Here is a 133159-nt window from a genome sequence, read left to right as displayed (position 1 = left end):
GTCAATTTGATTTTATTTCCATTGGAGTTTCAATTAATATAGCAACACTTCGGTTTTGATTTCCATTGGAGTTTCATTATAGCAACAGAACAAACAAACAAATCTCTCTCTCTCTCTCTCTCTCTCTCCAATATATTTGGGCTGCAGTTGATCCTAGACAGAATGCATGGCCACTTCAACTTTTTTTTTTCCTCATTTCCTTCCAGATTAGATAATCGACTCAAAAGATCATATCTCTGTTGGGTATATAATATAACCCATGTATGTTCTAATATAAGCCCAATAAGATAATGGACCGGTGTAGTGGGCCTATTTGGGCTAGAGCCAACTAACCTATTAAAACCCTAGTGTATCTAATATATATAGGGGCTGGAGGCAACAAACTGGGTATTCCAAACTAGATACCTTGGGTGTAATGCTTCAAGCAACCTCTTGCTTGACCTAATTACTCTAACAATCTCTCCATTCGAAAATCATTCCTTAATTGGGTTATTTGTGACATTTTGTGATTTGGGCTATTTGTGAAACAAAGTTGTGTGCAGAACTGCAGATGTCTTATATTTATGGCACTGAGGTTTTGTTGATTTTTTTCTTGGCTCAAAGGAAAAAAGAATTTTGTAATACTAACATGCCTTACCACTGCCCTCTCTGATAGGGCATAGGTAGTGATGTAACTTTAATTCTTCTATAAGACTAGTAATCAACTAATGAATGATTTGGATCACTGAAAAAGTAGTGATGAAACTTTTGCCTATTCTTTCGTTTTTTTTTTTTTTTTGCACGCCGATAAATGTACTGTATGTAATGAAAAAGCTAGGTCAGCCCAAGGTCATATAAAACCATATAAATAAAAAAAATTCCTTCAATTATTAAATACCTTATAAATATGAAATTTCCTTCAACTATTGAATACCTTATAAACATGAAGAGTATTGAATACCTAATAAATATAAACTTCTCTATAACTATTAAATACTTTATAAATGTAAGTTTCCTTATCTATATATCTATATTGGTATATAATATAATAGGAAAACTTGAGTGGCACTGGAAATACCAAGAAGACAAAACATACCAAAAACTCAACCTGTGTGGCTGTTCTTGAGTGCAAAAGCCACCTGCGAAATCAGTTTCCATGAAATTGCCTAGCAAATCCCTTACGATGGGCCTTGAGATTATTTGAAAATGTAGAGTTTTCATCGATTATTAATTTCCTTATAGATGTAAATTCTAATATATATAATTAGAAAGGGATTTGCTAGGGTCCATCACAAAAGGCATTTCGCGGCTGGTCTGTCGCACGTCAGACCAGCCACCTCGTGAATGGAGACACAGTTAGCAATTCCCAATTAGAAAAGGTGGAAATTTTTAAGGATTTTTACAGCCTTATAAATGTAAATTTCCATAGAGCAAGTAAATATCTTTTTTTTTTAAATGGAGAGAAAGTAAATATCTTTTTTTTTTGAAATAGCAGAAAGTAAATATCTTATACACTAATTTTATCTTTACCTATTAAATGTAAATTTTAAATATATGTTTGGCAACCATAAAAAGATTTCCTGAAATATTTTCTCATAGGATTTTTTTTCCAGGTTTTTAACCCCTTCCAAGAATATTTACAACCTTACAAATGTAAATTTTAATTTAACTATTAAGTACCTTATAAATGTAAATTTCATCAAGCCTCATAAATATCTTATAAAATTAATTTTTTCTGTACCTATTAAATAGCTTATAGGTGTAAATTTCTTTATAGCTATAAATTTCATGTTTGGCGACCATGAAACAATTTTCCTCAAGTATTTTCCCCTTTGTTTTTTTTTTTTTTTCAAGGTTTCTTAACCTCTTTCAAGGATTTTTTTAAGAAAATTTTTTCATGGTTGCCAAACATGCCGCTTGTGCACTATCTACCTCACAATAATTTATGAATAATGATATTGAAAACGTGTTGGGCATTAGCAGTCTTTTTCTCCTTTCAAAACTTAGGAAAACTACTAAAGGGCAGTGATAATTCGACCCCCAGTTCTCTCTCTCAGCACGGCCCTATGTGAGGATTCATTTAAGATACTTGGGGTTGATTTATCACTGCCTAGAAGAAAATAATTTACCACTTTTTTTTAATATTCTGCAACCCACGTGTTAAGGCAGGCACGCCAAGGAAAAAAATAAAGCCTAAGAAATTGGAGATTGGGTCCCACGATGACGTAATTCTAATCTAACGGCAGTAATTGCTCTAATCGACGGTATATCGTGCCAACGGATCTGGCTTCGCCAGGAGCCGAGCCGTGATATTATCAGACACGTGTCAGCAGGTCGTCACTCGCTTTCGCTAAAATGTCGGTGTTAGTGGTCCCTCGAAGCCTGAATGGGAATCGGTGGGGCCCGCCACCAGGATATACAGATCACGACCCATGACTTTTCTAGATAATGGCCGACGTGGCTAAACAAACGCCCACGTGGATAAAGACACGTGTCTACAAACTATTGGCCTCAGTGTATCAAGGCGAGGTTACTGCGGGATATTATTTAAGACCGCGTGTGACAGATGGCTTGGCGAGAAATGACGTCAGCATACGGTCAATCACGTCAGCGCGCAATTGGAGCCGTTGGATGACGCGGATGCTGATAATGCGGTTAAGTAGAAAGAGACAACCAGTGCCCGCGGGTCTGACGTGGTGGTCTATACTTTTTTTTAAGGAAAAATTACAATGGGGGACATCAAAATACGAGAATTGCCAAAGGGGGACTTACTTTTGAAAAATTGTTAGAGAGGGACGAAATGGGGTTTATCAACTAGGGCTGCAACAGGGTCGGGTTTTTCAAAACCCTAGCTCAACCCTAGATCCCATTATCTCGGCCCTGACCTGCCCTGATCCTGAGTCAAGACCGAAAAACCTCAACCCATTGCCAGCCCTACAGGGCTCAGTGCTAGCCCTGGCCCACCGTGATTGGCCCTGATTGGGCAGGGCCGGCCCTAATTAACCCTAGTGCAAATACTTGTTAAGAGTGCAAAAAATAAAGCAACCACTTATCGTATAGAGCAAAATGATCAATAAACAGAGAAAGGGAACAAAATAAGACAATATGAATTCGACAACATGACGGGCAACATAGACAATTAATAATAATAATCTAAAGAAACATCAATCCAAGATAATAGAAAACATTAGCAAATGAAACATGCACAGATGGTTCAATTCTATAATAGAAAACTTAGGGTCGGATCGGGTCAGGGTACCCGAGGCATTAACCCAAAACCCGACCCGACCTGAGTCAAGGTCTAAAAATATGAACCCTGACAAGCCCTCAGGGTTGGAAAATCCAGCCCTGGCCCTGTTCGGGCTCGGGGTGGGCCAGGGCTGGCAGGGCCAAACTTGCACCCCTATGACAACCCTCTAAATGGGGTTATCAAACTCCCTTTTACCCTTTTTAACAATTTTTCAAAAGTGTGCCCCCAGTTGGCAATTCTCGCATTTTGATGTCCCCATCGGCAAATGGCAATTTGTCCTTTTTTTAATTTTAGGGTTCATCTTGGTTGGATGATGAGGCTGCATCATCCCCGTTTGTCTTGTAAAGGACGGTGGGTCCGGATTACGTGGAAATGAAGCAACATGTTGCCACCGAATCTGGATTCAAGAAAGAAAGGTGATTTTCATAGCTCAAAAGTCTATTGGCTGTGAATCGTGTGAAATAGCCCTTGTTTCAACTTAAATCAACGAAAATACCCCTCATTTTCTTGCTCCTCATAAATTAAGCAAAAATGTTCCTCAAATAGATAAGAGGAATGATAGATGCAAGGGCCCTCTTTATGCAAGGGCCCTTGAATAGATCCACGTGGTTCTTAAAGTCAGTTGAGAAACTGAATTCAGTTACACTTAATGATGTGGATCTATTCAAGGCCCATTCATTAGCCCTTGCATAAAGACTAAAGAGGGCCCTTGCATGGGCGATAAGGATCAGCACCGCTCATCTTGTCATGGACACTGGGATTCCTTGTATTAGATAAAGCATGACAAATATTAGTGGTCAAATTTTGTATAGAAGTTGAGAGTAATTGTCTCGGCTAATTTAAGGACGGTGTTTTATGATACAGGAAAAAGAAAACACAACATGAAAAGCTCCAGTGTATCTATGACTGCAGAGGGGCTGATGTACTTCACGTGGGAAGGATTCAACGGGCCAGATTGCCAATGGCTGTCCCATATAAAGAAAAGGATGAATTTATCAATTTTCTTTTAACTAGCTTGTTGATGGGGACCAAAATAGGCACCCAATTGCAAGGCGACGGGTGGCAGAGAATAATCATGTAATTACACCCCCTCGTGAAAGTTCCAGGGCAAATCTAATGAGATTCCAAGAAGAAGAAAATCAACAATCCAAGAAATAAGCTTACTCGTTTGGTTTATGGGATTTTAGTGGAAGAAGTAGTCAAAGGAGGAGGTGACAAGCATGGAAGTTGTGTAGGTTTGTCTTGGGGAGAAGAGTGGTAGTCAAAAGGAAAAAACAGTAAGGCGTTTGGTTACTAGAAGATGTGTGGAAATATTTGGGGTGTCATTATCAAAATGGGTGGTGGAAGGAAAGAGAGAGAAAGAAAGGAAAAAAACAATGATTATATAAGACAAACAAATTCCACTCTTTTTCTCGTATAAAAACTCTAAAAAGGAGGTTTGCAATTTGAATTTTAGTAAATGGGACAATTCTCGCCACATCAGTGCCACCTAAGCAAAAGTGTAATAATGATGTCCCCTTTATGTTGGGTAGTCAAATGGAATTTGAGCTCAAATTTGGCAACCAAACATCTTCTGGCATTTCGGAATACCACAAAAGCCCAACCGTCTTCCATTCTTTTTGCAACCAAACAGGCCATGGTTTTTGTGAAACACACAAATAACCCAACTCAGAAGAAGCTATATGCTTTTTGTGTTTAAAACAATTGAAATTTTATTAATCCAAAAAGAAGTCTTCTCACTCGTCCATCCATTTTATACTTACAAGCTGTGGACCCCGATCCGAGGATGATGAGGAAACGAGTCCTTACATCCTCTAGATCTCCACATGAAAGAGAGCTCTGCCAAGGAACTCTCGAAACGGTGCCACCCTTATAGCATAGCACGAGTGGCGATATAAAAAGAAAGAGATATATCTTGATCCAAGGATGAATCCCCAAACCAAGACGCACCTAAAAATAACTCAGAGTCGCCATCCATGGATACGCCATGGAACCCCAAAATCAAATCCTCTGTGCAATGGATAACCAGAAATATATATGGGTTCGTGCTTGATTACGAATGGAGAAGGTCTGAAGAGCACCCCCAATTCGTCCGAGTGCAAGCACTTGGTCTCTTATGCCATTTTTATTAGCTCCAAAGAAGTTTGGGTAGAAATCATGTGAAATGGGAACAAAATATCCCAGGTGAACGTCTACCTAATCATGCATGACTCGGGGATGAAATAATAAGCACACACAATATAAAGTAAGATAAAAGATGTGTCGCCTAAGCAAAGCTAGGTTATGAGTGACATACCTAATAAGTGTCTAAGTTCTGGTGGAGGAACACATGCATGCTACCGCTAAAGTATAAGTCTGTACAGGAAGGAAAATCTAAAATTAGCAGTTGATCATGAATAGTAGATGAAATAAGGAACAAACAAAAATGCCAGGCAAATAATAGAAGAATGAAATAAAACCTATGGCGTACACATAGCGCCTATCTACATTGGGGCGACTACATAACGCCTAATATATAATCCTAACACATCTCATCTAGAAAGCAGTAAATGACAGATAGCAATTGCAATAATAAAAACCTATAACGTGCACATAACGCCTATCTACAATGGGGCGAATACATAGGGCCTAATATAGAATCCTAACACATCTCATCTAGAAAGCAATAAATGACAGATAGAAAATGCAGTAATACCGTAAAGTGTTACAGCTAACAAGATAAACCTGCGCAATGAGCAAACATCAATAGACGATAATAAAGGATAATAATCAGTAACCTAATAAAGATAGAGAATTACAGCTAAACATGCGAGAACTACAGCTAAGCAGGTAAGAACTACAACTAAGCAACTATGTAAAACACATAAGTAGGTAAATGTTACAGCTAAATACGTAAGTAAGCAAGGAAATGCACATACGCTGCCATGATTTTACGCGAAAATCATCAACAAAATGCAAACACAAACCCTAAAGTGCTATCAACAAAACCTAAGACTCTAATGCTTCAGCCCGAGTCCTTGGATGGTCTGATGTTCATCCAAAGAAGCCTACGTATCCCAGCCTCCACGAGAATCAAGGCAACGTAGTTCTTCGCACATATTCTAAACTAGGATGCCTAAGACACCTAAACCTCTATCCTATACTCGACCTAAAAGACCGGACTAATTCTTAAAGCTTCTTGAATGATCATTTAGATTTAAATGAATTGTAGATTTTAGGACACCCTATATGCCCTAAATAAATGCATGTTAGCCCTAAGCTAATGCAGGTGGTTCCTACAACCTATGTGTAACTAGGCTGTGTTTCCTAAGGAAAACAAAGAGTGGACTAGTGTATCCTATTCTAGTCATCAGTCGGCGATGTTAATCACCAGCTGACCTGACAGAGGCGCTCCTATAACTCTAGGACAAACCCCTTACTCTAAAACAAACACACAACAAATACACAACAAACAAACAACCAAACAACCTATCAAAAGAAACTCCTAACTCTAAAACTCTCTATCTAGGAGAAACTCCTAACTCTAGAGGAAGAGCTTTTCGAAAGCATGTTGTATAAAAGATTTTTGTATTTTTAAAAGGTTTGAATGATTTATTTTACAAAATTTGGCTGGACTTGGGATGTGAATCTCAAGCTGCACTACGTACCTCGTAGAAGAGGATCAAGCCAACGTAGTTCGAAATGAACTCTCCTAACACTTCAAAATGATTTAATGGTTTTAATGTTTTTCAAATGTTTTTGAGTTTTAAATTTCTAATATTTTTTTTAAAGCTTTTCCAATGCTTCGGACCTTTAAATGTTTTCACTCTTAAAGGGAACACGCAAGTAACACCACAAACTAGGGCAAAGCCCTAAATCCAAAGGGGAAACCTCGAACAAGCAACTAACGCCTCAAAGAGACGATCTACGACAAGCAAACATGTGCTCCAAGAGCAGCGAAAACAATCTAAGATCCTTGCAATGAAGATTCTATATGACTAAGATAGTCTTTAACAAAGAAAAGTGCTAACAACCCTAAGGGATAAACTCCTATCTAACAGGCAAACCATAAAGCTATGGGGCGAACCCCTAACATAAAGAATAACCAACTCTAAATGGGAAGCAAATGAGTCAAAGGCTCGTTCTAGAAAGGAGGGTTCTAACATGAGGCTAGGTAAGTCTCCTAAAGGGAAACTCTCTAAACGAGACAAGGCTTGTCTCCTATGGGCGAACTCCTGTAAATGAGGCCAGGCATGCTTCCTATGGGTAAACCCTCTACCAAACTAAAACGCACTCTCAAAGGGGGAGGCTCTAAACAATAAGGCTTGCCAAAGAAGGACTACCTTAATGAGACAAAGTGCGTATCCTAAATGAGGGCTCTAGATAACTCTTTCATTGCCCATGCAATGATAAAAAAAAACTAATGTCTAAAAAAATCCAAAAGACTAGAAAAACTCTACCTAAAGAAGAAAAAGGAAGAGATGGTACTTCTATATGTCGGTAAGTCTCTTCGAAAACACCACCATTATGCAAGCAGAATAATCTGGACATTACAACTTTGCAAAAACAAAGACAAAACAAAAAAACAAAAATGAAAGCAAATGAGAATACTAATCTCGGAGAATACTAGTCTCGGAGAGATTTCATAACTCAGGCTATTGAATGACAAGTTGAGCTCTGTTAGCGCTCTTAAAGCAGAAATACAAGTAGGGATTCCACCAAATATAGAGTTATTTGCTATGTTGAGAATCAAAAGAGACAAAATCGAAGCAGAAAAACAGAGAAGAGTTTCTGAAAGATTGTTAGATGAGAGATCAAGAAACAGGAGCGACTGATTAAAATCTTGCAATATTCCACGTAAAAGATTCTTCGAGAAATCTAAATGTTTCAGAGATTGCAAGCAAAATAAGCTCTCAGGAATTTCTCCAAAAAAAGAATTCGATCCGAGATCGAGTTTTTTTAAAAATCTGTAGAGAAATCCCCAATCCATTCAGGAATTAAACCTCCGATACCAAAATTTTCTGCAAGGGAAAGCTCTTGGAGAGATCCGAGGCTGGAAAGTTCCTTCGGAATCGCACCGCGAAACCTATTTTTTTCTCAGATCTAGGGTTTTTACGGTTTGGAATTGTCCAAAACAGGGCGGGATTGAGACGGATAAGTTGTTGTAAGAGAGGATCAGTGATTCAAACATCGGAAGATTGCAGAAACTCGAATGAATCGGTCCTAATAAATTCAAGTAACTGAGTTCGACTCGGATAACTCGGCCGGTCCGATTCTCGCAGGTTATTTCAGTCCAGTTAGTGCATTTGGATCCGATCCAACTTGCTAAGTTCTGTTTCGGATCGTTCATCCACGATCTAAATTTCAGAAGCGAATCTCTATCTTCGGCATGGAAATCGACCTCCGTAGAAATCATCACAACAGTTGAACATAGTAGCAGTAAAATGAGTTGAAATATTAGCAAGGTAGGGTTTTAGCTTTGGATCTAAAGTTAATGATGCTGAAATTAATAAAGAAAAAGAGAAACTAACTTGTGGAAGATAGATCCGCCGGAATTTAGCCGGATTCCGATCGAGATCTGCGAAGATCCGGGCTTGCTTTGAGTTCTCGAGCTTGAGTTTGCGAGTGTAGGCGGCATAGGTGCCCACGAGAGATTTGTGATCGTTAGCGTGCTTGTAGATCTGGTCAAATCTAGCTTTCAGAGGGTCGGATTTGAGATTTCACCGGAAAAGGTTGATCGGAGAAGAGGAGTAATGGTTAGGGTTAGAATTTGGGGAAAATCCCTTTCGTTCTCTCTCTCTTAGAATTTTGGGGAAAATGAAACCCTCGAATCTTTTTTTCTTTTTCTTTTTTCAAACGAAAGCCTTTGATCGGTATTTATAGGTGTTCGGGCAAATTTTTAACCCCCATTATGTACCTTGGACAACCCCCTTTTGCTCATTTTAACTTATTTTGTATAGCTACGGATGGTCCACAGAAAACTGCTTTAGTGAAAAAAATAAGGAATAAATTCGTCCCCCCTTTGAATATCCATGGACACCCTCCTGCAGCAAATTACCCATGTTTATTCCCCACCAGGACACCTCCTGGTCAGGAAAATGTACACCCTTGTTCGACACTAAATTTACACAACACTGCCTACCCCTCTCGTTTGCTATGCAAACCGCAACGGATTTTTCTAAAATTTTAGAGGGACCTAAATGGGACCCTGACCTATGTTAGGACTGATTTTGGGACATCAAATTCACCTATTTAAAAAAAAAAAATAACAAAAACAACGGTTTAGGGTTCGGTCAAAATGGGGTGTCTACACAAGCAAAGACACTTTAATAAGTGGACTCCAACAATTAACAACTACTAAAAAAGCAAAACTTAGGAAACCTTAAATCCTAGACTACTAACTGATATTATCAAAAGCTAATGGATAAGATTAGAAAACAAAATCCATCAGGTAAGTGAGTTTTCTAATATGCCTAGTTGGCTAAAGTTTCGGGCACAGACTCTTAGACGGATGCATTTGTATCAGTCTCCCCCGGTTGGAAAGGACTCGTCCTCGAGGCCAAAAGATCATCACCATCATCTCTATGATAGGCCTGTAAATTTGCCACGTTGAAAGTTGCGGAAACTCCCATTTCACCAGGTAGATCAACAATATAAGCATTCTCGCCAATACGCTTGAGCACACAAAACGGAACATCGGCTTGGTCTTGCAACTTGCCACGTTTACCCCTTGAAAACCTTTCCTTCCACATGATGATCCAAACAAGATCTCCTTCTTTAAATTTCGCATGCTTCCTATGCTTAATGGCCAATTCTTTATATTGTGGGTTGTTCTCGCGAATCAGTTCCTTATTTTCTTTCGATTCCTCCAAAAACTTGGACATAGTTAGAAAGTTTCTTCCCTCTCCTTTTAAAAGCTTAGGAATACTTTCCATCTTAGATGGACCCAAAACCACTTTCGCGCCATCCTTAACAAATGAGTAAGTGTTTTTGTAGCCGTCATGGATCGCTTTTAGATCATATTGCCACGGTCGACCCAACAATTAGTGGCAAGAATCCATCTCAACCACATCACACCATTGAGCGTCTTGATATTTTTTTCCAATAGAAAAGGAAACTAAACAACGTTGATTAATCATTTCCTCATTTCCTTTCTTGAACCACGCAAGCTTGTAGGTTGTAGGATTCCTCTCGGCTTGAGATTGAGCTTGTCAACCATTTCCTGTGCCAGCACGTTCTCAGACCTTTCGCTATCAATGATGAGATTACATATCTTGTCATTCAACATACATTTTGTATGAAAAATATTATGCCGCAACCAATATGGATTTTCTTCCACTTTGGCTGTATTCATAGCACGTCTAATAATTAAATTAGTGCGAGCGGAAGAACAATCTGGACGCTCTTCGTGGCGCAGCAGCGGATGCAAGATTGATAAAATAAATGAAAAAAGGGGTCCTTCGAACACCGTCGTAGGGAATATAATACTTCGATCACCGTCGAAGGGGATGTGATTTACTTCGATCCCGTCGAAGTCGAGTTTCTCATAGCAAAACTAGAAAATAATCTTGCACGTGCTAATCCAAGCAACCAAAAATTCTCAAAAGAACTCAAAAGCCTAAAGGAAAATTTCACTCAATAATCAAAGTCCATTACATTATTTTCATAACATCTATTTATAATAAAAGAAACCCTAAAATCTAACTTAAGGCTTAAGCAACTAATCGTAGTCGTCCATATAAAATAACATAAATAAAACCTAAAACTTGACTAAAACTTACCTAAAATAGTAATCCCGTAATAGACACTTATCATATCCTAAAATTGCCTATAACTTAGCCAAATCAAGTCCAAATTGAGTAATCTTGGGCTATTTAGATAAGTAGTCCAAAAATCTTTTTAAAAACACCAAAATCATGCCAAAAGAAAAAGATTTAATGCCCTAAAAAATTACTACAAATAAAATGACGAAAATACAAATTAAAAGATAAGAAAATTGTTCCACGCCAACTAACCGAACTATTCTTGGCGATTTTCGTCCTCATCATACTCCGCTGGTTAAAAAAAAACTTGTCATCGAGTTTTAAAGTATTGAAGAACAATCATTAATTGAAACTGTCCTAGAGACTATCTTTTTGTCCTAGAGATTATCCGAACCGTCCAACAATGTGCCTGCATCAGACTCCCCTGGTCGGAGAAAATCTGTCCTTGGATTTGAATCTTCGAAGAGCGCACGTCCTGACTAATTTTCGTCCCACGATTCATAAAAACTTGCCCACGAGTTTTGAAGTGTTCAAGAATGCTAAACATCTGAAACTTTAGTCTCAAACTCTTCTGCATAATATCTAGGACAAAAAGATAATTTTAGGGCACTCGTTGAGCATCATGTACTTGCCCTTGGGATCTTGAATTTACACATACATTGAGGATAAAATATCAAAACATGTGTAAAAGTCTAAAAGTATGTGTAAATTCAAGTTCCCAAAGGCAATTAAATGGTGCTTAATGAGTGCCCTACAAAACCCAAGCTAAATAAACTGTTCTCTTGGAAAATGGCCCCCTCTCCATTCTTGTTTCAGTCCCTATCTTCTGAGAAACAAAACGGATATTTATTGGCCTCAAAAGAATAATAAATTATTCAAAAAAAATTATTGGTATAGATATTTATTGATATCTATGAGGGTAAGCCTTGGCGCAACTGTAAGGTTGCTCCATTGTGACCTCATGGTCACGGGTTCGAGTCACGGAAACAGCCTATTTGCATACATCTAGCCCTCCCCAGACCCCGCAATGGCGGGAGCCTCGTGCGCTGAGGCACCATTTAATATTTATTGATATCTGTATGCAAATGATATTGTGTCAAAAGAACCCTAAATCACTCAAAAGGTATCTGGAGAGGCCATCCCTCTCTCTCAACCAAGATGCATATGTGAGTGTGTGGTCAGCAGGATTTAGTGTTTGTTTCACATTTCCGTATGAAAAAATGGGAACTTTCAGTTGGAAACTTCATGTAGAATAACTTAAAAGATCCATCTTGATTATCAAACATTACAAAAGCAGACTTCGATTTTACTCTTAATTACAAAAAAAAACAAAAGCAGATCATCAACTTTTTCTTGTTACCTGTCTTTACTTTCTTTCATCTGGGTCCTGATAGAATTGATGCCAATATTGTACCAGAGGAACCCAGATGGACTTCTCTATGAGCCATTGCCGCCACTGGCGGTGGCGTCAAGAAGTTGTAATCTAGCCCAAGTTCCACATCCATCACACCTTCTAAAACCTTCACCACGGATGCCATGGAAGGCCTTCTACTACAATCACCCTGTAGACACCAGATGGCAAGCCTAATCATCTCCACAGCTTCCCTTCCACGAATATGCATATCTTCGCTACCATTGTCGACTATATCAAGTAGTCGATCCTCCTCCGCCTTTCTCATTAACAGGCTAAGCAGATGAATGCTTTCTTCAGGCTGAGTGAGGTCCAAATTTTTCCTCCCACACATGATTTCTATGACCACAACCCCAAAACTATAGACATCAACTTTCTCTGTTATCTTTAATCCCAACCACCATTCAGGAGCTAAATACCCAGGAGTTCCTTTCATTCTGGTCATCACTAGGCTCTGGTCCTTGTCAATCCACTTAGACAACCCAAAATCAGAAACCTTGGCATTGAAGTCAGAGTCTAAGAGGATGTTTTGGGGCTTAATATCCAAATGAAGTATTCTTTGTCTACATTCGTCATGGAGGTATGACAATCCTTTGGCTATGTGAAGGATAATCTTGCGTCTTGTTTGCCAATCAAGAGCAGGGTTTTGGTTTCTGTAAAAGATCCATTTGTCCAAGGACCCATGGCTCATGTACTCCAAAACGAGAAGTCCACATGATTTCGTCGCACAAAATCCTATCAACCTTACCAAGTTGACATGGTGAATATTTCCTATTATTTCAACCTCCGATAAGAATTCTTTCTGCACTTGGCCGATACCATCCAAACATTTCACTGCTACTTTTGTGCCATCATCCAAAGTCCCTTCAAAGACTGATCCGAATCCTCCTTGCCCAAGCTTTCTACAAAAATTCTCCGTCGCAGCTTTCAAGTATAAGTAAGAGAATCTCATGGGCATTCCCTGTACTTGATCAAAATAAGCATTATCTTCCTCCTCTCCTGCAATTTTTTTGTTCCCTTTTAACGACACAATGCAGATGCTAATTATAAGAATTAATCCGATTGAAGCTCCAAGAGTGGAACTCAATACGATTGCAGTCTGTCTTGTTTTCTTTCCAGGAGGTGTGGAGGAAGGTGCTATGGGTATGGGGGGAATCTGCACTTTGATGAATACAGATGAATTAAACCTGGTTACTTCATTCTGGATGTCTTTCAATGAAAAGAGTTGATCTTGTAAGAAGCAAAACCCTGTAACACCATTATGATGCCCAAAGGCCCCAAACACTGCAGCTTTACAAGAACAATTGTTCAAACAGGCTCCCTTGCAGCTCTGTACGTCCATTTCTGTTAGAATTGTAGCATTGTAAGTATTGAAATAGGAGATTCTCTCAAGTTCTACAAGGTGGTGATTTTGAGGAGTATGGCATGACAATTCGGTGATTCTATAACAACCAATATTAGGTTTCCTTTCATCAATTTGCGTAAAATAGGCTCCACCATCGATTCCTTTAGGACAACTGCACTGATCATTTGAGCAAATCCCATAATTCCCACAAACCTTGGGATAATCACAGTCACTTAACGCCCTGTTCATCAAATCAGACACCACCTGCCACCCTGCTACCCTATTATTAACTATCCATTCATAAACTCTCAAATGTCCATCTAATTCCAGCCTCATGTACTGGACCGACGATGTCTCGGGCACAAGTAAAACGTCAATCTTTCTGCTTTCATTAGCTGTGAAAACAGCAAGACTACCGTTCACAAATCGTGTGATACTATAACCATTTTGAACGAATTTGTAGTACACTTGTGGAGGGTCAGCTTCCACAAAAGCTTCGAAACCATCGGCACCAACAGAAAAATTATACTGACCTCTAGTCCAATTCGATGCCGTAAGCCTTTGCCCAGCTACCAACTTCTGCCCAAGAAGTAGTGTGTCTGTTGGGTGATCAAAAGATTGCCAAATAGTCTTGTTGTTCATGTCAAAGAGCACAAGGTTTCCTGTCTCCATGATCCTCATGCCTACAACAAACATGGCAGAGGTGTTAGTAGACCAAACCATGGTTCCATCCACGTCCCGCAAGACCAAATCTCCATCTTGGGTTAGTTGCAAGGTTCCATTTTCACTGATGGGATTGTCTCTGTTTGCTGACCAGACTATGTGAGGGTTTACTGATCCAACAGGCCCTAGTATAATACCCTCTGAGAAGATGGCAAAAAGAAACGAATCACATGTTCCACTGCAGATAAATCCACAAGAGAATCTAAGATCATAGTTTTCGTTGGGGCCACTTCCTGTGGAAATAATGGGTCTAAAATTTTGTATATAGGGTCTAAAATTTTGGTCATTAGTCCATGTAGAAGAGAGGTTTGCAGTGGAAGGTATATTATATCCAAAAAGAAAGGCCTGAACAGAGTTTGAAGAAGAGAATAGGAGAAGAACAAGAAGCCATTTCAAAGGCCACATACTTCTCTAAGCCTGCACTTGGGTTCAGTAGAAGCAGTGCCTGCAAGCAGATTCTTGACTTAAAAACCTCAAAATGAAATGACAATTTTCGTTTTCCCACGATCCTCAGATATTTACAATTATGTTTGACTGATCTTCAGCCTGTTGATGAATCCAAGTTCGACTTATTCTGTAACCAAACAAAAAGAAGCAAAAAATAACACATGGCAATGTTGATGAGATTCTTTGGCCGGCATAACAATCAAATGAGTCGGCCTAACAAGAGCTGGAAAAAATATGATGAAATGGTGGTGTAAAATATAGGAGATTTAATATGGTGTGTGGCCCTGGCCCTGGCCCTATAGTCCAACATTTGTCAAAATGTATTGTACGGCCTGCTCCATAGGATGATCCAAACCGTCCATTTGTTGGGCCACAATCATTTCCATCGGATGATCCTAACCCTGCGATCAATAGAGGTTTCAATAATGTGCAGTCCCCCAATAGAATGGAGGGCTAGGATCATCCTATGGTAATGATTTTTGGGCACTACTTATTTCTGTGTTGGCCCAACAAATGGACGGTTTGGATCATCCTATGGAGCAGGCCTTACGGCACTTTTTGAAAAATACTGGACTATACGGGCTTACACCATATAAATGTGGATGATCCAAACCATTTGATGGGCCACAACGTAAATTGGTTATGCCCGAAAAATCATTTCCATAGGAAGTTTGTTAATTTACAAATAGTTATCACATTTGAGCGAATTTTGAAAATCTAGTCATGCCAGCAATTTGTGACTAAAATACCCATGGTTTTATTCATAAAAGACCAAAATATCTTCGTATGTAAAATTGAAGTGAACATGCAGATGTGTCAATGGAACAGTCCGATGGATTCAAGAGTTCAATAGTTTGTTTCCAACGGAGGGAACATTGCAGCCACGTAGGAAAAAAAAGGCAATTATGATGTGTATAAAATGTCTTGGAGTCAAAAAGGGAGTTTCAATGCAAAATGGCAATCAAACCTTCGTTGGGAAGATTAGTGGAAGATCATGAACGCGGATGATATCCTTGCTTTGAGCAACCAAACAGGGTTATAGTATATCATAGTTTTGGATTCCTTGGTTGGGCCTCACCACTCTACTTTCCTTCCTTCAATGCCACTTGAGAGATGTTGCACCGAAACAAGGAAGTGGAACAAAAATTCCCAGAAGGCCATTCTACCCATTGGCAATATCTTAGAAATGCATTGTAGATCGGCAAAAATGCAAGTGGGACCTACTCAAAAAAATTATCTATTGGGCCCTATCATGTCCCAATAAGTGAATGACCTGGATCATTGAATGAGTGGGCCTCACTCAAAACATGAGGTAAAATGGTGGACCCCACCCTAATGCGTGAGTTTGAATTGAGCTGTTGCCTTGGTGGACCCTCCTTATCAAAACATAACACAAAACGCGTCACGACTATTTTGGTCCTTTCACAATGTAATTTTTATCTTTTCACATATAAAGACATTTTTGTCCTTTTCCAGTAAAAAAAACCAAAAAAATTCTACCCAAGAGTATTTTGGTGAAGTAGCATGACCAGATATGCAAGATTCACTCAAACCGGGGAAGCTATTTGTTCCCCTGAGGCCTTCTCCCTCACCTGTGTTTCTCTCTCTTCCATATGATGGATTATGATTACAGGAATTCCCAAAACATTCCCATGTACAGGCCAAATAACAACACCACTCAGGCCTCATCCTTCTACCCTAGGGTCGGCCAGCCCGGTCAGCCCCTTGCTCCTCCTCCTACACACCAGGCCCCTTCATCACCCTCTTGTAGGCTTCTCTCTCTCTCTCTCTCTCTCTCTCTCTCTCTCTCTCTCTCTCTCTCTCAAGAAATTCTGTCATAAAAATCCTTTTATTTTCTTTCTTTTTGTTTTTTTTATTTTTACCCATCTATTTCTGATTGAATTTTCTTTAAATTATTCACTTCGCTTATTATTAATTTTTAAAAATTTGAATTGGATCTGTGTAATTATTCTGTCTCCCTTTGATCCGTTAAACATTTGTGGTATGATTTTCATGATTCTGTTTAGGGTTTTTTTCATAAAAGAAAGGGGTTGTTTTAGGGTTGACTTTAGAAAATGTTAGATTCATGTTCTTGCTCGCTTTAATTAAAACACAGAGAAGAAGTATGCAAAGGTTTATCGGAATTTTGTCTAGTGGTATCTGACAATTTTTCAATCCATCTCTCATTAGGTTTGTACTTAAGGTGTTCTCTAACCTATGATTTACGTTGTTTATGGTCAATCGTATTTGTATTCTCTAACAGCAAACTTGTTTCAAATTAATTCATCAATACCTTTGACAAATCGATGATATGACAGTAGTCTTGTATAATCTCTGGTCAAAGTTATTAGAGGAGGTTGTGATAAATACCATAGGAAGGTATGATCTGATACTATGAAGGTGATATAAATAAACCCTTTACGCCTCCTTATTTTGTGTGTTCCTTATTTACATAGGGATGTTTGTTTCATGCCATGTATTAGAAACATTACTTGCATGGTGTAGGATAGATCTCTGTTCTTGTCACAATGCAAGTGGCTGGCTAATCATGTAGGCCACTCAAATGCTCTCATTCTCTCTGTAGCCCTTCATTATTTTATGAGCATGTGGACCGGTGATCACTCCTTTGGAATCTTTTGCAATGTTCAGGGATGATTTAGATCTGAGGGGTGCAATGCTATGATAGATCATTGTGTGCTAGTGCAAATACCTTTCGGTGAAAATCAGTTTTACTCTTAATCATGGTCCATGTGATGTCATCTTTTTGGTTTGGATCTTGGTTTTTGATTTGGGAACACAAACTTCAAAAAGTGCTTCCTTAAATTGATGTTATTTGAAATGTGCATGTGCATTAATGTATCCCAATCTTGGATTTGTATGATTAGCTTTCCAAAGATATGGCATCCAATCATTGAGGAGAGGTATGAGTCTAGTTTCGGGGGCTGGTATTCTCGAGATGCATACAAGTGTCAGGGTTTCAAGATTTACATTACATTATTTGTATGGTTGGCCCGTTTCAGGAAAGTGTTCGGTTCAGACTTCAGAGTGATTAATGGTGATCGAGTTAGATTCTGGCGGGACACTTGGTGTTGGAATAATTCCTTGAATGATCATTTTTCTTTGCTTTTCCATATTGCTTTGGGAAAAGAGATCAGTATGGTCTCTTTTCCATGACTGTCTCGGTCGTGGTTTTGGTTTTCTAATAAATTAACACCATTTCAAAAAAAAAAACAGAGGGATCAGTATGGGCGAATCGTTAAGATCTCAGGATGGGTGAGTTGTTTGGAAGGTGCAATTATGTATGTCTTTTTTATAGGAAGATTGATTTGGTTGCCTCTTGTGTCTAGATTGGATTCCATTATTCAATAGACAATAGGGGTAGGATAGATGGGTTTAGATAAATTTGTCGGAGGCCACGTTTTCGATGCAATCTTTCTATGGCCACGTTTTCGATGCAATCTTTCTATGGCCGGATTGCTCTGCAGTTTTCCATCCCCCTGTCAGAAGGGTCTGGATGTCAGAAGGTTCTGGAGGGTGCCTGCTCCACAAAGAGTTATTGCCTATTATTGAGTGGTGTGCTTGGATAAAATTTCAACAGTTTATCATCTCTGAAGCAGTGGAATGATTATTTTCAATCATTGTGCCTTGTCTCTTGCCTCAGGGTAAATGGTTTGATCATTTGTTTCTTCACTGTAATGTCATTCATGAGGCCTGGAGTTTTATTTTCAGAATTGTTTGGAGTAAGTTGGATTCATCTTGATCACATTCTTGAGTAATTTGATTTTTGGGTTTTTGCGTCTTGGCCTACTAGGACTCGTTTTCTGAGGGGCCTATTTCTCTTTGCCTCAACTTTGGCTTGAAGAGCATTTTGATTTAGTGTTTCAAAACACATTGACTCTGCTCGGAAGTCGGAACTCGGTCGAGCCTATGCGGAAAAGGGGTGACTATATTGAGTCCAAATTACTAGGACTCGATCGAGTTTTGTCCAAGTCGACATACCCTTTCTTCTTCTTCTTCTTTTTGAAAATTGACATTTTATTGAATAGTGGTTGGGCCAAGTTGTCCCCTCCATTATACAAAAGTGGATCAAAGTCCAAGTACAATCCTTAAAAGGATTACAAAGATGTAATATCCTCCTCCTCCTCCTCCTCCTCCTCCTCCTTCTCCTTCTCCTTCTCCTTCTCCTTCTCCTTCTCCTTCTTCTTCTTCATATCGGGCAGAAAAATCAAAAAACAAAAGGAAAAGAAGAAGAAATAGAAAAAAGGAAAAAAAAATGCAATTATGCATATGCTTCTTCTTCAGAAAAAATGGTGAAGAAAATAGGCGAAAAGATAGAAAAAGAAAAAAAATGATGCATACATTCATCTTCTTGTTCTTCTTTCTTTGCAGCAACTTCTTGTCATTGCCAATTGCCGCCGAGACAACCTTCTCACTGTTGGAGCAAGATCAATGTCTTGCTCTCTACATTTTTGACGACCTTCTCCTCATTGTTGGCTGCAACTGCAACCCTCACTTGTTTAGGATCGAATGAAATCAAAACCTATAGTTAAGGAAGAAACCAAAAACGAAACCTAAATCTCGTCAGACCATTGATAATGTTGTCCATCACGAGAGAGGACCGTGGGGCTTTGGTCCCATGCTGAATGGACATCCCATCCATTAGATAAATGCCCACTAAAAATCAACCATTGATTTTTGTAGTCCGCAATATTACGGATGAGATGCCCATTTCTACATGAGACTGGAACCATATTGATCGTCTCATGATAGGCTACGAGATGAATGCTCTCGATTACACATACATGGCCCCAGTGAGACCCATTATGATTTCTGAGTCAAAATTTAAAACCGACCCATTGTGATTTGTGAATCAAGATTTAAAACCTTATGAATACAAATTTCCTTATAATTGCTAAATATAAAATACCCCATTTGTTCTAAATGGAAACCTAAGCTCTTCGGAGCCACAAATAATTTTTTGGTAATACATAACGTTGATATTGTCGTTCATCACGAGAGGACTCGTGTGGCTTTGGTCCCATGCCGAATGGGCATTTCATCCGACAGATAAATGCCCACAAATACCTTAATATTACTGATGGCATGTCCATTCCATATGGGACTAGGGCCATACAGATTGCCTCATGATGGGCTACAGGATGAATGGTCTCGATTACACATACATCTCCCCATTGGGATCCATTGTAATTTGTGAATCTAAATTTAAAACCTTATGAATGCAAATTTTATTAGTTGTGGGGAACAATAGTTTAAAAACAACGTTGCAAGTATATTCATCGTAGAGAATACTTGCTTCTATACTTTGTGTCAATTACCCTATTATATGAAGAGAGTAAGCACAAATATTTTGTTTCTGAGATGTATAATATTTTCATCAATCTCTATGGTCATTGCTTTTGTAACTGATACTTTTCTAAGATGTATAATGTTTCAGCAATTTCTATGATCATTGTTCTTGTAACTGATACTTCTTTATCTTTAACCTCATGTTGTGACTTACTATCCTTTAATGATTTTTGCAATTTCTCTCTTCTCGTGATTTTGAGATTTTCATAGAAAATTTAAAGCTCAATTATTATTTTGCAGCGGGATTGGGCATCAGGGTTGCAATAAAGCCAGAATATCGAATAACTCCTCCTGTAAGATTTGATTCCAGTTACTTTACCTCTTTGTAGAATGTATGTGACATTTTGAGCCTCTTGAACTTGTTATTGGTCATAGGAGAGTCATGATGTATGCCAACCTTTTAGTGTGGTAATTCTTATCATAGATATAATGCTTGTTTCAACTTATTGACTTATATGGTATCGTTAACTAGGCAGACTCTTATGTCATCATTATCAGAGTAAAACAGTTATCATAAATTCATATATGAAATTGAAAAATACTTTTGTGATAATGTTTAGCATTTGACAGTTCCTCTATTATTGATCTAATGGAAACAAATGATGTTTACAAATGATGTTCCTTTATGTATTGTGTTTCTAGTATTTGTATGGTCTTGATCTCGATTTTTTTTTACAGTGCAATGTCATGAAACATAAAGTGATTTTTTTAGACTGTTAAAGCCCAGGTTCCATCGATCTAGATTCTAGATTGAAATAAACTATGGAGCCTATTATATGACATCCAAGTGACAGTAATAAAAAGTTGCTTTGCATCTCATTTTAAAAAACCATATTGATTTTCTCATTGGCGATGGAAAAAGAGAAGGAACAAAGCTTATGAGTGGGCATTTCCAACCATTGGCTAAGCTACCTCCAACCTATGTCACAAATATCGCACTCGGGAATTTCTCGGGAAAGGAAAATCTCGGGATATATTAATCTTTTTTTATTTTTCGGGTTTATGTTGGGAAAATGATAAAATAAAATAATTTAAAATTATATAAAAATATATAAATTAAGAAAAAAATAAAAATAATTTTTTTTGTGAAAATATCGTGATATTATCTCGGTAAATGAGAATATCGCTATACTTTTTAAATTCTCAGGATTTTGTTGTTTTTTCAAAATATCGTGATAAAATCGCTATATTTTGAAAATGTCGAGATATTTGTGACATCGCCTCCAACCCTTAGCTAAGCTACTGCAGTACATGTTACTAAATTTTTTTTTTTTTTGAAACCATGTCTTAGAACCTATCTTTTTGCAGGCATTGTTCTTTTCAAACCTACTTTACTGAATAATATTAATCCACTGAGCTTAATCACCATAGACAACACCGTAGTCATTAGGCCATATTGAACACAACAAGTCATCAAGACATCTTGAGATTCGGCTTAATCGATTGATTTGGTAAAGCTTCAACTCAATTTAGATTTGCAGCTCAACTGAAACTCATCAAGTTTACGTGTTCTTGATTGGGATTTTGGGTCTTGAAAATGCTGGGAGTGACAAGTTGACCGTGACGTCATTGTAACTTGTAAGTTGTGAGAGAAGGAACTCTGAGCATGGAAGTATTGAATGCAGTCTCACCCTTTGTGCAAATGTACCTAAGCTCAACCAACGATGACCTATTAATAATTGGTCTTATCACCCTCCAGAAGTATATGCGTAATGAATTCCTTGGAGCTGTATATGACTGATTCAAAAGGCCAAGGTTCCTGTTTGCACATGGAGGAAACTAGCTTTTTTTTTTTAAGGATCTTGGAATTGCAAGATTCTAAAGCATGAGTACTGCTGTAAATTAACTCTATCTACTATGGATGCTCTCATACCAAATTTTATAATCCAACTAGTATCCAAAATTCCTTAAAAACCATGAAATCTATCAAGATAGAATTTCCGTGGATGTTTAGAATGACCAATAAAATAAATTCGATCAACAATATTCTCCCGGCTAAGTCAGCAAATAATCTGGCAAAAGAACATCACCTTTCAAGGAGGGAAAATAAATTATGTATAAAGTTATATGAACTAACCTTGTTTGTCGATCAATCTTTTTTTATGCTAGAAATGAAATAGCCCAAGATCAGAGCCAAGTTGGTTACAAGTTTACAACTTTTGGTTAGATCTTACTAGTCTAGTAGAAATCTGAAGTAAGAGCTCCTCTTATTTGGAACCCATTCTTTTCGAATTTTCATGTTTAGAAAATCTGCACACAAGAAACGCAGAAATCTTCAACAACAAAAAATGAAACGCAGAAAATATTTAACTCTTCTTTCTATTTCATATTTTCAAAAACTGCTTCAAAATGTGTAGTTAAAATTCTTTATAACCGTGACACCCTCTTATATAGTCCTATATTTTGGAAAAATTCCAAATAAAAAAGGACTAAAGGACATTTCATAAACCTGCAACTACTCCCTAAAAAATCTGCCAGTTAAAAGGGTTTTAAAAGTTATCGTTTTTCAAGTTCCTACAAAATAGGGGACTTGATGCCTAGGTTTCATCTCTTCTTGAATTCCTCCCATATTAATCTTGAAATCTCCCGGTGCAAATGGAACCTCTTGATTGTATAGGAACTGAGTAGGAATTAGTGTCAGTTGAACAAGTTATCTTTTTAACTCCTTCATATCATGTCTTAATGCCTAGGTTTCATCTCTTCTTCAATTTCTCACATGTTAATATCGAAATCTCCCGGTGCAAGTGGCACCCCATGATTGTGTAGGAAGTGAGTAGGAATTGAGGTCACTTGAACATGTTATATTTTTAACTCTTTCATATCTTGATGATGCTTCTTTCCTTCTTGTTGAATTGATTCCCCTTGTTATCACATCAAGTCATTGATCTCTTCCTTCTTGTCTCCAATTGATTCTTTACTAAATACAAGATCGGATAGCTTTCAAGGATCCATCTTGGCTTTGATACCAACTGATGTAGAATACTTCTATCTACTATGATGCAACCAGTATCCAAAAATCCTTAAAACTCAATGGGCCTTCTGTTCAGTGAGCCTTTTCCTTACCGAAAATAAGGCTTGTCACAAAAGAGTTTTCCAATGCAAAAATGATTAAATAACAATTTCTAAATGCTCACTTGAGCATAATGTCCAATATGTACTTGTGTAGTACCTTTTCCATTGAGAGTTTATTTTTATTTTTATTTTAACTTGATGTCTGTAGAACAGAGTAGGGATCCTTGAATTGACTATTATTTCTCTGCTTGCCTGTTTGTTGGTTTATAGTAATTACAAAAGAAATACTATAAACAGCTTTGGAATTCGAGTTTGACCAATAATATTTACTTTTAAAAACTATTTTCATGTTAGTCTAAATCATTTAATCTATGCAACTATTTGCAATTATTCCTGGTGAAAAATGTTTTGTTATCAATGGTTTCTGTTGGTATAATCTTAAGTACATAATATTATCTGACCTGCTTAGAATATGCATGCTAAATGCCAACTTTGCAGCCCCAGATGGCCCCACAAGTGGAAGATATTCCACGTAGTACGTTCCAATTTGATTTTGAATTCGAAAGAAAGATATTGGCTGAGGCAGAGAAGGAGAGCCAAAACTGGAATCGGATTTCAATGGAAAGTCATTCATCTAAAACTGCGGAATCAACTTCTTCTCTGGTATAATGTTTCCCTAACACCTTCCATTGTTAAATATTATTTCAGTGCATGTGTGAATAATACATACGAGACTGTTGATACTCTCAGTCTGTTTTACTTAGTTTCTGTTTGCAAATGTTTCTCTTCTGCTATTGGTGTTCAGACCCTTGGTATTTGTTACATCAATTGAAGTGAATATTATGAGCACCTCGACTACATGCTGTTGAACCATAATGCTGTGAGACTTCCTATATTATATAAAAGTAAATTAGAACTTAACTTGGAATTCTATGTAACATTCTTTCCATGAGCAAATTTAAATTATAGTTATTTGTTTTATATAAAATTGACAACACTGTCCAAACTGGAAAATGACTTGGGGTTCCATTTTAATTAAATTGAATTGCATTCTATAATGAGAGCCAAGTCCAAACCTCTTGCTCCTTTTACTAATTAAAAAGCGTTATGATATTTAGCATAATTTTAGAGGTTCTTGAGGGTTTTGTATGAGTCCTTTGTTTTAAAGTGTTCATTTCCGTAGTAATAATATTCATGTTTCATGATTGGCTGTTGATATCTTTTGTGGAATTGCAACAGCCTTTAACAGCTAATTAGAGAAGTGCAAAATAAAAGATAGGAATGCCATTGTTAAGACATGGTAGTGTGTATGTCATTTATATGTTAGTTTTTTTGGAATTGCAACAGCCTTAACAGCTAATTAGAGAAGTGCAAAATAAAGATAAGAGTGCCATTAAGACAATGGTGTGTGTATGCAATTTCCTTATATGTTATATTGTATAGGACGAATATTTAGTAGCAATGAAGCAGAACTTACTCAGAATCTAAGTCCTATTTTCTGTTTCTTTTGGATGTCCTTGCAGCACGAGCAGGTAAGGTCCTGTTTTCTAATTTTATTATTCTATCCTCTATTATTCTTGCTGGAACTCTACTGTCCAATTATTTTGATTGGTTGTTGGGGGAATCTTGGATATTGTACCTTCCTTCAAAAGATAATTACATTTACGAGAGTACAAAGGAGTGGAGTTCCATAATCGAAACCAGCGAGTGCAGATATGTATTCCCTAATTAGCTTTATTAGAGAATAGTATGGTGTTTATCATCATGCTAAGTTTTTCTAATTTAAAATGTGAAAAGCCTAGATAATCATCTGCAAGCAAATCACTTCATGAAAATGGCATGTGATCTTTTTTTTCTTTTTGGATGACATAGGGTATCCCCACCCATTTTAGGGCGGGACTAATCCCTGGCATGCGCTCTTTGAGCACTAAGATCCTGATGTAAATGTCATTTTTGAAGGGTTATGTGCCAGATCCAGTGGTTAGCAAATACGTCACTTCAGGACTTGACCGAGAAGCTGTGTCCCTTGCGGTTTTGAATTATGGTGATAATCAAACCAAGGTACAGGTTATTTCTTTGATTATTTCCATATTCTGTTTAGGGAAGTGATATATCCGCCCCTTTTCATTACTTGGGACACCCAGCTGCAGTGTATCTATGTATGACTGCAAAGGGGCTGTTGACTTCACATGGGAAGGATTCAACAGATTTGATTGCCTACTTACACTGCAGTCGGCTGGCCCAAGTAATGAAAAGGGGCAGATATATCACTTCCCTCTGTTTATTTGATAATAAAGTACACCATTAATTGAGGTTGATTCACTCTCAGTGCAGTCCAAGGACCTAATTTCCATTGTAGAATTCAGCCTTTGTATCAACCCATTTATCTCTCATCAATACCTGTGAAAGTAATGTACTAGAAAGTACTTAGGAATGTTCTTGAAGCAAAGCAGGGACTGAGCATTGCTTTTATTCTTTTTTTTTTTCTTTCTAGGTTCGGGAGTTCGTGAAGGGTTACAATCTTCTTAGAGAAATGGGTTTCTCCTCAAATAATGTTGCAGAAGTTTTGGCCATGTATGATAACGACACCGACAAGGCATTGGCCCATTTTCTCAATAGCTCATCTTGAATATGTCCAAATTGATGATGTTGGCTTTCTATTGTTGGGTCTACTTTCTATTCTTTAAAACAAGTTTATCGCGTATAAACATCAGTACATATGACTTAAAAAAGTGTTACTGTTTTTTTAATTTGATAAGAGGTTATATATCAGTGTAATATGAACTTGTGTTGATTATTATACGTAAGACTTGCTCTATTTGGCCTATACGTGTGGTGTTTTTATGAACAGGGTAGTCTGTTGTAAAACAAATTTTATGCCCATCTTACATTGAAATTTGAAAGAAACCGAAATGGTAGCTTCAAGATCTACTCTGATTTACTAGCTTATCACCTCTGAAGTTTCCTTCAAGATAGATACGAGATTAAGTGATATCCAATCTCTTGTACAAGGATTTTTTTTTTAAAAATCTCTGAATACATACTGCAACAATCAAAAGAGGAAGACACTCATTTTTTAGCTACGTGATTATTATTAGGAAATCGCCTTCTATCTAAAACCTTTGGGAATTCAAATCTACCCAAAAGGTTCAAATCCGTCTACACTGCCATGATCTCAACCATTATAGTGAGACAATCTCTGCAAAGCCTTCACGGCTGTCCCGTTGTTAAGAACCTATGAAGTGCAGGCCATTTTTCAAATGTCCATTTAAAGGCCGCTGATCAAACGATCAGAATCATCCACTGGCATAAATTTTGTATGATCCAACCATATGGTTGACGTGACACCATGATATGCAAAATTTGTACAATCCAAACACGGGCATGCGTACATGGTGATACACGATATGTGGGCGTGTGTATCATTCCAAATCGGCACCATTAGTACTTAATTGAATCAAATCAATCAAGTATAAATCTGGAACAAGGAGAGTGTAATTGGTGTATGTCTGGAACAAGGAGAGTAATTGGTGGATGCATTGCATCTAGAGAGAGAGAGAGAGAGAGAGATACGGCTCATAACAAGATTGGATTAGAAAAGAATTCAGTTTTTCTTTTGTTCTGTTCATGTAATGAAAGAATAATCAGCATGGAGCATGGATCGCGATACATTTCTCTGGGTGAAGTCCCTTTAATCTCTTATACCTTTACGAAAACTAGATGTTATCCACATCAGAAGACCAAAAGCTCTGTCCGGTAACTCTTTGCTTGGAGGCAAGCAATGCTGAGTCTTCAAAACAGAGACACTGGTAGGCTACCAGACATCAGCTTTGGATTAGATGGATTCTTTCGGTGTGATCATGAGCAGACATCTGAGGGAGTGTTAAGAGAACCCTTAATTTGGAACTGTCTGTTATACATGTACTGAGATTTCCTTTTTTGTGGATCTTGGACGGATCAAACAGCGGCACATATAGCACCTGAAATTCAGAGACAATCATCAGTTTCTTCCAGATTGAACATTGTGTCTCCCCATTAGTTTACAATTTGGCTTAGGACCTGTTTGTTTGGGATTATGGCAACCGATTGTCACCCTCAGTCCGATTATTGGACTCAAAATTACATTAATTTTGAGTCCAGTAATCAGATGGGGGGGGGGGGGGGTCATAATCGGTTGTCATAATCCCAAACGAACGGGGCCTTAATGTAAAACTTAAAAAAAACAAAAAAAAAAACCCAACGAGATAGAAACGTATCTAAATAAATAATAGAATTAGGCCCTGTTCGTTTTTTATTTTGAGAATTGATTTTGATTACAAAACTGATTATTGGACACAAAATTACGTTTCATTTTGGTCCATTAATCAGTTTTGGATTCGCAATCGGTTCTCAAAATCCAAAACAAACAGGGCCTTCGTGGTTAGTACCCTTTATAGAATGCATATCATTTGAAATTTTGATAAAACTTGGGGATTGGATGTGTTCACTTGAAGTAAGGAAAGAAGATCTGGTGAATTTTCCAGGGTTTTGAAGATTGATAGTACAGATACCTGAAGACCAAATTGAGCAGCAAAGCTTTCCTTCATCAACATGCTTGACATCGAGCCCAATTAACCATGATCCAACACTAACGTCCTCATGAGCATATGTCCGGAGAATTGACCTGCCAAATCAATACAAAAGAGACATGTTTATCTTTGTTATTACCTTTTTCTGCTCTTTTAGTTTCAAACCCGTGAGGAGCCAAGAACTAATCCTAAAAGGACATGGTTATTTGAATCCCATCTATCAGTAGCTATGAAGCTTCCTCCCTGTCTTAATCCAACATGAAATGCAGGCAACCAAGGAATTATGAAGGCACAAAAAGAACTCACTTGTTTATAGAGATAAACTGAGCTAGAGCTCGGGATATGATATACATTTCACCAGAAGCATGACGGAAGTACCTGTTGGATATACAAGCTTTTATTTATGGAGAATATAGAAGGATGACATAAACAATGCAAACTTAAAAACAAAGGGTAAATTGAGAGAGAGAGAGAGAGAGAGAGAGAGTAGATAACCAAAATTGGTAGAGTACGTGCCCAACACTCCATGGCAATTGTGTGTGTAGCGCGTATGCAAACAACCCCCAGTTTTTATCATTGAGAAATACATTGAGAAAACCTCCAAATCAGATAAAAATCACCAGGAGACCCCAAATCGGGTAAAAATGACTGAAACATCCCCGATTCAAGGGAAATTACTAGAATACCGAGAGAGAGAGAGAGAGAGAGAGAGAGAGAGAGAGAGAGAGAGATTTGGAAAACAAGTACTACTAGAGCAAAGGAATAGAAGGCAAGCACGCTAGATATTAGGTAAAAAAATCACATGCGGATCCATTTTGGATTAACTGCACTGATTCATGTATATATATTTTTACATAGTTTGATGCTGCATGGATGCTTGAAAGCATGCTCTTGAGCATGTGAATGTAGTAAAGAACGCAAGACAGAATATAATAGAAATAGAGAACAAGTTAAAACGATAAAATGAATATACGGAAGAGGTTGAGAAAAATTCTAAGATAACCCAAGCTAGGAGCAACTGCCAATCTTGACCTGAGGCATTATGTATTGAAATTATCTTTTGGATGAATCATGCATGTATGCACCAAGGACCGTCTTATTCAACCAGTCATCTGCTGCCAACTTATAGTTTTTTTTTAGAATGATAAGGCTTTATATTGAAAAGAAGAGGGGGAAGACCCTGCGACCAAGATGGTCAAAACAGGGGCAAACCACCTCAAAAGAGATCAATACAACATGGCCCTCAAAGGGGAAGCCAACTATTAATTTTGTTTTCAAGTTAAAAATGTGATTGTGCATTTTGTGCCAGTTATGAAATTTGATTGTTTTTGCGAGTGTTCATCTTTGAAGTAAGCCTACAAGATAAAGTAAATATAGTAGTATCACTCACGATTTCTTGTCACCAAATTTCCATGAGTCTGGTTCATACCATTTGTGGTTCCTGCACTAGCAATGGAAAGTTATTGACAATGGAAAATAGATGTAGTTAAAACATCAGCACGTATCATCTTCTAGAAAATGTATCATTGAATCAAAGTTTTGAGTCTTTTGACTAAACTCACGGCTCGGAGAAAACTTCGCCTGATTTCATACACCCAATATACACACGAGGCTTGTCCCAATGTGTTGCAAGCATGGCTCCTAGGGCATCTGTGGAATAAATATAACACAAGATCAGAGAAAAGAAATAAAGAAAGACAGAAGGATAGAATAAAAAAGGAGAAGTATAGTGATAGAAAAATGACTTGGAGTTGGATCAGGATTCTCCTAGGCATCACGCATTAGGGTTTGAAGCATCACACTTTAGAAAAGGCATTGCACCCAATCAACATAGGAAAGCATTAATTTTCATTATATTCAATTGTCTTCAATGCCAACAGGCCTTTCATATTTATAAGTTATGCAAGCCATACGAAAATTGGAAAAAGACACATAATCCTTCTTGCAAAAAAACTCCTAGTCACAGTTGCACAAACATAAGAATCCTACTACAAGCAATCTAATCTCTTAATATCTACCAATAGGATCAAGAAAAGTGACCAAATGCTCTTTCAACTTACTAAATCTAATCCACTAGTCTGACTTTTATATAGACTTCCAAATAATCTTACTAAAAATCATCAAATAACTTCTCCTACAAGTAGGACTCTTGTGAAAGCATGGAAATTGTTGTGGGTCATCCTTTAGTTAACATCATCTTATGTCATAAGTGCTTGATGGAACCTAGCCACTATTCATAATGTCACCCCCACGAAAACAAGGTTCAATAGTAATATCGGGTCTTATGAAAATATGACCTAAATTTGATACTGACACCCAAAAATTGAAGGGGTCACACAGATCCTCCCCAATCAATAGGTGTACTAAAAACAAGGGGTTGCATCTAAATAGTGGTAGATTTGTCTAAGTTCAATATAATTCCAGTTTTAAGGGTTTTTTATTTAGCAATCCTTTCTTTTTCCATTGCTTCCATAACAACAACTGCAACTTGATTACAACTTAAAAACAAAGAGTGACTCAAAAATTCACTCACTTGGGATCTTAGAATATGGAAATTAACTCTGTGTTTTGTTCTTTCATAATACATAGGATTGGCATCTATAATTACTTCTCCATTGCATGTGTTTCATGAACAAACTTTATTAGTTAAACCCCATTATTAAGAAAATACATAAATATGGATTTATCCCATGAGAACTGACGGTGCAATGTCACCCACACTTCGTCTCCAATGAGAGATTATTCTAGCACTCTCCCACTTGGTCCATATTGACACATAGTTTTTTAAAAGACTTTCAGTTTTAAAGACTTTAAACCTGATGTATGACTATACATTTCGAAAACAAAATCAATCCTTTCCCATTCTAGAAAATGGAAATCAACTCAATATGTTATTTTGTCTATATTGCATGTGTGCACATGCTTTCATGACCGTTTTATAGTACATGTTAGTTTACTGAATATAGCAATGCTATATTTTCCTAAAAAACTAAAGATATTATCAAAGATTCATAATATAAGTGTACTTTCCAACTAAAGATATTATCATAGATTCTTACCAAACTTTCTCCCCCCCTCCCCCTCCTCCTCCCCCCCCCCCCAATTGTTGCTTTCTATTGTTGTATGTTTTTTTCATTTCTGTTTCGCTGTACCTTTGGGACCCCCTCGGTCTCGCTTTCTTTAATGAAATGCTTTCATCATTCCAAAAAAAAAAAAAAAAGCTTTCCAAAGAGATTGTTGAGCACGTGATGCAAGAAGAGCTTGTTGTTTAAATGAATGGTATGGCTTTCATATATCAGATGTCACTTAACTAAGTCAACTTTAGAAAGATCAAAATGTCTTCAAAAGAATAAAAAATCTAGAATGATTATTCTTTCGGAAAGAGAAAGAAATAGAGAACAATGTTACATAAAGTTCTAGACCGACTTTACCAACTTGCCAATAATTCTAATTCACCAAATGATAAAATGGTTCAGCCAAGTGGGACCAGGTCTAGCCTGTTTCGTATGCAACCCGGTAATATAAATTTCCCAGGCTTGATCTGATATGAGTCGCTTCAGGCGATTTTTGAGTCAGTCTCTGGTTTCAGGATAGCATGTAAGCTGAGCGAAGAGTTAGCAAACCATGGCCCAAATAAACACAAATATGTTAAACAGAAAAATTCGGTATAACAATAAAGAAGATATAATGTAAAAGATTGAAAGATAAATTAAAAACTGGACCCTGTTTTTATGTCAACAAGTGTCACAAATGTCCTATGCAACATTTCTTTATTAGCATGTCTACATAGAGATTTGACATAAATCATCAATTAGATTTACTCACAAGAATTCCCATTACTCTATATACTAAATGGAGAGATGGTTACCTAAATTAACATAGATATCATCGTTAACCTTGGCATAGAACTCAGCATCCCATGTATCTGCAGCATGAACAAAGAACAATTTTGTCTTCTTTGGAAGCTCCTCAGATGCCTCAACATGATTATTCTGAAAGAGAATAGAGAAAATATCATAACAATGTGATGGAGATGCATATATATGGGGTATGCATTTTTTTTAATCGTATAGGGTTAGCCTCTGAATCAGTTGCGCTAGCATCTGATACAAGTTACAACATTCAATATATTGGTTCATCCAGCAGTCATCAATAATAGAACTTTTTGGGTACCATTATTTCTCACATTAATGAACAAGAAGAAAACTTGGCCTAGTATATTTAGATTAGGTCTACAAGTGATTTTGTATGCTACTGATATCATCGATATTTTTAACAAAATTTAATTATCCCACAACAGTCTAATACTCTAACTAAAACTGGAGTTAGTTTGCAGCATGTAATAGTCTAAAGTTGTTGAACATATGTTGCGTTATAACAATCATCAACATAATTTAAATGTATCTCAAAGAGCAGCTGAACTTACTAGAACAATGAAGTCATTAGTCTGCCTATTTTCATTATCAATAGCCCTGTCCAGACTGTCTCCCCGATTCGCACTGCAAGTCAATGTCAAAGGTCTCATTAAAACTAAAACCGCAAACATATAATGTATTTCTTGTAAGTAGTGACAAACATAGAGAAACGGAAAAAAAGTGAGACCTTCTTCCTATGACAAATCGAACAATGATGCCCTTATCTTCTTTCAATTTTTGCAGTGCAGAACCTGCATTAAGTAAAATATCTTAGTTTTAGCACTTACGATAAAGAAATAACTATTCCAGTGAAAAAAAAATGATTTCAAAACACAGATATACATCATGGAGTATTCAAACAAAGAAGCTCAACTCTACATACAAGTTCGCAGCATTAGGAAAGCATAACAAGCATGACAAGTGTATGCCTAAATTAACAAAATTCAAGTTTTCTAGCATGGAAACAGCAATTGATGGAGAAAAAATAAATCAATTCGTAGGAACAAGGATTCCATAAGCTGCTAAAAAGGAATAAAGGATTGTTTCATTGCTGCAAGAATTTCATCTAATTATTCGAATCAGCATGTGCACAGCACAATTATTTGCATTTTTTGCGTCTTTCAAGGTGGTGACACAAGCCACAAAGCACCAAGAACCTTGATTAATAGGAAGCACATAATAACAAACAAAGTTGCAGCGCATGAGAAACAAATTACGCAATGATTGCGTGGGCGGCCTTCCAATTAACATTCTTGGCTTTCTGTGCATAAACACATCTGGGAGCGAGTGTGGGTAAAGGTGTGTGGGACCATATCTCTATAGCACATGACAAGTAACAATTGTTGTACTATGTGTTAGAAGAGAAACTAAACAAGAGATATTTGTCAAACTACCAATTACTCCAAAAGCTTAAGCTGTTGGAGAAGGCGTTATTAAATCTTTTATACTTTAACACTCCCCCTCACATGTGATGTGGCCCCTCTTTTGGGTTGGCCATTCCATGTGGATTTTTAATATCGAAGAGATTTGAACCCAGGACCTTTGCTCTGATACCAAGTCAAACTACCAATTACTCCAAAAGCTTAAGCTGTTGGAGGAGGCGTTATTTAATCTTTTATACTTCAACAATATTGAATCCAATACTTTATGATTTCATAGGTCAATGACCGCCGAATTTAATTTGACATGGAAAAGGAAAAGACTAAAATGATGGTACATGGTAGAGAGGGACTTTTATTAACTTTCACCAAGTTCTCAGTGCTCTCTCTATCTGCATAGTTTGAAGTGAGAAGAACGACAAACATGTGAGAGGTGGTTTGAGACACAATTGACAAAGGATCATTATTTTGGTCACACTTAGGATCAGGCTTTGCATGTCTATTATTTCTTCAATGCTTGAACCACAGTTTCTTTGTTTACCTGTTCATGCATTCAAGTGATGATCTTCTGAGGATGGCGCTGTGGCAAGGAAAATCACAAGAGACTCTACATGATTGGTTTGGACAGCACCTGATTGATTTTGTGCTGCGTCTATGCAACTGGTTTTGGTTGTTTTACATATAGGTGAGAATTCTTTGGCTAGGAAAAATATATAGGATTTAGATTTTTCTGTGAGGTTTTTTAACACATACCAATTTCATGTGAACCTCTCCTCCCAAGTATATTTAAATCTTCCTGCTGCTCAGGTGAAGTATGGGTTCAAGCTCCCTAACTGAGATTCCCCTTCACCATTTCTCTTCCCTGATGAAGTCAATCGCTAAGGTTTAGGCTATTACCCCTACCAGTAATCCGCCATGGAAAGTCAAGAGGGGCACATGTTTCAGTTTCACCGCTCCCTACAAGTCTGCGGGGGGCCTCATGTTATCAAGCCTCCTCCATTACTTTGAGGTGCACCGATGGGTGGGTCAAAGATAGGTCTGCATCATAGCCACTGGTTGCAACCAACTACTACCGTTAATATCCATTTAATAGGCAAGGGATTGGAGATAGTCTGGAACAAGGTTACCGCAAAAACCTCGGGAAGGTGGAAGTGCGCTTCCGGGGAATCACATATGGAAATGGAATATACGAAACTTTCCAAAAATCAGGGAAGCACATTTCTGATTCGTGGGAACCGTGTCTCCCAATTTTGGGAAGTGTGTTCCCCTATTTTGGGAAGTGATTCACACCTTTCAGGAAATCAAGTTTCCTGATTTTGAGAATCGCATTTCCTGAAATTGGAAATCGGGAATTTGTATTTCAGGGAATCACATTTCTGGAATCTAAAATCGTGATTCCCATTTATTGGCTAAATTCACTTCAAAAACATGGTATTTATGAAAAATGTTAGTTGATTTAGATGAAAATTATTTTAAGTTGAAGGATATTTATGTAATTTGAAAAAAAATAGTTGCCATCATAGCTTAACGTTATTTTGCTACTAACACACGGTATAGAATCTAAAATATCCTCATTTGATGTTAAATAGAAAAAAAATGATGAGTAAAAGAAAAGAGAAAAAAGAAAAAAAAAAACATTTCTTGTTTCCTAATGGCTATTTTATTAATTAAAATTCCAATAGCATTTGATGAGGTGAAAATGGCATCACATATTCCCAATTAAATATACAGTTTGCAGGATAACAGCTAAATTATCCCTGATAATGAGAATCACCATCTGGTAGAGCTAAATAACGTATTCAAGCGCATCTAGTGCCATATTAGATATATTTACAGTGTTTCCATGCCCAGACATAGTAATATCAAAATGTATAGCATAATCAATTATTATAACCAAGGTTATGCTTAAGAAAACTAAAATCCAAATACCTTACAACCAAGACCGCACAACCCAATTTCTCAGCATTTCATGAAGAAAACAGTCTCCTTTCTACATTTCAACACTACCATAGTGGTTGTAGCACAGAATTTGGCAAGCTTTTACCGCCAAAGTATACACTGATGGCAAATAAAGGATAGAACTCACAAAGATAGACGGGTATTTTACCAGTTGGCAGCCATGACTTTCGGATTGCATCTCTATTGTTCTTGCGGCCGAACTCTGTAATGATTCCTATCACAGCCAGCAACTTTTTTGTAGGATGAGTCCCATTTCCCTCTGACAAATACTTTCCAACAAAACCTTCATTTCTGGCCGCTGCCAACTCCATCTCGAGGGTCGATAATTTCTTTTGCTGATCCCTAATAACAAATAAACTCTCTATGTTCAAAACTTTGAACAGAATCCAAACAATGTAACATATTCCTCAAACAAACAACAGATACAATTTCTATACTCAGCTTACTTGCAAGCTATGATTTTCAGTGTGTCATCAACTGATATAGCTGAATGCCCCTGTAAATAGGAAATCTAGTAAATTTAATTATCAATGCAGAGATTGTTGAATGCAAAATACTAATGATAGCAATAAAAATATTTAAAGATCCCTCATTCTTCCTACTACAAAACTTCAATTCATTCCTTCTCCACAAGCATAATGCATATAACCTTTAAAAGATTAAAAAAAAAAAGATGTGAAATAAAAAAAGGCAAAAATTACCTGACCAGTTTTCCTATCAAGCTCTTTAATGAGATAAACCCTATTTTCTGCATCCTGCCAAAGGCTAAACTCAAAAAAGGGAAGAAAAAACGTACATTAAAACACAATCAGATTGAAATTCAGAAACTCGCAGCAAATCAAGAAAGTAGTTCGTATTCTTAAAAGAATAGAACCATGAAAACTGGATTAAACATGAAGAAACTCATCCTATTCAGGAATTTCCACCATAGATCTATGAAAACCCTAGGAAGAAAAACAGAGCAGCCAAACGAGAGGAAATCTCACCGGCCTGCAACGTAAATGGAAGCCATTGTTGCTATCATTGCGAGCATCACAGTAGAAATCCGAGATCGGATCACCAAATTAGATAGCCGGGGATTCGATCCTCGGCTCTGCATCTTTTCACGAAACAAACAGATAAAAAAGAATAAGATCTTCAGAGCCTCATTTCCCCCAAAAAATCCATCAGAAAACCTAGATTTCAGAACCCGAACAAGGGAGAGTAGGATCGAGAAGAACGAGGACTAGAAGAGAAGGTAAGGAAATGAATTGATGTTGTAACGAAATTCGTAGGTTTTTTTTTTCTCTATGGGCTGCAATTACAAGGAAAGTAAGTAAGTAACGGACGAGGGGATAACTCGTTTTAAAATACTTGCTAATGAAAATTATGATTTTTTTTTGGGAGATGATATTTTCACCCCTCTGCAGTACGCATTCACCCCCTTATAATGTGAAAAGTGGGCAACTTTAACGTTTCTTGACGTCAAATCACGTTAACAATGGGGCGAATGCGTACTGCGAGGGGTGAAAATATCATCTCCCTTTTTTTTCCCTTCTATAAGTACCCCTCTTAAAAAGTCTTAAACAGCCTTAATTTCGTTTTTTATCCGTTTACGGGGGGAACATATGAGCGCCCATTTAATTTCCCAGAAAAAAATGGTACTATGGTGGGGCCCTCCGTTGATCTGATTGGAGGACCACTGATCTAGTCACTCCCTCGAGTCCAATCGTTCAATGGGTTATTATAAGCCGTTGATAAACACCTTGATCAATATATGATCTTCATCAAGGTATCAACATCAGGTTATGATGGCCGATGAGTAGAAAATGGTATATGTATGGTGGGGCATACTCATTTACTAGGAAAAAAAAGGAAAAAGAATGTGTAAAAAAGGTGGTTTTTCATGACAAGGCTCAAGAAAAAACGATGTTAAAATGAAAAATGATTTGATGTGACCCATGATCCTACATGAATTGCCAAAATTCTATAGTCCATTCGGGTTGGTAGGGGTGTTTTATAAGAGTATTTATATGGTGGCCGACCGTCAAGTACTGTCAACATGGTACCCACTTGATATTTGATCCAACAGCTGCCCACTTTTTAAGAGGCTGCGGTTGGATCAAATATCAAAAGTACCACTTTTCACATGACTTGAAGCCCGATAGCTATTGGAGATGCCATTATTTAATTTTTTATACTTTAACACTCCTCCTCTTTTCAGGGTGGTCCGTAAATGGCACATGTGATCCCTCTTTGGGGATGGTCATTACATGCGGATTTTTAATAAAGGCACCCTTCAAATAAGCATTCCTCAGTGAGGGCTCCCTATTGGTTGGTTTCAAGTTACCCAACGGCATATGTCATTCAATTTTGGATTTTCCAGCTCAGTTAAAATGTGGTCGGGTGACTTAGATCCAATGGGACGCCCGTGTATTTCCTATTTTTCAAAGGCGTTCTTCACGTTAGTGATAGGACATGAATACGGCGCGATCCTCGAATCTCATTACGTGTCGCCTGCACCAGAGGAACCTAATCATAATTAAGTTGGGCATTAATGCGCGGCAAGACCACACGATTCTGCCACGTGTCACCTTCCCGCCACCGAAGTTTCATCATCGCGATTATGGGCGAGATTACACAGCAAAGCCACGCGCGCCGTCAAACCAGGGGGGCAGCCAAATCCAACGAAAGAAGGTTCCTCTCTGAAATGATGAAAGAGTCCGCATGACGCCCCGTAAAAGGATTCGTAAGCGAGATCAAAAGGGATGTCCAAGGAGAAAAGGCTAAGAAGGAGGGAATCCCATCCTATCTCTCTCAAGGCTAACTAAAGGAAGGGGCGACCCTCGAAAAAACGAGGCGACGACAAAAGAAATAGGGGGATTAATCTTAGTGAGAGAGGGAAGAGAGGTGCTGGACGCATGAATTCCGTCTCTTCGCTTTTTTTTTTTTTCTCTTTCTTTTCCTACTCATTACCTCTAACCCGCTCACCCAGATATCAAAAGAAGAACCCGCGCCTTGGTCTTGGTAAACCTAATTACACCTTAGTCATTTCTTGATGTTCTTTACATTGTTAGTCCAGAATCCAACTTGGGTGTTGAAGTGGTTGTCCGGGACCCACCCTGGACCTCCTTGACTCCTTTGTTTGTGATTGCAGACCCCGCGGAGGTCTCTCTACCCACTGTGCGATTGCAGAGCACTCCCAATATTCCTATTATCTAATGTATTTCTTGTTTACTAGGGGCTGTGTTCTGATACTTTTTCACCGAGCTATATGATCTTCCGCCATATGATTTTTTTTTGAGTTACATGACAGCACGGTGGTCTGGCCCACAATATATGCAAGACGCGCAAGCAGAGGTTGTCCCATTTTGCGTCACCACTTTCGCGTCCTCGTACCATTAACCTTTCGGTACGGTAACTGAAGAGACTGACCGGAAAGGGCGTACCATGTCGTGTGAAAACACGGAGAAGGGTAAAAACGTAAAAAAACAAACGATTTCAGTCTTCCAACTGGTCTGAGATTTCCTAACACAGGCTGTAAATATCAAAATTTTATATATAAGTATATATAAGTAAATTCTCCTCTGTCGCTCTCAATTCCCCGCAGTTCTCTTTCGTTTCCCCTTCCCAATCGAGGAAGGCTCGAATTTCTTAACCTTCCGACTAGTAAGAGCCGTCGATCTTCCTGATCGGATCCGAAAATGAACGACGCAGATGTCTCAAAGCAGATCCAGCAGATGGTGAGATTCATCCACCAGGAGGCGGAGGAGAAAGCCAATGAGATCTCTATCTCGGCCGAAGAAGTAAGTGATTTTCTATCACAATTCTCTCTTCTTTTATATTTTCGTTTTTTTTTTTTTAATGTTGGTTTGATTCGGTTATTTGCTAGATCTGAAGCTCTCGACTGTGTTTCATGTTGTTTTCTCTGATATTCTTTTATTGCTTCCACGTGAACTTGTGTTCTAGGGTTTCTGATAACTATTTGGTACTTTATTTCTTTTTTTATTTTTATTTGTTTAGAAAATATATATATTTTTAGTTTTGAAAATTTGGAGTGATGAATATATCATTGTTCACTTCTATTTTATCTCATAATTCCTTGGATTTTGATTGTTAATAGCCGTTGTTCAGGTTTAGGTTTTCTGCTAAATTTTGATTTCATGATTCATTCTTGAGCCAATGAATTTATTTGATTTAATGATTTTGACGTGATCGTTCATAAGATAGGGAGTATAATTTTGGTCGATGCTGAATACTGATTTTGTTTGATTTGGACCAGTATGCGTTCTGCTTGTCAAAAATGGGGAATATAAAACTATGAGTAATGATATCGGATCATTAGATTCAAGGTTATTGGATGAAGCCTGAGTAAAGCTATTGGAAATTCTAGTTTTTTTATTCAATTCTTGGTACGTCTGAGTTAAATAGTTGAATCGTATCCTCATCTTTGGTTTTTTCTTATTTTCACTTTTGATGTTTATTGAGCTTTAAAATAAAGGTCTGAGTTAATACAGCATGGGCAGCTCACTTTTTAGCAAGTCACTTAACTTTTTTGTATTTCACATTTACTCCAGTCCTAAGCTTGTTGTATGATTCACTTCACCTATCGAGTATATGTATTTTAACTTTTAAGATTCTGATTGGGCCCGTGCAAGTTTATACCAGATCACACCATTGTTTTTTGTGTTCTTCATGATGTTTTTTCGTAGTCCAAACTCCAGAGAGGGTTTCTAAGTGTAATGCTGGAGCTCATTGCGTATATCGTTTTTTGGATCGGGATTGTTAGGCTCATTCTCTACTGACCATTCTAATTTGTTGACTATCCTGTCACATAATGTTGCTGCGAACCCAATATTTCATCAGAATACCGAGTTGATTTCTGTTATGTACAAGATCGATACCAGGCTAGCAGTATATCATTATATCCACACCACTGTTGGTTCCCAAATCCCAAAATTGCGTAATCTTATTTACTGAAGCCATGACCAATGACTGAGGATTTCTTATAGGCAAGCTCTTGCCTGTTGACTCCAATGTGTCTGGTTTGAGTAATGCTCATTCACCTGGGCTAGAGTCATTGTCAAGTTCATGTCATTGGTCGACAGCCGTTCAGCTGTATGTTTGAACATATATGCCCTATTTGGACCTGTCAATACATGTGAGATTATTTCTCTTCGGTAAAATAAATTACTGTAAAATAAAGAAGCAACAGAATTTTGCACTACAAAAATAACTGAATGTTATTCATATCACAAGAAATGTCGACAGATATCCACTGTTGAGAGAATAGATTATTTCTCAGTGCACATCAAAACAACTGCCTAACTCATACTAATAAGATGATTCAGTGTTCCTCTAGCATCACACATTTGTTCACGAATTGGCTCCTAGCTTGCAAGTTATTCTTTATCCCCTTGTTGCAACCCCAAAGCAGTTCTAAACACCTAGTACTTCGCTTTGATAGCGCTCTAAGTATGCTATGAGAAAGCCCTGGATGAAGCGCATAACCCAGATCTGTTCCTGACTTGTCCTTTCATGCTACGGTTCATGATTCCTACTATCCAAACATGAAATTATAAGTTTCATTTCCTCACCGTGGATCATCTCATTAACTGTTGGCACCTAATAGTGAACCGCTGCTTGATTTGTGTGACAGTTGCAGAGTCGGTGGTCCATCTTTTAGTCCGCTTTACTGTCTCCTCACAGGTTTGGCGATTTGTCGTCACCCGTCAGCCTTTATGGGTTCTCATGGGTGTTTCCTCGGCTGATCAATGGCGTGATTGAGTCTTGGTCACTCTCCTGGAACTTGGTTAGCTGTAGGATATTGTGGCATCTCCACTGGGTGGCTAAGCAGTAGGGTGTTCCTAAGTGGGTCAGGATTGTGCAAGGTGATTTGTGCTTTGGGGTTCAATTTGGTCATATCCTAGGCTACTGCATCGAAAAGCTTTATGAGAGGTGTCGAGGGCCGACCCTAGGAGGTCTTGGGGCTTCTATAGAAATAGCTCGATTTCAGTGGATAGGCCATCCCCTAGATTGAGCCCTCTTCCACTGGGCTCTTTCAAGCCAAATTTTGACATTTCCATCTTAAGAAAACCTGGATAGGCCCGAGTGGGTGGGCTTATTTAAGATTGCAATGGGTGTGATGAGAATAACTTAGTCAGGTCGGACGAGGATCATGGATTCTAACACGGTTGAGCTCATGGCGATAGAGCCATCAGTTTTAGATTGTGGGCTTGCCGCTAGCCTTTCGCTTGAGTCACTGATTATTGATGGAGATTCCGTGAAAGTCATCCAATTGCTGCACCATTTTGGTAGAGCCCCTTGGAGATTCCTTGATTCGATTGACGAGGTGGAGATCGTAGTTGGGAGATATATCGCTTTCCACCATGTCCAGCGATTGGCTAACAAGAGAGTGGATGAGTTCGTGAGAGATGGTGTCAGCATTCAACCTTGACCATTTTAACGCTCCATCATTGGCCTAGCGATTTATGTTTTAGCTTGTATTTCTAGATGATGCAGGTCCTCCTCATCACGCTTTAGGTGTTCTTTCTTTTTTGAATGTACACACACATATCTACATTGTTCAAAAATAAAAAAAATGAGTATAAGTTTCACTCTTTATTATCAACCCTTTTGACCTTATGATCTGCTCAATTGAAGACATTTCAGGTGATTTGCATTATGCAGCAATTCATTTCATTATTATCCACATGGACTTTTTACAAATTCTTTACTTGATCATGTTTTCAGTTTCATTTCTTTTAGATATGTATCTGCAAAGGGATTTTCTAGCACATGCAACACGGTTTTCTTGTCTCAGTCCTTAATGTTGTTGCAGTTGCTATCTCACTTAGTAAAATTTATCCAAATGGTGGTTTTGGCGTAGTCAGTGTATAATTTGTTGCATACTATTTTGCACATATTCCCCTGATGTTGGTGACATATTTGAAAGAAACCTGCCTTATTTGCAATCTTTTTGAATATTTCTCGCAGGAATTTAACATCGAGAAGTTGCAACTGGTCGAAGCTGAGAAAAAGAAGATCAGACAGGAATATGAACGAAAGGAGAAGCAGGTTGAAATAAAAAAGAAAATGTAAACCACCAATTCCTTTTTCCCCTTTTATTTGTTTTACTACCAATTTCATACTTTTCCTTTTATTTTTGGCACAACCTATTCTTCATTGTTTTGAGTCATGGAATATACTTACCGTTTGAATTGAATGGTTGTACTCAGAAAGGAGGACTTCTTCGATGGATTTTCCTTGAATTTTTTAATCGTCATTGGAGGAGATTTGAACTCTTACCGAGTCCTTTTTTTGGGCTTAGCCTGTCGAATGGTTTACATTCCTTATCAAAATTGTTGCTAGTAACAGTGGCTCTTGCTAGGGGACAGATCCAGCTTACACCATTGAAGGAGCCTCAATTTAAGCGTAATGTCAACCCTCAGCATTGTATCATGCGTATTATGGGAGTTTCAGCTCATCTATGGAGCTCTAAAGGATATTGATTATGCTTTTTGGAGTACTAGGGTTACAGAAATTTTCCCTCCAATTTTTTAGTCTTGAAGATATTGTTCATTCTGGGCAGAAAATTTTGTAGATTTTCTAAGGATGTTAACCATTCAGTTTCAGTTTAGAAGTATTCAAGAGACAATATGGCAGGATAGTAAGTAGTTCATGTTACAGTTTTTTCCTTCACGGGACAGGCCTAGAGCTTGAAGCCCCTTGAAAAAGGAGGTTACATGTGTTTTTTTAGGTTCACCAGAGACAACCTATAGATCTTGATTGCATTTCAAATTGTTTTTTCAAGCGCTTGGGAAATGCTGGTATTTGAGGTCATGGCAGTGTTGGACATGTAGATCAATTTGAACAGCTTCTTACCTGTGTTCAATGCTTCATAGATTGCTTCAGTGCCCAAAGTGAGAAATGCAATCATATTAGCTTGTAGAGTGCGTAGGATATACAGACATGCTCTGAGTTCTTGCTTCAAGGATTGGATGAGTGATGAACTCACTGATGTCCCTACTAAATGGGATCATTATGGTCTGCCAAGGCTCAGAAGGCCATTGAGCATCAAGTTGTAGTGGTTTTAGTGGGTTATGTATAGCTGGATTTGGAGATGTGTCTGGTACAGTTCTCTTCTCTTTTTAGGCAATCTTCTAACATTGAATTTTGGATTGTAAATAACAATATATATATATATATATATATATATATATATATATATATATTCAATTATTTTTTTGAATGGTTAGATATATATTCAAATTGAATTGTAAATCATAATAACAATAGGTATATAATCAAATTGACTTGCAAATCGAATAGAAAATCATAAGAAATTTTCTATTTATTTAGAATATTTAAAAAATGATTATATGTAAAAGGATCAGAAAGATGAGATTCTGATTAACCATCTATGTACCATCCACACCATTAAATATCTGCTGAAGATTATCACAAAGGAAATGATCGAGTTGGATCCATGAATCATGGAAGCGGTTTTCCAGGGGCATACAACTTCCACAAGTCTCCACTGTGGAAGCAATGACAAGATATGTTGAAACTATTCTTCATTGATGTTAGAAATATGCCGGGGAAGACAAATTTGTGATCAATCCTGAGATTTCTTTCTTGTAGGGTTAGTTTTTTCATAAACTCAAGACACAAGACTTTCTCTCGCACCCACGTAATACATGTGAGGGAGGTGTTCATACAAGTCTGTTACCTACTTGCTAAAGGAAATGATCCCACATTTACCTCCTTTCTGAAGAAAATGAACGTAGATGCACATATTTCACTTCTATTAACCAACTGGTAACTATTGTGAGGTCCTCTATGCTAGTTCCATGTTCTACGCCATTGTACCTAAACTGTCTATGCTGTACCTATTACTGATGCATGTACCCATGTAAAATAGTTTCTAAGGCATCTGAAGTGTTTTGTTTTGTTTCATTTAGCTTCATTCATGTTGGCTGTTGTGCTTGCCATTGTTATATACTATGCTCATTTTTTTTTAAAATCTTTTCTCCTATACTCCTATTTTGACCCTTGCTATTGCTACAGCCTATAGCTATCTCCATTTCAAATCCTAAGTTTTAATTGCAAATCTGTTTTGTTGCAATGTGTTTTTTTAGTCATATGCATGTTCTCAAATGTTTCTCCGCAGACATTTTTATGTAGACAAAAATAATTTTATCATTTATTCTTCCTCTGCTGCTGTTGTGTGGTTAAGGCTATTTTACCTTTTTTTTGAAATTTAAAAAAAACTACCAGTTAAGGAAATGAGCTGTTTAAGTTGGGAGGAGTCCAGACTGGATTTGATATGAGATGGGAAGAATTATTTAAAATGATTCAACTGTTGATCACTTTTTTGTTCCCTGCTCATAGAGTAGAGGATTGGATTAGTAACGATTATACATGGAAAATTCTATTCTGTTTTTCTTATTATTCTTTACTTCATACTTAAAACACAATTTTATTTCGTATAACAGAAATTTTCCTTATATTGCTTTTATGCAGTGAGTATTCCATGCAGCTAAATGCTTCGCGTATCAAAGTTCTTCAAGCTCAGGATGAATTGGTTAACTCGATGAAGGAGGCAGCTGGGAAGGAGCTCCTGCACGTCAGCCAGGACCACCATGTATATAAAATGCTTCTAAAAGAATTGATTGTTCAGGTAATTTAAAACTAAGTAGATTACATCTTAGTCATATATTTAAACCATTAATTATTAGGAAAAATTAGCCATTCAAAAAAAATATATTAGGAAAAACTCTTTATACGGGGACAAAACTGTCAACTCACCTTGTATTCCAGAACTAACGAAGTTACACTACGTGTTGAAATGCTGGATAAAAACAAGGAATTACATTTTAAATCCTACATTGATATGTAGGATCACATGTTGAAATGTTGGAGAAAAATAGCAAAAATTACATTTTTCTGAGGCTCCATCATTCATTCCAATGTGTAGGATGTAGTTATTGTAGAGGGAGACTCGCTTAATGTCATAAGGTGGCTCAAGGGTTCTCTAGTTCCTCCCTGGAGATTTGCTTGTTTCTTTGATGAGATTAAAGACAGATCTGGAGGGTCCTCTATCACCTATGTGCATGTGAGAAGATCTGCTGATGGGATTGCCGACAAACTTGTTGGGGAGGGAGTTCATAAGCAGGATCTTGAGTTTTTTTTATTTTTTACCTCCTTGATAGGGCCCTATAATTTTGATCTTTTGTATTTCTGTTTTTCTGTTTATCTTTGTATTCTCTTGGTGGACTTTCTAGGTCTGCCGTTTCTAATGAAATTTGTTACCATTCAAAAAAAGAAGAAGATGTAGTTATTGTAGCCAGTTGATAACTTGATATTTTAAAATGCCCAGAATGATAGAAGTACCTCTGAATCATGCTTCCGGGTGTCCTTGCTTTGATTTATTTCGGGGGAATTTTCACTACTTTAAAGTGTGTAGTCCATGATGAAACATGGGTTTCATTAAGTCTGCGTATTTTTGTAGTCCGTGATGGGTTTCATTAAGCCTGCAGATTTATTATTTTATTTTCTTAATTTGAAGTTAGGCATTTTCTGAGCGAAGTAATATGATTTCTTTTTCTTATAGATCTTGCTCCGACTTAAGGAGCCGGCTGTATTATTGCGTTGTCGCAAAGAGGATCATTGGCTAGTGGAATCTGTTCTGCATCTAGCGGCACATGAGTATGCAGAGAAAGCAAATGTTCATCACCCTGATATTTTGCTAGATAATCAAGTTTATCTGCCACCTGCTCCTAGTCATCATAATGTTCATGGGCCTACTTGGTAATCTTTCAACCATCAAACATATGTAGACAATTATAAGAATATTACAGAAGGCTACTGAGATTGGCACTACTAGGTTTTAATAATTATACAAAATCGGATTGTCTTTTCCTCTTTAATTGGCTCTGAGAAGCTTTTGTGAACTGTAATATCTGTTTAAATATTGAAGGAAGAGATAAATTAGTACAATTATAAACGATGGTATTGGGGTTGGGCCTGTAGCTTAACGGTTGAGATTTTGTTTCTCAACCTTGAGGTCTCAGGTTCGATCCCAGCTTACTGATAAAAAAAAAAAACTATAAATGATGGTATTGCTAATATCAGTAGCCTTATAGAAACCTGTCTTGCCTCATGTCGAAATGGTTAAACTACCAGCATTCTATATGCTGGACATGTTTTAGATTTTTCCATCGCCTGTACTATCTCTAAAATGCATTTATATATTTTTTTTTGAAAGATTAAATGCATTTATATTTTGGAAACAGAAGAGATGACTATTCCCTTTTTTTTTTGTCAAAACTAAATGTTGCTTGAGAAAATAAATGACTAACTTGTTTTAATAATTTCACTGCATTAGTTTCATCCAAAAAAATCATAGGCACGGATCAAGCTTTCGAAAATTAAGCGAATGTTGAATCCAGTAGTTCAGACTGTGTTGCTTGATCAGTCTTTGCACCTCTATGGTGCATGCTAGATTTTCCTCTCTGAGAAAGCAAACAGTTGTGGTGATATACTATCACACCTTGGCTTATTTACTTTTATGAAGAAAAAAGGATTTGGCTGATGCTTTGATTGTAAGCTTGATAGTTCACATGTTGGCTTTTATCATATTTCTAGCAGCACAAACTGCTAAGTACATTGTTTCTGCTTCATCGACAAAAAATTCAGACTGATGGCGTGTTTGTTGATTTAGCTCCGGAGGCGTGGTGTTGGCTTCTCGAGATGGGAAGATTGTATGTGAGAACACGCTCGATGCAAGGTTGGATGTTGTCTTTCGGAAAAAGCTGCCAGAGGTATCTATTCGGCTTTGTTTAAAAATTTCTTTTCTTTTTTGTTTGCATCATATGAATCTTGGACACGAGCATGTGGTGTCTTGTTCAGTGGACATGGAAAACCCAACACGCTTAAATACGTGTACAGTTTAATGATAACGTAGGAAGATAACTTATATTCCAAGAGAAACAATATTTCCAACTCCTTTTTACGATCTCTTTTGTGCTCAAACGAGGCCATTGTGTAGTCCCAGCCAGTTTGGCCTACGTGCCTATGTACAATCACAAACTATCCCTTCATCCTGTCTCCATCTCCCCTTTTCACTCTTCGTTTCCTCTGGTGAGAGATCTTTAACCGTGTTGTTCCTTTTGGCTCTCCTTTTGGAGATCTTTTTGTTTCCCCTTTATGCTGTGGGGTTGCCTTTTGGCTTTCATGTTGTATTTGTTTTTTTCTTTAATATATCTGGTATGGGTCTGCCTAATCCCAGCTTGCCTATAAAAAAAAAAGATCTTTAACCGTGCTAGATTTAAATGGTGTACCCGAAACTCACCTCAACATTCTCTCAATTAAAGTATTACCCATATAGGAAAAAGTGAAACCTAAATCTAATTTATTGATGTGAAAAAATGAACTAAAAACACTTTCAATCACCATATTGTAATTTTGCATCGAATTAATGCGGGTAAAACAGGAGCTCGAGTTGCCCAGCTCGAAGTCGTACAATCTATAAATAGGTATCCCCTAGCTTGTTATTTGACTGCTCGACCGATTGACTAAAACCAATTCTTCTTGGAAAAGGTCGATTGATGAGTTGTTTCTTCTCCCGCACTCTCCTCCATCGCAATGGTTCTTCACCTTTCAAGAAAAACTGTATTCGTGATCGAATTACAAAATAGACATACGAACTGTATGGGATCATCGTTGGAATGGGATGAGTGATTTTTTACAGGACCCCAATGAGATATGCTAATCCACTGAAGATGCAATAGGTTTTTGTGATCGATCAGCTTCAAGTATGACCGAGGACTTTCTATTCGCATCCATAATAACTACACAATCTAGTTGTTGATTCGACCCGAAATTGATCTTGTTTCCTGAAAGGATTTTTTCTGACTTGAACAATTGGTCAAAAAACCTCCGATCCTCCATTGAGAATCATTGATAGAGCTGATTCTCGTCGCCATTTGTTCCATCATTTCATCAAATAACGAATTGGCATTTACAAAGGCTGGTATGATAGGAGCCGAGGAAGGATCTATTGACCCCTTCTACTTTCATTTCTTTAAGACAGAAGATTTGAGGATTACTGATCCACAACATTCCTTTGATGTGGGTTTCTTTTTTGGGGAGCCCAAGCCATGCGCATCCAACAAAAGACTTCCATTGAACAACAACCAAGTTCCACCCCCATATGCTTGTGTCCTCGTGTTCTAAGTTCTAACTCTAGAGTTCCCCTCGCCTTTTGCTGGAGGAATCATTTTCACAATCCATGTTCGATTGGAGCTTGATCTCCCTGATTAGTCTTCTCGATCTTTCATTTCTTGCCGGATCTAGAGGGTCTTTCAATTTTCTATCCCAGAATTCTGCCTTGTAAAACATCAAAGATAGCCCCAAAACCCCGCTCATTACCATGATGTGGTTGTCCACTGGATCCTAGGTGATCTTCTCTTCAAAGCACTAAAGGCACCATATAAAGCTTTCATCGGCCTCCCAATTCAGCGGTCTGTCCACACCTTCATTGATAGGCATGAGGACAAGCGAAACATCCCCTCAGCTTTCTTCCTCTAGCACCACTTCTAAAATTGAACTTGCCTCTAAAAATGCCTTGGAATAGTTATCCGTGGTGTTCAACTTCAAAGTTCAAACCAATGACCAGAATCTTATCACTAGACTGATTAACACCCTGTGGCATGGTTTTTCTGTTTTTATATTGTAAAGTCGTTATCTTTGCTGATTATTTATTTCATTACAGTTTTCTGCATTCCATATTGAGTTCCTAATTGTTATTATTTTAACCTTCTCCACTTATGCCTCATTTACATTATTTTCCATGTTTATTGCAGATTCGAAAGCTTCTTTTTGGGCAGATTTCTGTATGATTATGTGTGGTATAATTCATGTCATCACTTCACATGAGATTGTAAGTTAATGATTTGCCATCGCAGGTAGAAATTTGTTTTCCTATGTTGATTTGAGTACTTTCTGTTTTCATGTACTGGGATGCTTTTTTTTTCAATTTATGACATCGATATTTGGTTGTGTTGGACATTAATAGAATTCCAGCTTTTATTGTTGAAACTTAAGCTTATTTCTGCAAGATGTTTATAAACCGGAAGAAGAAAAAAAATGTATTGGCTGGGCAAACCAGCCCAAGGCAAACCGAATCAAGTTGTTGATCTATGAAATTTGGTCGGATAAATCTTTACCTGTAAAGATACACAGTAAGTAATTATCATCTAAGTTTGTTGATATTGATAAATGCTGAATGTTTTTGGGATCTGGAAGGTGATTTACACTGCTTGACCACTGCTTTTGAAATGAGACAAGTTTTATATCAGGATTCGAGCAACTGCATGGGCCACATCTTATTCCGGTGCAGAACTTTGGTAGATTGGGATTTGGGACAACTCCTGTCTTGTTTAGGCTCAAGGGGATTAACTGGAGTGATTTGGTAGTCATTATCACATTTTAGTTTGTAGTTTTTGTGAGGTTATGTTCTCTCATGTGCACCTGGAAGTGTTTTTTGTGGTCTGATAGGAATGCTCCAATGCAGCACACCTACATCAGAAGTTTGCCTGTATTGCATTTATGGGCTCTACTTAGGAATCCCCATGGCCTGAAAACTGACTCTGTTCCGACAGCGACTGTCCAATCTATTTTAAGTTTCTGTACTTAAGACTTACGAGTGGAATGTTGATTACCAGGTGGACAGTTTGGATCGTTCTAAGGAGAAATCCAACGATGCAGGGGAGACCTCACCGTAATCTCATGAGGGTGCGCTGATTTTTCATTGTTCCTTTTTTTATATCTATTGTCATCATCTCTTAATTCTGAGGAGACTGATAGGAGAGAAAGGCAGTCCAATGGCTGGTTATTTGTCTTTCACATACTTTCTGCTACAACAAGTTCTCAGAATTCCTTGAGATTCGGGTTCTCGGAATTCTGAGATTCTCTGGTTGAGGGGGGGGGGGGGGGGGGGGGGGGGGGGTCAGGTGAGATTCTTTAGTGGACTGGGCTTAGAATCCAATCTTTCTAAGGTGGAATCCAATCTTTCTAAGGAGAAATCCAATCTTTTTAATTGCACACGGGCTTGGGTGTTGAACGCGTGAAACTCATCACTACCTCACAACGGTGTTGAAACTGTAGCATGTTATATGAAACGCCACTTTCTATGGTGTTGTTACACAGCTGCCTGCCTTAAAGAGCCACTCTTCTTCGCTCGTGGAACGAGTAGAGAAGAAAAACTTTTGCCAACTGATTGCGAGTCCAAAAGTGATTTTTTGGGCTCACAATAGGTTGGCAGAATCTAGAACGAACATGACCTAAGGATATCTCTGTATCAGGACTTCCATGCAGAAACATGTTAAATTTCAAAACTTCTGTAGGGGCACCCAAATTGTAACCATGAAACGGAGGCAACTGAAAAACGATCGGTGATTGAATTAAAACCATTGCCCATGATACTTTTATCCCTTAAAATTTCTTTTATCCTTTAGGCCCGCCGGACATGAAAGACACATTTAAGGTGAGATCAGGTCAGATTGTGAGCGACTCCCGGGTCCATTACAAATTAGATAAGTCTAATCCCTCAACCAGAAGGGACTTTCTGATGGTCTGTCCTTGAAAAGTCGCTTGCAAACCATGACTGAGCAGGTAGGATCATCTGCTCAATATGGGGCCTGCAAGCTAGAAACTCTAGTACCGGCCCCTCAGATCAATGCCATTTACACATGTGCCTCGTTTGTAATGGCTCCGGCCCCCCAAGCAACTCAAAAACTGGTTAGGGTGAGATTTGTAACACCTACATTCCATCCTCGAATATCAGGATGAGGAATGATTTGATTGGAAAGATGAAAAGAAAAAAGATTTCTCTGATGTCCAACGAAGAAAGATCAAAACGATCAGACGATTCTAACAGTCTGATCACTTGGACTATTGCTTGTAGGATGTTGTTTTTGCCATAGATTATGCCACATCCACCATTGAGGGCACCATGTGGATGATCATGATCGTACATCCGTATGCTTTACGTGGGTGAATGGTCATGGTGATGGGGGACAAACCCTCATGAGTTTAGCTGCTAGCGGGTCAGGAGACTCGAAACCACTTATAAATCCATTAGAATTGGGAAACATGACTGCATTTTAATCTGCCCAAGAAGACCCCGCATAGTGGTCATTCCTAATATATTCTACATCTCGGAGTCAAAGCCAATTTTGGAATAGCTAATTCAAGTTGATTATGTTTCCCTTCTTCCTCAGAGAAAGACGATGAAAAACTGATGACAAAGTCAGACTTGTTATTCTATATTTTTCTATATAACGAGAGGTACTGATAGACATGGATTGATCCATATCTCAGTTATAATTTGGGTTCAAGCCAACTTAAAAAAGAGATACACAGATGGACACATAAATAAAGAGACAAGAAGATGAAGGCATCTAGAGATTCATGCGAGAAGAGAAGATGGAACGCCACTTTCTTCAACCAAAAATTATAATAACTAGGTTATGTTAGTTTTGGATTTTGAGTACCGATTGTGAGTCCAAAACTGATTGTTGGGTGTTGGACTCACAATCAGTTCTCAGAATCTAAAATTAACAGGGCCTTGATAAAATAAAATTTGGCATAAAAAACTGGGAATAAAATCCAATTTTTTAACCTTTATGACCTTAAATCATTCACGGAAAAATGAATGAGCTGATTTCCACTCTAAATTATCTGGAATACTTTGTGTTAGAATATGTGAGATCTCACCATTGGATTATGATGAAGATTCACCGTTGGATCATCTTCATGGTAGATAAGGCAAGCTGGTTAAACGAGGTAACTTACATAGATTAGGCAACTGGATTAGATTAGGCTCGATAAGGATATTCTATTATTCTTTTCCACAGTTGTTACTTGTCAATATGTTTATCCTTAAAACGCTAATTAGGGCAGATTGTAATCAACCAAGATTAGTGGATTGCCTTAATTTTATCTTTGCACCAAAAAACACATAGGGGTGTCAACGGATCCACTTCGGATCGGATCCACCTATGTCACGGTCACGATCCATTCAAATTCCTTATCGGTCGGATCGGATTCGGATTGTTCTTCGGATCATACTTTCCACGTCACGATCACGATCCATTTTAAATCAGACCGTCCATCGGAGTGTCCTATTATGTCTTACTAGGCTTGGTACACAATTAATTTTTTTTTAAAAGAGTTAGAATGTCACTCCACCATAATGAAAAGCAGTGATCGACTTCAAAGAAGTGACTAAAAACAGGAAAAAATATGTATCCACTATCCAGTATTCTAAGAAGATAATAGAAACCAAAAACTTAGGAGGAGTTTTCCGTGCTTACTGCTCGGATGCTGGGAAGGCAAGGTTGCTGCGATGGTGAGGGTGAGAGCAATGACTAGCTATGGCGAGGGTGAGAGCAATGACTAGGGAGAGAACATGGAGTAGATGAGTTATGGTTACAGATAGAAAGATGAGATCTTCGTTCCACAAATAGGGAGGGGTTACTTACATGGGAAGGAATAGGAGATTTATTTCGAAAATGAGATGTCATTCAATAAAGATGGAAACCGGTAACAACTAAAAGAATATGACTATTTTGATGAGAATACCCCCCACTTAACATTGATGTTGTAATGATTTTGAGGGTATTACTGTAAGATGATTTCAGATCGTGACTGTCCCTAAGGACTTTCGCAGCATGCCTGGATCCGATCCGAAAATTTTCAGATCATACGATTGGGAATCCGAAATATGCCCATAGACCCTCTTGGTATGCTTATATCTCGTTCATTGAAGTTTGGATTTGGATGGTCCATCGGACTGGATCCATTGACACCCCAAAAAACACACGATAACTTATGGTAAGTCTTACGGCCAAAAATCTCACGTGCAATCAAAGAAGCCCATTATCTCCCCTTTCCCAGTTCACTTCACCCACGCTGCAGCTACTAACCCAACCGTTACTAGGTGAAGATCTTGATAATATCGCTTATTTAATCACCTCAAACTATGTTCTTCTCACACATGTCCTACACTCAAATGGTAAGTGACATATAAGCCCCCTTTTTTGTACTTGCGACATATAAGCCTCCTCTATTGCACTAGAGGGGGCTGCCCCGAGTACAAAATGGGGCGAATATATCATTTACCTCTCTATATAAAGAGTTAGGCTTGATATCTTTCATTGAATTTATACATTGATTTGAGTACATTCTACTAAGAGAAATTCTATAAAACCAATATGGGTCTCCAGTCACCGGAATTTTCTGCCGGAATCCGGCAGGTCTTGGTCATGTGGGTCACTTGGGTTGTTCTCTTACGAGTATTTGCACCTTTGGTGGAAGCTGAATGCGAATTCAAGGCGATCTTCAACTTCGGCGACTCGAATTCCGACACCGGTGGATTCTACGCTGCTTTTCCATTAGAGTCCGGTCCCTACGGTATGACGTATTTCAAGAGACCCTCCGGTCGAGCTTCAGATGGGAGACTTGTCATTGATTTCTTAGGTAAAAGTAAAACCCAAAGAAGAAAATTGGAAACTCATACTTATACCCCCCTGTTTTGATAGATACACTCCTATCTATGTAGGCTCATTTCCCATAGACCATAGTTAGACAGGGCTAAAAACATGAGGGATGTTGCACTAAAATGACTCAGACTTTGATAGATACAATCCTATCTCTCAAGATATGTTCGGTCATTTTCTTCTTGGAGGAGATTTTTGACCCATCCTCTGGAGGTTTCTTCTTTCCGTTTCTGCCTTTTAGGACAAAAATAATTCTGTTTTTGGCTTATTGTAAGTTGGGTGGGGACTCTCTATCAATATACATAGCTGTAATCATGCAAGCTAGTTGTCTTTCCCTCTAAGGTCATGTGATTTATTTTTGGCATGATGTGGGTCTTTGTGTTTGTTGGTTTGAGGGAATATAAGTAAGATCTCACACCGTTTGATTAGATGCTAGATGAGAGATAGTAAGGTTGGATTAGGCAAAAAAGTTAGAATATGATTATATTCATCTCATTCTAAGTTTATCTTCTATGTTTATCCGATCTCACTAGATCTTACACCGTTGGATTTGATAGATGCTAGATGAAATATAGTAAGGTTAGATCAGGCAACTATGTTTATCTTATTCTAAGTTTGTCATTTTATCTTCTATGTTTATCCATTGAGTGCTTCATATAATCACTGATCAGGATTCATTGTAAAGCATGTAAGATTATTGAAATACAATCCTTAACATTGTATCATAACTGGTCGATAGATCTTACTTGGAGTCTTGGATCACCGGACCCTCTTTATTTTTTTGTCTATCGCTAGCCCGTTGTTGTCGCAGCACCAACAATATGCATCAAAGGGGCCAGTTTAGTGGCCCACTTGGGACCTAGGCATTGTGGTATAACCAATTTTATTGGTGGAAGCAATTGAGAACCATACTTTTTTATGCATTTATTTTTTTCTTAAAGAGTTAACTAAGGGCCTAAGTTTTTTGGTAGGTAAGCTGGATTGAACATCCGACCTCAGGCTTGAAGAACATGCTTTTATAACTAAATTTTTATTAGATAAAAAGTGAGTCTTAAGTACAATGGTATTATAATATTACATGTATCAAAATGCAGCTTAATTTGCTAACAATATGTTCATGATTGTGGTTTATTGATCCTTTGATTTTTTTTTTTATAACAGCTCAAGGTCTTGGGTTTCCATTTCTTAGCCCATATCTTCAATCAATTGAGTCAAATTTCAAATATGGTGCAAACTATGCAACATTGGCATCAACAGTGTTATTGCCAAATACTTCTCTCTTTGTGAGTGGTATCAGCCCATTTTTCCTTGGGGTTCAGCTCAACCAGATGAAGGATTTCAAGGTTAAAGTTCTTCAACTTCATCCCAAAGGTATGTTTGTTACATCATGCCCCTCAAGCCCTCCTAGTTTCAACACTCAAATGATCAAAATGTCACTGAATTTTCTCACAATTGGCTTAGATCGTCTCCCCCCGCCGGACGTTTTTGGCAAAGCTCTCTATACTCTAGATATCGGCCAAAATGACTTCACCTCCAACTTAGCGCAGTTAGGTACAGATGGAGTGAAGCAGTATCTTCCTCAAGTGGTTTCTCAGATTGCCGAGACAATTAAGGTGATCACTCGAAATTTGTCTGAGTCGCCTCGACTCAGAATATACCAAACCATGAATTAGACACTTAGATTGTAACACTGCAAGAAAAAACCCCTTTTAGCTATGGATTTATAATTCCTCCCCATAAACCCGTTGCAAGAAAAGATTTTTAATCGGAAACTAGTCCGTCTCCATTAATGAAAAACCCAAAGAGGGAAAAATATAGATACACCCCCTCTAGTTTCTGACACATTCAACTCTAACATTGACTTTCAAAATGTGACAAGTACACCCCCCGAACTTTTTTTAACGTGACGGAGTAGACGGCTAGGCGGAAATGACCAAAATGCCCTTGTCTTCCCCAACTGAAAATTAGGGTTTTCAAACTTGAAACTAAAAATCAGGGTTTGATTCAAACCCTTGTTTATTTATCAACATAAACCCTTGATTTAGGAGTTTTATTTGTTTTCATTCACACCACTATCATGATTTGCACAAACCCTAATATTTTAGGGCTTTTTTTGTTTTTATCAGTGTTTTTTTCTTGAAATGTGGGTTTGATGTAGCCATGGGGTGGGGTTTCATTGTCTGTGGTGGAGGAGACGTCTGTGGCTAGAGATGGCGACGGCGGCGGTGGCCGAAGGTGGGACGGTAGCGTTAGTGGGAGGTGCGACCGCGACGGTGGAAAATGGCGTAACCCTAATCCCTCTGCAAATGAGGGTATTTCTGTCCTCAAAATATTAATCACCGTTGACGGAGGGGGTGTACTTGTCACGTTTTGAAACCTCAGGGGGTGTACTTGTCACGTTTTGAAAGTCAGGGTTAGAGTTGAATGTGTTAGAAACTAGAGGGGGTGTAAATGTAATTTTCCCAACGAAAAATTAGCAAAAGACTTGAAATATGGCCGTAAGACTATTTCTTTTGAGGTAAAATGGGTGTAAAAACAAATTTTATGCCCATTTTAAGTGTAAAAATAGACGTAAGATTTGTTTTACACCCATTTTACTTCGAAAGAAACAGAGCCTAACAGTATTTTTTTTTCCGTTGTCAATTATATATAGCGGCGGATTTTCGCTTTATGGCTACGGATTTATTCTGTGGCCAAAATCTATATTTCTTGGAATGTTAGTTTGTGAACCCGTTACAATGATATAGATTCATTTTTAAACAATTTAAAATTGGCAGGCGCTATATGCCGAAGGGGGGCGCACATTTTTGGTGTCTAATCTTGCACCCATAGGATGCTATCCGGCCTTCCTAACGGAGCTCCCGCACAAAAATTCAGATTTAGATATGTATGGATGTATGGTCTCTTATAATAAAGCAGTCGAAGACTATAACAATTTGCTGAAAGAGACTCTCCGAGGAACTCGAGGTCTCCTCTCAAATGCCTCTCTCATATATGTAGACACTCATTCAGTTAAACTGGAACTCTTCAGGCATCCCAAATCCCATGGTAAGTTCTGCATTTATTCCTTGACTTATAAGTTGGCCAAATAGAAGAAAAAATGGAAAAAGAGAGGGCGTAAATTAGGAGAAGGAATTTAGTTCTAAGATTTATATAGGTTACTGATATTGACACTACCATGTTTTAATTTGAGAAATTATATGGTGTGAGGCCTTACAACTATATGGCCTCGGTACCTCTACCGTATAGTTGTAAGCCCTCACGCCATATAAAAACTCGTTAATAATTGCATAAACTTAGCTTGTCTCATTTCAATCGTCTTCGGAAAGCTTTTTGGGAACTCTAATAACATTTGACGGCAGTTTAAATAACAAAATACGAGAGGAATTTGAGCAATTATCAAAACATGGTAGTGCCAATACCAGTATCCTTTATATAATACCCAACATATCAAAACAAAATCAAATCGGGATTTGCTAGCGTCCATCGCAAAAGGCCTTTCGAGGATGGCCTGTTGCATGTGAGAGCAGCTACATCATTAATGAAGACCAAATCTGCTGAAAAGTGAGCTGGTGTGGCCGCTCTCACATGCAACAGGCCATCCGCGAAATGTCTTGTGCGATGGATGCTAGCAAATCCCAAATCATATATAGTAGGAAGTCCTAGTATAAACAAAATCATGTAGGTTGTGTTTGGATTGCCGAAATCAGGACTAAGAATCGGCATCCTATTCTAATTTTTATTCCCATTCCCTTGGAAATGGAATAAAAAATATAAAAATTTAATTGAAACATTCAATAAAAAGTAGGCAGAATAGGATGCACTACATTGCTGTTACCCTGCGTCCACCTAAGTTTCTGATCTTTTGTTTATATCATGTCTTTATCCTTTCAGGGCTGATGTATGGAACTAAAGCTTGTTGTGGATATGGGGGTGGCCCTTACAATTTCAACCCAAAAGTATATTGTGGAAATAGCAATGTAATTAATGGAAGCAGGGTAACAGCAACAGCTTGTTCTGATCCACAAAACTATGTGAGCTGGGATGGAATACATGCCACTGAAGCTGCAAACAAGCTTATAACATGGGCTATCCTCAATGGCTCCTACTTTGACCCTCCTTTTCCAATTTCTAAACTATGTGACTTGCAACCAATAGGGTAAATCTAAGATTATGGTTTTTCTAATGCTGTAATAAAATCGAGGATCTCATCATTACATGGAATTGGTCTGATGATAATGGCATTCGCATTTTCCGAAGCCAAATGATCCCTAAATAGTCATATGAAAAGTATTGTGTACTCATGTACTTCATTAGTGTAAGGGGTGTTTCATAATTGGAACATCGTGATCGGATCTTTGGCCTCTAACAATGAGAAAATAGTCGGTTTTTCATCTTTACTTTTTACCATTTTTCTCTGGTTGTATGGTATACGTTTTTGTAAGGGAAAGTTCAGTGTATTAAAATAGAGAAAAGATTATAAGTGCAAGTCGATAAGCAAAGATGGAAAATCGATTTGTAAGATCATTGGTACTCCTAAGAATATGGAAAAAAGAAATAAATCTATCATCATACATTGAAGAAATTTCATCCAAAAACCTAGCCAATCTCCAAAGACCTACACTCTTACTTGAGCCCAATAAATAACATTAGCTGAATCACCTTCAACCTCCAATTTGCCTTCCATCTGCCGCCTAAATATGTTCATTCCGACGTGGATAACCTTCAGCCTATGTGGAGTCTGTTATGCCAATCGGACTTGAAAACACATAAATGATAACGCCATTGCTATCTCTAAACACACCCAATTCTTGCTTTGCCATTTGCAACCGTCGACATTAGTTTAAGGGTATTGGGCCCATATATGTTCTAATAAAAGCCCAATAAGATAATGGACCGGTGTAGTTGGGCCTACATGGGCTAGAGTCCATTAACTAGTCATTAACTGTAGTGTTTCTCTATATATAGGGGCTGGAGGCAACAAACTTGGTATTCCAAATTAGATACCTTGGGTGTAATGCTTCAAGCAACCTTGCTTGACCTAATTGACTCTAACATGGGGGACGAAGGTTTCCACAAAGTTGATGTCTTCCTTTTGGTTGGGGTGCCTGGAGCTTCCAATTCCTAATAGTGCACTCAATGGAGTAACCCAAAAAAAAACATGGTGACAACTAGCCCAAGGAACCACATTTACTTGATCTTCCATGCTAGAAGCCTAGAAGGCAGGGCAATACACACTTATCCCAAAAAATTGGAGCATTCTGTCTAGCCAAATCGCTCACATAAGTGCAAAAGAGATACGATGCACCAAAAAATAATTTCTATAGAGCCTAAACCAGCAATGTTCCAACATAACGGGAGGTTTTTATTGAATCTGATGCCACGCATGCATTGATAGGCAAACCATTCAGACTTGCGCCCAGATTCTTTAAGCTTCTCTACAATGGATGAATTTCAAGGTGCCAGATTCTTCCTCCATTAAGTAGAGAATGCGCATGTTCGCCATGCTAATGCTTCGCCTTTCTATTCTGTCTAGCTTGTTGATTTTGTTCCATACCACCGTCCAGCAAAAGGTGTGGATTTTTGTGGGCATCAAAAGGTTCCAAACCTTACGCCAAGAAAAGGATGCAACAGAAGGGCGTCCAAGGAACCTAGAGAGCAACCTGGCCAAGAAGAAACCCCTCGGATTTGGGTCCAAATTTGTCGATCCAATTTAGCCGAAGAAATAAAACACTCTACCAACATAGAGAGAAGATTAATGAAATAATCAGTATTAAAGCCTCTAAGATTCCTATTGAAAGTAATGTCCCAAACTATTCTACCCCACTCATCTATAGGATTCAAACACCAGTGCATTTTTATTGGCGGAAGGTCTTCAAAGTCAAATTCAACACAAATCACTTGAGGCCACGTTTGGATACCAACAATATTTAGATTTGGATTTCTCACATTTGGCAGTTGAGATTTGGATCTGGATCAAATCGTTAAAGTTCCAAATCTGCTAGAACAATGAAAAAAAAAATCTAATTTACAAAGATGTTCTGCAAGGCATTTTTTGGAAATCAATATCTGTGGCAATTACCTTCACCCTCACTGCTCCTTGACCAACAAGACGTCTCTCTCTCTCTCTCTCTCTCTCTCTCTCTCTCTCACATACACACAGCATGAGCATGAGGATGATTGATGTGTTTTGTATCCAAAACTCAAATCCAAATGCAAAAACATGAGGTATCCAAACGTGGCCTTACAGAAATTCTCCCAACCACCGTGACCTTTAAAACCTAAAGTTCGAATGAGGATTAGAAATGAGAGACTCTCAATCTTTCATATCAGTTGGTAGTCATAGGTTCATAGCTAAGGGAGCAGGGAGAGAATGAAAAGAAATAAAACACCCCCATTTTTTTTTATCAGGGGACCCTACTAGCGGAGCCAGGATTTATACATAAGGGGACAGGCTTCAAATTTTAATGGGGGCTGGGCCCAATTGAGTTGGGCCTATTAGGGAGATTGGCCCAACTCAACAGAGGCAGCTGCCCCTTGGGCTACATGCAGCTCCGCCCCGGGGGCACCCCACCAACTAGAAGTCTACCCGACTGCCGTTGAAAACACCTTGAGGAGATCATAGGACATGTGATTGCACGTTATTAATGGGACGAAAACCATGTGGATTGCCTCAAGGAGATCAATGGTTCCTATTTCACACAAGTCCCCTGTGGGACCCAAAGAAGCCATTCGTTAGCCCTCTTGGCAGGCTTCAAGTTCACGCGAAACTTAGTGTTAACCCCACCACGAATCACGTCATCGACACTCTTTAACATACGCCCGCGCACGTTAGCAACACCCTTACCAGACACCTTTCGTTCTTGTAAGATCTTCCCTCCATTCTGCAAAACCGAATTCAAACTTAATTCCTAAAGCCCGCTCTCTCTCTCTCTCTCTCTCTCTCTCTCTCTCTCTCTCTCTCTCTCTCTCTCTCTCTCTCTCAAAGATGGAAATGGACTGGCTAGATTTGTCTCAGACGCAGCGCATCGTCTTCCTCGTCGATCTCCAGCCGTTGATCCACCTCAAAAACCCTAACCCTTACATCACCACCATTCTCACCTCCGCCCGCAAAATCCTCTCATTCTCTCCCCTCTCCTCCTCTCTCTTCGCCTTCAAACTCTTCTTTTCCTCCCTCTCCCCTCTCCTCTCCACTTCCAAAATCCACCATCTCTTCGGCAAATCCTCCACTTCTTTCTCCTTCGATCACCCTTCCCAAACCCTAATCTCACTCTCCACAGCCCTCAATTCTCTCTCTACCCCACTCTCCTCCTCCAATCCCGACCTGCCACGTGCCTCTCTCACCGCCGGGTCCCTCCGCCAGCTCCTCCTCGATTACGCCTGGGAGCCTCAAGATCTCAACAAAGGTATGCACAAATTCCTCACCGTCCGATCTAATCTGATTCTCCTTTTCTCGAATCTCCCTCAATCCTTAAATTGCTTGTCTGAGTTCATCCATGAATGTGAAAATCACGAGTCTTTGCTAACTGATGATGTTTTCTGTAAGACGTTTTTTCAAAATTTTGCTTCTGTAAGTGAGGGATTTATTGACAGAGACATACATTTCTGTTGGATCGATGTTAATTTTGATCAGCAATGTGTGGAGAGTGTAGTGGTTGAAGGAGGCAGAGATGAGTGTAATCTAGTGTTAGGGTTTCTGGAAAGTGCCATTAAGGGTTTAGGTTGGGGATTTTGTTCGACGGATTTGATCCTTTTAGGATCAGCGCTTGTTCCTTTCGGATTGATTTATCCCCACATTGGGTTTTCTATAGGGTTTAAACGTAGTGATCTTCAAAGTACTGGTCGAGTAGAGTTGATTCTCGAGATTGTAGATGTGAATGGGAGGCCCTTAGAATGCAAATTCTGTGATCTTGAATTGTTGGATTTAAAGCTTCCTAGAGGAAGATCTGCTGATCTTTCGGGAATTTTGGAAAATCCGAGTTCAGGCACCCAAAAATCTTTTGGGAGTGGTGTGGTTGACTGTATCACAAATATCCGTGTTAAGGAGTTGTGGAGGAACAATGAGGATTTGAAGATAAAAAGTGGAAGCATATCTGATTTTCTTCTCCTACGTGGGCTCTCAGATGGAAGTAAGAAAGAGCAAAGAGAGATATCGAGTAGTTTTTTCGCAGATAAGGTTCTCGAATTGCTTCAGATGGAGAAGAGCGAGTTTACTGCTGGGAAACCAGCCTGGCAGCTTCTTCTGAATTTCCTCTACAAGGGAAGTTGTTGGGCACTTGTGTCTGTTTCCAATGGTGATGGGAATTCTATCATGGGAATTCTAAGGCCGTTTACTGTTCACTCTGCCGTCCTCTGTATATTAAATAGTGGGGTTAGTCATGATGATCTGGAATGTGATTTTGGTAGAAGTTTTTCTGGGTTCTGTTGCAAGCCAGTTAATAAGGTTGTTAATGAGGTATCTGAACCTAACAGCTATTCAAATTGCTCAAATATGCTTGTTGTTTCTAAAACAGGGAGTTCTAGTAATGGCAATGGTTCCAAGCTTGCTGACATTAATAGAAAACGAAACAAAAAACACTGCAATTTGCTTCAGGATTTCACCTGGAGCTCCTTCAAACAATCAGTTCTTAGCAGCTCATCTGAGGCAATAGCTGATGACACTGGTTGTGAAATAAATTTAGAAGCAGCATACTTTGCTACGGAATGTAATAATTCCAAGAAGTTTCGGTTTTTGAAATGCTGGATGAAACAGGTTAAGAAATCATCTAGTGGTTGCCGTAATATTACGCTAAATGACCTGAAGCCACAGCCAAATGTTGTAGAAGAATCTTCTCTGTTAGTTGTTGAGTCTATTTTCAATGGATCCATGACTCCTGCTGCCGCTTCTTTGGAATCTTGTGAAGCTTTCTTTGGCAGCATTTCTCAAAAGATTCAGCAGATTCTTGATTCCAAAGAGGTGGACTTGGGGTTTTTAGCAAAACGCCTTATTGATTCATCGATTCATTGGTTGTATTCGAAACTTGAAAGGGGCATTGCAAATGATCTGACAATTGAGAAACCAGAAGACACTTATGAGGCATTGGTTGCCGCCGAAGTGGAAAAACTACTGTTGTGGAAACCCAAGGATTTAGATGCAAAATACAAAGGCTGTAACTCTTCATTTCTTGGATCTGATATGAGTTCTGCTGTTTACACTTCAGAAGACAAAGTCAAAGAGTATCCTCATTGATTCATGACCTTTCTTGTTTGTTTCGTTGAAATTGGAAGTTTCTTTGCAATTTGAAAATTTTCCGTCGTCATATATTCCTTAATGCACATAAGACATGAGTTGCAGATTTTATTTCGAATGGAGATACTCCAGTCAAAGGTCGGCGCGAGTCTTAAAGAGGCTAGTAAACAGAAGATGGTGAAGGAGATATGCTCTCTCTTGTGGAACATTGATCCGCAAGGAGGCATGTTTGGTGGCGAGAGCCTTGTTGAGTTTGCAGGAAGGACCATAAAATCAAGGTATGCTGGCAATCAATATATGCAAGTTTACTTGGCAGGAAAATATATTAGCTTCTTCTTTTCCTTTTTGAGATAGCATGGTACAAAATTTATTTGGAGTTCTTGAATGATTTTATCTTCCTTACTGCTGTCAAAAGATAAGTAAAATTTTCCTGTTAACATTTGAGTATTAATAATGTAATGTACATGCACCTACTACTATTAAAAATACAATGTACATGCATTGACTAGTTACTTAATGCCGGCCTTTGCAAGACATTATTCAATATTGTTATTGCATTGGAAATGAATGACTTGATAACAAGACCTTTGGATGCTTTGGTGAGAAGAGGCGACTTGTGCCAAATTTATGGAGTAAAAAGAGGTAGGGGCAGACCGAAATCAACTTGGGTAGAAACAGTGAGTAAAGACTTGATAGCTAGGTACATAACAGAGAACATGACATTGGATATGATAGAATGGAAGAAAATGATCCACGTAGAAGAACCCAACTAGAGCTAGGATTAGAGCCAGATAGATTCCTTTCACATTCTTCATGAAATTTTTCTAAAGGATTCATTTAGCCGACCCCAACTAGTTTGGAACAAAGGCTTTGTTGAGTTGAGTTGAGTTGGGGTTGGAAATGAATGACTATTAACTGAAGTTCATTGTGATGGGGTATATTGAACAATTTAGACGAGGTTAAGGAAATGCAAGTTCAAGTGATACTGTCTCTCTTTTGAAAATTGCCTCACAAGAAATGAACTCTGTTGAACATGGTACACCTAACAGAAATTATAGTAGTACAGGCTAGAAGTGCATGATCAAATGTTTCGGCCGACACGAAACGAAATTGACTACTTAGTTTATCAGTAATCATGATCCTTTTATTGGGAGTTCAGATGCTTAGTTCTAGACCTTCAGGCTCCAGCTTTTTAGAATTAGGATTTATTTCAAGGGTGTTGATGATAAACTATTATTTCTTTCCCTTCTTTATTTACAAGCAAAAATGCTAAAACAATATGCTCTTCGAAAACACTTCTTGTCGACATGTGTGCAGGTTCCTCCAGTGAGTGCTCATTTTTCATCTTTTCTGGTCAGATATGGAGTTGTGTTGCTGCAAATCAAATGCAAATTTCTTGTAATGAAGATAAAAGAGTGCAGATAGTTGATGGGGAAAAGTTATTTCAATCTAGAGAAAATCCCACAAACAGCTAGAAACAACCAAGAAAAAACAGTTCCCTACTTCTCTTCTTTCTCTTTCTTATTCAATAATGAAAACTATCTCCAAAAACAAAAGAAACAAATACATATTCCCTCCCACCCCCCATATGGACATCCATCTAACATCCTACAATTTCCTAAATAAACACTTCAACGAAAGAAACAATCCTACATTTCTACAAACTGAAATCTCTAACTAATGACTTTTCATAGCAAAACATAACATAAATAAGTTCATCCCCAAACTTCAATGCTGCTTAATGGAGTGGGCCTCGCTTATGTCAAAACAAGGTTTTAAATTTCGGTTTCGGTACCTATTTTGGACCCCACCAAAATCCAAAATTTCGGTCCAAAATTTTGTATCAAGCTTCGAAATTTGGGTCCGAAATTTCGGACTGAAATTTTGTAACATTTATTTAAAAAAAAAAATGCCATTTTCTCGTCGCAAAATATCAAATTTTGGGAAATTTCGGTTTCGGTCCCCACCGAAATCCGTTGAAATTTAAAACCATGTGTCAAAAGAGGCTCCAATTCTAGGTCACGAGCAAGGATTTTTCCTCCGTTCTTTATTTCATCTTGTGACTCCAATCTTGGGTCACAAATGACTCGACTTCTTCCTCTTCTTGTATAGATTTTTATAACTTTTGGGTGCTCTTACGGTTGCACTTGTTGTTCCGTCATATCTTCAACCTCAATGTGAGGGTGTGCCATATTTATCGAAAGCTTCACATTTGTGTGGAAAGCTTGCTTTGGAAGTGTTGACCAAGAAATTTTATTGAAAAAAAATTGTCTGGCTGGCCCGACCACACTAAAGCATGATCCGGAGCCAACAGAATGACTTTTATTGATTCTTTTATCATGGATGTGAAATTTGTTGCGAATAGGAATCTAAGTACTTTTCGATTCCTAAATTTTACCAAAGTGCACTTTCATACGCTTCTCACATGGTTCCTATGCAGTTCCAATTAAGCTACTGATATTGGCGCTACCATGTTTTAATTATTGCACAAACCCAGCTTTTCTTTTCTTTTTAAATAGTTGTCAAATGCTATTACAATTCCCAAAGCTGAGTTTGTGCAATTATTAAAACATGGTGGTGCCAATATCAGTAGCCTTCCTATTTTGATGATTTTTTCCCCTGAAAGTGTGTTTTTTACTCTTGATAATGTCAAACGACTGTATTTAAAACTGAAAAACTCGTCTTAAGTTTCAAATAAAACTTATATGTATCTTTTTTTTCGAGAAACTTAACATTAAATCTATATGAATAAAACATTTGAAACCATACATCCTTGAGACTTTTAATTCTAACAAGCGGTGAATTCCTCTTTACTAGTTGTAACCTTACCTACATTATGCCTTGCTCCCTAACCTACTGTTACTCTACTCTTTCGATACACTTCTTGTTCATTTCTATTGATTCTTATTATATTCACCATGCTAACTTTCAGTGACACTTTCCTTATGTTTCATTTTTATTTTCTTTAAAGCTTGTCGCTTCTTGCTTTTTCCCTTTTCTAGACCCCTTGCTTCCACTTTAGTTTCTGCATCACTTCTGACAGCCGCTTCTTACTTCGGCGACCCTGGGTTGTACTAGATCAAAACGTGAGAGCTTGCCTCCTATTAAGTATCTGGGACTTGCAATAGTACTCTTTTAGCGGGCTTCTTTTTCCCCTAAAAGCGGTGGTGAGCATAAATGTCCTCTACTCCTCTTTGCTGTTGCAGCAAAGGTCTTGATAGAGCCCATGCTAAGGGGCATTCATTCCAAAGGCAGTTAACCATATCCTGTGCGTCCCTTCAAGCCAGGTCTGCAGAAATGGATTTCTGCTACTGCAGGTGGTTCTAATTAGGAGTTGTGTTGCTAGTTCATCAATCCTCCATTCTACTCCAGCTAATATCATCATATCTGCCGATTCTATATGTAAGCTACTACTTCAGAATTATGCTGTTTAATTCTTTTAGTTTGACTTTAAATTCCATGGAGAATTTGCCCTTAAGATAAAGTTTGAGGTGTTTATTATTATTATTTTTTGAATGGTAAAAAGAAAATCATTAAAAGAATGAGGAGTAAAGAGTATAGTTAGTCGGATGAAGGAGACAACCGAATGAATACATTGCATAAAGATAAAGAATCTATGCCCTCAAGGGGGAGAAAAATCAAAGGTCTCCAACGCATCTCTACTAACCCCTTCTCCAGCTAGTCTTGTCCACTTCACTGTTCGCTGACCTCCTCACATACTGGAAGCGAACATGGAAATCAGCCACTCGCTCCTAGATCTCATCCACCATGTCTGCAAATCTCCAAGGATGGGGCTTGCTACCATCCATCCATATCATGACATTGATTGAATCTCCCTCAACAATTAGCCTCCTTAAATCAATTTTGTCAGTGATTCTAATTCCTTGCAAGACAGCTCTTAATTCCGATTCATTGGAATCCATGATCCCATTGGGACCTGAAGGGCCCATCTATTCAGACCCTGATAATCTCTGAGAAGGCCCCCTATGCCGGTTGGCCTTGGATTACCCAAGTTAGAGCCGTCAAACTTTAACTTCAAGAACCCTCGTTCAGGAGGGGACCACCGAGGTTGAGGAACTTGTTTATTCTCCCCAGAATTGCATGTCTCCCTCCAACCTCTCCATAAGTCTGAACTCGAAATAAACCTGTTAACTAGGGAGAGTTTTTACCCAAGCAATCCTAAGAGATTTTTTTCATGTACGAGTAATACAAGTTTGAGGTGTTTCTTTAGTACACAATGATTACTGTTTGATTACTCTCATATGTTTATTGTCACTATATGTATCTTGAATTACCTTATTTTTATTATGCTATGGCAGTTATTATTACCTTCAAGAGCATAGCGCCCACATGAGAAGTACTTGCTTATTTTAATGGTTATGATACAGTAAAGGGAATGTGATGTGATCCGGCCAGACTCGTGCTTCGATGGACTTATATTTGTTTTTTGCTTTCATTTTTCTTGTATTTAGGACCTTATTTTGACGTGTTATTATTCTAGAGTCAAGATGGGGGGGATGTCCTCATTATCTAGGGCTCACACCACTCACCATCACCCCACACATTTTTGTAAGTCCCTCGAAGCACAAGTGATGGCCTGATCACATCAAAATGTCAAGTCAATAATTGTACAGATAATTGATAATAATTACGACCATGTTTTGATTCTTCTTTTATTGTTAAAGGCCGCATGCTCAATTATCTGATGAATGTTTTTGAATTAATGATCCCCTATTTGCTTCATGAAACTGACTGTCATCTTTGGCCATGTTTGGCAACCATGAAATTATTTTCAACTGAGATTCCAATACTAAATACTAGGCCCCAAAGTGGTATTATGAGCATTGAAGTTTTTTTCCACAGAGATCCCAATACATTTGACTTTATAGTATGAAAAACCAGGCTCCAAAGTGGGTATTATGGGCATTGATATCACATACTACTATTCGGTCAAGACAACAAAAGTCCTAGTCAAAGAAAAAATGGTTAGAACAAACTGTTTAATGACATCGTATTGCAGGTATGCTTGTTCTCTAGGAGATATCATTCATAGAATCTACACGCAGATGGACTTTTTGTTAGGTGACGATGAGGATAGAGAAGTATCTTTGTCCTCGCACACTGGTGATGATGATGGAGAACATAAAGCTAAAGAAGGAAGTGACATCTATAGAAGTGCAGATGGAGGAAGCAGAGGAATTTCCGATGAAAAAAGCATTTCGGCAGAAGATTTGTATCCCCACACACTAGAGGATAGTAAAGTGAAGAGCCCACTTGAAGTCAAAGGCATGGTGCACAGGCGGAAGCTAATGGAGGCTCAAGAGAGGAGAGAGAGGGCTCGAAGGTTTGCTTCTTTCACAAGTTGGGCGCCGGATTTGCAAAGGGTATGGGCTCCAAAGCAGCCAAAGACAGGGAGAGCGAAACCGGACTTTGTTCGGAAGTCGTCGGGGAGAAGGGAACGGCGTAGTGGCCGTAATGACGTGGTATGCGAGACTCCATTGACGGGGACAAAACGTAGTTCTTTACAAGGAGGGGATGTCAGGGATGGAAAGCATATGAATTATGAGATTAAGTCATGCGAATCAGTTTCCAAGGCTTTGTTTCGGAGCGATGATGATGTCAGTGCTAGCACATCCACAATGGCTTAAGGGAATGTGCACAATGTGAGTGCACACGAATGTGGTTGTAGTGCTGCAATGGTTGTTTGACCTTGTTGGCCCGGCGAAAGAATTGATGCATGGCCTTCATGTGGCTTCTGCCATGAAAGTCATAAGGGTGACAGTTCGCCAGTAATATTCTAATCTAAAGGATCAAGTGTTTGGAATGCAATGCAGACACCCTTCCAATTGGCCCATAACAGTGCGGCTGGCCAATGTGAAAGATGACATTCCAGGCAAATGACAGTGAAGGAAATTCATTTTTTCCTTGTATTACTTCTGAGTTCTTCTTGAGGGTAAGGGAAAAATGTTAATGATTATGAGGTCTCATGGTTGTTTTGGGCTGCAAGACGACAACTTAAAAGGATGGAAGAAAGAAAGATTTTAATCTTCTTCTTGACAGTTTGTATTGTGCAGTATGCTATATTGTGGCAATGTGCATGAAAGATGCTAGTTTGTACCCCAAGAAAAAATAAATAAATCTTCTGAGCTATTCTGTTGATTTTTGAAGGCCTTACACTTGTGTATCTAGGCCCTGTTTGTTTTGGAATTTGAGAACAGATTGTAAGTCCAAAACTGATTATTGGATCCAAGTTTAAACAGCGCCTTACTCCAGTCGCTTCTTGGTTTGTGAATCTCAAGGTGAAAGTCAGCAATACAACCCTCTTTCTCTAAGTCATGTGTGATTGTCAGTGCCTTTTGATCAATCCTGAACATCTACTTTGTACCCGTAGGATCTCTAAAGGGATCCAGAGTTCCCCATTCTGATAATCCTAACGATTCAAAGGGCATGTTTTTGGTCATCTGTGTAGAGAATTTAGCCGGGTAGAACTCACCCCTAAAAGCTAGCCATTTAGAGTGCCCATTCCCTTATAACTCATCCTCATCCAACTCACTTTACCGATGTGGGACTATTTTGCTTTTGCGTGGAACACCAACAATCTCCCCCTCCACGCGGAAGCAATGTGGATAATCTCGCCCATCCTTGCGGCGGCAAGGGAACCATGAGATAACTACATCGGGGTTTCCGAGATCTTCCCCAAGGGACATTCCTGCTTTCGGAGGCAAACTGGGGTTACCACTCCCTTAGCTCTGATACCTTTTGCAGGACTTTAACTGGGTAGAACTCACCCCTAAAAGCTAGCCATTTAGAGGGAGGGTGTCCATTCCCTTATAACCCATCCCCATCTGAACATTAGTTTAGCAGCCCATATTTTTTGACCAATCCATTTACAGGCCCTCAAGAAGTCTTCTAAACAGCACTAATTTTAAGTTGTGACAAAAATTATAAAATATATAAAAAAAGTTTTAGAGGACTGATACCAATGGCTACAGTTTCTAAATTAGGTTTTCACTGTTGTTGAAGATGCTATTCAACCTCCAAACAGAAAAGTGTAAAACAAATTGAGTAGTGCTATTATCAAAATATGGTAGGGAGGATATCGACCCCTAAGCTTTATCTGTATTATTATTATCTCCTACTATGAATCCACTGAAAAATTTCATCAAACTAACAACGTTAAGAATATACTAATGATAAGGAAACCGATTTGGGAAGTTGAGCAGTTGGGCATGGTACCAGCAAGTCTCGTAAAAAAAAACTTCACAACTACTAGCCTTTTTGCCTAATTTCTTCTTTGTTTTTTTTTTTTGCTTTTTCTTAAAATGGCAAAACTACCCCTCCGTATGTCATGCGGCGTGTAGTGATTTACATGACTCCACTCTTAAGAATAAAATTAGGCTATTGATATATGCACTGCCATGTTTTGACAACGAGCCAAACTTACCATGATGACCTTAGAGCTTTTTGGTGACAACTTATTAAATAATAAAAGACAAGCTAAGTTCGTCCCATTAACAAAACATGGTAGTGACAATATTGGTAGCCTAAAATTAAAGAATTATAAAATTAAGAAAGTGAAGAGTAGGGATCAAGCTTCATGAAAATAGGAAAGGAGTTTTGAAATTTAAAAACAGGTAGATTTTTAAGTAAAACCGTGGGCTGACCGCTGACCTTCCTCTATTCAAATACTAGTTGAAAACCAAAAAGAAGCCTTTTCACCGAACGTCCTATGCAAATGACGAAAATACCCCCGTTCAAGGATAAATTTTCACAAAAAAAGAAACACACTATCATTTTTATAGCATCTCTACTCTCTAGCTTTCGTGTTAGTCCGGATGAAGGGAAAATTTTACACTTCTCTTGAAAACCAACCCCCGAACTAGGGGTATTTTAGTCATTTCGTCAGAATGTGAATCTACTGAATCCTAAAGGAAGGGCATTATCGTCCTTTCACCTCTTAGAAACTCAATCCTAACACGCGCCTCTCGTAGGTTTTAAGGCTACTAAATAAGAGATAATAAATAGGAGAGAAAGTAGAGAAGATCAGATCCAGGTTATTTTGTCGAGAGAAGGAAACTAGGGTTAGGGTTTCTGCAACCTAACACGAGCGATGCCGAAGAACAAAGGAAAGGGAGGGAAGAACAGAAAGAGAGGAAAGAACGAAGCGGATGACGAAAAAAGAGAGCTAGTATTCAAAGAAGACGGTCAGGAATACGCACAAGTGTTACGGATGCTTGGGAACGGGCGTTGTGAGGCGATGTGCATAGACAATGTAAAACGCCTCTGTCACATCCGTGGCAAGATGCATAAGAAGGTCTGGATCGCTGCCGGTGACATAATCCTCGTCGGTCTTCGCGATTATCAGGATGACAAAGCTGACGTCATCCTCAAATACATGCCTGATGAGGCCAGGCTTCTTAAAGCCTATGGCGAGTTGCCGGAGAATACTCGTCTCAATGAGGGTATTGCTGGCGGTCTAGATGAGGAGGATGATGGGGCTGGAGATGATTATATTGAGTTTGAGGATGAGGACATCGATAAGATCTAGGGTTTGTTTTGAAATCCTAAATACGTCTCTCTATTATTGATCTGTTGTTGAATTTATTTTGCTTTATCTTGCTTAGTTTTGTTTACTTGTAAGGATGATACAGGCTTGTTATTTAGTAATTTTTGGATTTCAATTTGTTGGTGATTATAGTAAAATATACCATATACCATGATGATTATATGGTATTACGTGACTTAGGGTTTTGGTTTTTTGCGAATAATTGGGATTTTTCTTCTTCTTCTTTACTTTTGGATGAGATGTGTGGATTTCAATTTGATGATAAGTGTGTGGTATGTCGTGACTTAGGGTTTGGTTTCTGCGATGCAGCAGTTGACTAATTGGGATTTTTTTTTCCTTCTTTTCTTTCGGATGAGATGTGTGGTTTTCAATTTGATGATGATAATTATCTGGTATAACGTGGCTTTAGGGTTTTGATTTTTGAGATGCAGTTGAATAATTGGGATTTTTTTGTTATTTTCTTTTGGTTGAGATGAGTGGATTTCAATTTGATGATAATCATATGGTATATCAGGACTTAGGGTTTTGGCTTTTGCAATGCAGTCGAATAATTGGGATTTTTCTATTCTTTTCTTTTTGGATGGGATGAGTGGATTTCAAGTTGATGATAATTGTATGGCATAACGTGACTTAGGGCATGTTTGTTTTAGATTATGACAACCGATTGTGGAGTCCCCAACCGATTATTGGACTCAAATCTAGTGCAATTTTCGGTCCAATAATCAGTTGGAGGTTCCACAATCAGTTGTCATAAAATCTAAAACAAACAGGGGTTTTGGTCTTTGCGATGCAGTTGAATAATTGGGATTTTTCTCCTCTTTTTTTTTTTTTTTTTGATGAGATGAGTTTGTTTGAGAAGTGATCTTTGGATTGGATGTTAATCTGTTAACTGTATGTTGGTCGGTCAATGTTTTTGTTATGCTGTGGTCGGATAATCGTAATCTGATGAATTTAAAGTAGTATTGTTGTACTTTTTGCTCATGTCTCTACTTTTTTTTCCTTCTCTGTTTCTTTTGAACTAGGTTGGTTGGACTAATGTTAGGATGCAGATTGGCGTTCTAATTTTCTCTTTTATCTGGGTGAAACTTTTTCTTTTCTAGATGGTATTGGTGCTATTGGTTTGTGTCATCAGTAAGCATTTTAGTTGAATGGGTGGTAATTTGTTCATTTATGCTTTCAAATTAATGCATTTTGTTAAGATTTTTTCTTTTCTTCAATAGAAAGATAGTGTATTTGTGCATCTAGATGGATGTGGATTTGGTGTTAATTTCTACTGGGTTCTTTGTTCAATCTGCTACCGTTCAGTTTTTTTTCCTTCTTTGTGTGTGTGTGTGGCATGGTATCTATATCCTATCCTTCATACTGGGGCTTCTGTTTTCATGGTGGATAGAGCTCTCACCATTCATATGTTTACTTAAATTTGACATGGTATCTGTATCCTATCTTTCATAATGGGGATTCTGTTTTCATGGTGGATAGAGCTCTTACTGTATTATGTTACGTGCCTAATTGGCCGCAACAGAATTAAACAAAAAGAAAATAGAAAAGAGCGGGGAGAGAGGTTGATTCGAGGCAATCGGACCTTCTAATGGCTCGATTCGAGAGGAACCATGACTCCTACAAAGTTTCCTTTGCTTTAAAATTCTCTTCTTTTTCAATTTCATTCGAATACACTTCTTAAATACAAGCATAGAGGTAGTTCCACATCACTACCCCATTAACCCACTTACATGACACATAACAAATAACCAACACCCCCCCCCCCCCCCCCCCCCCACATGACCCACAAATTTAAAATGAAAAATCCTACAATAACTACTTTGAAACTAAATCACATACACCATAACAAGTATGTATCATATTATCGGTTACTATCTAAGGCAATTTCATTTGTGTTCCAGTGCTTCTACTCTTCTCACTATTGAGCACCGTTCCATGTTTCCAATCTCAATTTGTTAGCTGGAGTTACTGCTTTGCCTAGTGATTGTTGTTCTGTAGCAATAAACTTCAATTTTTGGTGGCTTCATTTTTTGACAACCCTATTTACCGGATTGTTTGAGCTGAATTTTTTGCTTTCTTCAATAACCTATATATGGAGATAGGGATTTCACGCAATGGATTCCTTGGTCCGTGTTGGATGTTTCTCTAGGAAACTACTTATGATTTGGTCTTTGATTAGAAATTATATTCCTTGTCTCTGCTTTGAAGTTGAGCTTCTGCTCTTGGGTTTTCTATATTTTAAGTTGACTGGAAAGAAAAGGATTACTTATTTGGGTTTTGGTTTATATTTTCTCATTTTTGGTAGGTTAGCTGGGATTGAACCTCGAACCTCAGGGTTGAAGAACAAAGATGTAATCCTTGGGTTTTCTATATTCCCTGTCTTTAGCTAGAGGCTGAACCCATATTTATTCTCATCTTGATATAAAAAGATGAGAAAAGTTTCTCAAAATTGAATATGTAGTCCTCTCAGTTTTGAAGGGGTTTAGTAAGTGATTAAGCTGATTTAGAGTGGAGAAAGGCTATACAACATTACAACTTGTGGCATTGACTGGTAGGTTGGGCAATAAGAATCCCCCTTTTCTATTCTATCCTAAGCATATGGGTGATATCATTATTCAAATTCAAATTCAAATTCGAAACAAAATATTAGGTTGATATTAGAGCATCAATGAAAATACCCAGTGCCTAAACTGCTTGTGTTCTTTCCTTTAAGGAGTCTTGCAAGTAAAGTTTTTAGGAAATTTAGTTGCCAAGGGTGATTCTAGGAGTTCTATTTCTTGGGTTTTAAAGTGCTAGCATGGCCCGTGTAGGTTTTCTCTCTTCATAATTGAAGCCTTGGACTTGGACCATCTCAAGCATATGCCAAGGTCCACAAATGAGACGACATATGAGTTGCAGAGTTGGTGATGGGAGACGTGGAGAGGACCTTTCTTATCATTGACAAGAGTTTTCCCTTAGGGCCCGTTCACTTGTTTTCTCGCTGAAGGAAAAGAAAAGAAAGGAAAAGAATCTGACGTGGCAAAAAGGAAAAGAAAGGAATAGAAACTGTGATGCAAATAGAATCTTGTGGTTGTTCAACTCAGGAAACCCTAGGGAACCCTAGGAAACGGAATCCTGCAGCTGTTTTCTTGCCAAAAAACACCGATCATCTTCTCCCTCCCACCTCCGGCAAGTTTGCCGCAGTCGACGACCTTAGTCAATGATCTTCACCACACATCCTTTCTCTTCATCCTCTCTAATTCCTTGAACCAATAAACCCAGTTTAAAACCCTCACTACCACCATCTCTTTCATTACCTGCAGCTCCATTGCCTCCACCTCCATTGAGATTATATCCATTTACTGTGGGAAGACTTTCGTTTTAAGAGTTTTTCTCCGTTGGTCACCGATGGGTCCATGTGGCGCCCAAAATGCCCATGAAAAATATCTGCCTAAATCTAGCGGATTATATTTCTTCCATCTTTTAAAGTAATTATTTGTTAGTAGGGTGAGCAAAATTTTAGGTTCAAAAATCTCCATAGAGATGTTGTCGTTGGTGACCTACAAGTCAAAAATCTCCATAGAGATGAAGTCAAAAATCTCCATAGAGATGTTGTCGTTGGTGACCTGCAAGTGACGTGAGAGCAATGGTGACCATAAAGCACCACTGATGTTGGATTAATTGCTTTGATTTTTTCAGTGTCAAGCAAAAATGTTCTGATAAATAAGTTCCTCAGTGATGATCATGAATCGAAATACAAGTAGTGGGGTCATAAACTACTAAGCCTTGGCTTAAACCTTTGAAATCTTAATGTCATAATGCCTTTCAAATCCCTCTAGTTGTTATTCTACTGCAATAATTCTCGCTAAAAAGAATGTGCATGTTGTGGCAATTCCTCTTAGAAGGTAATTGGTTTTTATTTTGGTAGGTAAGGTAAATGGGTTACACTCCTACATGTGTCATTGCAGAATGCTCAAGGCTCTAGGCTGAGAAGCAGGAGCAACGTTCAATGTGTTACGAGTGCAAACAATGAATTCAATGAGTTAATGCCAATGGTCACGGTTGCTGAATAGTAGTAACATTAAACTAAAAGCCCAAACAAAATGAATACTTAGAAAAAAAGGAAAATGATATGGTAACTGAGACTCTTAGAGTAAGACCGATGGGGTAAACCAACAATGAGAATGTGACATGTGTGCAAAAAATCACCTTTTTAGTGATTTTCTGAAACCAAAGGACAGGTTGTAGTCACTTGTGATGTGATAGCAGCAACTTATTTGTTCCGTCTCCTGCTCGTTTGTAATACCGGTTTCCCTAGCACTACTCAATATGTGCGGATAATGGAGAATCATAAGACTGAATTACGTGGGATGTGGGATGAAAAATAATCCTGGAGCCAGCCGTTAATAGCAATAGAATTCTATGCAGAGGTTTTTCCCATGTTATGAGTTACCCTCCGAGCTGTAATGGTTTCATATTTTTGTTCCCTTTAAGTTAGGCTTTATGTTAATCTCGTTCTTGTTCTGTTCTTTTTAGAATTTCCATCAGTTGGGGGCCTTTTGGATACGTGGATTTTAGAATCCGGGGTTTCTTCCAAATTGTCTCTAAGAGACGAGAGAAGAAGCGGACCAGCCATCGTTTTTTACTTCTCACCTTTCTTTCTGTCAGCAAGAGAGTAGCAGATCCTTCCATATTTTCAGGTTTTAGAAATCTCAGGATGCAAGAGAGATTCCTAAAGCCTGGTTTTCTTACTTAAAAGTCAAGAAACGCTGCCAAGACAGCAGCGGCAGCAGCTTGATCATCAACCCTCTTTTATACTGCTTTCAAACTAAAACTAAAAACCTGGATTCTAAAATCTGCGTATCTGAACGGGCCCTTGGTTTTATATCCCATTTATGTGGAACTTTCCAACAGCCAATATATTTCAGCCATTCTTAGTGGGTTCTTATAGGAATCAGCGCATATTTTTCAAAGACAAATGAGTGCGGGCAATAGTACAAGTGAGGGCCTCACTTATCCATTGATCCGTGCTGTTTCTATCAGGCCTGCCATGCATCAAAATCTGCTTTGACCAACATGCAACCGTGAATACAGACCATTGCTTATTTATTTTACTAACCGTGCATTTAAGGGTCTCCAATTCAAGGATTGAATTTTGATACATTACCCATCCATACGAAGGCCTAACAGATGGATGGTTTGGATCATTGGAAAAGTGGGACCCGCTAGATGAAAGGCACCTGTCACCTCCCAGGGTAAAATAGGAGTCGAGTTTATCTGTCTAAATTTAAGTTTTGGGATGCGAGAAATTCAATTTAAAATCTCTCATTTGGGGAATCATAGGCCTAGTTTTTCCTCCAATTAGAACCAGACTCTTCTCAAACACCGTCTTTATCTATATAGGTAGTAACACATGCGAGGAAGAAGATATGAACAACACATTAATTGCCAGGGTACTTTTTCTTGTTTTGGATTTTGAATGCCAATTTGAGTCTTTTGCTAATGAGTGGGGGTAGCAGCAAAGCCATTCTTCATTTACCAAGGAACGATCCAACTTCCTGAGCTTCAAATTTTCAGGGGAAGATTTGTTTGACTAGGAAAAGGTGTGCCCAAGCAAATTTCAAAAATCCGGGGTTATTTGATCACTGTCCCATCATCATTCAATCCTTGGAAGCTAATGTTCATGGGAGCAAACCTTTCAAATTTCACGATATGTGGCTTGAAGACCTCTCTTTGTACGAAGTGGTGGAAAAAGCTTGGGCTATAAAATGTAAGGGGAATCCATTATACAAGGTAACAAAAAAGTTGAAAGAAGTTAAAAGATGTATCAAGATTTGGAACTCTGATATCTTTGGGAGGGTGGATATTCAACTACCCCTGGCCAAAAAGACTCTTGATAGCATCCAATCTAGACTGAAAGAAGATCCAAAATATCTGGAGGTAAGAACTGAAGAGAAAAAGGCCGCAGAAAACTTCATTCAGATAGCAAATAGAGAGGAATCGATGTTCAGGCAAAAGGCCAGGATAAACTGGCTGAATCTTGGTGATTCATGCTCGTCGTTCTTCCATTCAGCCATAAAATCAAGAAGAAATTATAATGAAATCCATGCTCTGGCCAATTATGAAGGTACCATTTCCACAAATCCAGATACCATCAAAGCAACCCTGATTCAATATTATGAAAACCTCCTAAACAAGCGGAGAACAGATTCTGATGCCACCACCCCTAATCTGAATAGAACCCTCTCTTCAGCTCAAGCTGCAAATCTATCCAGGCATGTCACTAGGGAAGAAATTGAAGAGAACATTCGTTGCACAGCAGGTAGCAAGGCCCCTGGGCCTGATGGTTTTAACGGAAATTTTTACAAGACTTTCTGGTACCTGATAGGAGACGAAGTTTCTGATGCTATCTCTTATTTTTTCAGAAGTGGGAAAATGCCGTATGGTCTGAATTCAACGTTCATCTCCTTAATTCCAATGTCCCATGAAGCGTCCTCCCCAGATATGTTTCGCCCGATATCCCTCTGCAACTACCTTTACAAAATTATCACAAAGATTTTTGCTTCTAGGCTCAAAGGAGTAATGGATGACATAATTAGCCCCCATCAATCCGCTTTTATAAAGAATCGAACCATTCAAGACAATATCCTCCTGGCTCAGGACCTGGTTCACAATTTTCATCTAAAATAAAAAAACCCAGTCATGTGCCTTAAAATGGATATCATAAAAGCTTTTGATAATGTCAATCACCAAACTCTTATTCAGTTCATGAGAAAGATAGGTTTCAATCAAACGTGGTGCAAGTGGATCGAGCAATGCATTGATACTGCTTCTTTTTCGGTTCTTCTAAATGGATCTCCATGTGGGTATTTTAATTCTACAAACGGCATCAGGCAAGGGGACCCCTTGTCTCCTCTTTTATTTTGTGTTTGTATGGAAATGCTATCGGTCATTATTGATGAAGCTGCCTCCTTGAATCAGATTATCACTCCCTTCTCTAAAGGAAGTTTATCCATCACCCATCTGCTTTTTGCAGATGATGTGCTTTTATTTGCTGAAGCTTCTGTTCTCTCGGCAAAGGGTATCAATGATTGTTTCAACCGGTTCATGCAGTGCTCGGGTATAGAAGTAAATTTAAACAAGAGTGAGGTTTTCTTCTCTGAAGGTGATTCCAGATGTAAGGGGGCCATCAAAGACACTCTTAACATTCCTCAAGGAAGCCTTCCCATAAAATATTTGGGCCTCCCTCTCATAACATCAAGGCTCTCAGCAGCAGACTGTGCTCCACTCATAAGCAAGATCCACAAGAGAATTGCATCTTGGTCCAACAGGCTACTGTCTAGGGCTGGAAGGGTGGAACTCACAAAGTCCATTCTAAATTCTTTTCATCCTTACTGGGCGGCTTCTTTTCACTTCCAGCTGGCATTTTGGACAAAATAGAAAAAATATTCAGGGATTTCATTTGGGCGGGCCCCTCTCTTCAGAAATCCTATCATCCTATTGCTTGGGATACAATTTGCATCCCAAAGGCCGAAGGAGGTCTAGGTTTACGAAAGCTAAAGGACCTGAACAAGGCAGCCGGCATGAAGCAGATTTGGAGCATTATCAAGAAGAAGAACTCCCTCTAGGTCTCCTGGTTTCATCACAAATATGTAAGGGAGAGGAACTTCTGGATCATAAAAAAACCTAGCAAAATGTCGTGGGGAGCAAGAACAATTTTTAATTGTTGAGAAGAAGTTAAGAAATCCATATGCTATATCATTGGAGAAGGAAAAGGTATTGATTTCTGGACTCAGTCTTGGCACCCAGATGGGCCTATTGTAGAACAGTATCCTCCTGATGGAGAATATCTAAATGCAATTCGTCCTAAAACTTCTGTCCATCAAGTCCTCCGGGAAGGAATCTGGGACCCGATCATGCTACAGATGAAGCAATATGGAAAGATACTATTGATGGGTCTTTTTCACTGAAAAGCGCTTGGAACGGCATTCGAGAGCATCATTCAAAAATAGCTTGGGCTTCCTCTGTATGGTTCAAAGGTCACATACCCAAAATGAGCTTTACGGCTTGGTTAGCCCTTCACCAAAAACTCATCACTAAGGACAGGCTGATTTTTCTGGGCCAAAATAGGGAGATCAGATGCCCATTATGCTCAGCTGCATCTGAAAGTATTGATCATTTATTCTTTCAGTGTTCGTATTCGGCCTGGATCTGGAGATCTGTTCTATGGCGATTCAATATTAGAAGGAAACCAAAAAGAAAGCTTATGGAGGAAGAAAAATGGATGAGAACTACTTTTCCTGGTTCAAATCAACAGCTCACCGCTATCCGTATAGCATTTACTTCCTCAATTTATCTCATCTGGCAGGAAAGAAATAATAGGGTACACGGAGCAGACAAGTCTCACAAGCAAGTGATCCTAAGAAATATCCTCCACACTATCAGAAGCAGATGTATATTTCTTAGATTAGATAGCCAAACCGGTAGCAGAGATCTGGCTTTTTCGAAGGCCTTCGATTTACCCCTGTTCAGGTCCCAGAAACCCACCAAAAGCTGTAAATGGGTCCATCCAGAACCTGGATGTGTCAAGCTAAATTGTGATGCGTCTTTGGCAAGCTCATCGGCCTCCATTGGGGGTCTTTTGCATACCAATGATAGTTCGGTTCTAGCCATGTATTCCCAGGACAAGATTCAAATGAGCATCCAGGAATTGGAGTTTGAAGCGATTTGTCATGGAGCCTCCCTGGCCTCCTCCCTTGATATTGATCGCCTTTGGATTGAGTCGGACTCTTTATTGGCAGTGAATGTAATCGAAGGCTCTGTCCCATGCTCGTGGAAGAAAAGACTATCATTAGCTCACCTGAAGAACACTCTCTTAAAATTCGCTTCTTGGAAGGTGTCTCACATCTGGAGGGAAGCAAATCGACCTGCTGATTTTCTGTCAAAAGCTGATTGCCCTTTAAAAGGTTCTTGTATTCAAGGGGTGTCCCTCCCTCATCCTCTTTATGACTATGTCAAAGAGGATGATGAAGGAACCCTCTATTATAGATTGTAATATCGATTTTCTGTCAAAAGCTGATTGCCCTTTAAAAGTTCTTGTATTCAAGGGGTGTCCCTCCCTCATCCTCTTTATGACTATGTCAAAGAGGATGATGAAGGAACCCTCTATTATAGATTGTAATATCTTTTTCTTTTCTTTTCTCTGGTCTTGGGGTCTGCCTAAACCCGATTACTAATCAAAAAAAAAATAAAATTGCCAATTTGAGTCCAAAACTGATTATTAGACTCAAATTAATGTTTAATTTTGAGTTTAATAATCAGTATCACTCTCACAATTGGTTATCAAAATCCTAAGGATTATGCCAACAGATTGTGAGCCCAAAACCAATAATTAGACTCAAAATTAAACGTAATTTCGAGTCCAACAATCAGACTCACAATCTAAAACGAACAGGGCAAAAACACAGCCCACAATGTGAATTATGAAAAACAGACTGAAATTACAACGCTCATCATCTTTAATGAATATCTCAACACACCGGGGAGCTGGCTCAACCCCCATTGGACAATCAGTCAATCCTTCAATCTGGCACAGGGCTGACCATTACAAAAGGGCTCTTCTCCATGGGTATAGCTAAGTCTGAATATTTCATCCTTGGATAGGCTTGTTATCTTCGGTTCTAGAGAGCCCTCAACAGTCAGACAGGATGGCCAATCCCAGTGTTCGAATAAAACCATCCCACCGAGGTATCAAATTCCCATAATAGCTTTATCCAATGACTTATATCCCAGTGGAGAACATATGAATACCTTACGAGACTTGTGAAACTCTCCCAACCACCTGTAGCATGCAAACATACTCAAATTGCTCGCTACACAATGAATGGGCATTCGAAGCATTCCACTTCCCATAATTAGAACAACAAAAATGCATACAGCATTTTTTGTGTACATTTGAGAGTAGGGCAAATACCTATAAGAGTTGGCATAGGAAAATAGATCACTTTCCCCTGCCTATTCATTCTGGGGTGATACAACATCAAAATTAAAGTTAGCAATTGATGAAGTATAGGCTGTCCTCAGCCATGAATGAAGTCCATGGAATAGCAAATAGATTATGGTATCCTACTGCCTTCCCTCCAGTGAATGTGTAGTTCCCCTTGTATTTGCTCACAAACTCCCCTGCTGGCTTTGTCCTCGCCGCAAACTCGTAGTCCACGGCAAAGCTCACGGATCCCTTCTCCTGCATCCCCAAAAAGAGCCCAAAACAATGGAACGAACTCTGTTGATCCATGTTGCAATGGGCTGAGAGGAAGACGCCCTGGCCTTCCTAGTGAAACGCTTGGGAATAGACACGACCCGATGGGACTAAGTTTGCACATTCCTCCCTATTGAGGTCCGAGTATACAATGCACGGGGGAGGCTCAAACTCCACAACTTTAACGGGCCGGTACTTGTAGGCCCGCTCCACAAAGCACTTGTTTGTGGACTCCTCTGAGGTAAGCATGCTGTAACTCCATAGACTAAATGGCTCATCTACATGCAAAAGAGGCTAACCCATGAGGTCGAAAGAAGACTCTAAGAACACTTTGGAACCTACAAGAGTTCTCTAGGTTTCTTATAATCTTCTAGAGTTTCGTAGAGTTTCCTAGACTTGTACATTTCTAGATTCTTCCCCTTAAATATCTAGGGAAAGGAGGTGGGAACATTCTAGAGAATAAATCCCCACCATTGGTTAGATTTTATCTCCGCTATCCATTGAGGAGGTGGAAGCCTATAAATAGGTGAGGCTCATTTGGCCAAACCATCCAAGCAAACTTGTAAGCTCTCTCTTCTAGTGCAATACAAGTTCTCTATTTTCTCTTGTGTTCTCTCTCGTCTACTTCGGTTGCCCACCTTCGCTTGATAGGTTGACTTAGCATTGCCAAGGGGGTGATAAGTGCTAAGTGCCAACACGGTTGGCTTGGTAGGGTCCAAGGCCATGACAATGTGGTATCAGAGCAGGGTTCACCAGGGGCATATGACGGAAGAAATGAATGAGTGTTTAAAGAAAATAAGTGTTTAAAGAATGATGGGGTTATGGGTTAGACTTTCAATTGGTCAACAATATAATTTGTCGGTGGGCTATTATGGAATGCTATGGGTGGCTGTTTGGGAAAAGAAAAGGCATATTCAAGGACAAGAATAAAGGTTTCTAATTGAGTGTTCGGCTGAGATATTCAGGTGTTAGTGGGGCTGGAAATATAGGTAGATATGAGCTGTTTGGGTATGCTAAAAACAGTTTAAAAGAGGGCTGAAATATAGGAAAGAAAATGGTGGTCGATTGAACTAGAGGTGGAGATGGAAGAAGGGGTATTCGAAGATTATTTAGGGGACTGTTTTAGATACTTTTCTGCAGCAACATAAAGATGAAAACAACAAACCTGAGGTATTGGCACAGCAGCAGGTGGCTGTGATCTTCCGGTGGCGGCAACGAGCAAGTAGCAGTTGACTTGCTAGAATCAGCAATACAAAGGCAAAAACTGAATTTTATTTCCAAAAAGATAATAAAATGTTTTACAAAGGCCATATTTATAGACTTTTCTTGGACTTTCCTAATCCTATTCAAACTGAAATTCCAATCCACTTTGGACGTTTAAATCAAAAGAACTCCTATATTTTTTCTAAATTAAAATTCTAAAAGATATCAAAATCTAATTTCCTAGTTGTACTTGAACTAAAATTCTAAATAAAGAAGACTCCTTAAATTCCTCTAACTTTATACTTTCTAGAAGAACTCATAAAAACTCTCTAGATTCACTCGTCCAAAAGACTTATAGAAAAGCAATAACTCCCTTACAAAACTTATCCTAAAACACTAAAGAAAATCCTACTAAAAGTAAAACTCCTAAATTTCTTAAAGTGTAGTATTTTACGTGAGCCATAAATCTAGACGCCGTCCAGAAATCATCCAACCTAAGGGTCATGGACGATCCAATTAAGGCACGACGATCTTGACCGTTAATCTCGTGATCGTGCAAGATGCACCTGCATCAACCCCAACCAAACTCAACAAGGTGGCAAGAAGTCTCGTGCCTCTAGCAAGGCAAGGGGCGAGGAGTTTGCTACCTTGGAGGGAAGGGTAAGCTTCATGGAGGATGCTCTAAAGAAAATGCTATAGCTCATTGAGAAGGTTGAGCACAACATCGAGATGTTGGAGTCTCATGCATTAGGCTAGCTTGACCAGGTAAGGGACGACCTTGAGTCTTCTCTTAATGCCAAGGGGGAGCGATCCGAGAGCATGAATTTCTTGGAGAGGAAGGTCATGGATGCGATCAGCGTGATGCAGGCTCAACTTGACTCCCTTAGGGCATCCATTGAGGAGACAAAGGGGCGAACACCGGTCATTGCCAGTACCAGTGGGACAAGGGATATTCCAAGGGCTGATGTGCCCAAGCCAAAGGAGTTCAAAGGCGTGAGGGATGCCAAAGAGGTGGAGAACTTCCTATGGCAGATGGAGAGATACTTCGAAGGCTTGTACATTGAGGATGAGCAAGCCAAGGTACGTATTGCTTCACTCTTCCTCACACAACGTTATCCTATGGTGGCGTAGGAAGCATGTAGACATGGACAAAGGGTTGTGCACCATAAGAACTTGGGAGGACTTCAAGAAGGAGTTGAAGAGGCAGTTCTTCCCAGAGAATGTGGTCTACGAGGGAAGGAAGAAGCTACGGGAACTCAAACATAAGACCACTATCAGCGACTATGTGAGGGAATTTACGACGCTCATGCTTCAAATCCCTATCTTAGCTGCTGATGGTCTCCTCTTCTACTTCACTGATGGACTTCAAAATTGGGCCAAGCAAGAGATACAACGGCGTGGTGTAAAGAATGTTGACGAAGCTATTACCATACCAGAATCTCTCACAGAGTACCAAAGAGGTGAGTCCATCAAACCTAAGAATTCTAAGAATAGTCCTGCTAAAGGTGGGGGAGTACCTAAAGGAGGTAATAACAAGTTTACCTCAAGGAAGGAGTATGATGAAAAGAAGAAGGCCTTTACATGTAAGCAAACAAAGAGGGCACTATAAAGAGGATGAAAATAAATCATATAACTGTAAAAAAAATGCAAAGAAAATGTAAAACCTACGCAAATGGAGGATAATGGACCTACCAGAGCATAAGTTTATCACCCAAAGCAAACTAAAGAGAACCAATGGAGTTTTTTTTTCAAACGGCAATGGCAAAGGAGTTTTTTTCTAATGGCAATGGAGTTTTTTTCAAATGGCAATGGCGATGGAAATGGAGTTTTTACCGTTTGGAAGGCTTGGGAAGAAGAAGATAAAAGGTGAAAAGGGAACGTGAAAGTGCATTGTGATTAGTGCTTAAAAGGTGGAGTGTTAAAGTATAAAAGATAAATAACGCCTTTCTCCAACAACCTAAGCTTTTGGAGAAGTTGGTAAGTTAACATGGTATCAAAGCCAAAGGTCTCGAGTTCAAACCTCCCGGATAGCAAAATTCCACATGCGATGGAAAGCCCAAAGTGGGACCACATGTGCCACGTGTTTGCCAAGTGGGCCACACGTGCGGGGGAGTGTTAAAGTATAAAAGATAAATAACGCCTTTCTCCAACAACTTAAGCTTTTGGAGAAGTTGGTAAGTTAACAGGGAAAAGTAAGAAGGGTATTCTTCTCCTAAAACCACTCTGACCGTACTTGACAGATCCTCTTTCATGATTTTAAAAAGCCTACCCTTGATTCACAATTTCAATAAAACTTTGCTTTTGTTTAATAATTTTCCCTTATTTTAATAAATATTTCTTTGTTAAAATTATGGCTACTGATATTCTACCATGTTTTGATAATTGCACAAACTTATGTTGTTTTTTATTATTTAAAAAGCTGATCAAAAGTGATTAATTTCCCTAAAAAGCTCTCCTAAGCAAATTAAAAAAGAAAAGAAAGACAATATTAGTTTGTGCAATTATTATTAAATCATGATAGTGCCGGCAATAAAACCATAAGACATCATCTCTTCAAATTTGCCGACTACCTTTCCCCTCTCTTCATCATACAGCAGTTGCTTTCCTTTCTTTTTTCAACGCATTTTCCTTTCTGCTTTGTAGCTTTCTTTACGTTTTCTCAGTGTTGTGGGCCCCACTCTACTTTTTCCAAGCCTTTTCTTGTTATCTTTTCTCTCTCATTTGTCATGACTCGACCGAGTATCATTTTATTTTTATTTTTACTTTTAGTCTCTTTACATGTGAGTGTATGACTAAGAATCTCTCTTTTTGCCTCTTTTTGCCAGTGTTTAGTTGGCCCCACAAGCTTTCCTTTTAATGCTGGAAAATAACTGAGTTCTCATGTAATTTGGCACAAACCCAATGAATTACAATAAAAGAAATCCCTGAAAAAAATTTCTAGAATTTTTTTTACTATTCTTAATTTATAGGTAAATAATATGATTATGATTAAGTTGGATCATCCTATGGTGTGCGTCATACACAGGGCGAAGTAGGGGGGGGGGGGGGGGGGGGGCACTAAACTAGCCTGGCATGCATGTATAGCCATGCACCATATAAAGGAATTTTGCAAGTTAAGGGGGGAGCTATGGCCACTCTCAAGCTATATGTGCCTCCGCCTCCGGTCATATAGTAACATTAAGGCCCAATTGTAGGCCCCACCCATATTTTTCAAAATGAAGTGTACGATCCACACCATAGGATGATCAAGCCGTCCATTTGATGGGCCCGACGTAAATAGGTTGTGCCCCTAAAATCATTTCCATAGGATGATCGCAACCCTTTGATCTATAGAAGTTTACATAATATGCAGTCTCCACTTTAGACCAGAGGGCTAGGATCATCCTGTGTAAATGATTTTTGGGACACAACCTATTTACTATGTGGCCATCATATGGACAGGTTGGATCATCCTATGGTGTGGGCCGTACGGTTCATTTTTTTTAAAAAAGGGTAGCCTTGCTCAAAGATTTAAACAAATTAATTGTTAGGCCCACAAACCGTTTGTCGGGGAGAGAGAGAGAGAGAGAGAGAGAGAGGTTTGGAGTAGTGTTGTACCTGGTTGTGGAGTACAGGGGGATTTATCCCAGCAGAGGAAGGTGGAGGTGGAATATCACTTGCCTAAGTAAATACAGTTCACTTTTAAAAAATATTTCTCTGCTAAAAGGGGGTCGATTTAAGTTATATGGGGGTCGATTTATCACTGCCCTTTCAAAAGTTGTGAGAAGGTAAGTAAATAGGGTTTTGCTAAAGGCCCTTAGGGCAGCCGTCAAGATGCATTGGAGAAGAAATTTTACGTTCATTTGCACATATTTTAAGACTTTTTTTTAATCGAAACATCAAAACACAATTAAACATGTAAAGACAACAATTATTAAAACGTGATCGTGCCAATATCAGTATTCTTTTTCAATGAGAGGTAAGGAGTATTTTGGACTTTTCATAAAATTGGCGGTATTCAAGTCAAGTCTTTCACGAAAAGCAACGGCCCTACCACTTAAAAGTCTTTTATGGGATAAGGTGACTTTTCCTTTCATCAAATTGTCTGTACAAGTCTTTTTTTTTCTTTTCTAGGAAAGTAGCTGGGACTTTTAAGTGGGTTAGTGCATTTAGGAGTGTAAACGAGCCGAGCCGAGCGAAAAGCTCAAAAGCTCAAAAGCTCGGCTCGTTAAGCTCAAAAGCTCGGCTCGGGCTTGAACCAGGCTCGGGCTCGGCTCGGCTCGGTCAGGCTCGCGAGCCTTACCGAGCTCGGGTTATATTAAGTTCACACCCCTCATCTTCCCTGGACAGCCCTACTAGTGTAATTTGACTACTTTTTTTACACTATGGGGAGTGGTCTTAGTAACAAATGGGGTTCCAAAAATGAAGTGACATATTTTTTTTTGAAATGGTGAAGTGACATATTTTGCCCCCTCCCCCCCCCACTCCCTGGACAACCCTTTTAATGTATATATTAATATATGATATATATATTTAAATATATTAAATTCTTAACGAGCCGAGCCGAGCCGAGCCTGGCCTAAATCGGGCTCGGCTCGTTAAGGATTCGAGCCGAGCTCGAGCCAAAATTGACACCCTTAAGTGCATTTATCAAAATATGGAAGTGTTAAACTCAGTTACTTGTAGGTATCGTTTTGAAAAAAAATAAGGCACTTATAGTGGCACCAGAATGTTTTGATAAATGCACTAACCCATATCGTTATTTAAATAGCTCAAAGGTTATAGGGTTTTGCGTTAAGGTGCTTTAAATAGGAGAAAGCTTACGGCAGTTGCTTTCCTAGTAAAAAGTCACCTTATCGTTTTAATACCCACCAAAAAAATTATGAAAAGTCCAAATTACTCCTTACTTTCATTGAAAATTAAGGAAAATTATATCAGCACAACCATCTTTTAATAGTTGCACGGCCCAGCTCGTCTTTTCTTTTTTAATTGGCCTGTGAGATCTTTTTCGGAAATGTAATAACCTTTTGACATGTGTTTAAATACTCAAACAAAAGACACTTTAGTGCAATATCCAAACATGATAGTGCTGATATGATTTCTCAAATTTATTGTTTTAAATAAACTAAGGCAATAGGTATTGGCACCACCTTGTTTTGATAACTTCACTTATTCATCTTGTCTTTTCTTATATAAATAGCTGTCAAAGGTTATTATAGTTCCCAAAAGCCTCTTGACTCAAATAAAAAGGAAAAGACCAGATGAGTTTGCGCAATTATTAGAACATGGTAGAGCCAATATCAGCAAATAAAGTATTATTTTAAGGGAAAATTATTAAAAAAATGCAAAGTTTTGCTGAAATTGTGAATAAGGGTAGACTTTCTAAAATCATGAGAGAGAGGTTGTCAAGTGCGTCAGGTATGTTTTAGGACAAAAATACCCTTCTTGCTTTTCCCTTCACCTTTTGGGCACGAACCCTATGTCATTTCACCTTCCCTTTTCACTTTTTATCTTCTTCTTCACAAGCCTTTCAAATGGTAAAACTCCATACCCATTGCTCTTGCGATTAGAAAAAAATTCGATTGCCATTGTCATTAGGAAAAAAACTCCATTGGTTCTCTTTATTTTGCTTTGGATAATAAACCTAGGAAAATGTTATCAGCACTACTGTATTTTGATGAGGGCGCTCCTCACTTTATTAAAGTACTGTATGGCCCGCACCATGGGATGATCCAAACCGTCCATTAGATAGGCCACAGCCTAAATAAGTTGTGCCCCAAAAATCATTTCCATAGGTTGAGCCTAACCCTCCGATCTAAATGTTAGAGGGTTGATCCTAAACCTTTATAGATCGGAGGGTTAGGATCAACCTATGAAAATGATTTTTGGGGCACAACCTATTTTGGCTGTGGCCCATCTAATTTACGGTTTGGATCATCCTATGGTGCGGGCCATACCTTACTTTTAATAAAGTGAGGAGTGCCCTCATCAAAATACAAAAGTGCTGATAACATTTTCCTAGACCTATGCTCTGGTATGTCCATTGTCCTCCATTTTGCTTTGGATAATAATGCAACCACTCTTTCCATATTTGGCCGGTGGTGTACATGTGTTGGACAGTGATAATATATTTCTGTGGTGGTATCAGTATTTTAGACCATGGAATTACTATAATTCTTTTTTTGGAACTACAATTTTGATTTTGGCAGTACATTTTTAAATCTTGGAACCACTATTTTAGAAATGGAACCACTATTTTTGACTTAGGAACCACTATTTTCATATTGGAACCACTATTTTCATATTGGAACCACTCTTGGCATAATGCAAAAGCCACTCTTTTCATACGGGAACCACTCTTTTTATAATGGAACCACTCTTTTCATATTCTTTTCATACTGGAACCACTTTGTTTGGGAGTGCGAATGACCCTTCGGACTTCCAACAGGAGTCGAGTAGTTTGTGATGGAAGTCGTACCCAATCTTAACACAGGCCTCTCGTAGGTTTTAAGGCCACTACATATATATATATATATATATATATATATATATATGAGGAAACTGTTGGTGAGCTTAAGCTCACCAAACTTATGGTGAGCTAGCTTGCCCAATCACATGGGGGCCCACTTTGTTAGGATGATCCAAACCATTCATTTGAAAGTCTCTTACATAGATGGGGGGTGTACCAAAAATCAGCTCCATAGGATCATCCTAACCCTTCCATTTGTGGAGGACATAAATGGACAGACACAAATCTGCCCCATTTTTGTCCTCCACAAATGGAGGGGTTAGAATGATCCTATGGAGCTGATTTTTGGTACACTCCCTATCTATGATAAGGCCTTGCATATGAATGGTTTGGATCACTCCCCAAAATGTGGGACCCATGTGATTGGGCAAGCTAGCTCACCATAAGTTTGGTGAGCTTAACCAGTTTCCTATATATATATATATATATATATATATATATATAGAGGAAAGTGTTTCTACTCGGTCCCCTAGATAAGCTTATCTACTCCTCCCTTTAAAAAAATACAGTGGGCCCACGCTGTTTGGATGATCCAAAGCATTCATTTGATAGGTCTTAACATGGATAGGGTGTGCCCAAAAAATCAGCACCAAAGGGTCATCCTAGCCCTTCGTTTTGTAGTGCCTTGTGGTGCCCAGAATGGACACATATAAACGTCCACGTTTATATGCGTCCATTTTGGACACGGTGTGCCCAACAAAACGAAGGGCTAGGATGACCCTTTGGTGCTGATTTTTTGGGCACACCCTATCCATGTTAAGACCTATCAAATGAATGCTTTGGATCATCCAAACAGCGTGGGCCCACTGTATATTTTTAAAGGGAGGAGTAGATAAGCTTATCTAGGGGACCGAGTAGAAACACTTTCCTCTCTATATATATATATATATATATATATATATATATATATATATATATATATATATATATATATGTAGTGGAAGAAACAAAATCAGACCCAGATTCTTTAGTCAGGAGAAGAAGGAAGAAGCAGAAAAAAGAAGAAGCAAACACGAGCGATGCCGAAGAACAAAGGAAAGGGAGGGAAGAACCGAAAGAGAGGAAAGAACGAAGCGGATGACGAGAAAAGAGAACTAGTTTTTAAAGAAGACGGTCAGGAATACGCACAAGTGTAACGGATGCTTGGGAACGGGCGTTGTGAGGCGATGTGCATAGACAATGTAAAACGCCTCTGTCACATCCGAGGCAAGATGCATAAGAAGGTCTGGATCGCTGCGGGTGACATAATCCTCGTCGGACTCCGCTATTATCAGGATGGCAAGGCTGACGTCATCATCAAATACATGACTTATGAGGCTAGGCTACTTAAAGCCTACGGCGAGTTGCCGAGGAATACTCGTATCAACGAGGGTATTGGTGGCTGTCTAGATGAGGAGGATGATGGGGCCAGGGATGATGATTATGTTGAGTTTGGGAATCCAAAACACATCTCTCTCTATTGATCTCTTGTTCTCTTTATTTTGCTTTATCTTGTTTATTTTGTGTTTTCTTGTAAGGAGGTGTGAATTATTAGAGTTTGATAGTGATTATATGGTATTACGTGACTTAGCGTTTTGATTTTTGTTCCTTTCTTTTGGATGAGATGTGTGGATTTCAATCTCACGATAATATTGTGTGGTATGACGTGACTTAGGGCTTTGGTTTCTGTGATACAGTTGACTAATTGGGATTTTTTTCTTCTTCTTTTCTTTTGGAGGAGATGAGTGGATTTCAAATTTTTTGTTTGGATGGGTAAGTGGATTTCAATTTGATGATGATTACATGGTGTAACGTGACTTAGCGTGTTTATGAGATGCAGTAGAATAATTGAGATTTTTCTGTTCTTTTTTTTTGGATGAGATGAGTGGATTTCAATTTGCTGATAATTATATGGTATAACATGACTTGGGGTTTTGGTTGTTTTTGGGATGCTGTTTGAATAATTGGGAATTTTTTTCTTTTTTTCTTTTCCATTTCTTTTTTTAATGGTAATTGGGATTTTCTTCTTCTTTTCTTTTGCATGAGACGAGTTGGTGAGGGGGTCTGTGGAGTGACGTGTCAGACAAGTGAAGTGTGAGTGTTGTGGAAGTGGAAGTGGAAGTGGAAGTGGAAGTGGAGTTATTGGGAGTGTTTGGTTGTCAAAAATGGAAGGAGAGGGAAGTGAGGGTGCCATTATCAGAACTGTTAGGTGCCCTCTACAACCCTCTTATCTCTTCCGCCTCCAAAAATTCCTTTGGAGCAAGAATAACCAATGGCCAAAATTCTTTACCTATAAAATGAGTGAAGAAAAAAATTCACCATATCAAATCCTATGCACAAAATTGAGCAACAAAACCTAACCCAAATGCCACAAAATCCTAATTTTCAATGGCAAAAGTCATAGAAATACAACTCATAGAAATGCGAAAACTCCCACATTCAATGGCAAAAGTCATAGGAACCATTTCCATAAACATCATTCTGTACCAGTAATTAAAAAAAAAAATTCCAAAACAACCTACAAAACCAAGCTAGGAAAGAATTCTAAATGCCCAAAACCCATAGTATTCTCACCTTTATATCTTTTCCAAACCCCCTAAAGCCAGTTCCAAAGACATTATTCCTTGAACAAAAGTAGAAATGGAGATGTATTAAATCCAATCCCCAGCCACAAACGAAGCAACAAAACCAAACCCAACCTCTGTTGGACCTTCATATCTCCTTCAAACATCAAAACCCAGAGACCCAATCCAAAATTCATTTCTTAGAACATATGCAAGGGCCTAGGGCTGCAACATGGTCGGGTTGGGTCAGGTTTTTCAAAACCCTAGCCCTACGAGGGCCTTTATATCTCCTTGCATTGCGATTTGATTTCAAAAGTGATGTTCCTTCACATTATATCTATAAAATCATTTCTACCCCACGAAGCAGACCAAGCAAGTTCTATAAGCATGGTCAAGTGATGTTCCTTCACATTTTTCCCGTCGCCTTTTTGCAAACTAGCTATCGAGATTTTCCATGAGTTATATAGGGTTGATTAACTAAGAAGGGGATAAGGAGTAGAGCGTCTTTTGGATTATAAATCGGGGGACATTTACTACATATCAAACAAACCGAGCTAGTATGTTGTAGAAAAACAGATTTGCTGGCACCTGGCCCCATTAATTAAGAGCCCGGCTTCCCAAACTCGTTCTGTTGTTAGGGGCCCTTCGTGGGATAAACAAACAGACCTACCTTCATTCATGGAGGAGGCCCACGCCCACATTGGACTCTGGATGTTAATAAACCCACAGACTTACATTCATTCATGGAAAGGATGCTTGGCCTCAAGAACATGTTTGTCATCTTGTGGTCATTATTCATTTTTTTTTATTTTTTGAAAAAACCAGCTTCTCTAACATTGCTCATGTATGCAGATAATGAAGAACCATAAGACTATATTACTTGAGATGTCTCAGAAAAAAAAATCCTGGAGCCGCCCATTAATAGCAATAGAACTCTTTTTTTTGTGCCCGTGAATGGCAGTAATAGAGATAGAATTATATGTGAAGTTTTTTTTTTTTTTTTTCTTTGGTATGAAGGGTATTTTGGTCAAAACCTCTGTTAACACTTAATGAATCGGATGGGAATGCAATTTCACTCATTTCAGTCGTTTCATTTCATACTTTCATGAAGGAAAAGAGAGAGAGATTTTGTTCTTTATGCATCATATTCTTTGATAACAGTTATACATTATATTTGTGTATGTAATTTTGATTAGTTTTAATTTTTACAAGCATTATTATACACATAGATTAAACATTGATAAAATTTTAATTTAGTTGATAGAGACACACTAATAGTGGACTGCCATTCTATCTCTTTTTTAAAAAATTAATTGTTTACTTAGCTTAGTGGGACATAATAGGACACTCCGATGGACGATCCGAATTAAAATCGATGTTGATCATGACATGGAAAGTAGGATCCGAAGAACAATCCGACTCCGACCTGACCGATAATGAATTTGAATGAATCGTGACTGAGACATAGGTGGATCCGTTGACACCCCTCCCAAAATCCAAAACAAACACTCCAGTCTGAATTATGAAAAACAGGCTAAACATACAAGCATCATCATCTCGAATGACTCAATACACCATGCCGCTGGCTCAAACCCCCGTTGGATAATCCTTGAACCTGGCATGGGAGTGACCATTACAAAAGAGCTCCTCCACGCGGATATAGCAAGCCTGTGAATATTTCATCCTTGTATACCCTTGCTATCTTCCGTTGTTAGAGAGAGCCCACAATGGTCAAACGGGATGCCAATCCTTGAAGATAAAATTATCCCACCGAGGTAACCAATTCCCATAATAGCTTATCCAAGTATTTACATCCCCATGGAGAACATATATACACCTTACGAGGTGAAACTATCCCAACAACCTGTAACAAGCATTTGCTATGTGCATACACAAATTGCTCTCTACACAATAAAATGGGCATTCGAAGCATTCCACTTCGCATAATTTGAACAACAAAAATGCATACCGCATTTTTTTTACATTTGAGAGCAGGGCAAATACAACTTTTAAGAGTTGGCAGAGGAAAATAGATCCCTTCCCCTCGCCTATTCATTCTGGGGTGATAACAACATCAAAATTAAAGTTAGAGCAATCCACCAAAAGCTCCACTTACACGGCCATTAGGCATAAAACTAACCACATACACAAGGAACTTCAGTGCTGTTTGATGGTGAGCTCCGCTCTCAGGTGTAGGATGCCATTGATGAAGTAGAGGCTGTCTTCAGCCATAAACGACGTCCATGGAATAGCAAATAAATTACGGTACCCTACCGCCTTCCCTCCAGTGAAAGTGTAGTTCCCCTTGTATTTGCTCACAAACTCCCCTGCTGGCTTTGTCCTCGCCGCAAACTCGTAGTCCACGGCAAAGCTCACGGATCCCTTTTCCTGCATCCCCAAAAAGAGCCCAAAACAATGGAACGAACTCTGTTGATCCATGTTGCAATGGGCAGAGAGGAAGAAGCCCTGGCCTCCCAAGTGAAACGCTTGGGAATAGACACGACCCGATGGGAATAAGTTTGCACACTCTTCCCTCTTCAGGTCTAGGTATACAGTACACTGTTGGTGAGGGAGCTCAAACTCCACAACTTTAACGGGCCGGTACTTGTAGGCCCGCTCCACAAATCGCTTGTTTGTGGACTCCTCAGAGGTAAGCATACGCTGGCGATGTGGGGTTTCAGCCTTAAAGAAGAGGGCCTCAAGGACAACTTTGGTGGCAAGGTCATGATCAAAGTCATTGCATGTCAGGACTTTCCTAAGTTTCCTGCAAGTCATATATGGGAAGCGGATGAGGCGACCAAGACGTGCCCCCAAAACCTCACGCCGATCCTCCAGCTTCGGGTACTGAGCCCGGGCCCACTTCAGAACAAAATCATAGACAGCATCTTCTGATGCGACTTGGAGATCATCACTGCACAGTACTGCCTCAATTCCAGCAAGGGGCAAGTTCAACACTTCTTCTTGGTACCTGGAGTGGAGACCGTCATCAAACCTTAATAAATTAACATAAGTCATTTAATGGAATTCTAGTAGAAAAGATTGATTCTACTCTTATCTTAGTTTTTTTTTTGAAATACTCTTTTTTTTAAAAGATACTACTTTTTTTTTAAAAATACTCCTTTTAAAAAAAAAATACTCTTATCTTTGTTTTTCTTATTCTTTCTTCTTTTTAATGAGGCAAAATGTTCAACAATTCTGTATCTTACATAGAATGTTAAAAGTAGAGTTAAAATAGATAGAAATGAGTTCCTCTTACAAATGACTCACCTGGTTATGTCTTTGTAACGTGTAGCGAGGTACTGTTTGGCTGCATCAGTCAATGGTTGGACAGCATCGGCCATTAAAACGCTAGAAGGAAGCTCGAGATAGAGTAATGCAGATTCTGGTGTCATGGGCAAGTTGCGTAACAACTTGCTGCAATACCTCATGCATGAAGCAACCTCAAACTTGTCAGCAGCCATTAGCACATCCAACAATGCAGGAGCTGTAGTTGTCGATAAATTCTCACTGTACATAAAATTCAGAAGCTCCATGAGGGCAGCTTCCTCTGTGCCAGAAAAAGTAAGCAGAGAACAGTTAGTGAGACAGTACATTAAAATAAGCACCCAGTACTTTAAAATAGCCCATTTAGTTGAAAAAACGCTATGAGATGGTTCTGCTCTTTTACATGTTATGAAAATGCACCTATTACTTTAAAATAAGCGCTGAAATAGCCCATTTCTCAAAGAACAAACGAGAAAAGCAAACTTTCCAAGATAACTACACAAGACTTAACCTATATCAACACTTCTATTCAAATGTTCCAGTGAATGCATGCCTCAAAACACCAAAAAACTTCAGATATGTCAGCAATATTGTGGTAAAAAGACTCAAAACTTATTCACTGTGATTCCCAGGAACTTAAGAAATAAAATAAATGTAAGACAAGCAAACAAAAATGCAGGAAAGATAATAATTTGTTTGTCATGAACTCTTGTGATAAAAATTAAGAGCCGGACAGTATAAAAAATGCAACCACCATCCTTGCAACGGAAGATGTAAGAAAATAGAAGTAACAAATCTCTTTGAGATTTACCCGAGGCATTGATTCGTAGAGTTACATGTCGTTGCTCTGATTCACGCATGCCATTTGAGAAAAGCTGCAAAATAATAGCAAAGAATTCAGTAATTTTAGAACAAGAAAGTATAAAAATGGGGAAAATAAATTAATAGCTTACCTTATAGAAAAATGGGCTTTTCGCGGCTAAAATTGGAGAACTTATGTGTATAGTTTTAACTTTCAAAACAGTAGAACACTCCATACTCCAGGATGAATCATTGCTCTGTGCAGCCTCGTCACCTTCAAAGTAAAACCCGCAGTAGTTAGAAACACAAAAGGGGCAGATAATTAGAGGCACCTGTGGAATTTTTGTTCACAAATTTAGTTTAAAATTCATCTCAGACATGAAAGAAACAAATTACTAAGTTTTTTGTATGGTAAAAAATGAAATATCTGCTCATATTCTATCTAGCAAGCACAGGTTCCGAGCAATCTGATCATTCAGAAATAGGCAATCCTGAAATTAACTTTCATCGAGTATAACACTGCTCAATAAAGTGCAGACTGGCAAATAATAAAATTCTTTTTTGTTTTGATAATAATAAAAAAAAAGGCTACCCCAAACAGGCTGACCAGGGCTTCTATTACTCTCGCAGATTTACATCCTCTATTACTCCTCTAGTGGATGCCCATCTCCAATTAGTAGAGTTAGTCTATTCACACTGCTCTGGGCCAATAAATCTGTTTAGCTGGGATTTCTACCAACATAGCTGAAAGGCATCTCTCAAGCATGCCCAATGCTTCGTCAATCACATTGGATAGAAGCCACGGGTGATTCTCAGTAGGCATCGTCCATGTGATCATATTCAATGGACGACGCAGAGCATATTTTCTTTTCTTTTTTCTAAATTTCATCCACCACATCGAAATTTCGATGGACATACAATACTAAAACGATTCCATTAGAGTTTCGTGTCATTGCACATGGAAATCAACACTTTTTCGTAGAACCGTGCATGCTTCGGTGGAAACTTGAATCCATGGCCATGACATCCTAGCCTCATCAAACTCATGATTTCAAGCCAATAATTGATATCGATTTCTGGTGAAAACTCACACAATAAGTTGTAAACCAAATACATTTGGAAGAATATTCAATAGACATGCTTTTATAATACACAACCTTTTGTTTGCATGGTCCGATTGAAAAACCAATTCATTTCAGTGTGGAATTATACTTAAATCCATGCCGTGAACCCATTTTCATTATCTAGGTTGTTTATTCACATAAAGATATAAAATAAAGAAACAGAGTTAAATGTACCAACTCGACTGGAAAGTATTCCACCACCTGAAGGTGATTCTTCAATCATTGCCACAACATCCTCATCTTGATTTTCATATGCCACGCCATCCTCCGCATCAGGCTGGTTACAATTCAAAATATGCTCCTCAGGGAATAGAGCAAGCTCCGCAACTACCAGAATATAGAAGAGTAAAATCAGCAACCAGTTTTTGCCATAAATATGTAATGCAAACATTATATAGCGCAAACATTATATAGCACATGATATATTGCATGCAATAGCAAGCTACAGAATAATACACATAAAAAACAAAGGCTGGTTTTCGATAAGCATAGTTTTCCTAGACTGATGTAGCCTTTTGTCGACTTACTAATAGGGCCCCCTATGTCGCCCTTGAGTCATATGTCAAGAAGTCACTATTAAATATCCCAGACAACTAGAAGAGGTGAGTAGAGCCAGCTCAATACTGAAAAAAGGTTAGATACACTCATCAAGGTAAATGAGTAGTGGGCCAGTGCATGCATGTAAATATCCCAATCACAGAAGAACAAAAACTGCAGAAGCAATTATCCTATCTACCACCTCCCCTCAAGATAGCATCCAACTAGACTCCAATTTTTCAATAAGCTTTGACCTAGGTGCATAATTGAATATGCATCTTTTTTTTTTTAATGGAAATTGAGAATGTGCATCTTAGATGTATAAAATGATCCATTTTGTGGCTAATCTGAGTTACAACCCAATGGCTGGAAATTGGAGTTATAGTACAGCACAGGAAAAGATATAGCTAGATTCAAGATGAAAGAATTGAAAGCATGAGCAATCCCAAGAAGTACTGAAGCATAACACAAAAACATCAGTGATTACAAATGTGCAAGTTTAATATATAAATTGCATCTGCTATGTTTCCAGTACGGGTTACAACTGAGCCTTAGGAAATGAGAGTGGAAATATAACAAATAGTAGCACAGGAAAAGGAAAAAGGATCAGGTGATCAGATTAGAAACTACATGATTTCAGAAAGAAATTACAGGTTCATCACATCAGAAACACACCCATCTAAAATTCTAAAACACCACTATCCACCAATTTTCTCCCCTCACCTCTAGAGACTAGCTTCTCTTCTCATTCCCCTGCCGCCATAACTGCTGCTAATGCTAAAGAACCATCAAACTTTGTAGATACATTGCAAATCACTAATTTCGATTAAAACTTAGCTGGATGACTTTCCAAAGAAACATGTCATCTCTCACAATGCCTGTCCCCTCCAGCCCACCTCAATCCATAAGAAATGCGAGATAATCTCCAACACATGCCGTTAAAAATTTTTGGCCACTGAGGTCCATCCATTAGAAGCCTAATATGTGCTTTCAGGCCATTCTACACAATTGCTGCAATTTAAGGCTTATCCACTGGAAAAATCCAGATTTTCTCCACAGGGATAGAAATCCATGGGAAAAGTACCTGGGATTGGCTACCCCGCTTGGATGATTTTAGCTTGAATAAACCCTGAGATAGGCGGCTACACTGCTTGTATTAGTATACCCTACACATTGGGGCTTTCTCCTTAACGTGAACAGAAGATAGCAAGCCTATGCAATATAGCTACTTAGCATCTTTATTTCCTTTTTCAAAACCAAAAATGCCTACAAATTTCTGCTTATAAAATTTCTCCACGTAAGGTCATAGTTCCAGTTTTCCATGTTGCAAAACTGAGAACTTGAAATCTCACCGATTCCTACTTGTCTTTCATCCAGTATAAATATCCATAAAAGAATTTGCAAAATACAGCTTGGAGAGAAAGTTCCTCAATCTAAATATCAGAACTTCCCAAACCCTAACCTCGATTCGTAAAAATTCCACAAACAAACAGACAAGATACAATAACTCAACATGAGATGAGAGAAAAACTAAACGAATTAACGAAATGATAACCAGCACAAACCCTAGATCCAGAGATTTCACACGGATCAAAATAAAAAACACCAAAATGAGAGAGAAAAAAAAGAAAAAAAAAGAGGGATCTGATCTACCGTTTTCCTTCTTGATGTCCTCCCTCCTCCTCTTCCGATTCCTCGCCCAATCTGCGATGCTGGTACAACCCTCACCGTTGGATTTGTTCTCCGGCAAGCCAGCCATGATCTCGATCCTGAGCACGCGATCTGAAAAATTGTTGTTGTTGAAAGCGAAAGCGAAATCGCGATCCTTGCTTCCAGGTGAAAAATCGGAGTCCATAATCGAACGAGGATCAAACAGATCGGCTCCAGATTCTTTCATCTTCATCATCAACTCTGCAAACCCTAGCGAGTAGCTAATCAGAAGGATAAGGAAGTTCGAGCAAGAAAGAAAAACCTAACCCTAGGTACTAACCCTAACCAAATGCAGGTCAAACACATGAGGTTCGAACGTTTTCCGTTCGACGTTTTAAGTAGGAAATGTTTTGAACCGACCAACAAAATAAAATAATAATTCTTTTTGTTTTTTAGCTACCTTGTTTTAATAATTGCACAAACCCGTCTTGTCCTTTAATGGGCTTGTAAGAATAAGATCTGTTTGGAAGTTCAAAATACCCTTGCAATGACAGAAAAATTACAGAATAACCTCACGAGTTTCACTTTTCCTTCAGCCTGCTTTATTAAACAAAGTAAGGTATTAATGTCATTAACAAGGGAAAATCATGGGTGACGCGCTTTAATGCTTTAAGCCTTTAATATATAGTTTGTAAAAGCAGTATACTGGGGCGATGATTTTTTCGCCCCTGTAGGATAATGTGCCGCCCTTTGTAACGTGATTTGGCATAAAAAAGCGTTGAAGTCTGCCGACAATTCGAGTTACAAGTGGGGCGCATTATCCTACAGGGGGCGAAAAAATCATCTCCCTTACAACAAATGCCGGCTTCGGCTGACTTTTTCATTAGATAAGGTCACCTTAGATGACTTAAATGAGTAAAACAAAATCTGCTAAAAAGTTAGCCTATGTGGCTGATCACTCGTGCAAAAGAAAAGTCAGCTGTGAAATGACTTTTTGCCAAATTACTTAGCAAATCCTATTTGGCCATGAAGAAGGCACTTGCCTTTTGTTCTCTCCATCTTTACTAACTTTTGACCTTATCCACTCTGAATAATATTAAATCATTTGGGTAAGATTTAAACTCATAGTCAATTGATTATTTCAACCTAATGCGTTACTAAAATCTTTTTAGTGTGCATCATCAATCTTCGTCTGAGATTTTATATGATATGTGCACTTGAAGTTCAGTATTTTTTCAAAAAGTATAGTAAGACCCACTTCATAGGATGATCCAAACCATTCATTTGTTGGGCCACGACCTAAATAGGTTGTACCCGAAAAATCATCTACATAGGATGATCCTAACCTCCGATAAGTCCACGACCTAAAACCCACCAAATGTTTGACAATTTCTTAAATAACAACCTTTCCCTCAGGAAAACGCACGAGTCTGCCTACTACTTGTGCTATACTATCAAATGACCACCTACCATCAAATTCGTGATCGAAACTTGAAGGATCAATATCTTTCACTAAAAATAACGAGATCATAATCCGTATAAGTAAAAAAGAAAAAGGTAATTAAAACAATTGATGCCGTTTTATTCCTTTTATGTATTCCCCTATCCCTACAATTAAACTGACACAAAGAAGACGAAGAAGAAAAAGAAATACAACAAAAATGAGAAAAATATGAAACATCCTAATTATATTAAAAACACAAATTTACACTCATTTTAAGGTGGTCTCTAGTTTTCTCCCATTTCAATTTTCCGTAGGCTTTGTTTCTTTTGGCACAAAATGGGCGCAAAGACAAATTTAATGCTCATTTTAAAATAGAAAAATGAGCGTAAAAAATGTTTTACGGCCCATATTACGTTGAAAGACATGGAGCCGTTCATCATTCAAAAAAAGAAAAAAAGAAAAAGAAATGGAGCAGTACAGTCAAAAGTCTTGATTGCCGGTGCGTGTTATTATAGTATGGACCATATAATTAATTGATCATCAACATTACTCTCAACTAATCGTTCACAATTTATAAGTAGGAAATACTATTCCACCTGAACAAAACGTGTTGCCCAACTTTAACGCTCTAACATGGTTGGTGTAGGTAATTGGCTCACCTCTGATGTGTGAGCATGGTTCCCTTTGTCAACACCAACCAAGAGATCATTTACAAGGCCTGTGTTCTCAATTTTACAAGCTAAAACATGGATTTTATAGTAATGATGTTTTATCTTATAAAATTTAAGATTTTACAATCCTAGATTATATAATTCTTGTATCCAAGCGGCCCTTCAATGGGTCAGGCTGAGGCAACCCAACCATACTCCTGAAGTATTATTTTTAAGCGGTCCTTCAATGAAAGAAATTATACGAGGAAAAGGGGGCATTTTTGTAATAGATGAAAAAATGACGGTCATAAACTCGTTCCCCCCCTTCTTTTTTTTTTTGGCTTTCTATTTGTGCTTTATCTACCCTTTTGTCTCGGTTTGGGAAACGACACGAAGATGCGGCCGTGTCAGGAGTTTCCTGAAACCGGCATATTTGTAAAGTAAGGATATTTTAGTCATTTGATAAGAAACAAGGGAATTTATGTAAGGACTGATATTCCCTTCTCTGACGGATAAAGGAAAAGAAAAACGTTAAAATTGGGTGAATTTATCCTCAAGCAGTTAACCAATCTCACAGAAACCGTTAAAGGGGGATTTTATCCGTTTAGGGGGGATATCATTTCCCTTTTTGTATCGTTTTGCTATTGGTGCATTATCCGTGGAGTGATTTTTTTAGAGAGCTGAGGCTAGGGCTGGCAATTTCACCCGGAAAAGCGGGGATCCGCCCCGCCCCGCCCCGTTTGGGGAGGGGATTCCCCGATTTGAAAGGGGAAGGGGAAGGGGAAGGGGAATATAAAAATTCTCCGGTGCGGGGAGGGGAAGGGGAAGGGGAAGGGGATGGAGTTGTCCCCGTCCCGCCCCGCTAATCAATGCCATTTTTTTGTAAATTTTTAAGTGTTTTTTTTAAGGAAAACTACTAGAAACTCTGTGGATCGGCTACAAGATTCCCCCAAACATAAACTTAGCTTGTCTTTTCCTTTTAATTAGCTTCTGAGAGCATTTTGGGAACTATAATAACCTTTTCACAGATGTTGAAATTATAAAGACACGCTGAGAGCCTGAGACGCTGAGTGTATGCAATTATCAAAAAATCGTAGTGCCAACAGAATTTTAGGGTTGGATTGCAGGTTTTAATTTTCAACAAGAAAAATTTAGCTACTAGAAATTTGTTTCATGTCAGCACTAGACTGAATTGCAGTTAAAGAAATAAGTCATTTGTTGATTTGTTCTCTTCTCCATTCTCATTTCTCATGCTCATATGGGGGTTAACATGCTATACAGAATGAACTAATGAACATTATTTTGCGTGTGTGAGCGCCCACTTATGGACTTTTAAAGTTCATTGTGACTACTGAAATAGTTACTTTTTGCACATTGGCTGCATGTTAATGAAGGTAATCCTGGTGCTCATTTCCTATTTATCATTCCATAATTTATGCAGAAAATTGCTGAAAGATGAGGTCCTGTTGTTATTTATGTTTGTTGTCTCATCCATGCATTTCTAATTTTGTCCATCTGTTTGTTGATCACATGAATAGAATCATAGCATTCATCACAATATTGTCTGTAATGGACGTAGAAAAAAGAAGCTCTGTTTGCTGGTTTGGTTGGGTTCCAAAGAGGGGGCGGGGCGGGGATTTTGTCCCCGAAGGATGCAGGGAGGGGAAGGGGAAGGGGATTAGATATTCCCCGCGGGGAGGGGAGGGGGATTCCCCACCATCCCCGCAGAGGGGAAGGGGAAGGGGAGGGGGAAAATTCCCCGCAGAGGGGAAGGGGAAGGGGAAGGGGACCCCAACATCCGGCCCCGTTGCCACCCCTAGCTGAGGCCGGTGAGGAAGATTTAGATGCCTGAGACACAGCTCTCCTTTTTTTAAGAAGCTGGGATTTTTTCCATGGAAAATTAATTTTCTTGAAAAAGATCCATGTAGACGGAATTAGACATATAGTCAATTTGAGCCAGGTAGATCATTTCACCTTATTCATGAAAATTTTCTAAATGATTCATTAGCCGACCCCTACTAGTTTAGGACAAAGGCTTAGTTGAGTTGAGTTGAGTTGGATTTTGGTAAACTCATATTCCGTGCATTTTTTTTAAAATAGAAACTTTTTTTTGTTTTTCAAGAAAAACCGCAAACCTACTCGAATTTGGAATTTTGTTCCTATAAAATAATTTTTTTTAAAATATTTTCAACAATTTTCTTTTTCCTAGATCCAAACAGGACCTAAGTCTTTTTGGCATCCAGATGCAAGAAGGGCCCCACATCTCGTGATGGTCAATTCTATGCGTGTAAAATGGCCGGTGGCCTAGGGGACCCCACGTACACCTCTTGCGGCCTATCAATTTGGACGCTGAACACTTAACTTGCTTCATCAATTTGGAACTTGCTTCCTTCAAAGACTTTCCTGATCATAATTTTTTCTCGTCTACATTTCAATTCAAAATTTTGCAGAGACCTACCATCTTGATGAATAACGTGATAATCACTTTATTTGAACATTTCTAGCCATTCGATCGCAAGTTGAATGCGATTTTGAGGTCATCTACACTACCCGTTTGCAAGCTTTAGATGGAACAATCCATATCCTTTGATACGTGTGAGACCCACCAAATCAAGGGAATAGGTCATGCTAAAGTTATATAGATAGGAGTATTTGGTATGCGGATAGGATATCAATCTTTGGATAAGTTGTCGGAATTTACTATCCTGCATGGATAAGTTTATCTTGAACCATGTCATCTGTTTTTCACTAGAAGGATAGCAATCTCCGACGAAATCCATTGGCACAAAGGGATCAGAATCAGATATGTATCCATGTAACTATATCTTGCAGTGGCATTTCATAAAGAAAGAAATGGAACCAAATTATTAGGGTTGCAACTAACCCGACCCGAAAATAACATGGGTCGAGTTTAGAAATCATGGGTCTTGGGTCGGGTCGGGTTTTGAATTGGAAAACCCGAATCAATCTTGGGTAGGGCCAGGTTTAAAGAAAAAAAAACCTGAAACCCGAAACCCGAAACCCGAAGCCCGACTCATTTTGGTGCACTGTGACTTTCTTAAATATCTCTTGAATAACATAGAAAATTATTTTTTAATATATTGATACAATTGTGTTTGATTGAGGTGATCATGTCTGTTATGTCAAAATATAGTGTCCTTCTTAAAGTTGTACACTTGATGACATAAATTTAGCAATTTGTGGTGTGGAGATTTGTTTTTTTTCTGCAACCATTAAAATTAGTCACTATCCTACGCTAAAAAAATGAAAACCTGACCTGACCCAACCCGAGAAACTATCTTGCGTAGGGTCAGGTTTAGGAATCTCGGGTTTTCCTATAAAAAATTAGACGCGACCCGACCCAAGATAATTCTCGGGTAGGGTAGGGTTTTGGAAAACCCGACCTGCCCGACCCGAGTTGCACCCCTACAAATTATAGATTTAAACAACAAAATAGTTATTGAGAATATTTTATCTAGGAAAGAGGTTGACCCAAACAGGGGATATCAAATTATCAAGTATATATCCGAGGATAAAATAAGGGAGTTTCTTAAGTTGTGTTCTTTTTTTCTATTGGAAAGAATTATAAAGATGAAGTGTTGTGTGTTGTGTTTAACATTGATGTGTGTCATATAATCTTGGGGAGACATTGACAATACGAAGTCGATGCAACTCATATGGGCAAGGATAATACTTATATATTTGAAAAAGGCGGGAGAAATTATCCTTGGGTCTATGAGCGGAGGGGACCTACGGAAAGCTTTACAAATAGAGGGTAAAGCCTTTCTCACTCTCAGTAGTAGCGACTAGAAAATGAGGGTAAAAGAAACAGAAGTGTGGAATCGACAAGAAGAGTCTCATGCCACATATAAGAAAGTAGCAGATAAGAATATGCGAGCTAAAGTATTCTAGGACGGTGATCTGGTGATGTTGTATATGCGTAAAGAAAATTTTCCAACGGGAACTTATAACAAATTGAAGAATGAGAAGTATGGGCCTTATCAGATTATTGAGAAGATTAATGACCGTACTAATATTGCTATTCTTCCACAAGGCATCGCCATCTCTCCTCACCTCTAATGTTGCTGACGTGAACAAGCACCACCCACCGGATGAACCGAGCTATTCAATGCGTAACTCAATGGCGAGTTATCTCCAAGTGGAGGGAACTGATGTAGGACACTGGGATACCTAGATACTAGTAGTTAGCTTTTTTTTCCTTTCTTTTTTTTAACAAGTTGGTAAGGAGTTTTCTAAGTTATGTGGGGTTCGATCTCCTAATGGTAGTTGTAGAGGGTTTCTTAAGTTGGTGAGATATTTTCTTTTTATGGGAGAGATTGTAAACATGTAAGGGGCATTGAGATCAATATTGGCGGACAACAATCTCTCTCTCTCTCTCTCTCTCTCTCTCTCTCTCTCTCTCTCTCTCTCTCAGTAGATTATAGGGTTTTGCAGGTTGTACGCTTCGACTACAATCTTTACATTTGATCTATTATATCTGAGGAAATGGTTTCTGAGCTCAAGCGCAGATAAGCTTATTTACGCTCGAGCACAGAAATAGGGTGGGGCCCTTCATTTGATGGGCCCTTTCATGGGTAATGTGTCCACCAAAAATCAGCTTCATTGGATCACCTTAAGGTGTCCATTTGTGGGGCAAAAAATGGATAGATTTGTGGACAAACAATATTAGTTCATATTTGGCCCCACAAATGGACACTCATTGGTGATATAATAGAGCTGATTTTTTGTAGGCCCCTCATCCATGATGGGGCCTTCTAAATGAATGCTTTGGATCACCCCCTAATGACCCCACCCCCTTGTTTCTGTGCTCGAGTGCAGATAAGCTTTAATATTGATGTGTGTCAAGGCTTTGGCGATAGACAAAATCCATCGCTATAAGTAATTAGCAACTGAAATATTTCCGTAAAAAAAACATCGCTAAATGTTTTCGCTAAGCTTTGGCGATAGACAAAATCCATCACCATAAATTGAAAATCCATCGCTATAAGTAATTAGCGACGGACCGTAAAAAAACGCATCGCTAAAAGTTTTCGCTACGGTTATATAAGCAAATAGCAAAGGATATTTGTGTTCGCCACCAATTCCCACTAATTAATGATGGAAATAAACCGCCGTTAATGCCTACTATTTTTTTTTAAATAAATTATTTTAGGTTTTAGTGATGGACCAAGACCGCCGCTAATGTGCTTGTTTTGCCAAAAGCAAAAAAGTAGTTAAGATTTTTTTATTTTTATATATAAAAAATAGCCGTTCAACTGCACCCTTTCTATTGAAAAAACAAAAATCAAAAGGCGAGAAAAGAAAACTAGCCATTCACACTAAAATTGCTCTAAGGAGGAGAAAGTAAATATTACTAAACACACTAACATTGCTCTAAGGAAAATACGATAATGGAAATATCGCCAACAAAAATCTCACTAATTCCAGCTTTAATGGAAATTTCATCAATGAAAAGCTATGATTTGTGGACACGGACAAGAGTGTCGCGTGCCGACATGGACAAGAGTGTCGAATATGGCAAACCTCTATACTTTAGAAATGGGGACACAGCTAAAATAGAAAGTATATGTAATCATGATTTGTGAATATGGATTCATGTGTCAAAGTTCGACATGGATACGAGTTGTCCAAATAAGGTAAACACAATATTCAATAAAAAACAAAATGCCACACTTGACACGATACAAAAACATGTCCACACACTCACATTAAGTCTTAACACTTCGAGCAATACAAGTAAAACTGTCCAAAGGAGTGTCGACAAGTGTGGACACGCGTGTCGTATCTGACACTGCAGGAGCCGCATGACATATGAGTCGGCAATAAATTCAAAGTGTCGGCCAAATCATAGATAACAAATGAAAAAGGAAATCTTGCCCACGAAATTCTCCGTGAGGAAAATTTTGCAAATCTTACCCACAAAATCTTACCCAAGAAAAGCTCTCTCACAAAATCTTTCCCACTAAAATCTCGCTGACGAAAATCTCACAAATCTTACACACGAAATCTTGCTGACGAAAATCTCTCAAATCATACCCACCAAATCTTGCCCACGGAAATCTCTCCCACGATATCTTACCCATGAAAATCTTTGAGCATCACCCTCATCTTTGGGTCTGTTCTGGCCTTGATTATCGACCATCTTCATTGCAAATCATCAGAAACATATACATCATGCATGCATAAATCAATGGAACATGAACATGGAAAAAGACAGATAAAAATTTAATTTTTGAATATGAAAATACATTTTTAGCATAAATAAAACTAGTATTAATGTCAAATTTTGTCTTCCGTCGCCAAAAATCATATTTGTAGTGACAAATTTTAGAAATCCATCATGTATTTTATACTAATGGAGACAAACAAATGTATGTGGCTGAAAGCCTTTTTTGTCGACGGATTTATAGGACCAACCTATAAACCATCGTTGGAAAGGGTTTTTCTTACATAAATGGGTTGGATAATTAAAATAGATTTATTGTTTGGAAGATTGAAATAGTTTTGGGTTGCCTGACCACTACTTGTGCCTATTAATGCATTTATAAAGCTTGGCATTCAAGCTTACCATATAAGAACCCATTTACAAAACAATAAATATAGGGAAACACCAACTAGCTCTTAGTTTGACCTTAGTTTTGGTTATATATTTGGAAAGACATTCATTCAATTTAAGCCTTGCACTAACCTATCATCACTACAAGAAAGTTGGGTTTAATGGGTGGTTTTGATCTAGACCTCCCGGAAAGAGTTTAATTATCACCCCCATAAAGGATTTACAAGGAGATTATCGTACCCGCAGTCATATGACCGCCACTAGATGCACTGCCGATAAAGCCTTTACTGATGAGAATATTTTTCTGCTGATATAGATCATTATATACCGGATGAAGGAACTGCTGCAACAGATAAAGCCTTTATTGATGGATAATTTTTGCCGCTGGTATAGGTTATAACCGGTGATCACAACAGCCGCTAAAGCATTTAAAAAATATATTTAAAATTTTTTTTGTTATAAACTTTTATTGGCCTTCATGGTAAAACTATAAAATTAAGTTTTCTTAAGGGCAATGATAAATTTGCACCCCTTTTTAACATGAATTGACATTAAAAAGCGTTAAAGCCATGTACCCTCCTTTAAAGAGGTGCGAATTATCCTTCGGGGGTGTGAATTTATCATTTCGCTTTTTTAAATGTAAACAATATTTAAGGAGTGCTGCTAAGGAGACCAAGAGTGGAACCGAACAAATCCTCCCATGCAACATGGCATGGGAGGGGCAGTTTTGCCATTTTTAGGAAGAAAAACCCAACAGGTAGGGAACAAAGATTGCAACTTGTGGAGACTCTTTGTTCGGTTCCACTCTCGGTCCCCAACTTGGTTACCAAATATAATTATTCTTAGTAACATCATACTTAAAAGACTGTTCAATACAAAACCTGTAGCAATGAAAGCTTTGTGTGTGCATGTGTGTGTATGAGAGAGAGAGAGAGAGAGAGAGAGAGAGAGAGAGAGAGAGAGAGAGAGAGATCTACTCCATTTGAGCGCCCTTCAAACCAAATAAGAAAAGAAGAAGGAAAGTTCGTCTCCTGGTTCATGCGCACCCCAACTTGCACACCCCACTTTAACTTGTGCAATCTAAGGTATTCATGAATCAGCAGCTGCAAAAACCTTCTTCCCTTTCTGCATTGGATTGAAGAGAGCTCCAATGCTAGTAACTTTCCCCACCCCTCTCACAAAAACTAACCCTCAACCTTCCAACACTTTCTAAGAAACCTTAAAAAAGCTTAAGAACAAGAGACAGAAACACATCACAAAAACATAATAAGTTACAAATGCATGAGATAAAGAGAAGGCAAGACAACTTTAAATAGGCTCGAGACATGGGCAGCAAAGAATCAAGATTTAACAAGGGGCGTTGGATGCAATGGAGACGTGGAAGTAGAGAATCGTATTGAGATTTTCTTGCTATCCTAAATTCCTATTTATAGCTAGGGTCATATACATGCAGTCGGCAAGGGGAGTTTTCTTATTGGAAGTACATAAAGGAAGGACATCAACTTGGGAAAATGTGGTCTACAATGGTTATGTTTGGATTACAAGAAAAACATTTCTGATGGAATTTTTTTTTCTTAGATAATTTTTTCTTTCCACAATTTACAAGGAAATAATGTGATTATGGTTAGCTTAGGTTGTGTTCCGCAACCATCCCCTAAATGATTTCCTCAGCTTTTGTAGCTACGGTGAATAAGAAAAGCCGAAAAAGGTCAAAGATGTTATTCGGCGATTTTGGCCCGCAAGATCCATTTCCTTTCCTATTATCTAACTTTTTTTACGTATGAAAAATGAGATTTTTCGGAGCGACGTGGAGTCGCCGCCGAAGATTCTCATTATTCCGCTTCAATCCGTTTTGTCGGGAAAGAATGAGCAGGCTTAAGGAACACGCCCTTAATTTTTTTCCACGGATAAAGTTTTTCTTTCCACAATTTAGGGGGAAATACCTTCCCAAACTTTTTTCAGAAAATTCTTGCAATCTATAGAAGGCCGGCCTTATTGTTTCTATTTCTTCCAGGTGGAGAAAAACTCTAGGGCCCTATTTGGTTGCCAAAACCTTAGAAGAAATATAGGAGATTGGTGGAATATCAAACACCATTCCATGTTTGGTTGCCAATATTGCATTTAAGTTCCATTTGACTCCCCAACAAGTACATCATTATTGCCTTTTTGCACACGTGGCACTAATGTCCCTTCTACTCATCTTCTAATCAAATTATTCTACCAAAAAGTTAAATTTTTGGTAGAAGAATGGTGGGAAAAGTCTTGTCTTTTCTATCTTTCTCTCTCTTATCTATCTCTCTCTCCACTCTCTTTTTTTGGTATTGACACCCCTACTTTTTCCACTACTCTTCGAGAGAACTGTTGTGTAACCAAACGCTATTTGCCACTATTCCACTTCTTTTTGACAAATCTAATGCTTGTCTCCTCCCTTTTGCTTCTTATTCTAAACACAGCCTAAAATGGTGAATGCACATCTAACGTTTTTTTATGTAAGAGTGAATTTATTATTATAGAAATGCGAACATGGCTAAATTTTCCCAACACTCTTTGCAAATATATACATCATGCATAGCTTTATCTATGCATATATCTTAATAAAAATTTTAAAAAAAACTTTGAATTCATTTACAATATACATGAGCAAATGCATTGAATGCAGGAAGAATGGTGTCGATCACCATTAGTTGGTGACTTGATGTAGGAACACTCAAGCATGAGGCCAGGTGATGCTGTTGTAAAGTGGGAGATGTAATCGTAAATGATTTTTTTTTCCTGTCGTAAAAGAATTGGCTTTGGCTTGACATTAATGTTAAACAACCATGTAGAATGGTTGTCCCCCCAAAAGACAGATAAGATCTGGAGAAAATCTCGGCCACTGCTCACGATTTTGATCTTCTTACGGAAGAAGTTTGCATCCGTTTGGACGCACCAAAAGTGGGAAAAGTAAAGTAAAAGGACACATTTTCCATTTCCTTGCTATAGTTTGGGGTGTCATTTATTACTGTATACATGGCAGTCTTGGCCTACTGTGAATTTTCCAAATGCAAGCGGGTTTGCACTACCGACTTTCCTCTCAAATCAAGAGAAAAGGAAAGTAAAGGAAAGGGAATCTATATTCCATTCCATCTACTTCTATATTTCATGCTTCCACTCAAACGAGGAATAAAAATCAATATCCTATTATATTTCTTATTTCGATTACCTCTAGAAATGAAATTAAAAAAAAACTAAAATATTAATAAAATATTCCAGTTAAAATTTCATTCTAACTGGGGTGAAATCAGAATACCACCTGTCGAAACGGAAAATAGATTCTAGCATTTCCCCCCTTTAATTCTCCTCGGTGTCATTTACTCCCCTTTGTTCATTCTGTTGAGCCAAATGCGATAATCAAGCAGAATCAGAATAGGGTGCTGATTTCCTTTTTTTGGTAGGTAAGTTGGGATTGAGCCCCCAACCTCTTGGTCAAAGAACAAAGCCTTAGACCGTCGAGCTAGAAACTCAATCCCAAGGAGGATGCTGATTCCCACACCTGATTTTGATTTTTTGACCACCTATATGCCGGGTTTAATTTCCTTGTTCTTTTAATCCATTGATGTGAAAGGTGCATTTCTTTATGCTCTGTTTGGTTGCCAGATTTTTTTTGGTTATTGGGATTTTTGTGGAACAAAAAACTTCCTGGGAGATTGGTGGGAAAAAAACTTCAAGTATCCCAGACTATGGTGGGAAAAAAAAATGCTTTGTTTGATTGCTTGAACTGTTGGGAAGAAAAAAATTCTTCTACAAGCTTATTTTTGGTTCCTGGGATTATTTTGTTTCCTGAGAGTTTTTTTTTTTCCTTCCTGGGGTTTCGTGCGGGGTTATTTTGGTTCCTGGGATTATTTTGGTTTTGATCTAGACCTCCCGGAAAGAGTATTAGTGTTGCTTACTTTTGTGGGTCATTACAGTGCATGAATTAGATGCCTTGACTTAGCAAGTATAAATCTATATTCATATGTTAATTTCCTTTTGAGTGCTACTCCTGAAACTGGTTGCGTAGCCAAGAGTGTAACCGAGCAAATCCATATACGCCACATGGCATAGGAGAGTGGGGTTTGCTAAATTAAGAAAACAACAAGAAAAAAGGAACTAAGAAAGAGGCAACTAGTGGTTAGCGTGTGACGTGTGAAGAGGGTATTTGCTGGTTCAGTATTTGGTTCCCAACTTGGTTACCATATCATTTTTTTTAATGGCCCTTGGTTACCATATCGTTATTCTGTCTTTTATAAAATATTGTGGTTAATGGAGCTTTGTTTGAGATTCTTAAGCTTTGAGCATACGAGGAATCACATAAAGCCAAAAGACTGGTAAGGTCGATTAAATTTGGCATTACACTTAGGCTCTATTTGTTTTTTATTTTGAGAATCGATTGTTAGTCCAGAATTGATTGGACTCAAATTAAGGCTGTGTTCTTTTTTTTGTTGCTTTTTTTTTTTTTTTTTTAATTTTGAGATTCGATTGTGAGTCCAAAACTGATTATTGGACTCAAAATTAACGTAAATTTGGATACAGTAATCAGTTTTGGACTCACAATCGGTTCTCAAAATCCAAAACAAACAGGTTTTGAATTCCCCAATTTTCTGTGAATACTAATGTTTTGCAGAAATTTCCAATATTTCACTCCTGATTTTATTCACAAGGGCATAAAAACATCAAATTTTTATTTCACATGTCAATATGTTTGGCACAAATTATATTACACAAAACAATACCTACAATTTACAAACAACCAATGTCTAATCCATACAGAGGTGTGAAAGTTTGAAAAAAAAAAGCTGCAAGGACTAGAAAATAAACAAGTAATTAAATGTTATTATAACAACTAAAAGTGAACTTCGAAGCTCATAAATGTTTTCATAAACCGGGCTTTTGACAGTTTGCCTTGTAAAGAGTCATCAGACAACATTGATTCATTAAAAGTTGTCTTCAAGAATACTTCCTCCAGAAAATCTATTGCCATAAAAATGGTATGGTTGGGAATCTCTTCAATCAAGCACCTGCATCACAATCAAAGTCTATTGTGACTAAATTATTGTTCCACATGCAATACAAATCCATGGTTTAACATTAGTAAGAACAAGGACAATTTCATGTCTCTATTAATGAGGTAAAAGCATGGTTTCATACAACCCCCCGGGCCTTCTTTTCACACCATCACGGATAGTAAAATAATGGAAAAATTGGACGGATACGAGAGGAAGAGGCTGTGAGTGGTGTGAGCGGAAATGGAAGAAAGAAAGATGAACAAAGGGGATGGTGGAGAAAAAGTGCGCATTGGGTGTGCTCTTGTGAGTGGGGGTGCACACCACAAGAGCCCCCCTGCCTCCCCACCCCCCACCCCGACGAGTTCTTGTCTAAATTCCCATTTTTCCCGGTGAATCAATCAAAAATCTTTTGACTCTCCTTAGTTATAACCCCACCGATTTACTTGTTAGCAACCCGCCAAGTGAAATAGGAGTTGCTTTGGCCACGTTATGGCACGCATAAAAAGCCTTCTAAAAGGGAAGTGATATATTCACCCACTTTTCTTCCTTGGGACATCCCCAACTGGTGTATTTATGACTACCCTTTTACAGTAAAGGGGGTGGCCCAATGAAGAAAAAGGGACGAATGTATCATTTCGCTATCATTTCCCCTTCTAAAAAGTGTCATTTGTGATGAAGCATGGTACATCATACTCCCATTGGCTGAACCTATAATTGAGGCGTGGGTCCATCTTGGTCTCATTACTTAAGCAAGTTAGATAGCCTAGGGACTACTGGAAACATGACCTTACCTGGAGAGCACCTGATCACATGGTAATTTTTTACTTATAAATTGAAAATGAAGAGCACCTGTTCATTCCTCTTAGGCTCTGTTCACTTGCGTTCTCGGGAAAGCAAATCCCTGGAAACAGACTCCTTTATGCTTGACAAGACCTTGACAGGACATAATTCTGGTGTTCACTTGCTTTCCTGAGAAATTAACAAGCCTGGGTGGAATATGTCAAATAATGACATGGAATTGCCAAAAATGACGTGGAAATGTCTCTTTTCTCACTAGTGTGGGAAACCAACTCCCATTATTTTGGTCGGATTTGCTTTCCCGAGAAAACTAGTGATAAAAGGTGGGCAAACAGTTTCTCGGGAAACATTTTCCTGCATAGATCCTGCGCACATGAACAGGCGCGGGAAACCTTTTCCTACACAGTTTTCCTGGATTTCTTTTCCTAATGCCACGTCAGAATCCCGGGAAATCTTTTCTTTTCCTTTCCCGGGAAAACAAGTGAACAGAGCCTTAAGTTAGATTATAGTGTTGAAGATTGAGAGAGATTTAAGTAAAAATAAAGAGATGAAGGTGAGAATGGAGCTCCCTTCAATCCAAGTAAGAGAAGGGGACGGTAAACTCATCTCCTGGTTCATGCACACCCTTAAACTGCGCACACTGTTATCAACCTGCGCACCCAAAGGTATTCATGAACTAGCAGCTGCAAATACTATCTTTCCTCCCATTGTTGGACTGAAGGTAGCTCCATTGGCTCAAACCTCAAAAAAAAAAACACAGGTTTTCCTTCCCACGATTCAAAAAATACCTCCCCATGTGACAAAATTCTCAGAAAACTAATGATTTTGTAGAAGAGAAAGAGAAAAGCCCACACAACTTAGTCGAAACTGAAAGGATAGAAAGAATCGATGGACCGATTGAGGGGGGTGTGGTAATCCTTAAATAGGTTCATGGACATGGGAAGGCATGCAAAGACAAACCATAGGTTAAATAGGAAAATGAGGGGTTGTTCACTTGTTCAATAGAGTTAGCTTTGGTTTTTGGAAAGCAAGGTCGATAATGCGCCCACGGGCAACTCTCCTTGGAATCCAGCCAATGGTTTGATTTTGGCATCTCATATACGTATATAATACAACTTTTCTTTTTTTCTTATAACAAAACCCTTAGGATGCTTCCAAAGTTGTAGTTTTAATTTTTTGTTCTTACTTCTCTTTTGGAGTTCTCTTTAATGGCACTAAAGAAATGAGAAAGTGGGTTCACATTAGATGTTTTGGGAGTGGAAGAATGATGCAATGCAACACTTGTGCACGGTCATAATACCATGCCCAATCATCAATCCGGGTCTTGGGCCTTTAGCCATCCGGTCCATGCCTTTGTAGTGTAAAAAGGCTACGGGGAAGAAGAAAAGGGGGCGAATATATCACTTCCCTAATTAATTGAAGATGATTTTTGGGGTTGCCGGATTTTAAAGCAGTTTGAAAGTTCATGGGTGGAGAGAGAGGCTTCATCAAATAAAGGATCAGATTCATCATAAAATCAACGGTACAGGGATGTAATGCTTATAATTAATTTTTCATCAAATTTAGTCTGATTTATTTTCAATGAATTGATGAAACTAGGCATGTCAACGGATCCACTTCGGGTCGGATCCACCTATGGCACAGTCACGATCCATTCAAATTCCTTACCGGTTGGATCGGAGTCGGATTGTTCTTCGGATCCTACTTTCCACGTCATGATCACAATCCATTTTAATTCGGACCGTCCATCGGAGTGTCCTATTATGTCCCACTAAGCTAAGTAAACAATTAATTTTTTTTAAAAAAGAGATAGAATGGCAGTCCACTATTAGTGTGTCTCTATGCATTTTCTTCAACTAAATTAAAAATTTATCTATGTTTAATCTATGTGTATAATAAGAGGAAGTCTAAACTGAAGGGAGCCCTTGCAAAAAAGAGGTGAAAGGGCTCCCCCATTGGCTGGACATCGCCATCATGTTTGACTTTTCAGCCGTTATTAATGCATGATGGTGATGTGTGGCCAATAGGAGAGCCCTTTCACCTCTTTTTTGCAAGGGCTCCCTTCAGTCTAGAATTCATCACTTGTAAAAAATAAAACTAATCAAAATTACATACACAAATATAATGTATATCTATCATCAAAGAATATGATGCATAAAGAACAAAATCTCTCTCTCTTTTCCTTCGCGAAAGTATGAAATGAAACGACTGAAATGAGTGAAATCGCACTCCCATCCGATTCATTAAGTGATAAGAGAAGTTTTGACCAAAATACCCTTCATAGAACGGTTAGCATTAATAAAATTTGGAGGGTATTTTTGTAAAGCATTCCGGATTGTGACTATCCAATGGGCATCTGTGGCGTGCCCATACACAATCCAAAATTTTTTGGATCCCAGATTTGATGACCCGAAATATGCCCATGGATCCTATTCATATGTTGAGATCCCGTTAATTAATGTTTGAATTCGGACGATCCATTGACACCCCTAGATGAAACTCAACTCAAACAAAGCCTTTGTCCCAAACTAGTTGGGTTGGCTAAATGAATCCTTAAGAGAAATTTCATGAAGAAAGTGAAAAGAATCTACTCGGCGCTAATCCTGGCTGTAATTGGGTTCTTCTACGTGGATCGTTTTCTTCCATTCTATCATATCTTAATCAAATGAATTGATGAAACACTAACAAAAAATGATCTCCCCCAGTCTATCTTTTTATCTTCTCAAAATAACAGCGGTTGATATTTGTAAAGAGGGATTTGCTTGGCAATTTTGCATAAAGCCATTGAAGGCATGGGCTAATTTGTAATTTTGGGCTACATTGATGCATCATACATAAAGTTAAAAAAAGGCCCATTTTCGGGCTAATCTGTATATATTCTAAAAAAACAAAAAACAAAAGTACATTGAATTGATGGCCATTACAGTAATGCAATGCTTGTATCGTCCGCTAAGCTTCATTCGGATGGTAGAAAAAATGTTTTTGAATGCTCCAATAGAGACAGATGTGAATCTCGGTGCATCTTCACGGTTAGATCGTCTTGCTTTGATAAAAGGGAGAGTAATTTCTTCTACATAATTGTTCAGCAACTTATTTAGCTGATCTTTGGGTGATCCTGATTATCAGTCTCCTTGAAACTTTTGAGGTGTCTAGTCGGGCCGAAGTGATTCCGATCGCTTGATCTTTGTAAAATCTTCATTGTCTTCGATGATCAGTTGGTCTTTTTACAATCTTGCTTTCCCTCCTGATAAGCATTAAAATAGTAATTTTTGCTTAAAGCCTTTGGCATCTTTAAGTGCTTTGTCTGTATTCATAACCCGGGAGGGTATTATACTATTATCATTGCTGAGAATTTGTATGATGGATGGCCGTGAAAACACGTGAAGTCTAAAAAAGTAGGTACGGCCCACTTTTTTTTATGATCCAAACCGTTCATCTGTTTGGGCACAACGTAAATAGGGTGTACCCCAAAAATCATTTCCATAGGATGATCCTAACCCTCCAATCTGAACTGATCTGAAAATGGAGATTTCCAAAATTCATTTATGGAATCTTCTACAGATCGGAGGGTTAGGATCATCCTATGGAAATGATTTTTGGGGCACAACCTATTTACGTTGTGCCCAAACCGATGAACGGTTTGGATTATGGAAAAAAGTGGGCCGTACCTATTTTTTCAGACTTCACGTGTTTTCACGGCCACCCATCATATAAATTCTCATCATTGCTATATATTGAAGATGGTACATAATGATAATCTAGCTATGTTAGGAAATATAATATTAGGAAATCGCTGAAGTTACTATCTTCCATATCCTCTGTATATGTCACAGACTGTGTAAACAAATCAATATACAGAGGATATGGAGGATCGAAAGAAAAAGAAAATACAATGAGAAAATTTTATGTTAGAAAATACTAATATGTTAGGAAATATGTGATTGGAAAATGATTGGTGTCATTCCCTCTATATTCATGCCATGGATGAGATATGTCATATGTGAGACTGTCTTATTCAAGATCAAGGCATTGAAATGAAGAGAAACTCTTTAAGCATAACACTAACACATAATTAACAGGTAAACTACATTTTCCATGATCTTAAGTGGAGGCTAAAATGAAGTGCATAAATACATTTCCTCTTAAGTTACTTAGATTATAGAGGTTGAAGATTGTGAGAGATTTAGGCCATGTTTGGCAGCAATGAACCTTTTTTCCATGGAATATTAGATTACTAAGTAGTGGGAGAGGGACAAAGGAGCGTGGGAGAGGGAGAGAATCGAGAACGCATGCGATGAGAAGAAGGTTAGTAGTAGCAGAAAAACTCCATTGAAAACAAAGTTTTTTGTTTTCCTTATTTTTCAGCCACTTTACCTCATCTCCTCATTCATGCCCTCCCAATTCTCTCCCTTTTCCACTCTCCCAGCCCCTCTCCTCTGTTAGCACTTGGTAAGGTAATATTCTATGGGAAAAAAAATCATAGTTGCCAAACATGGCCTAAGTGTAAAGAGCTAAAAAAGTGCCATTAGAAATCTCTTCACTCCAATATGAGAAGAGAAGAAAGTCTCGTCTCCTGGTTCATGCACGCCCTTAAACTGCGCTCACTGCACTTAACCAGCGCACCTAAGGGTATTCATGAACCAGCAGCCGCAAATATGGTCTTTCCTCTTCCCATATTGGAATGAAGAGATCTCCATTGGCTCAAACCTCAGAAAAACGACCAAGGAAGAGAGAGAGAGAGGGAGAGAGATATAGAGAGAGCGATCAGTAATCCATGGACAATGGAGGGAGAGGGGTGCCTTAAATAGGCTCAAAACATTTGAAAGGCATGCAAAGGAAATCCCTAGATTTAGTGGTGACCGTTGGATGCAATGGTGATTTGGTGGGTCAAAATCTTGGGGAGAGATTTTCTCGCTGCAGAATATGGTCTCTTGTAGAAAGAAAAATGGGAGAGGCAACTTTCCTTTATAAGCGAATCCAGCATCAAAGAATGACGTGCACACCACATACACCTCAAAATTTCCCATCTCATTTTATATTGAAATGAAAGAGAAAAATAGATTTCTAGTCACATAATTAAAAAAAAATGGACATAATCGATCCTTTAGTTATTGATTGTGAATTCATGGATGGTTCTTAGATTTGAATCTCTAATCATGTTTCCTTAATGGCATAAGAAAATAAAATCGGTACACGACAAATATTAATCATTAAACGGATAAATATTCATTTCTCGGAACGAATGATCGAATCCCCCTATTTTCGGCAAACACACAGACAGACCCGCCAACCGTCAATTATTTAGTGAACCTCTTAGAGTTTATTGCGATAAATGGCAACAAGTATGATGCAGTCCGAAAACCCGAAGGTTCCTTGTTTCCCGGCAAGGGAGGCAAAACGGATAAAATAAATGAAAAGGGGGCCTTTCGATCACCGCCGTAGGGAATGGAATACTTGATCACTGGTCCGCTAAAGGATCTCTCCACTTGGCTATTACAACGTTAAAAAGATGGTCCCCCTGTCTTCAAAAACATATCTAATACACTATTTCTGATATTTAGATCTATTTATATGGCGGCCAGCGGACTATCTCTTGCCATCGACTTTTCTCCGACATAGTTGCCTGGGCGGAGGGAATCCAATAAGCACCGGCGGCATCCGCTGGTGATAATCACTAGGTATTATGTTGAAGCTTTACCCTAAAACTAGGACTATTTTGATTATTTGGGTGGATGTTGACCGACAAGTCAAGTAAGCCCTTATCTTGTCTTTTCTGTCTTTTTAATCAGATGTTTCCATTTTGTTAGTGGTTGTCATCTATGTTTATGATTAATTCCTTTTTTTTTTCCTTATCTCCAGATTAAGAAAGTCTATCCGAGGCTAGTGTTCATATCTTAATATATAAGTACCTAGATGGATATGCTTCATATCTTAATCTTACGGGAAGATATTATATTATGCTGTTAAAATTTTTTAAAAATCTTTCATTAGCCATTGCGTTAATAATAGACATCCTGATATTGATATTTAGTCATTTGAATGTCTCTCTTAAATCTATTCTATACTATTATTGTATCCATAGTGTTTTATCCTTTGGACAAAAAAGAGGATAAGAGCTCTAAGAGATGAAGTTGATCGAAGAAGAGGAGATAACAGTCAGAAAGGAGGATAGGGAAGTGAGGGTGAGAAGAAGAGATGGTGACGGCCTATCTAACTAATAGGGGGGATGGAGGGTATTGGGTGACGGCCTTACTAAATAGGGGGTTGGAGGGGTATTGGGTGTTGGGGTTATTGGGAATGGGAAGAGAGGTGCCCACTTAGGTTAGGTTATGAGGCACCAGGTGAAATAGAACGGTCTTGGAAGAGATATAATAAAATCCTTTATTGGCTCCTCCCGGACGAACATATTATTTTATTTGATTGATGGACTTAACATTATAATGATATATGGCTCAAAATAATCTACTCGGGGAACATGATGGATATCTACAAATATGGTAGATACGATTTAGAGTAGCGTCAATAAAAGGAAAAGATAATGTAAGGGTGTAGAAACACAGGCTGCAATTGTTAACATGGCTAAAACCCCTACTTAAGAAATGGGCAAAGTAGGCCGAAGAGAAGAGGCGAAGTGAATCCATTTTGCTTCGTTGATTCTACCTAAAACAATGATTGGGGAATGCATTGGTCAAAACAGGCAGAGCAGGCCGACGAATCCAAATGCTATTCCGGCTCCAGATCAATTCTTCAAAATGACAAAAGCACATGACAACTATGGAAGAAGGTTGCCTTATGGATCTAAAGTTGAGGATTATCCAATCCTTGTGGGCCCAAGATTAATTTTATGTACATGTAAAAGGGTTTAGAATTGTCAGCCGACGTATACAAGTGATGCCGCAAATGGGCTAAGTTCTATCGACGCTCGACACTAGCCCATTTACTAGTAAGACTTGAAGATAGGCAAATTCTGGCCTGTTTATTGATTTTGAGAATAGTTTTTGACCAAAACTGATTCGGGAAGGGGAGAAGACCGCTTTACCTAAATCCACAAGGAAAGATAAACCAAGGAGGAAGTTTCAAATTTGAATTTTATTCAAATGTCATACAAATGTGCACACATCTACTATTCATATATTTCAAATCCTTCCTAAAGTTGATGATAATGTTTATCAATGGTCTTCTCGAGTCATTGGAAATCGTACTCCACTTGCTTTTGTAGGTATAAGCGTGTGAGGAACCATATATAGCTACACCAATTAGAGGAGATGGACTACAATTTCCAAAGTTCCTCATTTAACCATAACACAGTCGGTGGACCACAATTTCCATCATCTTGAGTCCACTGTTTCTCTGGTAGTTTTCACTAATTTGTCTGTGTTTTGATGAGGTGATCTTGAGACACGGACGCCATTTGCAAAAGGGAATTTTTTTTAAGGGCGATGATAAATTCGCATCCCCTGAGGATAATTCGCTCCTCCCCTTGATTGGGAAGGAGCGGAAGCAGAAGTAGAAGCAGGGGACCCGCCATTGTCAGATGCCGACGAGTTGCATTTGGCTGCCTTTCTAGCCTACAGGCTCAGCAGATTAGTTTTGCCCGGGGTCGGGGTCATTCTGTTTGTCCTAGCACTTTTCTCATGGCCAGCCTCATGGCGAACTGACTAATGAGGGGGTAACCCCCTAAATGCCCTTCTTAGTATAGTACAAGAGTTGCCGTTGCGCCTGACAATCTATACTAAGAAGGGCTAAATGTAGTAAGGAGGAGCGTGATTCTTCCTGAAGCACTTCAAAAAAGTGCTATAAGTGGCGCCCCTACGAGTAAGGCCCTATTATAGTTTAGTAAGGGCGCCTTCTTTTGAAGCAGCAAGCAACTTCACTCGAGACTAATAAGGGAACCGTATCAAGAGAGTTAATGTCTGCCACAATTCACATTAAAAGCCGCGTGAAATATCCTACAGTGGTGCGATTTTATCATCTTTTCTTAGGGCTGCTACCATTTAGAAATCTGAAAGAACTATTTTTTTAGGGAAATGTTATCAGCACTACTGTATTTTGATGAGGGCACTCCTCACTTTACTAAAAGTACGGTATGGCCCGCACTATAGGATGATCCAAACCGTCCATTAGATGGGCCATAGCCTAAATAGGTTGTGCCTCAAAAATCATTTCCATAGGTTGATACTAACCCTCCGATCTGAATGTTAGAGGGTTGATCCTAATCCTCTATAATTTTTGGGGCACAACCTATTTAGGCTGTGGCCCATCTAATGGACGGTTGGATCATCTTATGGTGAGGGTCATACCGTACTTTTAATAAAGTGAGGAGTGGCTTCATCAAAATACAGTAGTGCTGTAAAATTTCCCTTTTTTTTTTTTAACTATAAAGCCTTTTGAATTGTGTAACTATTGTAGCTAGTAGCTGAAGGGCAGTCGAAGCCTAATTTGGGCTCACTCACCTGATGGCATTAGGCTTATCTATCTCAGAACAAAGAATAAGGCTCAGTGGCTCTATCATCAAAGATGAAAAGGATACAGATTATGCATATGCCTAGCCCTAGTACCATTCCTTTAGAAATAAATGAAAAATAAACAATGAGGGATGTTAGATTCACATGCGCCGTTGCATAAGAGAAACAGTAGGCTGTCAAGATGAACTGGGTCCGAATGAACAAATTCTTGGACACCATGACGAAGCAAAGACACATTAAAGAAGTTTAAAAACCAGCTGTGAAAGTGAAGGTTATGTATGGCTCTGTTCACTTGTTTTCCTGAGAAAAGAAAAGAAGAGGTTTTCCGGGAATCTGACGTGGCATTAGGAAAAGAAATCCAGGGAAACTGTGCAGGAAAATGTTTCCCGTGCCTGTTCACTTGCACAGGAACTGTGCAGGAAAAGGTTTCCCGAGATACTACTTGCCCACTTTTTTCACTAGTTTTCCTGGGAAATCAAATCCGACCAAAATAAAGAGAAAAAGAATCTCACACTTGTGAGAAAAGACTCATTTTCACATCATTTTTCCAAATTTCCATGTCAGATGTGACATTTTCCACCTAGGCTCCTTTAAAATCCAGTGAAGACAAGTGAACATGCGGATTTTAGCCTTCTCGGGAAAAAAAAGGGGTGTTTTCCTGAGATTTGGTCTCCCGGGAACGCGAGTGAACAGAGCCTATGGGACAATCCCATTAGACATCAGTGCTTCCATCATTCTGAATTTTGAGAATTGGTCTTTGGTTAGGGGAGTGATAAATCGACCCCCAAATATCTTAAGTCGACCCCCCTATGTGTCTTTCTATCTCCAAATTAGAAAGACACATAGGGGGGTCGACTTAAGATATTTGGGGGTCGATTTATCACTGCCTTTTGGTTATTGTACTTAAAATCCCATTTAATTTTTACTCCCTCAATTAGTTTTGGACCCAACATGGATTTTATATGGTATAAGCTCGTGTAGTTATAATTTTTTCTTAAAATACTGTACGGCTCACACCATAGGATGATCCAACCCGACCATTTGATGGGCCACAACATAAGTAGCTTGTGCCCAAAAAAAAACATTTCCATTGGATGATCCCAACCTCCATCTATACAGGTTCTTCTATAGATCGGAGAGGATCATCCTGTGTAAATGTTTTTTTGGGCACAACTTACTTACGTTGTGGCCCATCAAATGTACATCCTATGGTGTCGGCCGTATAGTACTTTTGGAAAAATATTAGACTATACAAGCTTACACTATAATAATAGTCGATTTTATAAGGGAAATGATTTTTGCACTTCAATGTTTTTGCTACACAGGCGCTCCAATTTTTATCGTGTAGTATTTAAAAGGCTGTTAGAGGAATATTACGGTTTTCAAAAAGCTCTTAAAGACCTTTAAATACTACATGACAAACAAGTGGAGCGCATCTTTATCAAAATAATTTAGCGCTGAAATCATTTCCCTTTTATATACTAGGATTGTCAAATCCTGACAATCCTAGTTTTCAAAGCTAGAAGCTAGGGGTACAACTCGGGTAAGGTTGGGTCGGGTTGGGGCCAACCCCAACCCAACCCGAGATAGCATTCCCTCAACCCTAATCAGACCCAACCTGAGCGTCGGGTTGAGGATGGTCAGCCCTAACCAAACCCGCCTCCAAATTGGGTCAGGTTGCCAAGGCCTCAACCCTAACCCCATCCAAAATTAAATCGGGTCAGATTTTCCCAACCTGAGAAATGCCCACCCAACCCGAGCCAAAATTGGGTTGAAGCCGTCGGGTTTGGGTTGAGCCCGACCCAAGTTGCACCCGTAGAAGCTGTATTTTTATCCAAACGAACAGGGTCTAACAAAATCAACTAATGCTGGATTATTAAGTTAAGTGGTTAGGGCTCGGGGATGTGAAGAAAAGAAAATAAAGGCAGGGGATTGAATGTAGATTTTAGGGCTAGGTGTAGATGTAGTTGATAGGATAGGTGGAAAGGAGTTTGGAAAAGATATGATAGGACGTGGTGGTGATGGAAATGGCGATGGTGAGTGCTTCTTGGGGGCAGCTTTTTTCTTTTGACAAGACACTCACTGCACTGCCACTGTGCACCACATTGCCCTGCCGGAGAATCTCACCGTATCCTATATAATTTCCTTTCCCTCATTATTATTGCATTCCCGAGTACCTCCTTTGCCTGTACTCGTTGCTAATAGTCATTAATCACTGCTTATCCTAATCACCCCCACACAGGCTAGCTGTTTGATTATGGCATATATTATTGTCCAGGGTATGAAATACTCAGCCACCCTTTTATTTATTTATTTATTTTTAATGATAAGCTGGGGTTTGGCACAGGGGCAGCTCGGCTCGGCTGGTTAAGCTCAATACCTCAGCTTGGGTTCGCCTTGAGTCTCGCCAAGCTCGTTAACAAGCTAATCGGGCCCCAAAATCCGACATATTTTGAGCTTTTTTAAACATATCATGTACGATCAAATGATTCAAATTAAATAATTACATAACATATATATAGAAATACTCATACACCATTTTTTGATTCCTGAGATTATTTTGGGAAGGGATGAATAGGCAATCATTACAAGAGTGTGATTAAGAAAATTCATCACACAAGCAATCATTACAAGAGTGGGATTAAAAAAAATCTAGTGCTAAAAAGCAACCAAATAAGGGATGGGACGAAAATTTTACTAAAACTTCTTAGGACAAAAAATTTACTAGCAACCAAACGGAGCAAGGGATTTTTCTTTCTTGCTGGGTTCATATACAGGTCTCTACTCTGTCTTTTGCTCTTGATTTGCACTTGCTTCTGATTTTGATGTCTTTGCAGAAGCTTTGGCCGCGAGGGTCTGCTTCTGATGAACAAGTCTCTCTACCCTCTGTGGATTTCTTTCCCCTTTTCTATTTTTGGGCAAGTTTTAATGTATGATTAAAGTTATTACAGGCTGTGCATGCGTGTGTAATTCGTTGTTTGACATTGTATCAAAGTTACCTGGTTCACAGCTGGTCCTCAGTCTATAACCCAACGACCCCTCGGGTACACCATTTTTAAAACGGGGTTTTAGAAACTCTTGGGTACCCTAGTTTTTAAAACGGGGTTTTAGAAAGAAAAAAAAAAAAAAAAACAAATATAGCATTTGGATATTCCTTATCATGGATTTGACTTTCCATAGCCATTGATTTGTGGATAGAAATCAATGGCCAACGCTTAGATTTAATTCTATTTTATGCTTTTCTTGATTAGGTGATGACACTGTGAGTTCTCATTTTTTGGGTCATGTAAGGGAAGTTTTGCTTTTGGTCATCAACATGTTGTTAATGGAAGTAGTGGATATTTAAAAGAAAAATCAAATCAGATGGATCCACAGAAAAATACAATGTTTTATTTTGAATGAGATTTACACAAAATGAAGGAATTTCAGCTAATCCGCATGATCGGAGATCTTTCATCCCTTGGGTCCTAATCCAACTTATATATGCCATGAAATTTCAAATGCCAGTAGGAAAAATTACTAGAAACTCTTTCCTCTAGGGCCTGTTCAGTTGCGCGGAGGAAACGGAAAGGACGTGGCAGAAGAAAACGGAAAGGAAAAGAAACTGCTAACAGTAAGAGTGCGCGTTCAGTTGTCAGGAAACGGAAAAGAAACAATAAAGAAACAACAGGAATGTGCATTCAGTTGCCAGGGAAACAAAAAAGAAACATCACAGAAGTGGTGGAAATATCATTTTCTATGAGAAATTATACGGAGTTAATTTGTATTTTTTCAGGTAAAAATATGGGCAAGCAAGCATTAATAATTAAGAAATCAAGGTACTTATTGGAAACAAAAAAAGCCATGTTTGAAAATGTTGAAAAAATATTTTACAAAAAGGGGGAATATCAACGCCCTTCCTGAATTCTCATAGTGCAGATACTGTATTTACCACTGCCTTTTTGCTGTTATATATCATGTGATTGTGATTGCTGAGGCACTTGAAGACTAAGGTTTGCATCTCTCCTACCTAATTACAGATTCTTTTGAATCAAAGAAACGATTATATACTGCCAAGTGACTCTGTTATTCTTGGACTTAAATAAGCTATAGATGTTATCGATGCTCGAGCAGTTAGGAGCCCAAGTATTTCTTCATTGCAGTCATGGGTTTGATGATCCCAGCTTACTCAATAATGGAAGTGAAAATATGAAGCACCTCATGTTAATAGTTTAGCCCAAAACAGTAGCTTTTATCTTTTGTTGAAGTAATATCGCACTCATTTTTGGCTTTTATCATTATTTTACTATTGACCATTAAAAAATGCTTATTATACTACCAAGCCTCACTCCGTTAATAAGCTAAAACAATTGTGTTTACAATGGAATTTTTTTCTGCTACTCATCCACCTAAGCATTTCCAGAGGGTAACTCTTGGTTCTGGTTCATGGTTGTTGCAATGTTTCTGTACAGGGCTTTGTTTTAATTAAAAAGGAAGCTCAGATGAGGACACGAACAACCTGCAAGACAAAGAAGAGCAAAAATGAATGAAAGGATTAACAGGAAGCCATCCCTCTACATTAATATTCATTCACAAACCATCCCTCCACCACATCCATCATTACAATACCAAGATCAAAATCATATGCAAAACCCTAGTTTTAAATTCCATACCAATACACTATAAATCTGATTTTCAATCGGATCCAACAAAACATGTCTTCTAATATCCAAAAACAGAAAACATGTCTTCTAAGCCCCAGCACAAAATGATGTGGTAGTATCCAAGCCCCAGCAAAAAACAGAAAAACAGACGTCATAGTATCTAAGCCCCAAAAAAAATTAGGGAAAACTTAAATCTACAAATATCCGAAAACCACAAGGATAACCCTGGCTTTAGGGTAAAAAATTTAGCAAAGGATAACCCAAAATCACGCCCAAAAAAAATAATATTCAAGCTCACGAAGGATCCAAGCCCCAAAAAAAATTCCTCAAAAAATCGATAGATTGAAGCAAAAAACCAAAAAGAAAAAAATAAATAAAGATTGAAGAACCAAAAAACATAGACCAAGGCATAAGAATAGAGTATATAGCCCAAAAAATACAAAAAATAAAAGGGGTAGAGATGAGGCATACCTGTTTCTTGCCGAGGAAGAGCGCGAGGAGTGGAGTTTCCGCCAACGAGAGGTAGAAGATGAAGTTGTATGGGTCTGTTCAGTTGCGCATGCGATTCGGCCAACTGAGACACTAAAAATCCAAATGTCCTAAGAAAAAGGAAGAAAATAAACAGCTTCTGCTGAAAAAATCAAAAAAATAACACAGAAAATAAAGAAAATGCAGAAAAATTGAGAAGAAATGGAAAAGGGGTTAGATGGAAAGATTCCAAATAAAAATACATCTATCCATACCTTAAAATCACAGATCTTGGCATATCTAACAAGAAGTGAAAAAAAAAATTGCAAAACGAGGGAAAGAGGAGAAGGAGACGATGCCTACCTGTGCTACCCGAAGGGAGGAGGTGATAGCAGAAGGGAGGAGGTGGTAGCCGACGCGAGGAGTGGAGATCGCACCTCGATCTTGAAGTTGCAGACGAAGGAGAAGACGGGTTTTAGGGCTACGTTCGTGGTGTCGCTTTTTTTGACGGAAGTCGCGGAAAAGAAAATGGAATCCGAGTATATTTCACGGATTCGAACCGGCGGAAAATGCCCTGCCACGCGAGATTATTCGGATTCCAGGTGGGACGCGAGAAATCCGACCGCTTTCTGACTTTTGCCAACTAAACGACCACTTACGCTCGTTTCCACAGAAAAGGCCCCCCATTTCCGTTTCACGGCACAACTGAACAGGCCCCTAAAGTTTCTTAGGAGAGCACCCAAAAATTGGAGCTTTAAAAAATATATTTATACCTATTTTACTCTTTATTAAATATGGAGCCTTTTCCCGGGCTCCACCTTGATTGAATGATCAGATCAAGCGACCCCTAACTTATAGTCATCTAATTTAGTATGTTGAACAAATATTTGTTCCAACATTGCTATTTGTTTGATTGGAGAACTTGAATGTAAACCACTACTTCCTATATTGAAAGTCATTTAATCAGACAGCCCTAATAGTTTGGCAATTGCAAATTTTCTAATTAGTGTCATCTCACTCCAAGAAAGTTGGGACCAAAGAATTACCAGCGGTAAAGGTTATAAATCTGCCCGCAAAGGTTATACTGGCAAATTACTGGCTGTGTGTCTTCAGGACATGGCTTACTACGTAGTGACCTAACCACACTAATGCTAGCTTTAATTAGGCTTTTTTCATTTGCTTCTTGGATTAAGTCTTCTCATAGTATTATTACCTTTTCAATCTCCTGTCAGATAAGCGCAATGCTCCTAAAACAAGCATCAAAGCATTTGGGTGGGCCTATTTCACATGACGTTAGCCGGCAGTATGATTCAGACCATTCACTTTGTTGGGGTGGACATAGAAATGTTATGATGTGAATATCAAACTTATTAAGCCTTTCTAACCTTGTAATTATGCTTAAGTGTGATATAAATCTTCAACTACCCAATTACATGCTATGTTGGAATGTGTAAATCAAAATCAATGCTCCCTGATAAGCGAAGAGTCATTGTGGGGTTCTAAGATAATTGTGATGTATTGAAAATTGAAGAGTCCTTTCCATGTTTTTTAGGGTTCTTTATGCGAGGCCCCTGGATTGTCAAAGATTCTTTTGAGGACTTCTAAAAAGTTGTTTGTGTTACCTAAGACTCATGGGAACGAGTTTAATGTCGCTAGATATTTTGGGAGTGATTATTGTTTTTAAATATGTAGTAATTTGTGTAGAGAAGGTAAGATGAAAATAGTGGTGGGAGAAGTGTAGAGATTTAGAGAAGGGAAACTGATGAACACAAAATTCTTGCAAGTGTTTTGACAAGTAAAAGTCTTTATTTTGGTATTTGTGATTTTAGTAGAGCACTATACAGGCCGTGTATCTCCCTAGCTCTGACATATGTTTTCAATGCAGATCTTTTATAATCAATGCATTCAATCTAGGCCAGCATGCTAATGATCAAATAGCAATCGGCATTGAAAATTTAAAAAAAAAAACACATTTAGATTTTGCTCTTTTTTCATCAACTAGAACTTTGCATTCATTGATTAGGTAATTTCTCCTCTCATCCGTTAAGTGCAATTTTCTTCCCTGTAATCTCCATGATAGTGCCTACTGAATGAAGGGCCCAAATGAGAATGAGGTACTAGTTATATCTTATTACTATGATTCCTCTCAGTTCATTAGATCTGTAAATTACACATGTGATTCCTTATTGTTTGTCTTAGGATGATAAGATGGTGGTTTGGAGGAATCACATGTGCTGAGCTCGGGTTGATTTTTGGGAATTCGGGTTGAGCTTTTACCATAAAATTGGGTCAGGTTCAGGTTGATTCCAATTATTTTCTCATCAAAAGCTCAATCTGACCCCACCCCAGTATTTAAGATAACCAAACTGCGCTAACCCTCGTTTTCCCATTTATCTATGAGTTTAAGGTGAGCATTCTAGCTCCGTTTAGAGGCATGAAATTTACTACAGAATTCTTAATTATTTGCATATTAAACATTTTATTAGACACAAGTTTACGTTTTGAGGTCACATTTCGATCCATGAATGAAGTCTCTTTCACTAGAAACATTTTATTGATAATTTTGGTTGGCATGTGACTAAACTCTGCCAATCTATCAATAAAAAATTTCATTACTTATAAAAAATATTTAAATTTTTCTAGGACGATTTTGTTAGGATCTGTATCACTTTATAGTGAACGTGCACCAAGTTTTGTCAAATAAGAAAGGGACCACTTGATTGCAATGTGGTAGGGTTTTTGTAAGTTTGTCTGGGCAATTTTTCAGGTTAATATCTAATTCGATTTGTATGATGAGGATATCTTGAATTTTATTTTATTTTCTCTTGTTTAATGCAACACGGATCAATGGTCGGAATATTAATATATATCTGGGCTTATTTTTCTGGCACCCGTAATTACATTGCTTTTCTTTTTTGACCAAGTGCGTCTGATGTCATCTTAATCACATGACTTTTAGTGTTGGTGTCTTATGGGCTCTGTTTGGTTGCAAACAGAGATTAAGGGGTATAACACTTAGCTTAGGCTCTGTTTGGTTGCAAAAAGTAGGGAAGACGGCTGAGCATTTCTAGGAATATGAAATACCAAATGTTGTTTGGTTGTCATTTTTTAGCTCAAACTCCATTGGACTACTAGACATGAAAGAGACATCATTATTAGCTTTTTGCTTAGGTGGTGCCTATGTGGCGGGATTGTCCCCTCCCCTACTTTTCCAATGCCAAGCCTTGTTTTTGGTAAATTTTAGAGGGGAGAAGAGTAGAATATGAAATGCCATGTGTAATCATTACTTTTTTCTCTCTTTCTCTCTCCTCTTTCTCTCTCTTCTACTATTTATTTTGTTAATGACACCCTTCCATTCTCCCACATGCTTTGACATCTAACCAAACACACTACCAAAATTCCCCAAAATTCCCTCTAATCTTCTCTTGTCTACACATATCCCACCCTTGTCACCTCCTCGTTGACTACTGCTTCCACTAAAATCTCATCTAACCAAACAGAGCCATAGGGATTCGCCTGGCTTGAATAAATTAGAATTAAAAGTCATCTTAACAAATTAGGGTTTGGGAGGACTAAAGTGAAAAATATATATAAGAAGTAACAAAAGCTCTGTTCACTTCTTTTCCCCGGAAAGAAAAGGAAAGAGTTTCATTTTCCTTTCCTTTCCAGGTGACATGGCAGAAGGAAAAGGAATCCAGGAAAATGTTTCGTTTTCCTTGGAAAGCCTCTTTCCGATATATTTAATCGGAAACCAAATCTCGAGTAACAGGAAAAAAGTCAATTTCCACGTCATTTTCAGCTTTTAAATAAGAAATTTCACATATAATATTTTCCCCTGGAAAAGAAGTGAACACAAAAATTCTGTCTTGTCAAGGTCCTGTCAGGAAAAAAAAAGGTAGTCTTCCAGAAAAAACAGCACCAGGAAAAAGAAGTGATCAGAGCCAAAGAGAAGAGCAAGGAAAGAAAGTAATGGACTCTGGGGTCAATGGATGAATGGGATCCTTTTTTTATTTTTTAGGGCAGGAATAAATCGGCCCCCTAATATCTTAAATCGACCCCATGTCTCTCTCTCTTTAAGCACTGCCCTATATTGGGGTCGACCCCATGTCTCTCTCTCTCTCTTTAAGCACTGCCCTATATGGGGGTCGGTTTAAGATATATGGGGGTTGATTTATCACTGCCCCCTTTTTTTATTCCTTTTACATTTAATACTGCCTGATCTCAGCCTATCTCTATTTAACGCTACCCTTCCATTCTCACTTCTCAGATCCATGAGCTTTCTTTGGTGTGGTTGTATAAACAGAAGGGCTTCTCTTAGATTTTGTTTTCTCCGTCCAGTCGGTTTCTTCACTTCCTTGCGCCGAATGAGACCACCAAGCTATTTTTCCCGCTTCATTAACCTATAAGATATTAGCCTTTCACCTGAGACATCTGTGTTTTCTCCCCACCTTTATCTCTTCTATGTTTATCTCCCTTTCTATTCGCTTCCCTTGCTTTGCCCCAATACCTAGAAACAGTTGATTTTCGATTGATGGCGTGTGGATTTTGATTAAACATGTAGTCACAACCATTTATCTGGGTGTTTGTTATTCTTCCTTTCTATGCTCATGAATTTCTTGATTTCTTTTGGACAGAGAGGATCTACTAGAGTTTTGTTTAGTCTAGTGATGGTGTTTGGTTTGGTTGTTTATGGATAGGAGATCTATAATAAGAGAGCTTCCTTCAGTCCACTCCTGGGAAGTAGAGGGGTTGAATTAGCTCCCGACTCATTCATCCAAATACCAAGCAAGAGATGGCTCGGTAAATGAGTGAATGATGCGGGAGATAAGTTGAATCCTGTGCTTCCTGTCCTTGGACTGAAGGGAGTTCCCTTTTCTTGTATTTCATCCAAATCTTCTGTCCTTGTTCAATATCTAGTGTGATCTCTTTATTTTTTTTGTCTAATTTCTTGATAAGTTTTTTCTTCTTGTTTTGGGGGAGGAACTGGTGTGCTTAGATATCTATAGGCATGAATTGTTCTCAGAAAAATCTTAGTTTTTTTTTTTATCAAATTTATTCATTACTTGTGCTCAACAAAATCTTGGTTTTCCATCAATTTTTTCATTGATAGTGCTTTCAAAATTGTCAAAAGCATGGTAGATTTCCTTGTGGGTAAGCTATCATGGATGCTAATCTTACCAAATTTCACAAGGGTTTCCGTTTTGCATGCATCTATATATTTGATTTCAGAGAAGAATATGGTTCCTGCTGTAGTTTTTCCAGTGCCCATATAACACAGCCTTGTTATTTTTCTGTCTTTCTTTGCAGAATGCAATCATGGATCGGTGGCAAACATACCATTTTCTCCATGTAGGTGTACAAACTGCAATAGCTTTACATCAAAACCATCGCTTGTAAGTTGATGTTGTGGAAAAGAGTTTGAAAGCAATTTATTCCTCTATGCCATCACAAAACAAGTTCGTAGTTAACCATGATTTCATTTCAGAGAAACTTGAACAAGTTCCTAATTTGTTGGTCTCTTCAAACATTGCGCATTGCTCTTAGAAAACCAGTTAGATATCTAACTAGGGCTTTTTCTTTCGTAACAGGCAGTGTCTCTCTCTATAATCTAGTCATGAAAAATGAAAGAAAAGCACAAGTCCGTTGTAGTTTTACCATGATGCTATAGCCAAATAAACGGTTAAGTTGCTGTTATTTATAGTAAGATCGAGAGTGATTACAATATAAACATGGAAATCATTATCTGTAAATATTAAATTGTATCATATGGGTTAATGTGTTGTGCTT

At 38.5% G+C, this 133159-nt stretch overlaps 8 protein-coding genes, 2 long non-coding RNA genes and 1 pseudogene across 13 annotated transcripts in view; 7 read left to right on the top strand and 4 right to left on the bottom strand.

The window, feature by feature from the left end:
* Positions 1-12219: 12219 nt before the first annotated feature.
* On the bottom strand, positions 12220-14855 carry LOC143860281 (G-type lectin S-receptor-like serine/threonine-protein kinase SD2-5). Its single transcript, XM_077370850.1, has one exon. The coding sequence runs from the start codon at positions 14853-14855 to the stop codon at positions 12348-12350; it is 2508 nt and encodes an 835-aa protein (XP_077226965.1). The 3' UTR covers positions 12220-12347.
* Positions 14856-16423: 1568 nt separating this feature from the next.
* Positions 16424-26103, top strand: LOC143861193 (Ubiquitin-associated/translation elongation factor EF1B protein). The gene is made up of 5 exons (XM_077372125.1): positions 16424-16664; positions 20505-20557; positions 23775-23939; positions 25236-25337; positions 25771-26103. Exons 1-5 carry the CDS (start codon positions 16511-16513, stop codon positions 25903-25905), a joined length of 609 nt encoding a protein of 202 aa, XP_077228240.1. The 5' UTR covers positions 16424-16510; the 3' UTR covers positions 25906-26103.
* A 743-nt stretch (positions 26104-26846) lies between these two features.
* Positions 26847-36431, bottom strand: LOC143862026 (Galactosyltransferase family protein). The gene is made up of 12 exons (XM_077373015.1): positions 36083-36431; positions 35798-35861; positions 35543-35592; positions 35245-35438; positions 32447-32510; positions 32271-32343; positions 31713-31836; positions 29407-29494; positions 29235-29285; positions 28151-28222; positions 27827-27939; positions 26847-27256 (listed from the first exon to the last, which is right to left on the bottom strand). Exons 1-12 carry the CDS (start codon positions 36193-36195, stop codon positions 27234-27236), a joined length of 1029 nt encoding a protein of 342 aa, XP_077229130.1. The 5' UTR covers positions 36196-36431; the 3' UTR covers positions 26847-27233.
* Positions 36432-38643: 2212 nt separating this feature from the next.
* Positions 38644-49148, top strand: LOC143860138 (V-type proton ATPase subunit E-like). The gene is made up of 6 exons (XM_077370669.1): positions 38644-38881; positions 42072-42172; positions 44601-44757; positions 45691-45887; positions 46801-46900; positions 48944-49148. The coding sequence occupies exons 1-6, from the start codon at positions 38780-38782 to the stop codon at positions 48977-48979; spliced, it is 693 nt and encodes a 230-aa protein (XP_077226784.1). The 5' UTR covers positions 38644-38779; the 3' UTR covers positions 48980-49148.
* Positions 49149-53162: 4014 nt separating this feature from the next.
* Positions 53163-58041, top strand: LOC143860136 (GDSL-like Lipase/Acylhydrolase superfamily protein). The gene is made up of 5 exons (XM_077370668.1): positions 53163-53621; positions 54803-55012; positions 55103-55254; positions 56419-56689; positions 57536-58041. Exons 1-5 carry the CDS (start codon positions 53357-53359, stop codon positions 57802-57804), a joined length of 1167 nt encoding a protein of 388 aa, XP_077226783.1. The 5' UTR covers positions 53163-53356; the 3' UTR covers positions 57805-58041.
* A 2539-nt stretch (positions 58042-60580) lies between these two features.
* LOC143862453 (LIM domain protein) lies at positions 60581-69185 on the top strand. 2 transcript variants are annotated; one of them, XM_077373504.1, is made up of 3 exons: positions 60581-62857; positions 62963-63148; positions 67891-69185. In XM_077373504.1, the coding sequence occupies exons 1-3, from the start codon at positions 60630-60632 to the stop codon at positions 68516-68518; spliced, it is 3042 nt and encodes a 1013-aa protein (XP_077229619.1). In that variant the 5' UTR covers positions 60581-60629; the 3' UTR covers positions 68519-69185. The 2 variants fall into 2 exon arrangements, with proteins under 2 accessions (XP_077229619.1, XP_077229621.1); XM_077373506.1 differs by lacking the exon at positions 67891-69185 and adding an exon at positions 65914-66378.
* A 1703-nt stretch (positions 69186-70888) lies between these two features.
* Positions 70889-71551, top strand: LOC143862174 (eukaryotic translation initiation factor 1A). Its single transcript, XM_077373173.1, has one exon. The coding sequence runs from the start codon at positions 70981-70983 to the stop codon at positions 71416-71418; it is 438 nt and encodes a 145-aa protein (XP_077229288.1). The 5' UTR covers positions 70889-70980; the 3' UTR covers positions 71419-71551.
* An 18778-nt stretch (positions 71552-90329) lies between these two features.
* Positions 90330-90966, top strand: LOC143860733 (eukaryotic translation initiation factor 1A-like; annotated as a pseudogene).
* Positions 90967-93816: 2850 nt separating this feature from the next.
* On the bottom strand, positions 93817-99686 carry LOC143860502 (BTB/POZ domain-containing protein POB1-like). Of its 2 annotated transcripts, none has more exons than XM_077371180.1 (6): positions 99307-99686; positions 97291-97443; positions 96145-96266; positions 96003-96066; positions 95195-95474; positions 93817-94895 (listed from the first exon to the last, which is right to left on the bottom strand). In XM_077371180.1, exons 1-6 carry the CDS (start codon positions 99557-99559, stop codon positions 94085-94087), a joined length of 1683 nt encoding a protein of 560 aa, XP_077227295.1. In that variant the 5' UTR covers positions 99560-99686; the 3' UTR covers positions 93817-94084. The 2 variants fall into 2 exon arrangements, with proteins under 2 accessions (XP_077227295.1, XP_077227296.1); XM_077371181.1 differs by having other exon boundaries at positions 97318-97443; positions 99307-99684.
* Positions 99687-126732: 27046 nt separating this feature from the next.
* Positions 126733-127863, bottom strand: LOC143860005 (uncharacterized). Its single transcript, XR_013239536.1, has 3 exons — positions 127736-127863; positions 127376-127449; positions 126733-126759 (listed from the first exon to the last, which is right to left on the bottom strand). It is a non-coding gene; the product is annotated as an uncharacterized LOC143860005 (long non-coding RNA).
* A 3686-nt stretch (positions 127864-131549) lies between these two features.
* The window catches only part of LOC143861082 (uncharacterized), a 2194-nt gene continuing 584 nt past the window's right edge, over positions 131550-133159 (top strand). Inside the window, exons 1-2 of one of the 2 annotated variants that reach the window (XR_013239876.1) lie at positions 131550-131929; positions 132680-133159. The exon at positions 132680-133159 is cut by the window's right edge and continues 584 nt beyond it. This is a non-coding gene — a long non-coding RNA (uncharacterized LOC143861082). Of the gene's footprint in view, positions 131952-132679 lie in introns of both variants that reach the window. The other variant, XR_013239877.1, reaches the window with a different exon arrangement.

This window comes from Tasmannia lanceolata, unplaced genomic scaffold (assembly GCF_043159265.1).
Source record: "Tasmannia lanceolata isolate RefF3 unplaced genomic scaffold, GAP_Taslan_0.1 ptg000037l, whole genome shotgun sequence".
NCBI lineage: Eukaryota > Viridiplantae > Streptophyta > Magnoliopsida > Canellales > Winteraceae > Tasmannia > Tasmannia lanceolata.
The sequence above is the reverse complement of the archived record's forward strand: the minus strand, read 5'-3'. Positions and strand labels throughout refer to the sequence as shown.

Excerpts from the sequence above, each read along its gene's own strand:
- LOC143861193 (XM_077372125.1), top strand. The coding sequence starts at position 16,511 with ATGATGGATTATGATTACAGGAATTCCCAAAACATTCCCATGTACAGG. Across the intron at positions 16,665-20,504 it reads GGCCCCTTCATCACCCTCTT|CGGGATTGGGCATCAGGGTT; the intron begins GTAGGCTTCTCT and ends ATTATTTTGCAG. Across the intron at positions 25,338-25,770 it reads ATGGTGATAATCAAACCAAG|GTTCGGGAGTTCGTGAAGGG; the intron begins GTACAGGTTATT and ends TTTTCTTTCTAG.
- LOC143860281 (XM_077370850.1), bottom strand. The coding sequence starts at position 14,855 with ATGTGGCCTTTGAAATGGCTTCTTGTTCTTCTCCTATTCTCTTCTTCA.
- LOC143862174 (XM_077373173.1), top strand. The coding sequence starts at position 70,981 with ATGCCGAAGAACAAAGGAAAGGGAGGGAAGAACAGAAAGAGAGGAAAG.
- LOC143862453 (XM_077373504.1), top strand. The coding sequence starts at position 60,630 with ATGGAAATGGACTGGCTAGATTTGTCTCAGACGCAGCGCATCGTCTTC. Across the intron at positions 62,858-62,962 it reads TCAGAAGACAAAGTCAAAGA|ACATGAGTTGCAGATTTTAT; the intron begins GTATCCTCATTG and ends AATGCACATAAG. Across the intron at positions 63,149-67,890 it reads GGAAGGACCATAAAATCAAG|GTATGCTTGTTCTCTAGGAG; the intron begins GTATGCTGGCAA and ends ATCGTATTGCAG.
- LOC143860136 (XM_077370668.1), top strand. The coding sequence starts at position 53,357 with ATGGGTCTCCAGTCACCGGAATTTTCTGCCGGAATCCGGCAGGTCTTG. Across the intron at positions 53,622-54,802 it reads ACTTGTCATTGATTTCTTAG|CTCAAGGTCTTGGGTTTCCA; the intron begins GTAAAAGTAAAA and ends TTTTTATAACAG. Across the intron at positions 55,013-55,102 it reads TCTTCAACTTCATCCCAAAG|ATCGTCTCCCCCCGCCGGAC; the intron begins GTATGTTTGTTA and ends CAATTGGCTTAG.
- LOC143860138 (XM_077370669.1), top strand. The coding sequence starts at position 38,780 with ATGAACGACGCAGATGTCTCAAAGCAGATCCAGCAGATGGTGAGATTC. Across the intron at positions 42,173-44,600 it reads GTTGAAATAAAAAAGAAAAT|TGAGTATTCCATGCAGCTAA; the intron begins GTAAACCACCAA and ends GCTTTTATGCAG. Across the intron at positions 46,901-48,943 it reads TTCGGAAAAAGCTGCCAGAG|ATTCGAAAGCTTCTTTTTGG; the intron begins GTATCTATTCGG and ends TGTTTATTGCAG.
- LOC143862026 (XM_077373015.1), bottom strand. The coding sequence starts at position 36,195 with ATGCAGAGCCGAGGATCGAATCCCCGGCTATCTAATTTGGTGATCCGA. Across the intron at positions 32,344-32,446 it reads CGATTTGTCATAGGAAGAAG|TGCGAATCGGGGAGACAGTC; the intron begins GTCTCACTTTTT and ends ATTGACTTGCAG. Across the intron at positions 28,223-29,234 it reads AAATTTGGTGACAAGAAATC|GTACTTCCGTCATGCTTCTG; the intron begins GTGAGTGATACT and ends TATATCCAACAG.
- LOC143860502 (XM_077371180.1), bottom strand. The coding sequence starts at position 99,559 with ATGATGAAGATGAAAGAATCTGGAGCCGATCTGTTTGATCCTCGTTCG. Across the intron at positions 96,267-97,290 it reads AATACTTTCCAGTCGAGTTG|GTGACGAGGCTGCACAGAGC; the intron begins GTACATTTAACT and ends TTTACTTTGAAG. Across the intron at positions 95,475-96,002 it reads TCTACGAATCAATGCCTCGG|AGGAAGCTGCCCTCATGGAG; the intron begins GTAAATCTCAAA and ends TTTCTGGCACAG.